This window comes from Patella vulgata, chromosome 4, assembly GCF_932274485.2.
Source record: "Patella vulgata chromosome 4, xgPatVulg1.2, whole genome shotgun sequence".
NCBI lineage: Eukaryota > Metazoa > Mollusca > Gastropoda > Patellidae > Patella > Patella vulgata.
The window spans coordinates 69,220,920-69,341,744 of NC_065882.2; the positions used below are offsets into that span (position 1 = coordinate 69,220,920).

The following is a 120,825-nucleotide window of genomic DNA, read 5'->3' on the forward strand; positions in this document are numbered from 1 at the left end:
GTGGATATTGAATTTCATTATATTTTTAATTGTATGTATTAATAATCATATATATGACCAGCAACATGTATACAAAAAATACAATGTTGGCTTTAGGCCTATGTTTCATTGCCTAGCAATATCATAAAAGTTTCAATCAGATATCTTAAACTTTATGGTTTTGTATATGAAAGTCAATAGGACCTCATACATGTAAATAGTAGCAATTAGTAAAAATGCAATCTTTCATTATTGTACCAATACATCATAACTTAGGATATTATTTTCTTTGTCACAGAATCTGTCAAGCATTTATTGGGTAATAAATTATTTGAAACAGATTTTAAGCATCCCTGAATTTTGATAAATTCAATTAATGGTTATATTATATTTTGTTATTTTATATGAAAATATAAATGTACATAGAGTATTACAAAGTAAGCATGTCTGTCCTAGTTTTAATCTTTAAAACAGATGTAATATCTTGTTTGAGGGTTCATGGTTAGGGTGACCCCTAGAGTGAAAATTTTCTCTACAGAAAGTTGGACTCAACACAGCGAATGTGCAAGCTTCAGTGGCTTGTCTCAAAGTGATTTCTGTTTAACCACGCAGTATGATAAAACTGTCTATGAGACTATAAATAGCCATCGCACGTGCAATTCTCTACACATCTGTCAACCATTACAGCCGTAAAAAATCTATTGTTGACGATTCTGAATAGCAGTGGAATTTAGCTTTTTGGTCATTACAGCAGCGAAATTGCGTTCGTTATATTTTTTAAATTGCGTTATCATTAACAGTACCGTTAGGAGCCGCATCTTTTGGTTTAGTACAAATAATATCTCTGAAACACTTTCGTTAGGCAAGAACATGATACTAGCAGTAGATTCATTTTACTTTTATAAGTTCTTAAAACAATTGTTAAGTTGCCTAACGTGCGTGTTTCTAAATTCAATTTCTTGTTCCTGCTTTCTGTTATGTTTCGTAAAGAAGTAGTCTTGATTATCCCGGTCTGTCAATCAGACACTGGTTAAGCGAGACTAATTTCAAAACAAGGGCATGTAACCTATTTTTTTACTCAAAAGTGCCTGGATGTTATGGCAGACACTCGTAACCATTTTTCAGTCTATTATTTATGGATGGTTAAATGGTCATAGCTTATTAAGTACAACCTGGCCGTTTATTTAGTGACTATAATGTGCGAAACTGATTTAAGACTTGGTATGTGTATAAATATTGTGGTGTAATTGTCGAGATATTTGGAGATATTTATTTAAGGTGGGTCACCCTATCATGGTGACCATGCTATTGCATATTTGATACATCTTATATATAGGCTTCATGTATTTTTATAGTAGAGATATTAGAAAATGTTTTATTCATACCAAATAAATTATAATTTAATATTTCTTAACTATTGTGTTGTGGGAGTATATACAAGGAATCTAAAATGATTTTATGATTTGCTTATTTTTATCCCAAAGGGCTTATGTCATACCCCTGTCTGTTAATTTATTTTACATATTTGACTTGATCTCTTAAAAGGATTGATAGGTTTAAACCAAATCAGGTAAGTATGTGGCTTGGGTAATAGTATACTTAACAAGACTGTAATATGACAAGAGGCCAAGAAGGCTAGACCAGGTTGGGTTTGGTTTGCCAAATTTACAAACTAAATATTATTAACAAGTGTACCAAGTTCCAAGATAATCCATTCCGAATTGTGACCTTCAGACACTAAACACAAAACTTGTGCATGGTTCCGTTGCTAGGGGTTGGATGAGCTTTGCGTCATGGTTTTGTGCTTTTGCACCCCCTTGCATATGGCAAATAATCTTGCGGTTTTCAACATTATAATCATAATCAAAATGCTCAACCAGTGTCAAACATATACCGTGGGTCAGATGTGCTACAAATCGACAGAGCCCAATATTACACAGTTGCACTGAGGCGGACTGCCACCTCACTCCATCCCCCGCACACACATAAATATTGTTTTTTTGGGGGGGGGGGGCCCGGACGGGATCTTGTTCCTCATACAAAATCATGGGTCACCACTCACCACGCCCCTGGAGTTGGGACGTGCACCAAAATAGTTGGCGTCCTTGGGCTATAAGGAATATATATGCCAATTTCCAAAATGATCTATTCAGAATTGCGGTTAGGACTTGCACCATAATCAATAGTTGCTGTCCTCAGGCTATAAGGAATATTCCAGGTTCCAAGACGATCCATTAGAAATTGCGGCCTGTAGGCAATACAGAAAAAATGGGTGTGGCTCTGCCCCTATGCATTCATCAAAAACAATAGGGATCATCCTTAGTGTATAAGGAATAGGTATGCAAAGTTTCAAGAAGATTTGTTAAGAATTGCGCCCTGTAGGTTACACAGACACACAAATTGGAGTGGGTTGGGCATGCATCCTTAGGGTATAAGGAATATGTATGAAGAGTTTTCAAGATAATCCATTAAGAATTGCGGCCTGTAGGCGACACACACAGAGAAAAGGGAGTTGCTCTGCCCCTGGGGGTTGGGGATGCACCAATAACAATAGGGATGACCCTTAAGGTATAAGGAATAAGTACGCAAAGTTTCAACACGATCCATCAGGAAATGCGGCCTGTAAGCGATAAATGTATATAAAAATTGGGCGTAGCTCTGTCTCTGGGGGTCGGACATGCATCAAAGATAATAGATGTTATCCTTCGGGTATAAGGAATAAGTATTAAATGTTTTGAGATGATCAATTCAGAATTGCGGCCAGTCTCATGACCTTAAAAACTGTATAAATTTAAAGTCAGAGGGTCTCTAGAGTGTCCAGAAGATTTTTTTAAAACTTTGAAAATCAACCGGCTTCTTCGTCTCATGACATAATGTATCAATTTAAAGTCAAAGGGATGAAAATTTGGGCTCTACAGCATCCACACGATTTTTCAAAGAGGTCAAGGGCCATAACTCTGGCAGTAATTATTGGAAATCATGAAAAGTCAATAGGCCTCTTCATTTCATGACCTTAACCAATGTGTATAATTTTTTTTTTCAAAGTGATCTAGCAGTAATTATCGGAAATTGTTCAAAAATCAAAAGGATTGATTGTCTCAAAACCTTAACCAATGTGTATGAATTTAAAGTCAATCGGATAATAACCTAAGCCTCTAGAGTGTCCACAATATATATAAGTGATCAAGGGCCATAACTCTGGCCATATACAACCACATTTCAATATGCGCATTTAAAAACCTCAACTTGGGAATGCTAACCCTTTTTAAACGCCCACATGGAGATGTGGTTGTATATTGTTGTCACCCACAACTTTTTGTGAACACTTTACATTTATTATCCAAATTAAGGGCATCTTGATTTTTTTCTGAAGAATACATTGCCCTAGTTAGCATAGTATGATTATTCCTTCGGTTGATAAACAAGATGACAAGTCATCACCATCCCATGCCCTCGCACTTGTTTGGAAGGCATAAGGAAAAACAACTTCTTGGAATATCGGTGGGACAAGTCAGAAGATTCCTACTTTGATCACACAGTAACTTGGCAAGGCACTGTTGCTACTCCCTGTAAGGTTTGTACAACAACCTTTGTCTACCTCAATCAGCTGCTGTATGTTAAACATTGAGCTTATACATCAGAAAATAAAATACTATAATAGTTTTATGTACAAAGTTTCAAAAAGATTTCTTGAACCAATAATGAAATATGCACCGGAAATGAAATCGGGATGCAAGGACTGGAGGGTCATCAGAAAATAAAAAAATAGGTTGATGAATGTAAAAGTGTTATAAAGGTATCTTGAACAGTTTCGAGATATGCTCTAGAATAATAATTATATACCAAAAACTAATTCAAATGTGTTGTAAAAATTCAAAAATCATTCAACAGAGAATTTTGTTCCCATGGAAACATAAAAATTATTAAATACGACAAATTTCTAATTAGCAAAAGGCACAACTACTGTAATAAGGTGATGTGTGTGAAAATTTTCAAATAGATATTTTGAACGTTTATGAGAAATGCTTCGGAAACAAAATTGAACACCAAGAACTAAGTCAACTTTGTTTCCATGGAAACACAAAAATTATTAAATCCCAGAAATTCTAAATTAGCAAAAGGCACAACCACTATAATAGATTAATGTTTGTACAAAGTTTTATGAAGATATCTTGAATGGTTTATGAGATATGCTCCGGAAACAAAATTGTACACCAAAAACTAAGTCAAATTTGTTTCCATGGAAAAACAAAAAATATAAATCCCAGAAATTCCTAATAAGCAAAAGGCACAACTACTGTAATGGGTTGATGTGTGTACAAAGTTTCAAAAAGATATCTTGAATGGTTATGAGATGTGCTCTGGAAACAAAATTATACACCAAAAACAAAGTCAAATTTGTTTCCATGGAAACACAAAAAATGTAAATGCAAGAAATTCCTAAATAGCAAAAGGCACAACTACTGTACAAAGTTTCAGAATGATATCTCGAACGGTTTATGAGATATGCTCCGGAAGCGAAATCGGGACAAAAGGACACACGGACGAACAGATCCCATTTCAATATCCCTTCCTAGTTTCGTTGGGTGCGGGATAATAAAATAAAAGATGATTAGATCTATAAACAAACAACAATTCCTAGATATGACTTGATGCTATTTTAATGATTAGCTATAACACAAAGATAACAATTGTTTATTTAAATATGTATTTTAAATAAATAATATCTATCAATGACCTGCAATGGTAAATTAACAAATAGTCAATAAATATACATGGATCCTTAATAAAATTTGTAATAAAACCCATATTAATTGGATCTGTGCATGTAAAATATGCTTTAAATATTAATGCATATCAAATGCTTTTATTTTGCTTTGAATATATATGACAATACAAACACTGATGATAGATATAAATTTTAATTATTTTAATATCAAATATGGTATTAGTTTATAATCATAAAATCTGATTGACGCAGGATTTGGAAAACCTCAAAATATGTCTATATTGGGGCAAAACAAAATTCTTATTTAAGCTTTTCTTGCGATATTCGATATTCGTTGGTACTAACAATATTCTTAAGTAATACCCAATGTGTATCCTTCATTTTTTGGGGATAAACAATATTTATTTCATTTGAAATTGGATTGGGGAACAGGCTAGACCTATGTTGACACCTATCCTTCATGAACGTCACTTACTGTAACCAAACCTTATTTGGTCGCCAACTAATTTCAGAATTGGGGATTGTAAGAGTAAATTAGTTTGCATGCTATATTATCGTCAACTACTAGTGCTGGCCTGATATATTGTTGAAACAATGTATCGCGATTCAGTTTCTCACGATTTGCGTATTGAATCGAGAGACACAGAATCAATGTATCATGATTCTTTTTTTTTTCTCGCTTCAGTAAGTAACCTATCATTCTTAATTATCCACGTCACACTTTATCCATAGGTACACAAAAACTCTTAAATTGTTTTGGTCCTTATTTCGATCCATATCAATATCTTGATATAAAACAGTTTTATTTCTTCGACATCGGCAGAACTAAAAATATCAATTATACATTTATCCTGTTGTTTTCTTGATAAATATTGACCTGGTTATGAATCGTGATACGAATCATATCGTAGCACCTGAATCGCAATATGTATCCTATAATGATTGCAGTGGCAATACCCAGCACTATCAACTTCAAAGACCAGATCTGTTTGATTTTTATAACAATACTGAATCTTTAAAAATTGCAGATCAGATTTGTGTGTCAACTCGTTTCTAACACCAATTATAAATTCAAAATGAATATGGTCTTACTCCCCTTCCAATATTTCCCAGGCTCTGCCTGCGTAACACATAATACTGTAAAACAAAAAAATAAATGCTGCCAGAAAATGAAATGCAATCGGTCAACAGAAATAAGAGAATGATCATGATCGCCAGTCATATGAATTCTGTAAAAAGTCATTTCGCAGGTCATTTCAATACTGCATTTCAAGTTCACCTGGATTTGGTTGCATTAATCTTTTGTTTCACAAACTATATATCACCAGGTAATGGGGGAAAGACCTTAATTTTGAAAAAACAAATTTAAAAAAGAAACCTGTCTTTTGTCGACTAAGCTAGTTTTGTGATGGCAGTTTTTTTTGGGGGGACACTGAATATTATTATAAAAATGAGTACATCACTCATGGCAATGAAAATAATGGTGATGTTTTGTTGGCTTTATTCCTTAAACAGAATATGTTTACACCACTGTAAACAATTTTTGTAGAACCAGTCCTTTAATTTCTTCATTTTCTTGAATATTCAAGTAGATCTAAAGCATAATATGATGTAATTCTAACTAATTAATAAATGCAATATGTATTATATCACACAATAACATATGTTTTGGAAGTCTAATTATTGGTGTAGACATAAATCTATCAAATAACCTGATTAAGTTGGAATTTTATTACTTGCATTATTAATACAGGACATATACAATACACAAACATCTACAACTTATTATTACTGGTAATTCAGTTACTCATATTACTGTTGGAGAAGTGGTGGCTCAGTGAGTAGGATGTAGATTCGCTAATCTGGAGGTCCGGTTTTTGATCCTGGTGTTGGTTGAGAAAGTTTATGTGGATTTTCCAACATGGTTTCCCCTTGTCAGTGGTGTAGGACAGAGGGCCTAGCAAACTTCAACGTAAAGTTGTTCGGATGGGACAATGTGTACACATTGGCATGCACGTAAAAGAACCTTTGGCAGTAGAAATTCAATATAACAGTACTCCATTGTGTCGCTGTCCGAGCAAAATTTACCTCATAGCACACTAGATGGTGTATGACTGTCTTCATAAGCACAGCCAGAGCAGAACAGAAGGACATTAAACACCATTTCATTTTACACTTGATGCCGGACAAATTCATGACATTAAAAATATGTGATAGATGTTCCAAAAAAAGCCTAATTAGCCGAGATGAAATTAAAAATATATAACATGAATTTTGATAGCACTTCACATCAACACTATATTTTTATTATTTTGATACTAACATAGAACTGTTCAAAGCAGGAGGAGATTTTGCCACCGCAAACACAATTGTAATGTGACAGTATACATCCATTACTGTACATTCTTGTATTCTATATCAAATTACATTTCCACCCATCTATATTATCAATGGCCAAAAAATATCTTGTTGTGGGTTGATCAAACGGCTGCTTATCGTCATTTGAGGGATTCTGAATTCCTTATATCTAGTACAATGTTGCTATTTCAATTGTTTTTTACATTTTTACCGAAAATAAAGGGGCATAACTCTTATTGTTATTTAAATAGGCGGTTTCAGACCACAATTAAAATTCTGGTCAACAAAATATTCCAATTCATACTAATAAAAAAGTGGGTGCACCTCGTCATTTTTCATATTTAATTGACATACGGTATTTAAATTTATGTCAGTAATATTCCTACAAAATTCTACTATAAATTGTGAAGTTAGAATCTCTAAAATGTATATCAGCCCAAAAATGATTCGATTTTGTTCAAAATTTTGTGCAATATTTGACATCCTCTGCAGTCAAAATAAAAGGGATATGGTCATAACAGCCATCAACCAAAATGGACACAAATACATTTTAATCAGCTCAAAATTTATGTACATATATCATTATGGTGAATAACAAATATTTATCATAATTGGTCGTTTTGATATTTTATGGCTGTTTTGACATAATTTTCGGGCAGTTTTATTTAAAGGTTGTTTTCTCTTTTGACATAATTTTTGGGCAGTTTTATTTAAGGTTTAACCGCTACAAACATGACAATGTCACCTATAAGTTCAGCTAAAATCTATTGATAGACCTCTTTTAAATCTGGCTGAATCCAACCTAGATTAATAAACAGTTAAATAATCCATTTGAGTTTATTTCATCGTGGATTAAACCATAAGTAATTTGATGTCTTATGTGATTCAATTATATCGTCAAACGATAATATGCCAAACTGAAGCACCATTAATAATAAGTTGCAAACTATGCTTATAACAAGAAACACAATAACATAAATATAACTTTTGATAAAAAATAAAACCATCACTAATAAAATAACCAGAATATTTGACGGCTATTTATTTTGATCTTGTTTATGACTCAATGTAGTTAATATATAATCTTAATCTCTTCTGCCATTTTAAAATATAATTCTGATAACTTTCTCAAATATAAAAATCTGTGAGTAGTAATGAGGTCATTTTCTACCAAATTTAAACCATTTAGTTCATTTCATTGCAGTTGTGTTCGCTCTTACCCATGTTTATCAAAATTATGTTACAGAAAGAGATTTAAGATTAATATTGAATTAGGTTGAGTGACAGAGGTGTATATATGGAAACGACCACACAAATGTATTTTATAAGAAAGAAAAACAAACTGCTATCAACTGTATGTAAATATAATACAGCACAATGTGTCCTTTATATGTACAGTAAGTACTTGAAGCACTATTTGAAAAGAAACTAGTTCCTTGTTGTTTTATACAATATAAACTGAATCAACAGTTGGTGGTGTCACAATCTACATCTCAATAATAAAAGCTGTATTTGACATCAGTTAGTCAACTTGAGCTGAAAGTTACAAGGAGAAAGTATTAGGAACAGGTGAGTAAATAAAGGTAGAGACCGGTGTTATTGATCATGGAGGACCTTCAGAGAGAGAAAGAAATGGGATTTAACACCCACTCGACACAAACTAGGTCATTTTGGGACTAATACATGGTTCAATTTTATTTCAATAATTCGCTCGCGCGTAGGGGTCTTTTCTTTACAGTGTGAGGAAAACGGAGGACCCGGAGAAAACCCACGAGGTTGGACAGACGACCCTACACCTTATCACGTACAACCGGGGAATCAAAACCACGGCAGTTGACTCAATGACAGACCTTATGGTACAGCGCGTACATGATAACCATTTGGCCATTCCCCACTACCCCCCCCTCCGATCCTTAAAAGCACACTCTTCTAAAAGTACTTTGAACCTGTGTATAATTTCATTGATTGTGTTGGGGACATTCGGATTAGGTCATGTGAGTATACCCTGAGAACAGATAGGTTGCCAAGCAATGAAAAATATGCCAACAGCAGCTAATTCTTCTAAGAGGTCAACAAATCTTGTCACATTTAAAATCTTTAGGTATCGGTAAATAAAAAGTATCATTGGCACTTTGACAACATAATTAAGGGCAATAACTCTATATGTAATTATCAGAAACCTTGTTTCACTACTCCATACAATGCATATGAATTTAAGCAGAATGGATGATGGATTTTCTACAATTATGTTTCAGCAGACTGATATTGCCAAAAATATCCAGAAAATAAACATACCATTATTTTTCTTCTAGTTCTTCATAAACTTTATTAAAACAATCATTCATATAATAAAACTGAAATAGAAAATCAAACAAAAAACCCTGATCAAACGTCTGTCAATAAAGCTGAACTAATTAAATAGAGACCAGGCAAGTTGGAGGCGGATTATAGCGGAAAATGAACTGAAATGGGTTGTTTGTCCAACAATTGGCTTATGCAGATTGGCTATGCAATGTGCTAGGAGTGGTGTTTCCCCCTTCTCTTCCTTGAATTCCAAGAGTTCTTTAACATGCATGTCAACAGGGCCTTGGTTTCTCGTCCCAATCTAAATTGACTGGACGCTTCTCCTTGCCAGGCTTTTCATCCTGCAAGACTGAAATGTTGAAAATTTTGAGGAACAATGCAGGCAACACTGAGACCAAACCCAAGACCTCCTGCTTAGTCCGCCATTGCCTTAATTACTGTTGCTCCCAGATTGTAATGGATGTTAGGGATGCTGCAGCATGTTACAAACATTGGCAGGTATAGTGACTACATTTAGATGGGGGAGGGGGTGTGAGTTAAAAGTGGAAGAAATAAAGATGATTTTATCAGAAGGCACCAACGCTACCCCTAACATTAAACCCAGTAACCGGGTCAATCTACTGCACCAAGTGTATTTAGAATAGTTATTGTGGCCGTGAACTTGAGCTCTGTCTGTAAACCTGTGTGACTGAACTTACATATTGTGTGAAAATTTTGACTATTCTAGGTTTTTTTCCTTGTCGATGGTATTCAAAGTTAAAAGACATTCCTTCTTCATCTACTTCATATGACAATACATCTTTCCATGAAAATTCTATCACTTGAGACTGAAAAAAACCCAGAATATTTAAATACAGACTGAGTAAGTAAACCATACACCTGGCAGTCATTTTTGGACTAACATATGGTTATGTTTCTATGATGCCCAAGTACATCAGGTCCAACGTGTGTGTGTATGTGTATGTGTGTGTGTGTCCCCGAATGGTTAATGTGTGCATGTTGGATCAGAAGGTCTGTCAATGAGTCCTAGCACTGTTAAAGCCCCCTTCACACAAGAAAATTATTGAAATAAAATTGAACCATGTTAGTTCCAAAATAACCTAGTTTTTGTCAAGTGGCGTTAAACCCCATTTCTCTCTCTGCATTTGAAGGTCCTCTGTGGGTTTTCTTCAGGCTCTTCCGATTTCCTCCCACTGCTAAAGACCACTACGCGCCAGTGAATTATTGAAATAAAATTGAACCATATGTTATCCTGAAATGACCTAGTTTTTGTTGAGTGGAAGTTAAACCCTATTTCTCTCTCTCTCTCTTAGCTACCGATTTGAGATCGTGCCCCCTTACACACACATGAATAGTTTGCATACCCACTCTAGCAGACAACATGCATTCAAACAATAATATATGTAACAGTTGACAAAGTTTACATTTAAATATGAATTCCAGTACCTTTCTGCATTTCAGAATTGCAGGAAGTGGTCATTTATTCAAAGGAATATACTTTAATAAGTAAGCCAATTTTCTTACCTCAGCTGTTCCATTTTCTTGACAAGCTTGTAATTTAAAACATTCTATACCTATTCTAGCAATCACATGACCATCTCGTCTTGAATCACACGCACAGTGTGGAAAGACAACCTCACCATAACCTTCTAACCTTCTTGCCACCTTCAAGTACTGAAATATATCAGATATATATACAATAAATTCATCATCAAACAAGAAGACATTATAATTTGTTATGTTTTTGGTAAGCTGTAGGGGAGGAGGGGTAAATTTATCATCAAGCAAGAAGAATTTGGTATTTCTTATTTTCTATTAGGTTGTAGAGGAGAGAGGTAAATTTATCATGATGCAAGAAGACTTTGTGAATTCTTATTTTTTATTAGGTTGTAGAGGAGGAGGGGTAAATTTATTATGATGCAAGAAGATTTTGTGAATTCTTATTTTTTATCACAGGTAGTTTGTAGAGGAGAGGGGTAAATTTATCATCAAGCAAGAAGAATTTGTAATTTAACACTAAATCCTCCCTTAGTTAAATAAGGAGAAACAATTTACCTCTTGCACTTTTGATGATTCTTTTAATGCCTTTAACTCGTATAATTTATCTCCTGTTTTGACATGACCTCTACTGATATCATCAACAGTCTGAAATACGGTTATTATTGACATCAAATACATAATATAAGAGCATTTAATATTAAAGATACATTATGGGAGATTCGATAAACAGCAGGCAGTTCTCACTATAATAGTTAATAACTAGATAATGTAAAGAGATTTGCTGAAAATTTCAGTCAAATTGATCCACTCTGAACCTAGAATTTAGCGATTGAATTTTGGACCTAGTCTCAATCACCATTATTAAAGCCGGTACGATAAAATACATAGTCTTGATTATCCATTTCTTGATTTAATCATGAATGAGCATAGAGCAGTAGATTGGATCCTAATCCAGTAAATATCGCAGTCTAGCGATGACATGGAGAGTTGATTATGGTCTGGATAAGTTAATTAATGTCTAATTAATAATTTAGATAACATTTCAGGCCTAAAGAAAGACCTGCAATAGACAGATTTAGCTCTTGCATAATGTAAGGTTAATTTATCTGAGACAGTTAACATGATAGATCATATATCAAACAGGTTCTTTAGTTCCCTCCAACTTCTAAAAAAGCCGACACGCAGACGATTTATTGAAATAAAATTGAACTATGTTAGTCCAAAAATAACCTAGTTTGTGTCAAGTGGACTTAAACCCTTTCTCTATTATATTAGACAGCAATACTTTATTTTTCTGAATACATGGAGCTGTAGTACAAATAAATGCACATACAAGGGAAATAACTCTTAAATTATCTTACAAATGAAATTTGCTGACCGAAACCATTCATAACAAAAATGTACTGGTACATAAGTTAAAACTTCAAAACGTAACATATTAAACCTTGAAATAATAAATTCAAAACCAAACCATACAGAAACCCAGAAGATTAACACCTGAACAATAAATACACTCAACAGTAACATACGGACATATCAAGTAATAAACTATAAAGTACTGTCAAATCAAGTAAATGGAGGATAGGTCATTTTGGGACTAACATACGGTTGAATTTTACTTCAATAATTCGTTTGTGCGTAGGGGTCTTTAGCTGTGTGTAGGAAACTCGGATGCCACAGGTGATCCTACTCCTTGTCACATAAAAGCGGGGTATTGAAACCGCACCACTTGATTCAATGACAGACCATGTGATCTAATTCTACAAGGATGTGATTTCAATTGCTGGCATTTAGAATTCTGTACATAAAATGAAAAGAAACATACCAGCCAGTATAAATATGATAAAGCTCGTTCATCAATATTTAGTGCCAATTCTTTAGTCAATGAGAAGAACCATCTTTGTACAGTTATACAAGTTGCTGTAGCTGTACTATAATTCTGTATATAAATATTGTGAGGTAACTCATGTGGTTGAAGTTTTCTATCTGAAATACATATAACATCAAAGTTTTATTTATATTAACTTAAAATCAAGACATGGATTTCAAAATCTAAATAACTAAAACATAGAATCATCTATTTTTGATAGGCTTTTAGGTTTAGTTTTATCTATTTTATACACGATTTTCAATCAGGCTGCTTGATAACTGGTGAGCCTCTGAAATTTGATAGGTTCAATCTGATTAAAATACAGATCTATATATCATTTCGTTGGCCTACACTACATGAAGATCTGACCGGTTGTACTGGAAGGTCGCGCCAGGGGTCATATGACCGGCTTTTGACCCTATGACGTCAGACATTGATTAATCAATCAGCATTGACGTTTCTAGTGGTTTACTCACAGTTCTGTGCATCGCATGCCAAGAACTCACTGTAACAGACTGTTTCATTGGCTAATCCCTCACTTCAATCAGAATGCCGGTAATATAATAACTCTTCCAGATCCTAGTGTAATAAAGACAAGTAAAACGAAATTTTGAACTATGAAAAAAGAAACGAATTAGGATCTGCGCTGTAATCAGATTGGACTAGGTTTGAAAGTATCGTCCAAGATCAAACCCTTGAACATTGACTACAATTTTTAAAGCAATATAAAATTCTTACCAAAATTGTATTCGACTGTTTCAAATAAATAAAAACATTGGGCAGCTTTTTCTGTTAAGTTTAATTTTACTACCACAGCCTTTAGAAAGAAGAAAAAAAATGGTAGAAAATAAATAATATCAGAACATAATACCAGGACACAAATCTATAATATCAGAATATAATAGGACACAGATAAATAATATCAGAGCAGGACACAAATACATAACATCTGAGCATAGTAGGACACAAATACATAAACATCTGAGCACAGCAGGACACAAATACCTAACATCAGAGCATAGGACACAAATACAAAACATCAGAGCACAGTAGGACACAAAAATATAAGAAGCAAAAATCTTAAGAATGACAATGACAATTATAAATATATATTCTTGTTCTAAGATGATCTGAACTTGAATCAACTATTTTGTTCAACAATAATTACCTCAAAAACTTGATCAGCATTATCATTACGACGGATTGTAACCACACATAAGTTTCTATCTGGTAACATAACCTTTAATTCTACATCACTACCTATATTATCCTGAAAATATACACAAGTTATTATTATTATAATAGTATACAGCCCTCTTATAATTATACACAAGTTATTATTATTATACTGGATACAACACCTAATTATACACAAGTTATTATTATTATATTGGATATAGCATTTAATTCAACTACCGGTACTTATTTGACAATCTTATTGACAATACATACCACTGAATTCTATTTAATGATGATAGATACAAGAATCACTTATGATTTTAAATTTTAAGCGCCTCCATTATTCAAGATTGCATTTGTGATGACGATGTCACTGGAAATAGCGGAAAAACCACTAACAGTTCACCATAGAAAATAAACAAACTAGAACAATTTACTAAATAATGCCATTCTTTTGGTTGCAGACAGGAGCCACAGTTTCAGTTCAATCCCAGCGTTGGCCGAGAAAGTTTATTGTTATTTTCAGGCATGGTTCCTCCTTGTCAGTTGTGCAGGACAGAGGGCCTGGCTAGGCACCACGTAAAGTCATTCTTTGGGACAAAAAAATGAGGTCCAATGTATACAAAATAGATCAGCGTGACAGTTGTAATTAGATATAAGAGTAGGCCATAGCGCCGCTGTTCGGGCAAAATTTACCTCATAGCATGTGGATGGGATGGTGTATGCCCGTCTTCATCAGCCCAGTCGGAACAGAAAAGCAGGGCGTTAAACCCATTTAATTTAATTTCCGGTTGCAGATGCCATATTAAAACATTTGGTAGCTTGGCGACGTTACTAACAGCACAGCGTTTGAACAGGGAAAATGGTAATACTTCTAAAAGTTGCACAGAATACTGGGAAGATATGGTTCTGTAGAATTTTTTAATCGACATGAAGCGTAAATGCTCAAATTAACATTGATGAAATTCAACTTACAGTTTCTGATTCTCCCGCGGATAAAAATTCTTGTACCAGATCACTATCACCAATAACACGAACAGCACAAACTAGAAATATATCATAATAATATACAATCTGACTAAAATACAGATCTATATTTCGTTTCGATTTTTTACACTTTAAATGGCCTCTACTACATGAAGATCTGACCAGTGGTAGTGGGAGGTCGCGTCAGAGGTCATATAAGTGGCTTTTGACCATATGACGTCAGACATATGATTAACCAATCAGCGTTGATGTTTCTAGTGGATTACCCACAGTTCCGTAACAGACTGTTCCATTGGCTAATCCCTCACAACATCCAGAACGCGGGTTATATAACAACTCTTTCAGATCCTAGTGTAGTAAAGACAAGTAAAACAAAATTTTGAACTATAAAAAAAACGAAACGAAATAGGATCTGTGTTTTAATCAGATTGAATCATACTTTACTTATAATTGGAATAAATATACCAGACAACCATTGAGTTAAAATCTAAATTGCTTAAAACCCCAACTTGCCGGAATAAAAGTTAAACATAAACAATACATAATCACAGGTAAAAAAAACAAAAACATTTCGATCCATAAGTTATTCAAATCAGTCAATCCAATGATTTCGCACTGCCATCATCTCTCTTAGATTAGATAAATATAGTAACAATAGTTGTACATGCCAGCCCATTATGCATGATGGTCTAACACAGTATTTTCCAACCTTTTTTGCTAACGGCACACCTTGGAACACACGAAAAAAAATAGCGGCACACCTGGCAAATATACATGTATATGAAAAATATTTGAATTTTGCAAAATAAAAACATGGTAAGTCAGACAGAATACAACCGTAGGCAGAGACTAGTCATAGAGACATAGAATGACCAGAACCAATTAAAGAAAAACACCTATGAACTTGGAATCACATGGTTTTACACATTTTCTTGGTGTGCCGTTCAAAATTTCGTGCCACACTTAGGAAGATCTGGTTGAGAATCACTGGACTAACATTAAGATGTGATTAATTATATTAAAAATAGAACATTGGACTTATGATATATGCAAATGATCTGGATTATAGTGCCTCAAATAGACTTGTCCTAATACTTATTACATAATAGTCAAGCCTAATAAATGAAAGTTTTCGCCATTCAAATACAAATCCAATATCACTTCCATTACATGTACCTATAACAAATTAACAGGTGTTGTGCATGAAGCAGGGTAGTACACAGGCTACATTAGATGTTCTAATGTTTACATATGTTGGAAAGTTCATGTACATAATGTCAACAATTTCAAATGTATTTACATATAGTACAGTATTTTCAAACTATTTTGATCAATAGTGCTTGATTTGTAAAAACTTCAAGCTTTTAGTATAAAGTTAGTGATTGTTTCACACAAAAACTGTGTTCTGTTATTTTGATCAACTCACCTTTCTCTAAATATTGCTCTAATCCTCGACGTCTTTGGTCTAACTGCTGCTCAGACAGGTGGAAGAGTTTTTTACCTGGTAATTTAGGGAAATTAAAGTCGGGAAATTCTCTTTTGATATTATTGTGTAATGTGTCAAATTCTCTGTATCGTCTAGAACACAAATGTCTTCCAGCCATATAAATATTATATATCTAAAAAGAAAAACATTGGTGTAATGCCTGTTCAGTTAAATAAATTTTGATCAGAATGAACATATTTAAAAGGCACCTTAACAATCATTTGATTATTAATTACTCATAACATAGTGAATATACTGTACATGCGTAACGTGTATACACCAACCAGCAGCTTTCAAACATTTCAATAGGACTGGGCTGAAATATCTATGTTTCTGTATGACTGGATTGGGAGTTGGGACAGACAAACAACCGATGGACAGACAGGGATGTTATCTAAATACACCCACATTAAATGTTGGATTATAAAAAAAAATTAATGTGCAACTGTGAACTTCCTGCTCATGTTTACCATGGCCTACTTTCTTTAGCAACCAAGCTAACGAAGATAATCAAGATTTTTGTGTGAGGGGCAATAAAATACAAAGCAGTAGTGTTTCATCATATTACGTTGCAGAAAAAACAAAGAAGTTTGAAAAAAAGCAGAAAAATGCTGCAAATAGTTTATGTTCGACTCTGAATTTCAATAGAGTTCATCCTTATATGACAGGCTGAATTATTCCAGAAAGCTTGAAAACCAAATCTCAACGATTCTGTAGATGTGTTTCCAAGAATTGTAGACAGGAATGAATGATAGCAGACTAGCAGTATGCATGTACATGACCTGATATGTGGGTCTTATGAAATTATTGGGAGAGCTATTGGTTTAAGCAAACCAAAAGTTCTCAAACCAACAGTCTGTATCGCTTTAGCTGTCAATGCAAACAGCATAAATGGCTGTGAGGAATCTCAGAGAGAAGGAAATTGGATTTGCTGAAGCCACTTGTCCTTGTTCTTCACATGAATATTTTTTGCCCTCTGGCCATTTTGATACAGTAGTTCTGATAGGTACCTAAATTCATTTCTAGAAACAGATAACAATTAACCCAGATCTGCTAGACAGAAATATTCTGCACAACTGTCAACTGTGAAGAGTATTATAGGACAATTTAATCAATCTTTACGACCACAGATAGGTTTGACTCGATCCTAATGATCACCAACCAGAACTGATAAGAGCTTTTCTTTTGTCAATAGCATCCAAAAGTATTGTAAAAATTGACCGACATGTTTATAGATGTACACATTCTACACAAAATACACCAATATTTAAATGATTCATAAAAAATTGCCAAAATTATGGATAATTGAACTATTGACAAAATCGGTCTTGTTAATCACCAACAACAAGTCTATTTTAGTCAATTTCACTTATCCATAATTTTGTCATTCTTTTTTAAATTATCAAAAATATAGATATGATGTGTAGAATGTAGAATGTGCATATTTATAACACTTCTTTCCATGTCGGTCACCTTTTGCAATACTTTGGGTGATATTCGCAGACCCAACTGACTTTTTTGCTCGATTTTAAGGCTCTTTTTCAACGATTTCCGAACGTTTCAGCCAAATAGCTCTTGGAATGGCTACAGATGCAAGGAAATGACGGATAATTTTCTTGCCCCCCCCCCAAAATCCCCTCTCAGCGGCGTGCCCCGTCACCGCGGTCAGTGCCCTCATTTTGTGGCACCCCCCTTTTCAAAATTCCTAGATCCGCCCCTGCTATAGAGTCTATGGCTAATACATGTAACAAATCAAAATGGTCTATTATACATGTATAGTCACCAGAGAAAATGAACTATGACCTTTCACTGGACAGGAGTTTAATTCTTTAACTTATAGACAAGACATCAGAAAAAGTAATGAATGCAATATAATATCTGTCTATCACAAAATAAATCTATTTGTCTTTGTTCTATCTTTATGTCACCTCACAATAATTTTATTTGAACATGAAAGATTCCATAGTTCATCTTCACATAAAAAGGTCAAAGTTTTGCCTCAAGGAAGAAATAAATAAAATTTTGAGCAGTGATATGCTTGGATACATTCACACCCCTTTATCTATAAACCATTTATTATTGTGTCGAAATCTGACATGTAGCTAGTGGACATATTTTACACCTTAATTTGTGAAGTCAAGTTATACCCCCCACCTCACAACCGGTCATGTGAATGTTTCACACTCTACTGGGTCTTAAATATCTTAATATTTAGATACATGTACATGTACAGTCATATACATGTATCTTGGTCTACAAAAAGGCATTTTTTTTATGAAACCTGTTCAGTAATTTGCATAATGCAGTTGATACAGTCGATTCCATAAAATCTTTTCAAATGCCTTATTACCCAGACAGACATAGATAATTGGCAAAATCAATACGTGTCAATTGGGTGTCTTAAAACCAGAAATTCTTGAAAATCTATAGGTTTCTTTGTCCCAAGTGCATAAATACTGTGTATAAATTTGAATGAGATTGGCGGTTTCACACAATTTTTCAATTGGATCATAGCCAATAACTCTGAAAGTAGTCATCGGACACCATTGAAAATTAATTGGCATCCAGTAAGCATAAACACTGTACATATTATCAATATCAAATCAATCAACATTGTTCAATGAGATCAAGGGCAATAATTCTGAAAGTAAATATCACAATTCATTGAAAATCAAAATCCTTTTTTGTCTCATGATCATTAAACACTGTATGAATTTCTATGTGATCAAGGGCCATATCCAAAATAGTTGAAAATCAATAGACTTCTTCATCTCATAAACATGCAACTGCAGGCCTTCACGTCTAAAAACCCATAAGGAGGACAAAGTAAAAAATAGAAAATTGATTACAGATTATAATATTGTGTGATCGGGATCAACATTGGTACACAGCTAATTAATGAAAAGTAAATAAGAAGTAAACATGAAATAAAATGCACAATTGGGGAGAGTGATTAAGAAAGATCGCGGAGAGTAATAAAAAGAGAAAGAGAGAGACATGGGGTTTAACATGTATTTGACACAAACTAGGTCATTTTTGGACTAACATGGTTCAATTCTATTTCAATAAATCGCTTGCACATAGGGGTCTTTAGCAGTGGGACTAAACCAGAGGACCCTAAGAAAATCCACGAGGTTGGCTTGTCAAGTACAAGCGGGGAACCAAAATCACGCTTCTTGACACAATGACAGACCTTATGATTTAACACACACGCATTAAATCACTAGATACACACACACACACCCCACCCCCAGCAATAAAAAGGGCACCTAGTTTGGGATTTATTTGACAGCACACCCCAAATGCAATGACATGCAAGAGTGGACAACCCAACGACAGACAGCAAGGACGAGGCTGAAATGAATGTTCTAATTATTATAATTACCACAAATTTTTCGCCCTCATGCTCTACTGACTGGTAATCAGGTATTGATATAGGTAATGATCTACGTTCAGAATAATCTATATATGATGGTCCCGATGAGTCATCACTGGGTTCTAATTTATCTGCTACTTGATCTGGTACTGAAATAACTACAACAACTATACAATATCAATAGTTAGAAACAAGTTCCTCAAACTTTCAGCTAATGAAAAATCTTCATGTCCTGCATGAATATCAAAATTTGTCCAGTGTATTTAAAAGTTATCTGTAAAACAAATTACCTGTTAGCATATTTGAGATTTATTGGTTACTGTATTTGAAACTTATTTGTTAGTGTATTGGAAACTAATTTATAAGTATATTGGAAACTTATCTGTTGGTGTATTGGAAACTTATCTGTTAGTGTATTGGAAACTTATCTGTTGGTGTATTGGAAACTAATTTGTTAGTGTATTGGAAACTAATTTGTTAGTGGAAACTAATTTGTTAGTGTATTGGATAGTTATCTGTTAGTTGTATGGAAACTTATCTGTTAGTGAATATTCAAACTTATCTGTTAGTGAATATTCAAACTTATCTGTTAGTGAATATTCAGACTAATTTTTTGGTGTATTGGAAACTAATTTGTTGGTGAATATTCAAAACTAATTTGTTGGTGTATTTGAAACTTATCTGTTGGTGTATTGGTAATTCATCTGTTGGTGTATTGGAAACTCATCTGTTAGTGTACTGTGTATTTGAAACTTATCTGTTGGTATATTGGAAAATAATTTGTTAGTGTAATGGAAATTTATCTGTTAGTGTATTGGAAATTTATCTGTTGGTGTATTGGAAACTTATTTGTTAGTGTATTGGAAACTTATCTGTAACAATTTATCAGTGTATTTGAGATTTATCGGTTTGCTGCTGTATTTGAAACTTATCTGTTGGTGTATTGGAAACTAATTTGTTAATCTATTGGAAACTAATTTAAAACTTATCTGTTAGTGCATTGGAAATCTATCTGTTAGTGTAATGGAAACTTATATGACACTAACCTGTAATCTATCTGGTAGTGTAATGGAAACTAATTTGTTAGCATATTGGAAACCTATCTGTTAGTGTAATGGAAACTTATAATGACACTAACCTGTAAGTGTAAGGGTATCACCCCCTGATCTTATTAAATCGACTACTTGCTTATGGGTTGAACCTTCAACATTACTTCCATTTCTGAAAGGAAAAATTAGAAAAGCTTAGATTTAAACATACATTATGCAAGAGCTAAATCTGCCTATTGCAAGTCTTTCATTAGGCCCGAAATGTTATACAAACTATTAATTAGACATTTATTAAAAACAAGACCACAATCAACAATTAGAACGGTTCCCATTAGAAAATTAATTTAAAAATGGGAAAGCGAGGTCAAGTCTCGAATTTACCAGTGCCCTGGTTACCACAATGCAGACATCTTGTAAAAACTACAAACAGTGATAACTTGGCTCAGAATGAAGCAATTTGAATGAAATTTTCAATATTTTCATTTTACATTATCTATTTTTGTACTATTATAGCAAGAATGGTCAGCTCTTTATCAAAATCTTACATAATGTATCCTTAATCTTTAAAGAACCCAATCTAAATTTAACAAAAGCAAAGTGTCTGACAAAAATTCAAGTTTGATAATTCCCACCTCCCCTGGTGCCTGTCATGTTGTCTAGTACAAATCTTCCGTTTTCTGTATGTTTAGTATGCATGTCATGTTGTAAGACTGCAAAATCAATCATCAGCTTAACTATAACAAATTGTATTGCTAAATAATGAATGTGAATGGAATAGTTCAATAAAATGTCCTTTCATAAAGCTTCAAGATCATGCTGATAAGCATGTGATGCATCATCATTGCTGTTTTATTTTAATATCATATCGACTCAAACTCACAGTCTCATTTTTATTTTAAAATCTATGTGTTCTTCAAGCATAACTAGGTATCTGTTTGACCCACAAACCGTAATATTTTTCCAAAAGTATAAATTTAAAATGTCCAGGAAAAATAAAATTACAAACATAACATAATGTGCTCACAATAAATTAAACAAGTTATCATTATGTTACATCAACCTCTAATCCCCGATTTGTTACCTTGGCATCACACATGCTCTGGGCTTGTAACTGTTTAATTTAAGTGGTAATTTAAGGAAAAGGTTCCTTTAACACCATTACATGTAACTGGATTGTTATCAGGACCTTGTCAAAGAAAAGCAATAGATTTCGAACTTTGATGACCCAACAAAAAAGGAACAACAGTATTAATCAATGATAAGCTGTCATAAAATAGATAACATATCATAAAGTGGACAGTGGAACCTAACTATTTTAACTGTTGGAGCTTCTCTTGTGTCCCATGAGAAATGAACTGTTCAATGTATCTTGTTATTAGGATTTTTGTCAGCAGTCCCTAAGCAATTGTATTTTCTATTCCAGTAGGTCAAAGTAGCTAAGTCTCCAACTCAGTATCATCCAAAGTCTTCGACATTGAAAACACAAATTATTTGTCAATTTAAATCAACATTGATGTTGTGACCTTACAGGGAAAAGATGTGCTTCTGATATCCAATATTTAACACAAAATAAACATTTTACCATTGGTACACGAATCGTGTTATACAATAATGTGTTTCAGCGCCATTTGTAACAAGGGACCCGAAGAACTAGGCTAGACTAGACATATTCCACAAGTCATGTCAAATGGTGAGGCCATATTCATATGTGGAGAGCGTGTACAATAAATATTATCGGTGTAGACTGGAATAACCAGACGCTAGAGATTGCCATTTGATTGAGACTTCTGGCGTATTTCGACAGACATAACTGATTTGAAATTTGAGCAAAAATGAAAACGATTGAATGTAAATCTGTTTATATGCATTCATATTACATTATTATATGCGTTGCATCCCATTTGTGTCAATTTCTAGGTCTCAAATATTAGCGATTTAGCTCCTTTAAGTGTTTATCTAAATTATTAATTAACTTATCCAGGCCACAATCAACTCTCGATGGCATCAGATTTCTCCGATATTACATAGATTATATTAGTTCAGCTATATTTTGATTTAAACTAAAAATGGAGGAGCGATACTTAGCTTCGAACAACCAGTACAGAGTTTGAAATTATTGCACATGTTTTGTCAAACCTTCAAAGGCTAATATCTTCGCTCTCAATAGAGTAATTTGAATGAAATTTTCAAAATATACATTTTACATTATCTATTTTCGAACTACATGTACATGTATTATAGCAAGAATGGCTAGCTCTTCTCTAAATCTTACATAACTACTATATAACATGTAACATTTATTCTGAATAATGAAATGAAATGGGGTTTCAACGTCCTACTGTTCTGCTCCAACTGGGCTAATGAACACGAGCATATGTCATACAGTGTACTAGGAGGGAAATTTTGCCTGAACAGCGGTGCTACGGCCCTGTTATTTGCACCCCAATGCATGCTATGCATTGTCGCTTGCCAGACACTTCGTCCTGCACCCCTGACATTGAGGAATCATGCTGTAAGAACCTGATAAACTTTCTAGGTCAACACAGGGATCAAACACAGGCTAGCTTTTGTTTTAGTCACCGAGCCACCATGGCTCCCATTTCGCTAAAAGTCAAATCGTGAGAACAATGTGCTTGTAGACTGTGTAGCAGGACATGATCAGACACTGTTAGTTGTTATCCCTTTATAATTATATATGTTTATAGGCTTACTACAGATATCATGTAGTGAACATAAGGAAATATTACTCATTAATCTGTTAAATACAATCTTGTTTGCTTTGATATACACAGTTATTGTATGTATGGTTAATGAAGAAACTCTGCCTGCAGCTATAATGTCGGGACTTCCCCATGTCTTTAAAAATCAAAATGGCTATTATAATTACACATGTTTTGTACAGTTCATGGATTTAATTATACAGTAGATCACATGTTGAGATATAGTTGATAGAGAAAGAGAAAAATAGAGTTCAACATCCGTTCGACACAAACTATGTAGGTCATTTCGGGACTAACATATGTTTCAATTTCATTTCAATAATTTATTTGCACATAGGGGTCTTAAGCAGTGGGACAAAACAGGAGGACCAGGAGAAAACCCATGAGATTGGACAAACGATCCTACTCCTTATTATGTACATGTAGAGGTAAAAGCTGAGAATCAAACCCATGCCATACGACTCAATGACAGTCCTCATGATCTAAAGCGCATGTGTTAAACTATTCAAGCCCCCAATCCCATGAGATCCATACTCTATATAGTTGATACATGTACATGTATATCTGTAGATGTATTTGCTTTCGATAAGATTTAATAATTTGAAACAAAACATTGTACAGTAAACAAAATATATTGAGATAAAATACCCAGACATCATTACCAGATAAAAAAAACTAGACCTATTTGATGGATTTTAAAGAAATTGTGTTCTACTAGTAAAGTAAGCCAAAAATTAAACGAGCCAAAGTCGATTTAATCTTTTGAAACAAAACTTTGATCGGATAGAGCTTGTATCATCACTGAAGTTTGGTCAAAATAATGCAGTCATTAGATTAATCTAATTCAATACCGTTTATGATCTAAATCTAACGCATAGATTTAGTTCCTTTAAAGTTACGGGAGTCAATGAGACATTTGTATAAGCAATAGCCAAAAAGGCAGAATTCTTGGAGTTTTTGATCACCAATCTAATGACATGACAGTTTGTGAGTCTTTCACGTATCCTGTTATTACTTTTATTCCCATAACGTCATCAGAAGAAGTAAGACATTTAACGCTGTTGTGGTCACTAATACGACTTTATTCGAAGTAGGTCTAACCTTTTATTCTTGTGTAATCTCTGCTTAAATGCATTTCTCCAACTCCCAACACAATATTATCATTAGCATAAACTTATGCTTTGGATTTGTTATAGGTTTTTCTATTCTTTATGCTTAGTAGTTCTGTTCTGTACTTATTATTATCAGTTACATGTAGGCCTACCTCTTGTAACCGAGCCAAATCATAAGAAGTGTTTGGCTAAAAACTTGCAACCTTTTGACACTTCCATTGCCTCATAAAATTTGCTACTAGTACAGTACTACATTGTAGGTACAATACAATAACTAGCCAACAGTGAGGCTGATGTCCCCGGCTAAAGCCCAAAATAAATAGATGACACATAGTGATTAATTGTACATTTATCTTTTTCAAAAGTATTGAGCAATCAAACTGATTATTTATATTTAGTGTAAGCATAAAATGTTCATGATCAAACTCAGTCAAGGTTTTGAAGTACCTGGTAGTGAAACTATACACTAAGTTTCATCACTCTACATCAGTTGGAATCAAAGTTATTCACCTAATGAACATACATCAAGTTTAAAAATTCTACCTCAATTAAAACCAGAGTTGCTGTGTTCCAAAATCTTGACAAATCAAACTGCTTATCTCTACTTAGCCTTAGTAGAAAATGCTAATTATCGAACTTAGTCAAGGTATGGATGTAATGAAACTATACACCAAGTTTCATCACTCTCACTTAAAGATACATCATGTAAGATTTAGATAAAGAGCTAGCCATTCTTGCTATTATAATTCTAAATAGATAATGTAAAAATGAATAATTTGAAAATTTCATTCAAAGATTCTATTGCCAGTGAAGATATTAGCCTTCGAATGTTTGACAAGACGTGTGCAATAATTTCAACCACCATACTGGTTGTTCGAAGCTAAGTCTCGCTCCTCCATTTATAGCTTAAATCAAAATATGGCTGAACTGTTCTAATCTATTTAATATCGGAGTAATCCGATGCCATCAAGAGTTGATTATGGCCTGGAAAAGATAATTTATGTCTAATCCATAATTTAGAAAACATTTCAGGCCTAAAGAAAAACCTGCAATAGGCAGATTTAGCTCTTGCATAATGTATGTTTAATTAGAACAAAAGTGTCCCAAAACATCAACCAATCAAATTGATTATCTCTGCTTACCCTAACATTTAGATGTTGCTAGAGTGGTCTGCAATTCGAACTAAAACCTAGCTTATCTCCCTTTAACACAGACATGTGAACGATAGGGTCCAATCAAAGGTTGTGACACAAACACACTTAAATCAAACATGCCGACCTCCACGGAAACCTTGACATTGAACAATCCTTGAATATTGCAACTCGATTATTACAGGTAGACATTTTAGCTGGAAAGAGCTAGAATTGGTACTCACAATGATCGAGGAATCTGATAGGCTCCCCAGCTGGGTCAGTAGCCAATCGAATTTGGTGCCAATATATGCAGGAAATTACATGAAGAGCTTGATAAGATGTATGGAGTTAAAAAATCAAGATCAAGCCTTCAATTGAAGATGACATGTACATAACATAGAATGTAATCAGTAGGTCTAAATAAAGAGTAATGGTTTATATCAGATATTTCAGTTGTTTATGTAAAGAGTTAGAGAGAAATGGGCATTAACATACACTAAACACAAACTGGGTAGTAAATTTCGGTATTAACATATGGTTCAATTTAATCTCAATAATTCGCTTGCACGTTGAGGTCTTTGAATAGCAGTGGGAGAAAACCGGAGGACCCAAAGAAAATCTGTGAGGATGGGCAGGAAACCTACTCCTTCCATACAAGTTAGAGGTTGAAATATGTCCCCTGACTCAATAAGTATGACAGGTCTTACGATCTAAAGCACACAAAAAAGGACACAATGAAGCAGTTAAAACCAGGTACACATACATGTATACTGTGTCAAACCATGACAACATACAATGTAATTACTATTATATTCTACCCAGTTGGCCAGTTCCTTCCCTTATTTATGATTTAACAACAGAAATCAATGAATACAGATAGAGGACGTTTTATACATGTAGATTGAGAGTAAGCTTCATCAATTTTAGTTTTCAAAGAAATAACTTCATCTATTTCTAGTATACATGTAAATGCCTGGTTATCAGTCACATCAAAAAACCTTTAGTCATTCAGAAATCAACCAATATTATATTTTTTAATACAAAATAACAGATACAAATATATTTTCTTTTTATAGTATTAAACTCCAAGACTACAGCAAATGAAGTCCTTATTTCAACTCAAGTAATACAATAAAATGGGTGCAAAAATGTCTGGTACAGTGCGGTTGTATGTGGCAAGGTGTAGGGTTGCATGTCCAACCTCATGGGTTTTCTCCAGGTCCTCCGGTTTCCTTCCACTGCTAAAGACCCCTACGTGCAAGTGAATTGTTTAAATAAAATTGAACCATGTGTTAGTCCCAAAATGACCTAGTTTGCGTCGAGTGGATGTTAAACCCCCCCTCTCTCTCTCTCTCTTTCTGGTACAGTGCAAGCAAGCATAAATGAAAGTGGTACCATCTTTTAACTGATTTCTGCAATGGCTTTTCATCCTAATTTTCAGACTTAATTAAAGCGGGATTAGGTAAGATTAGATAAAGAGCTGGCTATAATACTTAAAAAATAGATAATGAAAAGAGAATTTGCTGAAAATTTAAGTCAAATTACTTCACCCTGTTTAAATGTATACAAAACGAATTGATCCGAAACTCTCAACCGTAATTAAACCTGATCGGTGTGCACTGAACTGAAAACCAATATGGTATATTCCCTCTCACTAATTAATTTGGTGTGCAAAATCCACAGTAGGGTTAGAAACCTTCTTCATAAGACTTATATTTAGTGTGCAATGTCTTAATGCCATGGTATGAGCTATAGCTCGCATGCAACTAGTGAACTACAGGTTACTGTCACTAGCCAACCACCCTGGGAATGCACATTAAATAACAAGATTGTTATTGAATCTATGTGTAATGACAACATATCATCAGATACAGCTTCAATGATGAATACATTTGTATGCAGACTAAATTCCTTATGGAAGAGTCCCTACAGTCAAGCCCTCCTAATAATTGGGTAAGACTTAACAGTATGCTGTTTTATTTGTATGCTCAGATCAGTATTCGATCAATGAGTAATGAATGTTGACAGTTGGTCAGATGGCTTTGTTTTGATTTTACATTTAGTCCAACTCTACAACATGATCTAACACAAATCAATCCAAACTGATATATCCAAATTGTTAAACATGAAAGTTTAATTCATTTCTATTCCTATCCATGCGACATAAACTTACACTTCCAAAATTCTGTCTCCTTTCCGAATACCAGCTCTCTGAGCTGCGCCGCCTTCCAGAACAGCACTAACATGTTGAAGGGGAGCGTATAACACACCATTAATTGATTTAAGCACTCCTCCTTCACTTATTTGTCCTCTTACATTAAATCCAAAACCAGTCTCTGTTTTATAAATTGTGACCACTCGAGGCCCCTGTGCTTCTACATGTTTTTCTGAAGGGGAGGGTGAATTATAACTATCTTCATCGCTGTCCGCCATACTTGTCACGTGATAAGTTTGATTTCCTGTTTTGGATTTTCTAATCGTGCGATTTAAAAAAAAATGATCGTGAATGGACTAGATTTGGATATTTTAGAGAATAAATTGTTTAGATTTAATAAAATAGTTAAATATACACATTTTACTTTCCTGTTTTCTTGAAATAGAAATATATAAACGTGTAAATACTTCAGTAATTATTTGTCATAATAAATGTTTTGTGATTAAACGAGCTAAACCGAAAGTAGATATGTCAATAAATTGATTCTTACTCTTAAGTTAGTGGCGTAATTTTATCATCTAAATATTATAATGTGATTGTCGAGCGCATAACTAAAAGATGAAACTATATATTCTATAAATTAAGAATAATTTATAGGCTACGGCGGATCCGGTCGGGTCCCGTACAAGAGGAAAAATAATATTTTAGGCCGAAATAACGTTGGCTTTAGAAGAAAAATATAATGCCCTTAGCCGTATAAAACAGAACTAAAATACTAGTATTCCTAGATCTATGGTTTAATTAGAATAGAACTCTTAGTTCTATGATCAAATGAATTAAGATAAAGTTGGCAAAGCAACAAGCAAATTAAATTGGGCTTACCGGTAGGCCCTAAATCCTAAAATATTAAAGGGGCCATCCCGATTTTAACATAGTCTCAGAAATAAAAGGAAAGGTATATTTACCTTGTCTCAAAATTTCAGATCAAAATATTGAGTCGTTTGGAGATGAACGTCAAAACCGCTAGTCTGGACACCCTTTTAAGATTTCGCCCGTCTTCGTTAGGTTGGGTGACCTGATAATCTATTGCCGTTCCTTTACAGTTCTATACACCTTGGCCCACGTGCTGCACTTGATAGCGAAAGGTACATTTCAACTACGGTAGGCCTACACGTTATTTTTATAAAATAAAAGTTTTATCCAGACACCGTAAAACACAGCTTGGGACACCGCTCTCCATTTCCAGATGAAGACAGACGGGTTTAAGTTGTTTGAAAACGTATCACCCATCTGAGTTAGTTGCTCGGTCCAAAATATAATCGAGATTGATCCTTTAATAATGGTGTCTCTAAGAAATCTCTTACATGCAAGGTCGGATATACAGGCGGAAACGGGTGCAAAATTGCCTAAATTTGCTATATGTAGGTGCTCCTTTTCCCCATCCTCCCGTTTGGACCCCATCGGATCGCTATCAACCTTATTTCCACAAACACACTGGAACGTGATTATTTTAAAAAAAAGATTTTCTGTTTTATTCTTCACATATATATATTTTTTTTAAATTCTTGATCTCTTACTTTTTGGTGCTAAATCATATAATATTTGCTATCACACATGTTCGGATTTTATTTTTTTTTTTTTTTAAATATGAAGAAATATAGGGCGTTCCTGCTCCCATATACCTGTGAAAATATCTAAACAATCGCCACCCAATCCATATACCTGTGAAAATATCTAAACAATCGCCACCCAATCCATATACCTGTGAAAATATCTAAACAATCGCCACCCAATCAACGTGCCTATAGTAGCCTACTATTAACAAATTTGGTTGAAAACAGGCATCATGGTTTATAGATGTCTAACATTTATTAATGTCGTAAAGTGTCCAAGAAGGTGTCACTTCCTCGCTGTTGTAGGAGTTAAAAACCATAGAATGGAGCCGAAAATATAGTGTTAAAATGTTTAAACTTTCTCCTATAGATTAAGGTGCCCCGACACCTCAGAACCAAGTCCCTCGAATGTGGCGACGGGACAAACTCCGGCATAAGCAAGAGTTGTGTCCCTTGACCATTTCAGATTTGGCGATGGTATACATTATAGTGTTACCCAAGGGCCAAAATATCCAACAGTAACATTTCATGCCCAGCTGATCGATGCCTTGATCAATCCTAGTTCAGCTCTGACCGTAGGTCTCAAACTTGGCGCAATATAGCCCGATTGGAGCTGACGTGCCATAAAACAACATTTCATTTCCAATCCATACATAGGCCTATTCATAATATCAATATTCATTCGTTGTTATATTTGTGAAATCTGTTCACTTTATGAGGCCTGACAATATTGACCACCGGATTGTCGGAATATAGTGAATTACTGGATATTTAGTTCTTACAGAATTCCGACTATGGAGACTGCCGACAAGTATTTTGGGGATTGGTGTAGTTCGGGGTACATTTTCTCAAACTGTTCCGCCTTGCTATTCAGTCCATGAAATTTATGACATACGTGAATGCTCAGTATTTTGGACGTAGGGCCTTTACAACTAAAGATCAGATGTCATTCGCATTTTCCCACTCGGCAATACAGGTGCTTTATTTGTGCAGAATAAAATGTAAAGCTGTAAAGGTGGGAAAACGATGCCCTCGTCCAAAAAAGGAAACTATCTACTTTACAACCTAACATTATAATTGCGATAGAATAAACTTTAATTTACATGCACCATTCATAATTATTAGGCAGGCGTTGGGGCTATTTTATTAGAAAATATAGGCTTGATCTGTGACTTATCAAAATAGTGTAAGATTTGTCTTTGTTTTGTTTTTACATAAAAGTCGACAGAAATTCATAATTATACCAATTTTACCCAATGTCAGTTCGATATATATTGATTCATTATTGGCAGTAGCGGGTGTTAAAGAACAATTTAGACACCGTAGAAATATTGTGTTGTATATGTATAGTCAGTACGTTGATTAATAATAATTGATTATTGATGTATAAGTCGTGGTATAAAGTTAACTGATAGCGTGTACAGATACGTTTATTATTTAATTAAGCATTATATCAAACTAAACGCGTTACAGCATAGTGTAAAATAAATCATACGCGGTTATGGAGAGGTTAATAAAAGCTATAAAACAATTTCACCCTTTCGCCATACTTCATAAAATATCAAATTCTATAGCAAATACTCAATCAAATAAAATAAAAAGATCGAAGTATTGTGTTTGAAAAATATATAGGTGAATCCACTTGTCTGTCGCTATAGTTACTCTAATTCTTCACTTAATCTTGTGACGAATATAGTACAGTAACAGTATCCAATAGATTAGTAATATATTGGTTTAAATTTGCCCCACTGTATTAGAACATATTCCCATTTAGATTTTAATATCATATACAATCAAAATTAGCATAATCCTGGATACCAAAATCATTCTGGTTCATAAATTATTAATATATAACAATTTTGATTAAAGCTATGACCATTTAAAATTCGCTGTTTTCCCTGCACGGATTGCAACACAACGCAATCTTCCGGTAATTTTGAGTGCTTAAAGCATTCAAACTACATTAGCCTTTGTGCAAACACGTCGCACGAAAAACCTTCTCGGCACTAGGGGTAATCTAAGACAACAGACATAAATAGGTATTTGTATGTATAATTTTATGTCTCCGATAATGTAATACTTTTAGTTTCTTGTCAAATGGTGAATCTTCTATTTGCAGCATTACACACATACTCGAGGAGTATGCATTACACCCGACCTTACGTTATTAAAGATACATTATGGGTGATAAGATAAAGAGATGGCAGTTCTCGCTATAATAGTTAAAAACTAGATAGTGTAAAGGTAATTTGCTGAAAATTTCAGTCAAACTGATCCACTATGAGCCGAGAAAGAAGCGGGTGAAATTTTTGCATAGTCTCGGTCATCATTACTAAAATCATTAATATAAACAGCACAGTCTCGATTATCCACTTTTATTGATTTAATTATCAATAGCCGTTAGCGGCATATAGAAATCTAACCCAGCCAACATCGAAGGCTAGCCTTGACATCGAGAGTTTATTATGGTCTGAATGAGTTAATTAATGTTTAATTGATAATTTAGATAACATTTCAGGCCTAAAGAAAGTCTTGTAATAAGCAGATTTTGCTCTTGCATAATGCATGTTTAAAGATACATTATGGGAGATAAGATAAAGAGATGGCAGTTCTCTCTATAATAGTTAAAAACTAGATAGTGTAAAGGTAATTTGCTGAAAATTTCAGTCAAATTGATCCACTATGAGCCGAGAAAGAAGCGGGTGAAATTTTTGCATAGTCTCGGTCATCATTACTAAAATCATTAATATAAACAGCATAGTCGCGATTATCCACTTTTTAAAATTTAATTATCAATGGCCGTTAGCGGCATATAGGAATCTAATCCAGCCAACATCGAAGGCTAGCCTTGACATCGCGAGTTTATTATGGTCTGGATAAGTTAATTAATGTCTAATTGATAATTTACATAACATTTCAGGCCTAAAGAAAGACTTGTAATAAGCCGATTTTGCTCTTGCATAATGCATGTTTAAGTATAGCTGACAATGTATAAAATTCTCGCTAGACAATTATGATCTAATGTTACCCATAAATGTTATGGATATGGTCGTTGGGTCACGAAATACACCTTGTATCCGCACAAGGGTTAAACATGTGAGAATAAAATATACACATATTGTTTACGTTTTCATATTGACTGTCCTATGCAATCCAACAGATCCATTTAGGTATAGGGAGTAGTAGAGAGGGTAGTCTGGAGCAATTTTGGAATTCCAGACATTCCAAAGGTCTGACGTCACACATTCCTAAGGTCTGACGTCAGAGCATTCCACAGGTGTTCTATTTATAGGTTGAATATGGTTATTGTTGACTGAACAATGAGGTTATGAATAATAAAAAAGGTATGCAGGTGTTATATTCTTTGATCGTGTTTGACTTTTGTAACGAGGGTATGGGGTCCACGAATTGTTTATTGGAGGGTAGGGGGGTGGGGGAAGATATTTCGCTTTATAGGCAGGTGTGTAGAGGTTACATTGAGTTCACGCCAAGTGTAGCTATACCTGTATTAAGGGACAATGACCTCCGCCATTAAGCTTGACAGGTGATTTTGTCGATTTTGTTCTAAGCCAATAGTTTTAATCTACATATTTGTGACAGGGTGTAGTTAAATTTTGGTTTTAAGTTTCGAAAATCTAGGTATAAAAGGGGGTTGATTACACGTTCAAATGTAGAATTGTTTTATGAAGTTGAAAACAAGAGATTAACATCATGAGTATCGACCTGTATCGAAAGGATATTGGAAATGATTATTTGGTTGTAAAATGTATTTGGCAAGAAGATGTGTGTTATCACATCAGACTGTATGGTTACGGTTTTAAGAGTGATAGATATCCAACACCCAATGGTATCATGTTTTTCGAGCGGCAATGGCAGACATTGATGAACACGTCCTCAGAGATAGATGAGTATTTACAAAAAAACATTGTAAAGAAATCAGTGCCTATTGGTAATGACGTGTACGTAACGATCGACAACAAATACCCTGGAGTCAACATTCGTAAATTTTGGTGGTGTGAAGAGGAACGAATGCCAAAACCTACCCGAAAGGGTGTTCATTTAAACGTGAAACAATGGGAGGCATTGAAAGTTAGCTTCAAAGAGTTGTGTGAAAATAATTTTACGGGTGAGGAACCACCCCTAGGTGTAGTAGGCTTAGCAAAGGCGGAGACTTGTGTATAATTTCTGTCCAACGTATTTTTTATTGGGCGGTCTGTGCGAACCAATAATATAACGAGTTGTATATATATATATAAATAGATGCCTAACTATTGAGTTATCATACGAAACAACATGGCTTCACCCAAGATATCAGATGTTTCAGTCGGTTTGACATTGAGTTTAGGGGACAATGATAATACAACCCCTGAAATATTACTGAAGGCTGGTTATTTAGGGTTGAAGCGTAAAATGGTTTTTAAGATGACATTAAAAGAATGGAGTCGGGTTGTTGATCGTTTCAAAAGATATTTATCCTGTACAAAACCTACCAAATTTGCCATCAACAGTGAGTTAAGCTGTGAACTGGGAACCGCCCGCCAAATGGTTCTGGAGAGAAAAAATGGTAGACAATTGGTGATACCCGAAAAAACCTTTTCCGACCTAACGGGCGTGTCTCGAGTTACAAGATCGTTCAAGCGCGGTCGTTATCGTGTGTATGGTTGTTCGCCTGCCAAGTCGGGTCTCGGGGTAAAGGATTGGAGTTTGTTAAAATCTGGACAGACGTGGCACAATACTCCAGAGGAATGTGTTTCTGCAGCAAACAATGAAGGATGGGACCAGCCTGATTGCTACAGCACAGAAGTACGCGTAGAAGGGGTCTACGCCGAAAATCAACTCATTTTCCACGAGGATCTTGTAGATGCGGAGGAACACGTTACACACCTCGTACCGTGCACCATGTGCTCAAAACCTATGCATGTCAATGACGATCATTACTGTCCTGCCGAAAATATACGTACGTTAGTTGTGCAAATATTGGGAGACATGATCAACACGGAGATTTCAAAAAGTGTAACCGGTTGCTGTGAAGGTTGTCTCAATGGTCGTGGAGGGCAGCTTGAACATACATGCCTGGGGATCGACTATTGGTTCGATGAAATCAACTTTGGGGACTTGTACTTCGAATCCTGTTTTCTAGAGTTGAACAAAGATCGTTTTTTACAGATAGCACGATTCGTCCCAGAGATTCGCGATCAGAGCGAAGAGTTGTTTCTACACGCAACGTTGTATTGGAAACCTCAAATCCTAGAATGTGTTCACACGTTGACTAAATAACTTTTTTTTTTTTTTTTTTTTATGATTATAATTTTCATTTTCTATATGTATTACATTTGTACTTTGATATAATAAAAGATTAAACATTTTTAAATGGAATTAGTTATTTTTACCCCGGCTAACGAAATGGATGTAAGGCTAAAGACCCCATTTACATGTATGATATCAGGGCCCACACAATCGGGTAAGAGTCAATTGGTCAGGCGCTTGATTCTAGAACTACCACAAGTTGTCGATCAACCCATAGATCGTATCGTGTGGTGTTACGGTGTTTGGCAACCTTTGTACGAAGAATTAGCGGGTATCGTAGAATTTGTCGAAGGGTTATCCTCTAGTCTAAACCCCAAGGAAAGAACACTATTGATCATTGATGATTTGATGGACGAGACAACGGACAAAGTATCAAAACTCTTTACCCGCGGAAGTCACCACGAAAATACTTCCGTCATTTATATTGTTCAAAATCTGTTTCATAAAGGTAAACATCACAGGACGATCAGTCTCAATGTCCATTACATGATTATATTTAAGAACCCTCGAGACATGTCTGCTATAACGCAATTAGCCAAGCAGATGTACCCTGGGAAAACTAATTTTGTTCGTGAAAGTTACGAGGACGCTACAAGGAAACCCTATTCGTATTTATTTCTCGATTTGAAGAGTACAACCCCCGACCTTTTGAGACTTCGGAGTAGTATTTTCCCTAGGGATAACCCCACGGTGTACGTACCAAAGGTATAAAAGCAATTGATTTTCGACTGTACCTACACACAGTTGTCCGAAAATAGATAATGTATGGTCTAGATCGTCACGCCAAGCTATTACAAGCACTCAAGCGGGCCAAACCAAGACAGCGAATACATATTATTAAAAACGCAAGTAAACCAGTCATTGACGCATTGTGTGAGTGTTGTCTTAACATCTTGAAAGGGAGAGTTCGACTCTCGGCATACCACAAGAAACGATTGTCGAAACACAAACGTAGTCTAAGACATTTAGCGGACCGTAAAGTCGCCCTGAAACAGAAGAAAAAAATCCTGCAGAGGGGGGTGGATTTCTTGGTAGCTTGCTAGCACCTCTGGTAGGGATTCTAGGGAGTGTGGTACCTAAAATATTCGGGTTGTAATGGAATTTACTAAAAAGATGGCTCTAGTACCCGAGAGTTTGCTGGAAAATTTGCAAACACCTAAACCCCAGATATTACAGCCACCCTCTGTGAGAAAAGTTTCTGAATTAGACGTCGAAATACGACGCATCCTCGAGGACCCCAGAAATGGATGAAAAATATTATCTAAAATACTTAATCATTCAATATTCCATTATTTTGAAAATAAAAACCACACAAAAAATGTTTAGGAAGCAAATTTCTGAGCGTTAATATCCCTGTGAATAATATTATCTAAAATACTAAATCATTCGAGTTACCGTATATCCCCAAAACCTGTAAGAAATAAATTAATTGTTAATTATCATCCTAGTTTATACATGCAATGTGTTCATTTTAGTGTATTTCATACTTGGTCATTTTTGAGAGTAAATAGCAGTTTTATCAATAATGTTCTCAAATTGCATCAATCACACACCAAACGTCAATTGGGATTAGCTTATCAAACGGGGGAAATTTGTTGCAATAAGAAATACCTATATTCGGACATTGATTTACTATAACATTAATACATCAGCAGTAACTATAAAAAACGTTAAAGGAGCTAAATCGCTAATATTTATGGGACCTAGAAATTGACAGAAATGGGTCGCAACGAATATAATAAGGTGATGTGAATGTATATAAACTGATTTACATTCAATCGTTTCTGTTTTTACCGTAATTTCTAATCAGTTATGTTCGGCGAAATGCGCCAAAGTCTCAATTGAATGACGATCTTTAGCGTCTGGTTATTCCAGTCTAAACCGATGGTATTTATTGCGCATGCTCTCCATATAAGAATATAGCATTGACATGACTTGTGGAATATGTCTAGCCTCGGTCTTCGAGTCCCTTGTGCCAAATGGCAAATGTACCAATGGTAAAATGTTTCTTTTGTCTTGAATATTGGATATCAGAAGCTCATCTATTCCTTGTAAGATCACAAGACCAATGCTGATTTGAATTGACAAATAATTCGTGTTTTCAATGTCGAAGATTTTGATGATATTGAGTTAGAGACTTAGCTACTTTAACAATAATTTTTGTAGATATGGAAAAAAAGATATTGATCACATAGAAATACCAAAATTTTTTTAAAGATATGGAAAAAGATGTTGATCACATAAAAATACCAAATTTATATTCCATAAATGGTAGATGTAGACATTAAACATACATTATGCAAGGGCTATATCTCCCTATTGCAGGACTTCCTTTAGGCCTGAAATGTTTTCTAAATTATTAATTAGACATTAATTAACTGATCCAAGGCCATAATTAACTGATCCAAGGCCATAATCAACTCTCGATTGCTTCGGATTTCTCAGATATTAAATAGATTAGAACGGTTCAGCCATATTTTAATGGCTGCAATTATTGCAACGTCTTGTCAAACCTTCAAAGGCTAATATCTTCTCTCGCAATAGAGTAATTGGAATGAAAATTTCAAATTATTCACTTTACATTATCTATTGTCGAACTATTATAGCAAGAATGGCTAGCTCTTTATCGAAATCTTACATACTGTATCTTTAAGTTAAAGATAAAAGTTACAAGTTTGTTTTTATATGAAATTTTACAATTTTATAATAATCTACCGGAAATATACATAACAGGGATAAAGCATAACGTTTCCACGATATAATAACCATGAATGTAAGTGAATAAACAACAAACAACACTTCAAAATTCATACGTTCATGGAAAAATCTTACCAATCGGTGCATAGATACGATAAGCATTCATTAAAAATCACAGAGAATATAAAATATGTGACTGGACAAAAATATTACTATATGATATATATGTCCAGACTGAAAAATCTCTGTTCAGACTGATATAATAAAATATCTGCAGTTTATAGGGAACTCTGTAAGATGCACATAAGTATATACCACTGTTTTATTTCGAACAAGTATAAAAACATTTCATTGGAGAGATTAAACATTATTGACATAGATTTATAATGATGTTTAGTTATTTTCGAAAGATATTTACTCGTGAAGTAAGGTTTGTTAAATAATCTCTTCAGTGTTTAATCAATTGTAACGGTGATTTTCCGAGTTGTTTGACTTGAACCGTGAATGTTAAATATGTTTTGTACTAGACAATGTAACGGCATATATATACATTTCGATAATTGCACTTTTATTAAAGTTCAAATGTTCGGGGTGCATATTCCATATGTCGTGAATGCGTCGAGGAAAATGATGCATGCCTATTTTTTAAGTCTTCATAATAAACCATCTAGAAACCTCAATTTAAAGCCGGAAATCAGCTGTATCGCGTTATGGGGAATGGAAGTAATTGTATAAGGTATTAGACAGGGAAAGATTTGTCAATGAATGTCGGTGAAGGGGAAATTTCCAAATAATGTTTAACCCGTTTCATATAAGTTGTGAATAAAAGGGGTAGCTTATTCCAAACCATATAGCTCATATTGTCTTGATCATCCCTATGTTCGTAAATAATCATCTAATAATGTGTTTAAGTAAATATAGCCTCATGCAACAGAATGACCATATGTTCAGATAGGGAAAAATGCCTCTTCAGACTAAAATATCTGCAGTTTTGCAGAACGACGAAGTCCAGTTAAGTTTATCCACGTAAAAGTAACTCCATCTCGACAAATAACGACACCCCAGTTTGAAAGGTATATTATTTGTGTGCTGGTGATATCAAATGGAAGTACTAAAATGGCTGAAGTATGTCGAATGTACAACCGTCTGTTATCAACACAATGACGACAGGGTATTCCCTTATAGTAGTAAACCAAGCATCCATTTTTTTTAAATGCAGTTAAGCCCCCCCCCCCCCTTTATTATATAATCTGTTACTCTAATGAACTTTTAAAAAAAACGGAAAAAAAAAACGAAGAATTAATTTATAAAATTAAAAATGAATTTATAAAATTAAAAATGAATTTATAAAATCAAAAATGAATTTATAAAGTTAAAAATGAATTTACAAAATTGAAAACAAATTTACAAAATTGAAAACAAATTTACAAAAATAAAAATTATTCTACAAATTTAATTTATTTCTTTTTTTTTTTAAATTGAGGATTATTTTCCAAAATTTAAAATTATTTTCCAAAATTAAAAATTATTTTCCAAAATTAAAAATTATTTTCCAAAATCAAAAATTATTTTCCAAAATTTCGATTTCCATACTCCCCTGGCAATACAATCTTTTGTTCTTCAAGTGCTGACAGAATCTATTTTTCACTGTCAGAGCATCTAAAATATGGAATAATCTTCTAGATACATACCTAGTCTTCGTTGTGTCATTAGTAACAATAAACAAATTGGAGGGGGGGGGGAACAAGAAAACTAACAAAATTCATACTTTCAAATGAAATCTTTATTATACACATTACGGTATCAGAAATTTAAAATCGAAAAGATTATGACGAATACATATATATTTATATATATATATTTATATATATATATAAACAACATATTAACCATGCCAGTATGACAAAATGTGTATTGTTTTCAATACGTTTTAGGTATGCCACTCTAGAATTTCGTTGGATTTCGTAATGGGGTTTTATTATCTTTCGAGACTTGTTGTCGCAGAATCTCCATTTTAAGTTTATGTTCATTCACGATAGCATTGATCTTAGCATTTAACAATGCCAGTCTTAAATCATGCGCAGATGTCCTATTATTTACACTGAATGGTTCGGAAATGATGTCGAGTGGTTGCTGACTGATTACATTCGGATCTACATTACCACCGTGGCGACCGCCACAGTATTCAGTATTATCTGAAACAAGAAAATATCCAAATAGTTTAGTCTAACAAGGACATATCAATATTTTAATTATGTGAATAATTTATGTTGTTGCAATGTATCTAAATCTTTCAAGCAAAAAACAACGTATCCACCGATGCATCTAATGTGTCGTTTTAACATAGTATAGTGTTTTAAGTGGCTTTTAATTACTTACCAAAAGAAGCCCCATTTTTTACGCTTTCACCCGGCCTTTTCTTTGACGTTCTTGTTAGCTTCATTTCGTTTCTTTTAAGATGACGCCAGTAATTCTTTAATTGAGTCGAACTTCTAACAGGGAAATTTGGCTGTGCACAGAAACGTTTTTCAATTTCTTTCCAAGCCTGTTCTTTGAGAGAAACCGATTCTACATCCCTTCGCTTATTATCAATTATATTTAGGAATTCTTTTACCACTGTCAATAGGAATTGTTTCTCGAAATCTGTCATTGAAGGTGAGCGACTTTTTGGGGTATCCATCACGTACAAATTATGTCTGTTGTACTGAGAAAACTTATCACAACTCTACTTTATAAATAATCACAATAATACAATAATAGAAGCATTGCAAAAGAAATTGGCCAGATTATAGTACAAACGGTAGTTGTGTACAATATACACAAGATCTGCTACGTCACACAACGTCTTTCAATGCGACTTTTCCGACAACGATACCATTTCGTCCACGCCGTCAGTTATTTCGCTAGGACAAATTTTGTGGTAATTGTATCTTCAGATGTTTGGCCCCAATATACACCATACACACACCCATCAGGTATTTCGATAGGACAAATTTTGTGGTAATTGTACCTTCAGATGTTTGGTCCCCGATATACACCATACACACAGCCACACACACCACACACCACACACACCACGCCAAGCATCATTACTAGACGGTCATGTCTGAGTACATTGAGTATAATAATCGTCTAGCCACGTTTGACAACCAATGGACCCATGTTCATCCATCACCTTACAAGTTAAGTGAATCCGGATTTGTTTATTTCGGGGATAATGGTCGTGTGCAGTGTTTCAGTTGTAAATTGATATTGAAGGATTGGAAGCCATTCGACGATCCATTCCACGAACATGCTAAATATAAACCAAACTGCCCCTATATGAGAATGATTAAAGGGTCTTTGGGTGGTGGTTACCGATGGGAATACAAAGGAATACTAGATGGAAAAGTCATCCAGTTGGCACATTCCCGTGTGTTGTACAAGTGTAAAGCCGAATGTATTGACGCTGCTAAGAAAGCCGACTTTAGCTATATTGATAGTATGGGTAGATCTTATTTATTCCTGACAGAGTGGAATTGCAAAGAAGATAAAGTCAAACAGTGGGATATAGACAACATGTCAGCCAAAACACTTGATTTCGAAGCTTATTTGTTTAAACAGTGAATTACCACAAAATTTGTCCTAGCGAAATAACTGACGGCGTGGACGATATGGTATCGTTGTCGGAAAAGTCGCATTGAAAGACGTTGTGTGACGTAGCAGATCTTGTGTATATTGTACACAACTACCGTTTGTACTATAATCTGGCCAATTTCTTTTGCAATGCTTCTATTATTGTATTATTGTGATTATTTATAAAGTAGAGTTGTGATAAGTTTTCTCAGTACAACAGACATAATTTGTACGTGATGGATACCCCAAAAAGTCGCTCACCTTCAATGACAGATTTCGAGAAACAATTCCTATTGACAGTGGTAAAAGAATTCCTAAATATAATTGATAATAAGCGAAGGGATGTAGAATCGGTTTCTCTCAAAGAACAGGCTTGGAAAGAAATTGAAAAACGTTTCTGTGCACAGCCAAATTTCCCTGTTAGAAGTTCGACTCAATTAAAGAATTACTGGCGTCATCTTAAAAGAAACGAAATGAAGCTAACAAGAACGTCAAAGAAAAGGCCGGGTGAAAGCGTAAAAAATGGGGCTTCTTTTGGTAAGTAATTAAAAGCCACTTAAAACACTATACTATGTTAAAACGACACATTAGATGCATCGGTGGATACGTTGTTTTTTGCTTGAAAGATTTAGATACATTGCAACAACATAAATTATTCACATAATTAAAATATTGATATGTCCTTGTTAGACTAAACTATTTGGATATTTTTTTGTTTCAGATAATACTGAATACTGTGGCGGTCGCCACGGTGGTAATGTAGATCCGAATGTAATCAGTCAGCAACCACTCGACATCATTTCCGAACCATTCAGTGTAAATAATAGGACATCTGCGCATGATTAAGACTGGCATTGTTAAATGCTAAGATCAATGCTATCGTGAATGAACATAAACTTAAAATGGAGATTCTGCGACAACAAGTCTCGAAAGATAATAAAACCCCATTACGAAATCCAACGAAATTCTAGAGTGGCATACCTAAAACGTATTGAAAACAATACACATTTTGTCATACTGGCATGGTTAATATGTTGTTTATATATATATATAAATATATATATATAAATATATATGTATTCGTCATAATCTTTTCGATTTTAAATTTCTGATACCGTAATGTGTATAATAAAGATTTCATTTGAAAGTATGAATTTTGTTAGTTTTCTTGTTCCCCCCCCCCCCTCCAATTTGTTTATTGTTACTAATGACACAACGAAGACTAGGTATGTATCTAGAAGATTATTCCATATTTTAGATGCTCTGACAGTGAAAAATAGATTCTGTCAGCACTTGAAGAACAAAAGATTGTATTGCCAGGGGAGTATGGAAATCGAAATTTTGGAAAATAATTTTTGATTTTGGAAAATAATTTTTAATTTTGGAAAATAATTTTTAATTTTGGAAAATAATTTTAAATTTTGGAAAATAATCCTCAATTTAAAAAAAAAAAGAAATAAATTAAATTTGTAGAATAATTTTTATTTTTGTAAATTTGTTTTCAATTTTGTAAATTTGTTTTCAATTTTGTAAATTTGTTTTCAATTTTGTAAATTCATTTTTAACTTTATAAATTCATTTTTGATTTTATAAATTCATTTTTAATTTTATAAATTCATTTTTAATTTTATAAATTAATTCTTCGTTTTTTTTTTCCGTTTTTTTTAAAAGTTCATTAGAGTAACAGATTATATAATAAAGGGGGGGGGGGGCTTAACTGCATTTAAAAAAAATGGATGCTTGGTTTACTACTATAAGGGAATACCCTGTCGTCATTGTGTTGATAACAGACGGTTGTACATTCGACATACTTCAGCCATTTTAGTACTTCCATTTGATATCACCAGCACACAAATAATATACCTTTCAAACTGGGGTGTCGTTATTTGTCGAGATGGAGTTACTTTTACGTGGATAAACTTAACTGGACTTCGTCGTTCTGCAAAACTGCAGATATTTTAGTCTGAAGAGGCATTTTTCCCTATCTGAACATATGGTCATTCTGTTGCATGAGGCTATATTTACTTAAACACATTATTAGATGATTATTTACGAACATAGGGATGATCAAGACAATATGAGCTATATGGTTTGGAATAAGCTACCCCTTTTATTCACAACTTATATGAAACGGGTTAAACATTATTTGGAAATTTCCCCTTCACCGACATTCATTGACAAATCTTTCCCTGTCTAATACCTTATACAATTACTTCCATTCCCCATAACGCGATACAGCTGATTTCCGGCTTTAAATTGAGGTTTCTAGATGGTTTATTATGAAGACTTAAAAAATAGGCATGCATCATTTTCCTCGACGCATTCACGACATATGGAATATGCACCCCGAACATTTGAACTTTAATAAAAGTGCAATTATCGAAATGTATATATATGCCGTTACATTGTCTAGTACAAAACATATTTAACATTCACGGTTCAAGTCAAACAACTCGGAAAATCACCGTTACAATTGATTAAACACTGAAGAGATTATTTAACAAACCTTACTTCACGAGTAAATATCTTTCGAAAATAACTAAACATCATTATAAATCTATGTCAATAATGTTTAATCTCTCCAATGAAATGTTTTTATACTTGTTCGAAATAAAACAGTGGTATATACTTATGTGCATCTTACAGAGTTCCCTATAAACTGCAGATATTTTATTATATCAGTCTGAACAGAGATTTTTCAGTCTGGACATATATATCATATAGTAATATTTTTGTCCAGTCACATATTTTATATTCTCTGTGATTTTTAATGAATGCTTATCGTATCTATGCACCGATTGGTAAGATTTTTCCATGAACGTATGAATTTTGAAGTGTTGTTTGTTGTTTATTCACTTACATTCATGGTTATTATATCGTGGAAACGTTATGCTTTATCCCTGTTATGTATATTTCCGGTAGATTATTATAAAATTGTAAAATTTCATATAAAAACAAACTTGTAACTTTTATCTTTAACTTAAAGATACAATATGTAAGATTTCGATAAAGAGCTAGCCATTCTTGCTATAATAGTTCGACAATAGATAATGTAAAGTGAATAATTTGAAATTTTCATTCCAATTACTCTATTGCGAGAGAAGATATTAGCCTTTGAAGGTTTGACAAGACGTTGCAATAATTGCAGCCATTAAAATATGGCTGAACCGTTCTAATCTATTTAATATCTGAGAAATCCGAAGCAATCGAGAGTTGATTATGGCCTTGGATCAGTTAATTATGGCCTTGGATCAGTTAATTAATGTCTAATTAATAATTTAGAAAACATTTCAGGCCTAAAGGAAGTCCTGCAATAGGGAGATATAGCCCTTGCATAATGTATGTTTAATGTCTACATCTACCATTTATGGAATATAAATTTGGTATTTTTATGTGATCAACATCTTTTTCCATATCTTTAAAAAAATTTTGGTATTTCTATGTGATCAATATCTTTTTTTCCATATCTACAAAAATTATTGTTAAAGTAGCTAAGTCTCTAACTCAATATCATCAAAATCTTCGACATTGAAAACACGAATTATTTGTCAATTCAAATCAGCATTGGTCTTGTGATCTTACAAGGAATAGATGAGCTTCTGATATCCAATATTCAAGACAAAAGAAACATTTTACCATTGGTACATTTGCCATTTGGCACAAGGGACTCGAAGACCGAGGCTAGACATATTCCACAAGTCATGTCAATGCTATATTCTTATATGGAGAGCATGCGCAATAAATACCATCGGTTTAGACTGGAATAACCAGACGCTAAAGATCGTCATTCAATTGAGACTTTGGCGCATTTCGCCGAACATAACTGATTAGAAATTACGGTAAAAACAGAAACGATTGAATGTAAATCAGTTTATATACATTCACATTACCTTATTATATTCGTTGCGACCCATTTCTGTCAATTTCTAGGTCCCATAAATATTAGCGATTTAGCTCCTTTAACGTTTTTTATAGTTACTGCTGATGTATTAATGTTATAGTAAATCAATGTCCGAATATAGGTATTTCTTATTGCAACAAATTTCCCCCGTTTGATAAGCTAATCCCAATTGACGTTTGGTGTGTGATTGATGCAATTTGAGAACATTATTGATAAAACTGCTATTTACTCTCAAAAATGACCAAGTATGAAATACACTAAAATGAACACATTGCATGTATAAACTAGGATGATAATTAACAATTAATTTATTTCTTACAGGTTTTGGGGATATACGGTAACTCGAATGATTTAGTATTTTAGATAATATTATTCACAGGGATATTAACGCTCAGAAATTTGCTTCCTAAACATTTTTTGTGTGGTTTTTATTTTCAAAATAATGGAATATTGAATGATTAAGTATTTTAGATAATATTTTTCATCCATTTCTGGGGTCCTCGAGGATGCGTCGTATTTCGACGTCTAATTCAGAAACTTTTCTCACAGAGGGTGGCTGTAATATCTGGGGTTTAGGTGTTTGCAAATTTTCCAGCAAACTCTCGGGTACTAGAGCCATCTTTTTAGTAAATTCCATTACAACCCGAATATTTTAGGTACCACACTCCCTAGAATCCCTACCAGAGGTGCTAGCAAGCTACCAAGAAATCCACCCCCCTCTGCAGGATTTTTTTCTTCTGTTTCAGGGCGACTTTACGGTCCGCTAAATGTCTTAGACTACGTTTGTGTTTCGACAATCGTTTCTTGTGGTATGCCGAGAGTCGAACTCTCCCTTTCAAGATGTTAAGACAACACTCACACAATGCGTCAATGACTGGTTTACTTGCGTTTTTAATAATATGTATTCGCTGTCTTGGTTTGGCCCGCTTGAGTGCTTGTAATAGCTTGGCGTGACGATCTAGACCATACATTATCTATTTTCGGACAACTGTGTGTAGGTACAGTCGAAAATCAATTGCTTTTATACCTTTGGTACGTACACCGTGGGGTTATCCCTAGGGAAAATACTACTCCGAAGTCTCAAAAGGTCGGGGGTTGTACTCTTCAAATCGAGAAATAAATACGAATAGGGTTTCCTTGTAGCGTCCTCGTAACTTTCACGAACAAAATTAGTTTTCCCAGGGTACATCTGCTTGGCTAATTGCGTTATAGCAGACATGTCTCGAGGGTTCTTAAATATAATCATGTAATGGACATTGAGACTGATCGTCCTGTGATGTTTACCTTTATGAAACAGATTTTGAACAATATAAATGACGGAAGTATTTTCGTGGTGACTTCCGCGGGTAAAGAGTTTTGATACTTTGTCCGTTGTCTCGTCCATCAAATCATCAATGATCAATAGTGTTCTTTCCTTGGGGTTTAGACTAGAGGATAACCCTTCGACAAATTCTACGATACCCGCTAATTCTTCGTACAAAGGTTGCCAAACACCGTAACACCACACGATACGATCTATGGGTTGATCGACAACTTGTGGTAGTTCTAGAATCAAGCGCCTGACCAATTGACTCTTACCCGATTGTGTGGGCCCTGATATCATACATGTAAATGGGGTCTTTAGCCTTACATCCATTTCGTTAGCCGGGGTAAAAATAACTAATTCCATTTAAAAATGTTTAATCTTTTATTATATCAAAGTACAAATGTAATACATATAGAAAATGAAAATTATAATCATAAAAAAAAAAAAAAAAAAAAGTTATTTAGTCAACGTGTGAACACATTCTAGGATTTGAGGTTTCCAATACAACGTTGCGTGTAGAAACAACTCTTCGCTCTGATCGCGAATCTCTGGGACGAATCGTGCTATCTGTAAAAAACGATCTTTGTTCAACTCTAGAAAACAGGATTCGAAGTACAAGTCCCCAAAGTTGATTTCATCGAACCAATAGTCGATCCCCAGGCATGTATGTTCAAGCTGCCCTCCACGACCATTGAGACAACCTTCACAGCAACCGGTTACACTTTTTGAAATCTCCGTGTTGATCATGTCTCCCAATATTTGCACAACTAACGTACGTATATTTTCGGCAGGACAGTAATGATCGTCATTGACATGCATAGGTTTTGAGCACATGGTGCACGGTACGAGGTGTGTAACGTGTTCCTCCGCATCTACAAGATCCTCGTGGAAAATGAGTTGATTTTCGGCGTAGACCCCTTCTACGCGTACTTCTGTGCTGTAGCAATCAGGCTGGTCCCATCCTTCATTGTTTGCTGCAGAAACACATTCCTCTGGAGTATTGTGCCACGTCTGTCCAGATTTTAACAAACTCCAATCCTTTACCCCGAGACCCGACTTGGCAGGCGAACAACCATACACACGATAACGACCGCGCTTGAACGATCTTGTAACTCGAGACACGCCCGTTAGGTCGGAAAAGGTTTTTTCGGGTATCACCAATTGTCTACCATTTTTTCTCTCCAGAACCATTTGGCGGGCGGTTCCCAGTTCACAGCTTAACTCACTGTTGATGGCAAATTTGGTAGGTTTTGTACAGGATAAATATCTTTTGAAACGATCAACAACCCGACTCCATTCTTTTAATGTCATCTTAAAAACCATTTTACGCTTCAACCCTAAATAACCAGCCTTCAGTAATATTTCAGGGGTTGTATTATCATTGTCCCCTAAACTCAATGTCAAACCGACTGAAACATCTGATATCTTGGGTGAAGCCATGTTGTTTCGTATGATAACTCAATAGTTAGGCATCTATTTATATATATATATACAACTCGTTATATTATTGGTTCGCACAGACCGCCCAATAAAAAATACGTTGGACAGAAATTATACACAAGTCTCCGCCTTTGCTAAGCCTACTACACCTAGGGGTGGTTCCTCACCCGTAAAATTATTTTCACACAACTCTTTGAAGCTAACTTTCAATGCCTCCCATTGTTTCACGTTTAAATGAACACCCTTTCGGGTAGGTTTTGGCATTCGTTCCTCTTCACACCACCAAAATTTACGAATGTTGACTCCAGGGTATTTGTTGTCGATCGTTACGTACACGTCATTACCAATAGGCACTGATATCTTTACAATGTTTTTTTGTAAATACTCATCTATCTCTGAGGACGTGTTCATCAATGTCTGCCATTGCCGCTCGAAAAACATGATACCATTGGGTGTTGGATATCTATCACTCTTAAAACCGTAACCATACAGTCTGATGTGATAACACACATCTTCTTGCCAAATACATTTTACAACCAAATAATCATTTCCAATATCCTTTCGATACAGGTCGATACTCATGATGTTAATCTCTTGTTTTCAACTTCATAAAACAATTCTACATTTGAACGTGTAATCAACCCCCTTTTATACCTAGATTTTCGAAACTTAAAACCAAAATTTAACTACACCCTGTCACAAATATGTAGATTAAAACTATTGGCTTAGAACAAAATCGACAAAATCACCTGTCAAGCTTAATGGCGGAGGTCATTGTCCCTTAATACAGGTATAGCTACACTTGGCGTGAACTCAATGTAACCTCTACACACCTGCCTATAAAGCGAAATATCTTCCCCCACCCCCCCTACCCTCCAATAAACAATTCGTGGACCCCATACCCTCGTTACAAAAGTCAAACACGATCAAAGAATATAACACCTGCATACCTTTTTTATTATTCATAACCTCATTGTTCAGTCAACAATAACCATATTCAACCTATAAATAGAACACCTGTGGAATGCTCTGACGTCAGACCTTAGGAATGTGTGACGTCAGACCTTTGGAATGTCTGGAATTCCAAAATTGCTCCAGACTACCCTCTCTACTACTATAGGGGATGAATGTCTGTTTTTCCTTGAAGTTTTCACAAAGCATTCTTAGACTAAGTTAAAAATTTACTCAATTTTAAAACTAATAAATAGCCCTTTATAAAACTTTTGTTGTGGGTCTGATTATTTCTGCTGGACAAAATCACATCATATAGATAGTATACAGTTCTAACATTATGTCTTGGTATTCACTTGGCAATGGTATTTTATTAAATGTAAACATAGATACATGGCACGGTTAATTCGTAAATGAAAAAAAAAAAACTTTTCAAACAATAAATAGAGATATTGAAGAATTAAAAAGTAATTAATTATATGGAATTGTGAACCTACGGTATTTCAAATTCATTTTGAATTATGTAATTGGTTTTCATTCTATAAAGGGAGTCAATATGATAATGAATGGAAGCCCTACATGTAAAACACTAAAGCAAACAATCATGTTCCGATAGCCAAGAAATGTGCAAGAAACCGGAAGGCATAAAGAAGGAAGCAGCCTATAAGCGGATAAATGGACGAAGAAGGCTAGGGTTATTTAAACAGACATCAATGTAAGAATGAGAGAGAGAGAGAGAGAGAGAGAGAGAGAGAGAGAGAGAAATGGGGTTTAAAGTCCACTCGACACAAACCAGGCCATTTCGGGACTAACATATGGTTTTTTGGGGGGTTTTTTAAATTTTATTTCAATAATTCGCTTGCGCGTAGGGGTCTTTAGCAGTGGGAGGAAATCGGAGGACCCGGAGAAAACCCACGAGGTTGGACAGGCGACCCTACTCCTTGTCACGTACACTTTATGATACAGCGCGCGCACGCTAACCATTCAGCCACCCCCCCCCCCCCTATGCATGAATGACAAATTATTGTTATGTGTAACAATAATGTAATAATACTACTGTACGTATTAATCTTAGCATCCACTGCAGTGAATATCAAACAGATACCCACGCAGCAGCGATGTCTCGAACTAAAGCCATGAAAAGCAATTTATTCAAAAATAAAACTTGGATGTTGTTTGCCATAAAGCAAACGGATCTCTCTCGTATTCACAAGCTTTTCCGGACACGTAATAGCTCTGGAAAAGAAAGTCGTACAATGATGAATATCAACCGTGGTCATCCCCCCACCCCCCACATCCGCAATGCTTCGCACCAAATTTGAAAATCAATCAGTTTAATCCTCCGGCTGAAAAACAGTACTCAATAGGGTTCATCCCGTTACAGTCATAACGCTTCACACCAAATTTGAAAAGGAAATCCATTAAAACCCGTAGCCCCTATCTTGCTAACAAACCAATTGTTGTCACACGGACCGATGAGCTGACAAGGGCGATGCAATTTTCAAAATGTTCAGGGGAGCGGCCCCGAACCCCCGTCGCAGGGCCCATCGGAACGAGTCGCCTCCGTTGGCCGATATCTTACTCCGCTCCTGATTATACAACCAACCAGAGTAAAATATAACGCTTTTTTGGGCCATGGCTTTAAACTGTTTGAAATATATGTGATTTGTATCCTCGTCGAGGTCAAGATACTCTCTAAACACTATTTGTTGTTTTTTGGGATTTTTTTTTTATAAATCTTCTAAGTAGTTTTTAGTATCCATATGTTCTGCCCTTATTTGCCTATATAATATAATATATATTATATTTAACGTCATGTTAGCAGTTCGTGTGCAGTGCAACATATATGGGCGCACCTATCACGGGAATATAAATACCTAATCTACATAGAATCGTGCTAATTTAAGCTGTTATGAAATTTCTTTTGTTATCTCTCACATTATACATTTGTAATAGAAATACTAGAGTTTATAGATTTAAACTATACATTGTTATTCGAGCGAAGATTAGTCGGGATAAATATCGATCATAGGCCTATACTCAATTTTTAATAAGGATAGGGTATTCTTTGTACAAGTATAGATATTAAAGATACATTATGGGAGATAAGATAAAGAGATGGCAGTTCTCTCTATAATAGTTAAAAACTAGATAGTGTAAAGGTAATTTGCTGAAAATTTCAGTCGAATTGATCCACTATGAGCCGAGAAAGAAGCGGGTGAAATTTTTGCATAGTCTCGGTCATCATTACTAAAATCATTTATATAAACAGCATAGTATCGATTATCCACTTTTATTGATTTAATTATCAATAGCCGTTAGCGGCATATAGGAATCTAATCCAGCCAACATCGAAGGCTAGCCTTGACATCGAGAGTTTATTATGGTCTGGATAAGTTAATTAATGTCTAATTGATAATTTAGATAACATTTCAGGCCTAAAAAAAGACTTGTAATAAGCAGATTTTGCTCTTGCATAATGCATGTTTAAATGACGAAAAAGAAAGATATAGCCCAGTTAGCTTGCGTGAATCAAATCAGAATACGTAACAGGCATATTATATACGTATGAGGAAGGGGTCGAGTGCAATCTGTTTCACAGCGCAAATGCGAAAGCCTTCGTTTAACTCTGTGAAATATGAATGACCTTTAAAGGGACCATCCCGATTATAACAGAGTCACAGAAATAAAAGTCTGTGTACGTATGAAAGTTCAGCGCCAAAATATAGTGGAATGGTGTATTTACCTTGTCTCAAAATTTCAGTTCAAAATATGTAGTTGTTTGGACGTTAACCTCAAAGTTGCTTAACCGGACACGTAACCCGTTTAAGATTTTGGGTCAATTTTTTCGTTGGGTAAACTGATAATCTATTGCCGTTCCTTTAGAGGTCTGTACAGTACGTGCATGACCCACGTGCTGTACTTGATAACGAAGGGTAAAAGTCTGGTTTTATCCATGGAGGTGTATACCTCTATGGCTTTATCCTGGCACTGTATAATACAGCTTAGGACACAGGTCTCAATTTCCAGATGAAGACTGGCGGGTTTAAGTTGTTTGAAAGCGTATCCCGTATATTCAGTTGGTTGCTCGGCCCTAAGGTTGAGGATTTTAAGGGCTTTTAACACAAAATTAAACAGTTTCATTCTCCAAAATATATTCGAGATTGGCCCTTTAAGTTCACGTGCAATATAGGTCTCCGGGTGACGTCACGCCATACGGCCTCAATAACGCGTGCATTGTTTACAAACTGGTTCGATCAGAATTGGTGCCTTTACTCATTTTACGCCTTCGCGTACTATTTTAATGTATGTACCTAAACACTAATAGGAAATATTGTTTAGCCCGACATTGTTAACGTTCAGTCCCCCCTTTTTATTAGAACACGATGTCCAAAAAATCGGACATATACCAGAACATTAAACTTCCGAATGTGCACACTTCGTGCAGCGAGCAACTTTTTTTCGAGTACATGAAAACGGTTATACCTTTGCATATACCTATTTCGCTGTCGGAAACGCGTAAATGGGCCTAAGATCAGGCATTGGGTCATTGTGATAAGGAGTCTGTTTTGTCCCCGCCCCCCTCCCCCACTGTTAAGTCTTCTACGCGCAAGCTGTTGAAATAATGTTCCGAAATGACCTGGTAGGGGTCGAGTGGACGTTAAAACGAGTGGTTTGATAAAACGTTGCGATCACACCACATGGTTATGCAGATACCACCACATTATGTTAGTTTAGAAATCTATCTGAAAACTGGTTTCTTCTGTCCAGTTATCACACTTGATTGGGAAAATATTTCACGTGGAATTACACAGCTTACACTTTCTAATTGTAGGCTACTGTCTCTTTATGCTGTTTGCAATGTTACATGAGCGGGAAATTAAAGGTTTTAGGGCTGTTTCTTCACTGGTTGTTGTTTATGTTTGTAATGTCTCTATGTAATTTGTGTGTCCGGTTCATACAGGTCAATTAATGCACCTCTCTGGGTCCATAACAAGTGTCCGCAGGTTTGGCTAATGTGGTTTGTATGTGAGCAGCGCGATTCTCCCACACTAGATATAATACAATCTTATCTGTCCATCTTTTGAAATAAGGTATACAATTAGGCCTAATGGATCTGTCAGTTGTACAGGTGTCGGGTCCTTGACATGGAAGTGAAAAAATTCAAAATGTGTAATAAAATGGCTGATCATCCTGTTAGAGATAATTATTATGTTAGTGAGATACTCTTGAGCCCAGATTAACACTGCACGTGATATGAAAGGCGCGCCAGCTGGGACAAAATTAGTCTCGAACATTCTCTATTGTTCAGGTTCGGTTATTAAAATCTACACAGTGTTGCAATTCACAGAGTGACTGGTTAGACGAGACACACTTCGCTGTAGAACTGAATATCAAAATGGCGTCGGGATCTGGTGTTTCAAAGAATATGGAGACGTGGAAAGCTAAACTGGATAAACTGCTTCACGAGAAGAATGTAGTTACAGACTTACTAGCAAAATTAGAAGCAAAGACTGGCGTCAAAAGATTATATTTTGCTATAGGTAATATCTGCCTTTATCCAATGACAAAATCTTAATCTCAGTATTTTTCTCTCCCCCTTTTTTTTTTATTTGCTGTAGTGTTGTAGGCCTACTTTAATCTACGGTACTTGTGTTGCACTTCGTGACTTCATTTCTATTTATCTGCACTGCAACACCCTCATAACATAAGTCATATCATTTATAGACCTAGTGATCACTTCAATTTTTTCAGAGTTATAATTAGTAGGAAATTAGCAGAAGTTGCATGGTAGGCCTATTGGTAAATTGGAATGTTATTTTTGTTGAAACCGGAATGTATAATTAATAATAAAGGATAAAGTTCATAAAGGAACAAATTAGTGTAACTCAATATTTTCCATAAAATTTGAAATTAAAATCACGAAGTAGAATTCACTATTGGTCAATTTCAATAAATATTGATGTAGCCTATATTATGTAGTTATCTTGCCGTGAAAATATAGGATCCTAATTATATCCAGTATTAATTAACATTTTAGAATCAGTACACTCGGTAGGCACACCTGAGTCGTGTAGGCTATTCTATGGTTTCGGATGCCATTTTGTAATGGACAAATAAAAACATATCCTACACGACAATGTGGAAGTAGTTATACAGATACATACATATGTAGGTCACAATTCTTTGGAATACAATTAATGCTTATGGGTGAGCGACGTTTTGATCAGTCATAAGCAGTACATGTAACTGTATTCCATAGATTTGTGACCTGTATATTCCAGTTCAATTACTAAATGCCATTGAACTCAAAACCATTTAGAAGTAATTAGTAAAGGCTGATTCAATGACACCGGGTTGCTATAGCTCAGCTTAGCCAATATTCCAAATTTGGGAATGATATTTTAATATTGCAGCTCAATAGGGATGAACAGGAATGGTGAGAGGACATCATCCCATCAGAGACCTTCCTAATGGAACTTATAGCTGTATAACATTATTAACAATATCAGTCAATGACAATAGGCTACTAGTTAAAAGGTTACAAAACTACACAATACTGACTGAGACAATACAATGTGTTGGAATAAAGTTAGTGGAAGGATTTTAGAACTGCTCATTGTTTTTATTACTCGGTCTTGAAGTAAATTGAAATCTTATGATTTAAAAAGTCGATGTCTGAGATATAGTAAACATAGTTAACTTTTTGAATTTTTGTGTATACATGTACAGTATATCTTTACATGAATATTGACTTGTTAAGCAGCACAATGTATAGGAATTAATTCACCGCGAACTACAAGTAGTTTGATATTGATAGTCACCAAAAGAGTAAGCTTCCATTACACTATACCCCGTCTTCATTAGCCCAGTTCGGAGCAAAACAGTAGGACGTTAAACCCCATTTCATTTCATTTTATTTCCATTACACTATACATGTACATATTCGGTACACCAGCAGATAACTTTTTTGTTCTATTTTACAGGTTTCATTGTGCTCGTTGCATTATATTTAATGATTGGCTATGGAGCCCAGTTTCTGTGTAATTTCATTGGCTTCTTATATCCAGCTTATGCGTCGTAAGTAATCTTATATAATCAGTTTATAATACCGTAGATTAAATATGGTGTTCATTATGATTCTACATTAAACACAGGTGATCCCCATGTTAATCATCCTACATGAGATTATTATGTAACCCATATACCCAGACACTATTTTAATTATTGGGAATAGTAGCTCAGGGATCAATTATATATTACGGGTACCAACATACGATCAGTTATAGAATCAATCTGATTAAAACACAGATCCTATTTCGTTTGTTTTTAATAGTTCAAAATTTCGTTTTACTTGTCTTTACTACACTAGGATCTTGAAGAGTTGTTATTACTGGTTGAAATGAAGGATTAGCCAATGAAACGGTCTGTTATGGCGAATTCTTGGTGTGGCGATGCACGGAATTGTGGGTAAACCACTGGAAATGTCAACACCGATTGATTAATCAATGTCTGATGTCATAGGGTCAAAAGCCTCTTACGACCCCTGACGTGACCTTCCAGTACAATCAGTCAGATCTTTATGTAGTGTAGGTCATCGAAATTATAAAAAAACACAAAAACAAAATATAGATCTGTATTTTAATCAGATTGCTATAGAATTAATTACAGTGAAATTATATTCCCCATAATTTGAATATTTTGATTTTAACATTGTTACAGTGCCAATTATCCACATCTGTTTTATCATTTTTATAGAGTGAAAGCTGTAGAAAGTTCTCGTAAGGATGATGATACTCAGTGGCTCACCTATTGGGTGGTTTACAGTGCATTCAGCTTAACAGAATTTTTTGCAGACATATTCCTGTTCTGGATACCATTTTATTGGTTCCTAAAGGTTTGTTATTCTATGTAGTCCAGCTTATTAAAGATACATTATGGGAGATTTTTATAGAGAGTTGGCCATTCTTGCTATAACAGTTCAAAAGTAGATGATGAAAGAAGAATATATTGAAAATTTCAGTCAAATTACTTTATTCTGAACATAGTTATCATCGTTGTAATATTTGACTAGAAATGGTAGTGAAATGTGCCTTTACCTTGGCCAATCGTTTGATTGACAGGCGTTAACTCCACCTTCATATCTCGATTATCAAGTAAAGTTTTCAATGGCATGCGGAAACGCTCTACAGCGGCCTCGCTAAGTACACTCTATCATTTAGCCTCGATCTAACTGACGTATTCTCATCAGGGTGTGCGCCATATTTGAATTAATTAATAAGTGAAATCCTGTTTAAATCTGAGCTGTAGCCGAGCCATCCGTTGGTCTACAGAGTTGATTTTGGGCTTGTTGTTTAAATAAAGATCTAATTTATAATTTCTATAACATCTGAAGCCTAAATTAAGACTTGCAATAATCAGATTTTGCTCTTGCATAATGTATGTTTAATGGAGACTGTTATACAAGATTATTTCAATAGTGTACTGATATTAATGACTTGAGTTTGGTTGGCATATCTTACAGTATAATTAAAGAGTTAACCTGTAAACATGTCAGTGTTGACATTAATTGATACACATTACACAATTACCTGATTATTGTCATGTGATGTAAAACAAAAGTACACCAACTGATGTAATATTTGAGGTCTGTCCAATGGAGGGTTAATCTAGCTGGTTCTTAACCTGTTCTTAAAACACTTTTAAATTATGAAACTCTGAAAATATATATACATGTATATATATATGCTGCCATGGCAAAATTTGCATATTGTGAGATGAAACAAATTGAAGTTACAACCGACATTCTTTATAACAAATTCTGATATAGCTTTGGGCAAAAATAAAGTCATTTTTTTTTCTTCAGTGTGCATTTTTGGTATGGTGTATGGCCCCTATACCAAGCAATGGCTCTGACATGTTGTACAAGAAATTCATTCGGCCCTTTATCCTCCGACATCAGGAAAAAATAGACAAAGCTCTTGATGAGGCTAAAGAAACAATCCAAGAAGGTAAAGCATCCATTTTCTAAAAATAATTCAACTTTTGTTCCTTGTGTATGTTTTGTAATGATTATTGCAACATTATTTTTAACTGTACCGGTATTTATTTATTTATGCATGACTGTGAAAACAATACTCTATTTTTAATGTCTCATGAATTCATGAACTTATTATTAAATTTAAGCTCCCATGTTTTTGATCCTGTTAGAATTTATTGGAAACAGACCCTATTGTGATATTTGACCCTATTGTGATATTTGACTTATAAGTTACTTAATATACATGTACCTAGTTGGTATGTCACAATATCCGTGCAATACTGATAAGATGTAAACATATTTTCATCATTGGTTGAATCTGTATTTTGCTTGTTATATGTTTAGCTTCCAAATAATTGTTTAATTAGTTAGTGATTATTCTTTAGTTTATTTAAATTTTTATTATGTAGTAGCTCAATTCAATTTCTTGCAAAATTATTTTGATTTCAATTTTATCAGTTTTTGGATATGCCAAGAAACAAATTGGCGAGGGTAAGTGATGAATTTTCAAGAGACACTTTGGGCAAATTCAGGTTCTGGTTCTGATTCAGATACAATTTAAAATATATCTAATCTTTTAATTAATATTTTTTGGACCATTTTGTATTTCACTGAATTACTTAAGCTTGATCACTTTAAATGGCTAGGTCTAATTTTAAGTTAAATGTGTTTCATCTTTTATGTTTATGTTTTGTTTTTGCTATTTATGTTTTCACTTTCCCTTTGTCTTTGTGTTCACTTTCATTGTTTGTTTAAATTACATAAAATGTAGGCTAAAGGGGGCACAGAATTCTATTGAATTTCTTTTCGTAAAATGATTTTTAGTATCTTATTTCATTGGAATGTGAAAATTCATAATTAAACACCAGAATGAAAGCATTGATGGAGCTATGATGAATATATTTGCATACAATGCATTTAAATATAGTATCTTCATTGTATATGAGAATTATGCTGCATGACCATTATGTAGCTAAAATGCATTTATAGAATTTCAATGTGGAAAGCTTATTGATATTAAGTTAAAGACAACAATAGTGGAAAATATGTTTTCAGTTTACAAAAGCAAGAGTTGGCCTGCTTTTATACATGAAACCTGCTGCATTTTAGAAAGGCTTTCATTTTATTATAGTGAATAACTTTATAGTCATTTCTTTACATACATTATTCCCTCTTAATTCCCTTATACCAGTTTAATAAAAACTAAAAGTCAATTCTTTTTGGGTGCACATATGTACTTAGGTTATTAGATTTTGATTTGTAAAATAAAAACACAAGCTGATTTCCAAATTATTATAACCATGTCCACAAATGTATCGTGAATTATTCTCAAAAACGTGTCTGCTTTATACATCTACATGTAGCTAGATGTTCCGGTTCAATGTTTGGTTTAGGTTTAACACGTAGCGATAAGAGTTGATTGTACATGTTGCAACTACCTATGGATGATGAGTACATATTGAAATAGGAAGTAAATACCAAAATGATGTAATTGAACTTTGAACCCAAACCTGATCTTAAGAATTTCCCACTGAGATCATAAACTAAGTATATAAAAGTAATAATGTAAATAATCCATAGAGTGAACATAACTGTGGAAGTACCTTTTTATTATCACCAAGAAATTAAAAACAAAATAATCTAAACTAGCCTGTGATATATTAAAATGATAGTTAGCAATTAGCATATCATAACCCAAACACTCCCATGCGCAAAACAATATATATTGCTACAGTGTTGTTTAAATTCCTTGCTTTTGTGGTTTGTTTGGTTGAGAAACCATTCATCAAGTGTATCAGATGGGTCTGTATTTCTGCGTGCATTCTAAATACAATACATGTTAAATGAAAATTTATATTTTCCTGATTCAACTCATCATAAAGAATATTTAGTGTATCAGTCTTAACATGTCATCTGACATAGCTTTGAACAGCTAAATAGTACCTGTAGATCACAATTATGAATATGACAAATAGTATAAGATACTAGTAATAATGATATAAATATGGTTATCACATTGACATTATTTCCAGGTGCACAAGTGCTTGTCACTATTAACACTATGGATAATTGCCCTTTAATATGTTATGAAATGGACAAGGTAGGAAATTCATAAGGACCAAAAACAGAACTTACTTTTGGCCCTTATTAAGTTTCTGCATGTCCAATTACAGTCTGGACAATATGTATGTATGTATGTATAACTTTGTAGTATGAGATAACTGGTTGTGATACATTTATATTGTGTATTTTGTAGCACGTGAAGCAGGAGAAGGTGCATTAAATGAAGAAGCAGTAAGAAGAGTGATAAATCAAGCTAAAGTGGATTAAAATCCAAGAAGCTGGATGTATACTGCTCAAAGCACAGACCTGTACCATGACAGTTACTCTTAAACACAGATACAGGAAGTGTACAGTACCATCATTATTTTTTTTTTTATATATTTTACACATGCTATTGCATCCCTTACTAAAATAAAACCCTGATGTACCAATTGATTGATGATAGTAAACTGTCTGTGTCTCTTTGGTCTACAGTATTCCATTATTGTGTGAATGTTAATATCTTCTACATATTCGTCTCTTCAACCTTGTTGATTGTATGGAATGTTTTACTTTTAGAAATTAAGTTTTATGGAAAAAGATCAGCACAAGCATATATGAAATATGAATCTGATTTATGTTTAAGTAGGGTAATGTTTTCATCGTCTCGCCTCCCAAGTGTGGCTAATGTTAAATTTGTAATATGTAGTGAATGATTATTGTAAATATTAAATATAAAATAAGTTTATTACTGTAAATATTAAATATTTTCTAAGTAATTTCACGTTATATTATATAAAGCTTTCAGTTTGTTAATGTTGGCTTCTGTTAAACACATGCATGTACATGTACTGCCTTATACATATTTAAATTATAAATGTTATACAAACATATGTAAATTATTTATGGAATTGAAAGTAAGCTATTCATGTTATTTTAGTAGTATCAATGGGTTTAAACTTTTGTAGATGGACAAATAATTTGATTTACAATCTCCCGATTAAAATTATTTATTTGATATTAATTAAATGGAGAAGGAAAATTACAAATTAAATTTCAGACGGTTTTGACATTATCTTGATGGACTAATTATTATTAATCAGTATATATTTATAAGGACAGTTATGTTAATCTTGGGTCAGTAGATATATTAAGCTAAATGATATAAATGAAGATAGTTCTTAGTATTTGTAGACTCAGTTTCATCTTGAATTTCATTACACCACTGTCTACAACATATTCCATGGTGTCGGGTTCATTCTTCTTCAAGTAGAGGTTTTACATCTGCTTCCACCTAGGGTGATATCGCATACAATGGCGTGTTCATATCCAGAATAAACTAAAGCGCCTGGTATGACACGGATGAAAATTGTTCAGCTTGGTGTTGCAATGGTGTTGATTCATTCATTTATTATTCCCATTTCATTATATTAATAAGTAATTTTTATGCACATTATAGAAGGTGAGTTAGAATTATATCAGATAGTTTTTTTCGTCTTTCATTTGGAAAAATTATACCAAATATTAACATTCAGGAGACATGTAGAATTAGTTCTGCACCTTATTGATTTTGGAAATGAAATTGTCAGGTTAAAGTATAATTAATCTTAGTATGATTGTATCAAACTAACATAATAGTATAATTTATTTGGTGTATGTTGTGGAGTCTTTTTTTCTTATTTTGTCATTAAAGAATTCTCCTTTTATTTTATTTTACCTTTATCCCCATCACATGAATTTGCAAGTAAAGCAGACCAACATTAGCATATTTACAAATTCCCCCCATCCCTCTGTGCTCCGAGGCAAATGTCAACCAATGCATTCATGGACTTGACTAAAGTCAAGAGAAAAACAATGGTTTTTGGATGCCTTTTTTCAAAATTCTGCATACAAATAGCAGAATTTTATCATATGAGCTCTGCATTTATTATAAGCAAAGGTGCCCAATATGTTAATTGGGAATAGGCTTGATATAAATTGGGTTTATATACAGCAAAGTATAGAAAATCTTTGTTTCATAATGGGGGGGGTGGGGTTGGTTGGCCGAATGGTTAGCATGTGCGCACTGTATCATAAAGTCTGTCATTGAGTCAACTGGCGTGGTTTCGAATCCCCGGTTGTACGTGATAAGGAGTAGGGTCGCCGGTCCAACCTCGTGGGTTTTCTCCGGTTTCCTCCGACTGTTAAAGACCCCTGTGCGCAAGCGAATTATTGAAATAAAATTAAACCATATGTTAGTCCCCAAATGACCTAGTTTATGTCGAGTGGGCGTTAAATCGAACTCGGAATGTTTTAAAATGTCCGGCAAAACCAGGTGTGAAATAAACCTGGGTGTTTAGTATACAGCTCAAGTTTAGAAAACGGTATGAAAAGGTTGTAAAACTGTCCCTTTTACCAGGCTTAATAATAATAAAAGAAAACAGGTTGCCAACATAACATGCAGCTATGTTGTCAAAATTGTCCCATATTTATTGTTTTGTTGGTAAACGGAGCATTTAATTAAAATGCACTAAAAATTGATCAACATGTACCAGTTTGAGTTATCAGGGATTGTTTAAAATTAATAGGATTCATCTCAAATCAATCGAAAAACAACTCTATTTGCTGGAGGGGCCACAAGATTTTAAAAAGATCAACGGTAATAACTAAAAAAAAGTAATTCTAGACTTCATATATCGGGAACCATATGTAAACACTGTATAAATTTAAAGTCAATCGGATGATAGCCTTTACATTCTTTACAATATCCAACCATATTAACCAATTATATTTTATTCACTACCAATATAACAACTAAGTAATAATTTGAACAGTTTTATTTTTTCTTCAAAAAAAGTAAATGATACTGTGTATAAATATAGGATTTTGTTAGTCTACAAAATTCAACAATTCTTCATTCACATGTATTTACATCTGAAAGACCTGCAGGTATATGCATTAAGTAACAATACTCTTAATCTTCGATCTTGGTGAAAACCACAAAATCCTATTCCTCATGAATGGAAATTGTGGTAAAATCAATTACAAGTGAAATACATAAACCAGTGCTGCTGGAAATGAAAGTAAGGTAAATATGAATATATGATGATAGGTGTGAGTTAATAGTAACGATAATTAGGCGGAATGTGACTTGAGTTAAATTCAGCTTAGATGACAGATATATTTTAAAGAATGTAACCGGTTGGAAATACTTTTGTACATGAGAATAATTAATACCGTAGGCACAAAAGATATCAAATACAACGAATCTGGATTATAAAATCACATTTTCCTACATTTTTGTATTGAGCACTTTTTGAAGGACATTTAAACGCATTATGACAGACACTATTATAGACTAAAAGTAATTAGCTATAGTCCCCCAACTGTGAACCCAAGGTGATATTCTCATAAATGCATTTTCTTTATATATCAGCCATCACAAATGTCCATTATAATATTACGTCCATATTGCTGAACGTAAAATTGCATATATCTAAATTTTATTTACAAAGCAATTTAAAGTTATAAAATAGTAAGTACTAGCTTTTTTCACACTCTTCCATACATTTTTTCATATATTCCCTCATGTTAGACATATCATTGAGGGTAGACTGGACCATATTTTGAAATATCTGTGGCCATAATCGAAATAATTCTTTTTGTTTTTTGTCATTAAATACTGCTTCATTTGAAAAACTTTTAATCATATTCCTGGCAAGCTGTCTTTTAGCTTCTTGATCCTGTAAGACATAAATAAAAAAAGTTCTTAAGTTTAAAATCTAGCCTGGACAAATGTTTTTAAAGTGAAGATCAGGTCAAAAATCTGAAAATCTGTGACATGATGTAGTGTTCATATTCGTGTACACTACCATCATGCTTTTTAAGAGAGGTTTCACATAGACTGATGTCTTCTCCAGGCAACAAATACACACCACCTATGAACATATAAAAATGCTAAATGATCAAACTGTATCCACAGGTATTCAATTGTAGAATAACCTTGCTGAATAATGCATATAGGTTGGTGTGTTAGTTACAACAATTTTATGGCCAAGTTCATATAAGTGTTATATCACAAGCCTTGTCATAACAACTAGACCAAATTATTCTATGTGTGTGGTTTAATGGTTGAGAGCGAGATATTGAGTAATATATTGAAAGGGCATCAAACAACTTAAAATATACTGCACAAGCATTTCTGAGAATTTGTTACACAAGTCAAATATCTCATCTAGTATAAATAACATATGATTGCCATGTTGCCCATACATTATTTGAAGTAATGGTACACCGGCATCAAAAGATGATGTCACATCTGTATTTTATATGCTAATAAAGCGGCGTCGAAATTCGCCTAGTGTGTCCACTGTCATTTGGCCAAATGATTCGCCCGAATCAAACAGGCTTGATACATTCGCCTGATGTCCGCTTCGCCGGAACATTCGGCCGAATGTAGAATTCGTTAGCCAATCACCACTCATCATCCACTCATATCGAGAAGTAACATGATTGTTTGAAGACACAGATGCCGCTATGTTTAATCATGTGACGTCAAAGGTAATGCAATCGACTGGTGAATCAGGCGAAGCATTCGGCTAGTGTGCCAAACCCATTTGGCCAAACAATTTGTCTGAATGATTTGGCTAATGTGTCCACTGCTTAAGGTATGTAGCTGTTACAAATACCTGATGTTTGGCTGTATTATCAGAACTTTGGTATGTTAAACCGGCTCTACCAACAAATTCTCCCTGAGCTTTCTCTGCCTGTTTATCACCTTTTCTAGATTTATCTTCACTTAAAGCCAGCAATTGTTTCTTCCTACAAAAAATAAAGATTAATAAATAAAACACTGCACATAAATCGTACAAGCAGTCCATAAGTTGTTGCATATTTATTTGGTAGGATTTACAAGATACAAGAAACTGTGCAACAACCCATGAAATAATTATCAGAAATGATAAAAATTTGATAGAGCTAACGTAAAACATGTTAACAACATTAGCTGTTCAATTTGTCGAAAATCATTGAGAATATGGGTTTTCATACAAACTGTGTTAAAATCAGACAATAACATTAAACTGTCCACAAGGGCCCCAAATCTGCAACTAATGAACAAAATTTGTAGAAAATCAAATCATCTCATGAATATATCATAAACTTTGTATAAATTTAATGTCAACTGGTCGATAATTTAAGCCTCTAAAAGTCGTATCATTTCAAGAGTATTTCTAGATGCATCATCAGATTATATCTTGTACTGGTTATTATGTGAATTTTAATACATACAAACCTTGTTTCACCAAGTAGTGACAATAATCGAGATTGTGGTAACTGGGATGTGGTAATATGAGATAATGGTCCAAATAATTTTTCCGCATTAACTATATCTGTAGGACTGACCTGAAATTAAATACCTTCTTTGAATATCCCAAAACATCACAGCGAAAAATCAGATCATTAACCCATTAGAAATGAAATGGGGTTTGACGTTCTACTTTTCTGCTGGACCCGGGCATATTTGTCCAGACAGAGGCATTACATTGAACCTCGGTTTGTTCCATGCGAGACCCTTTGTCCTGCATCACTGACAAGGAGTAACCACATCAAAATATTCTGAGAAACTTTCTCGGTTAACACTGGGATCAAAACCAGGACCTCCAGGTTAGCAAGCCAGCACCTTACTCACTGAGCCACCCACGAGCTCCCTCAAACAATTAGACAATGTTTTAAAATCACATATTTGATCACTTTACATTTGTTCGAACAAAGAGTCAAGTTGTTATACTTACCACCACATCGTTGATCTTTTTCAATGAGAAATGAGCCAATCGAAATATAGTATACATTCTCCATAACGTGAATTTAGTAACCGGATTACCATCAAGATCTATTGTTAAATTATCTAATCGTCTGACTTGAGACAAAGCATTGATTTGCTGTAGACTGTGTATATTTGTAGCACTAAAAACTAGGGTCTGAAAATAAAATGTTTTCATATTTTAACAATTATTGCCCCTACATTACGCTGTATGTATATTGATGATTGAGAGCTTTGAGATTTTGAACCCCTTGCAAATTACAATATTGTGAAACTTTAATCTCTTAAAAAAAAAAATTCAGTTCTGTTCAGTATATACAAAGATATGATGACAATTTCACAATAGTCTGAATAATCTATCTGCAGATAAATGAAATGAACTGAAATGGGGTTTTAACGTCCTAATGTTTTGCTCCGACTGGGCAAATGAAGATGAGCATACACGATGCAGCGTGCTACGAGGGAAAATTTGCCTGGACAGAGGCGCTACGGCCTACTTTTATACCGAATTCCAACTGCCAAGGGATCATTTACGTGCACGCTATGACTAGACAACAGTCCTTGTCAGGCCCTCTGTTCTGCACCACTGACAAGAGGAAACCATGCCGGGAAAATCACGATGAACTTTCTTGGTCAACACAAGGATTGAACCCGCAACCTCCAGGCTAGCAAGCCATTGCCTTACTTACTTAGTCACCATGGCTCCTATCTGCAGATAAACGAGCCAGTCTAACAACCTAAATGCATTAGGTAAAAAAAACATTTCATGGGCCTCTTTAATGTAAATTATTTTCTCTGATTTCTATTTCTATTTGGATCTTTAACATATCCTATTTCAAATTGATAGAATTTGGTCTTTTAGACACCCAATATGAATATTACCTGTGTGGCAGGAAATCTTGTTCTCACTTTATGTAACATTTTAGCAACTTGTTCAAAATCTACAAATTTAAATACAACTGTTGTTATAGCTCCAGCTGCTTGTATTCCCCAGTTTCTCTCTATATTCTCTAATGCTTGACTACCGTATAATGTTAATGTATCACCATCTATATCAGCATATTCACTAACTTCTTTACTTAATCCTGCTCTCTGACTGTTTAAACAAAAAAACAAAAAAAATTAATATTATCAAACACCAAGTCCAACAATCCCTTTTTAATTTTGCATAATATTTACAAATATTCTTACAAATATATATTTAAAGTCAATTGAATATTAACTGTAGCCTCTAGTGCATCCACAAGATTTCTCAAGTAATCAAGGGGTCATAACTCTGGCAGTAATTATTGGAAATAGTTGAAAAGCTATAGGATTTAAAGTCAATCGGATATTAACTTTAGCCCTTAGAGCGTCCACAAGATTTTTCTAAGTGATTAAGGGCCATAACTCTGGCAGTAACCATCGGAAATTGTTGAAAATCAATAGGCTTCTTTGTCTCATGACCATCAGCACTGTGTATAAATTTAAAGTCAATCTGGTATTAACTTCAGTCAAGGGCCATAACTCAGGTATTAATTATCAGAAATTGTTACAAATCAATAGAATTCTTCGTCTCCTGACCTTAAACACTGTGTATAAATTTAAAGCCAATTAGATATTAACTGAATGTGGACATATAAAAAGTAATAATTTCATTACAAAATTAAATTTACCTATAAACAATGGTTTCTTTAAGAGCTGATTTATCTGTTTTACGAACAGCAGTTCGTGAACGTTCATTAGCTGTAATAGTTGATGAACTTTCTATAGAGAACTCAGTCATATTACTGTGAGCACTTTCTGGACGGGAAGACTTTCCACTTCTTTTGTCACTGCGAATAAAAGCTCTAAATTAGTATTGATTGTGTTATAGTGTGGGAATGTGTATGGCTGGGATACATACATGAATACTTAGTAACTTTTGTTATGTTCAATAATAATAATCAGTTTACGGTTCCATAATAATCAAATTAATGTTCAATATTAATTCACCAATTAATCAAATTAAGGTTCCATATTAATCAAATTTATATCAAAATAATAATTCAACAATTAATCAAGTTAATGTTCCATAATAATCAAATTCCTGTTCAATTATAAGTAATCAATTGATCAAATTAAGGTTCCATAATAATCATATTTATGTTCAATAATAATTAATAAAATTTATGTTCCACAATAATCAAATTAAGGTTTAATAATAATAATCAAATTAAGATTTAATATAATTAAATTAAAGATGGGTTATGTAAGAGCTAAATCAGACAATTGCAGGTCTTTCTTTTGGCTTCAAATGTTATATAAATTATTATTCATTATATTAACATGACAAGCTTATAATCAACTCTCTAGATCATCGGATGGCCAAGATTTAAATGGATTTAGAAATTCTTGAATTTAAAAATTTACCAATAAAATGGACAATCGAGGCTAAGTCTTGGTTGTCAAGTACTTTTGCTATGATAATGAACTATCTACACTAATATCTTCAAACTGTCATAACTTCACTCAGAATTAAGTAAACTCAATGAAATTTTCAATATATTCAGTTTTCATTATCTAAATCATACATAATGCATTTTTAAGGTTCCACAATAATCAAATTAAGGTACAATACTAATCAAATTAAAATTAGGTTCAAAACAAAAAAATCTACATTGAGCGAGGTAAGTAGTCACACTACCCCAAGTAACACTGTATAATCTATACCTCAAAATGTTACACATTAACAATCAATCTTCTTGAATAATAAAATTACATCTGAATTCATAGATTTGATTTCTGTGTATTTGCCATTTATTTGTGACCAAATTTGCTAAATACTTCTGACCATCTATCCTTTTTGAGAATGAAAATCAAACTTTACCTCATAATAGATTCACAGTCGTCTCGTTCTTCACTCTGTGGACTAGTTGACAAAAGATAAGAATTCTTCACAGTACCAATGTGGTTAGCAAATAATTCAGGCATAGGTGATGTCCTCACCATCTTTGATGTTTTCGACATATTGGAACCTTGCGTTAACTCCCAGTTTCTTTTAACATTGGTTATTGCCAGTCTTCTTTTTTCCTTTAATAAAATCAAATAGTTTAGCCCATTGGTATTACTGAGTGGAGAGAATTACCTGACTTTATTTGTTCTCCAAATAAAGAGTTAAAATGTTGAGGGAAAAAGTTGTATTTAATTGATAACTTATTAGGATTTGAATGAATCTACCTTCATGACAGCTAGTTTATTAGTCTCTCGTCTTTTTTCTGCTTCTTTTCTGGCCATTACTAGAGCTATTCTTCTCTCTTCTTCCTACAATAAACACATATACACTATACAACCTGTTATTGGATCATCAATTAGCTATGGTCTATACCCTAGTACTGCATTCTGGGCAGAGAGCTCCAATTATTAGATAGTCAATATGGACATATTAGAAGTTTCTGCCAGCAATGTCACCAAGCCTTGATATAAGCCACCTGTTCCAGATAATGTCTGGCACAAATCAAAACATTGTCAGGCATCGATACCTGTCGAATATAGATCTATTTGGAGTCTAGAACAGATTTGTCTCTTTTCAGTATATTTATTAATACCTTTGATACATGTCACATACTAGTGTCTGACATATTGTCACCCACAACTAAAATCAATATTTCTGTGCCTAAAAATGACTAAAGGTTTAAAGCTGCCTTGAATATTCACTGCTGCTAGTCTAATAAATTCCAAGCTTTAAAGATTCGGTTCCCTCGTACAAACTGGGTGATTTAATGATATATATGGACTAAAAACATATTCAAACTAATTAATTTGTCATAATTTTGCTTCAAATCCTTCTCAAACATTGTAATTGCGATGGAATGTTCTGCTATAAAAATTTGATCAAACCAGGTCATGTTTACGTCACGTGACTTTACCTCTCTTGGAAGTCAGAGGAGAAGTCATTGCATACATAAGACTATGTTGTCTTTAATTGCTTACTATTTATTACAAAATATCGAATCCTAATATCCACTACCCGCGTCTTTTTCCGTCATTTTTATCTCAGAAAGTGTTGTACGTCTAACTCTTCATAAAGTTTATCAACTTGTACATCAAGCGCTCAATGTTCGTGTGTGACCTTTGACATCACACGGGCAGAAATTCCTAATCATCGGGCTGTCGATATGGGGAACCCTTACATTTTTGTCCTGTATACGTTCCATGAGTGTTTTTCGGGGAATCCAGTATATTTTAGTAAGATTGGATATCTCTACTTTCCATATATACCAAAATTACCATTCGGATACTTTAACTATTCATGCTATCCGATGTTTTTTGTTTTTTCATAAACTGTTTGTGTTATTTGGAAACGACCCCTCTCATCACTGCTTTCTGATATAGGGTTAAATGAGCAATAATTTCCTGCAAATAAGGCTTGAAAATTATCAACAGATCTGAAGCTTTTAGTCTTTCTACCCCATACAACTGTTTTATTACTTTTAAATAGTCGTAAGCAGCACAGTTCAAATATTAGACGAATGCCATGGCCCATGAAGAGCTCCCAGTCGCGCACTTCGCCGATGATTAGAGCTGTAGCTATTCAGCGCGTTCACGCAAAGAGTTATATACTTACACTGATTTTCTTCATATCTAACTGTTTAAGTTGTTGCATATGTCGTAATATAATTTGTTTATAATACTGATCCTGACATAATGGATTACCATCAAGAGAGATTTCTGATAAACAATGGGAATCACCTAGACATGATATGTCTTCATAACTAAAACAAAACAACAAATATTTACTTTCAAACTAACATGTTTTATAGCCTAACAGCAGAGTTTTCACTTCAAAATACTGCTAGTCAGTCAATTTTTGGCATATTTTGCTAACCTCTGATTAGCAAGACATTTTTGTTTAGCATTAGGCATTCCCAAATTTTGTATATACATTTTTGTTGTTTTTTTACATACAAAAGCTATCAATTACCCTATGAATATTGTGTTTTAAAGTTAAATTCTTTGTTTGAAATTCTAATTGTTTGGAATCTAAATTGACTGACTTCAGTTCTTCAGACAATTTCAATCTTAAGACTGGCAAACATGAGCCCTGTCTAAAAGTACAAACTGCATAATTGGACAATATTTTATTAAAGTAGTCACTAAACAGCATTTGTATAGATGATCACCAACTCTCTTATAATACGCTCATAAATTAGTTTAAAAGGGCAATAGCTTTTACAATATTTTAGAGCCATTCATGTAAACTTAAATTAAATTTTGCACATCCACTTCCTGAATGTTTTTCTAAATTAACATCAAAAAAACAATTAATTGTTTAAATTGAAAAAAAGACATGGGACTTATCTTTATCATGACACTTCTCTTGTACTTATGAATATATCTTTTTGCAAACCATTTATGACCGCATTACAGGCCAATTTTCTGTGTCTAACATGCAAATACAATGATAAACATTGCATGTAAAATAAAGGTATCTATTTGTATGTTGCCATGTTCAGCTGAACACCCAGGTCTATGTAGATACCAGTTATATATATATAAGAAAGTAAGTATAAAATATACCTACCTATTTATTTCATTGATACTTAAAAACAACCTCTGTAGATTAGGCAAGTTATCTACATCTGCCTGTCAATCAAAAGTTTGATGTTTAAATAAATGAGTACAATAAAGACAATATTAAATACAATACTGGAACCATTGATAGCTTACGTCATGAATATCCTAATTTGTTATTAAAGACAGATCATACAGTTTCCTTCTTAAGTTAGAACATTTCTGCTAATCCTGTGTTGTAGTACACATAATCTTGACTATGGATTATAAAGGTAGATCTTTGATCTCTCTTGATCTATTATATGTTTATAGAAAAAATAACCAGACACATGAATTGTAAACCATGTCTTATAAATCATAGGTATGGTTTACACTAAAAGACATGTTGTTAAATGTATATCACAAATAGATGATCAGCTGAACTATCCACTCACATCTCCAAACCTGGTAATCCCCCCAAAATAGTTTGTAATCGTGATTTGTTAATAATAACCTGATCCAACAACCATAACCAAAATAATAAATGTTGAGTTTTGGTTTAGTTCATCGGTTCGCTTTGAATATGAAAGTACAGATAAGCACAAGTTCTTACCACAGATTGTATACGGTTTCTTCTAAGATTTAATTCTGCTAAGGCATCCATTCCTGTCAGATTATCTACATTAACGATGAGATTACCAGCTAGATTTAAAACTCTTAATTCTACCAGGTGATTTAAATTCTCTATTACACTGATCTACAATACATTCATTAATACTTATATAATACATGCACATTTATTTGAAAATATTAAACAAAATATTTAGTGAAAATATTAAACGAAACATTTAGTGAAAATATTAAACAAAATATTTAGTGAAAATATTAAACAAAATATTTAGTGAAAAATATTGAAGAAATATTTTGTGAAAATATTACATAACAATCTGATTAAAATACAGATCTATATTTCGTTTCGTTTTTTATACTTTCGTTGGCCTACACTACATGAAGATCTGACAAGTTGTACTCGATGGTCATGTCAGGGGTCGTACAAGCGGCTTTTGACCCTATGATGTCAGACATTGATTAATCAATCAGCATTGACGTTTCTAGTGGTTTACCCATAGTTCCATGCATGGCACGCCAAGAAGTCACCGTAACAGACTGTTTCATTGGCTTATCCCCCACTTCAACTAAAACACCGGTAATATAACAACTCTTCCAGATCCTAGTGTAGTAAAGACAAGTAAAACGACATTTTGAACTATACAAAACGAAACGAAATAGGATCTGTTTGATTACACAAAATTGTTAGTGAAAATATTGCACAAAATTTGCATTGAAAATACTGAATGCAATTTCAAGTGAAAATATTTCCCAATATTATCACCCAACAGATATAAAATAACAGGGAAACTTTTAATTGAAGAGCAAATATATGCTATGGTCCTACCTGATTCCCATGTAAGTCTAACACATCCAACTTCACCAAAGAATCTAGATTCTGGATTTTTCTAATTCTAAAAGCAAAATGATAATATATATTAGCCTGACCATCAATGTTAAATTCCACCTGCATGATTAATCCTTAAAAGTTAGATTGGTGAAACAAAAATTTGATTTATAATCAAAATACTCAAATTATGTCTATAACATGTGACAGAAATTATTTATTGGTATATCTATTTCTCTATAAATATCAATGATAAAATAAAATGATTTTAACCTGTTTAATTTAGAAATGGAGGAGAGAGAGAAAGAAATGGGGTTTAACGTCTACTCGACACAAACTAGGTCATTTCGGGACTAACATGTGGTTTAATTTTATTTACATAATTCGCTTGCGCGTAGGGGTCTTTAGCAGTGGGAGGAAACCGGACGACCCGGAGAAAACCCACGAGGTTGGACAGGCGACCCTACTCCTTGCCACGTACAACCGGGGATTGGAAACCACACCAGTCGACTCAATGACAGACTTTATGATACAGCGCGCGCACGCTAACCATTCAGCCATCCACCCCCCCTTAGAAATGGAGGAAACCTACCTATTTTTACCCAGCATGAGAACACGTAAAGATCTAAGACCACTAAGTCCTGAGATCTCTTCAATATGATTATCATACAGATCTAAAAATATGAGACGTTTTAACAAGCTAAGGTGCTGTATTTCAGAAATAAGATTATGTTGATAGTTCAACAGGCGTAACTGTTCTTCTCCTTCTAATATTGGGCACATTTTTAGTTTTCGTCTGAAATATAAAAACAGAAAGACATTCAAAATCTATCTAAAATGGTTGATGATTGCTAACTAGAATATCATGTAAGTTAAATCTAAAAAGGACTATCAGTCCAAACTGAAATGAAAAGAAATGAGGTTTAACGTCCTACGGTTCTGCTCCAATTGGCCTAATGAAGACGGGCATATGCAATACAGTCTGCTATGAGGGAAATTTTGCCCGGCCAGCCGGTGCTTACGGCCAATATGTATGCCAGACCTCAGTATTTCGTAACATCCGAATGACTAGACAGCTGTCTTTGTCAGGATATCTGAATGGGATTGTGAAACAGACATAGCCTATATAAAACCCCTCTCCATTTATGTTCAAACAGAACAAGATTTATCTTGTGTTATCTACACTCCAGGGGATCACGGTGGCTAAGTGGGTAAGACGCTGGCTCGCTAGCCTGGAGGTCCGGTGTTCGATCCCTGCATTGGTCGAGAAAGTTTCCCCTTGTCAGTGATGCAGGACAGAGGGCCTGATAAGCACAGCTGTCTAGTCGTTCGGATGGGACAAAAAACCAGGGTCCCGTGTACACATTGGCGTGCACGTAAAAGATCCCTTGGCAGTTGGAATTCGATATAAGAGTAGGCCGTAGCGCCGCTGGCCGGGCAAAATTTCCCTCATAGCACACAGTATGGCATATGCCCGTCTTCATTAGCCCAGTTTAGGAGCAGAACAGTAGGATGTTAAACCCCATTTCATTTCAGCTGCTTTACCTGTCCAAATTAAGTCTGTCAGGATTAGTAGTTCGTTCTTCAGGTGTTCTATATATAACAGGTATTCCTGGTGCTGACGGACTTTCAGCAAATATAACACGATCACCTGAAACAAAATCCATGAATTATTTATAACGTTTATAGATGATTAAATCAGAAGTGTTATAGCCCTTTCTGTTTGTGACAGTATTGAGATGTAATTTAAAAGGCCCTGTTGGAACCTTACTTGCTAATTACTCTGTGCCTGTGGTAAGGAAGAAGTATGTGCATGTACATGTGCATGCTAGGATTCAGTTTGATTTACTATGATTTATATTACAAACTTATAAAAGTTATGATTTATATTACAAACTTATAAAGGCTAGCAGGTAAGGTTTATATTACAAACTTATAAAAGCTATGATTTATATTACAAACTTAGAAAGGCTAGCAGGTAAGGTTTATATTACAAACTTATAAAAGCTATGATTTATATTACAAACTTATGAAAGCTATGATTTATATTACAAACTTATAAAAGCTAGCAGGTAAGGTAGTAATTATACTACACATACAAAACACAAAAGCTATCAAACACCAATTAGGCAAAAACAGATATCCAAGACACCTGAACATAATAGTAAGCGATGCTATGGCCTATTTTTTTTATTGAACTCCAACTGTCAAGGGTTCTTTGTGTATTGTACACAGGATCTTGTTTTTCGTCCCACCCTTTGTTCTACACCACTGACAAGGAGGAAACCATGCTGGAAAGTACAAATCAAACCTCCTTGATTGAACACATAGCTCCCGTTAAATCATACACAGATAAGACAATTCATTTGATTTTTATATGACTTTTAAATAAAAATACTTACCGGGAAGAAATGCTGGATGTCGTAATTTCGGTTGAAATGAGAGTTGTCTTGGTCTAATACCCCCATCTTCTTCATCACCGACTACATCTGCTGATCCTAGGTCAGGTGCACATGCTTGTATTGGTATAACTTGCCTTTTACCACCCCGAGAATGAATAGGAATCTTTTCTATAACAGAGAACAGAGCAAACTGATTTCTAAATACATAACATTTAAACTACCCAAAAAACTATATCTTGCAAAAAGCTATGAAGGAAAGTCTTTTTAATCCCTAACATCTATGGACCAGAAACGGTATCACTGTCTACTATCTTTGACATCATATAAAATATCAAAGTCATCCCATCAATGCACATTTCGAGTGAACTTTAAATGCCAGCACCATGGCCATAGGCTTTTTTTAAAGAGTGTCATCCCTAAGAAGAACAACAAGAGAAGTCGTGCTTGGGACCCATTTGCTGGTCCAAAATACTGTTTTGTGAGAGAAATGGGGTTTAACGTCCACTCGAGACATAACAGGTCATTTCGGGACTAACATATGGTTCAATATTATTTCATTAATTCGTTTGCGCATAGGAGTCTTTAGCAGTGGGAGGAAACCGGAGGACCCTGAGAAAACTCACAAGGTTGGACAGGCGACAATACTCCTTGTTACGTACAAGCCGGGAATCGAAACCATGTCACTTGACTCAATGACAAACCTTATGATGCAACGCTCACACGTTAACTATTCGGCCATCCAGCCCAGCTCTACTGTTTTGTAGTTCTGTAGAAACTGAACTAGCATTCTGAACTGCTAAGAAATGAAATAAAATTGTGTTTAATGTCCCACTGTTCTGCTTCGACTGGGCTAATGAAGATGGCCTACTCTTATATTGAATTTCAACTGCCAAGGGATCTTTTACATGCCTACCAATGTACGTACAGGACCTTTTTTTTTTTACCATCCAGGCGACTAGACAGCTGACAAGGGGAAACCATGTCGGAAAATCCAGATGAACTTTCTCAGCCAACTCCGGGAGAGACCCTGCTACCTCCAGTCTAGCGTTCCAGCAGTGTCTTACTCACTTAGCTACCGTAGCTCCTAAATGTGACATACCAAATTAGGTCTGTGAGCTTACAAGAGGGACAACAGCATTTATTGTAAATTGAATAGCTTTGTAATGAAGTAACTCCAGTTACTATATACATTTATTCAATTAAATCCATTCCCATATATTATATATTCCATTTAATTCAAATTGAGCACATTTGTTATGATAATTTTGTCAAAGTGACTCATGCACTATTTGTAACAGATTTTAAATCTATTAATACTAATACATGTATACAACATATGATTGCATTATTTAAAGGCACAAAGCCTCTCTGATTTATTTCAGAATAAAGTGCTTACCTTGATTGATCAAACAAATGATTTTGATAATAATTACCTTGACTGATCAAACAAATGATTTTGATAAAAATTACCTTGACTGATCAAACAAATGATTTTGATAATAATTAGCTAAGCTATTACAATTAAAGATGGGTTCCCAGAAAAGTATTTATCTATTGGTTATTTCCAATAAAAGTATGGTAATTTTGGTATATATGGAAAGTAGAGATATCCAATCTTACTAGAAAAATACTGGATTCCCCGAAAAACACACATGGAGCGTATACAGGACAAAAATGTAAGGGTTCCCCTAATCAACAGCCCGACGATTACGAATGTCTGCACGCGTGATGTCAAAGGTCACACGCGAACATTGAGCGCTTGATGTACAAGTTGATAAACTTTATGAAGAGTTAGACGTACAACACTTTCTGAAATAAAAATGCCGGAAAAAAACGCGGTAGTGGATAATCTGAGTATTTAATTAGGATTCGATATTTGTAATAAATAGTAAGCGATTAAAGACAACATCGCTTATGTATGCAATGAATTCTCCTCTGATTTCCAAGTGAAGTAAGTCACGTGGCGTAAACGTGACCTGGTTTGATCGAATTTTTATAGCAGGACATTCCTTCGCATTCGGCCATCCAACCCCCCAGGGAGTGTGTCTATTCTTCCCGTTAAATCATATCTATCCCAAGTACAGCAACATGACAACGCTTCATTTAATCTGGGGTCTTCCCTAAAACTTTTGACAGTGATTTAAGATATCAAAAACAGTGAAAGTATTGTTCGTCTCCAAGCAGTATTGTTTACATTGTATCCGTGTTGATAGCCTTGTTTGTCACGCAGTTAGTTTTTCTGCAATATTCTGCTATTCACTGGTTAATTGGGTATAATAAAATCGTGAGTAATGACGTAACATTATGTAAACATATTTGGTCCAATTTGGAGTTTTGTTTAAAGCGTAATGATATTGTTATAGCTATTGGCTGTTAATCGGACTATTAACCAGTCATAATTTGGAACAGAAATTTGCTTCTATTACAGCAGTCTTAAATTGTATTAGCTCTAATCAAAGGAAACACTCCGAGGAGTATGTGTTATCTCAGACTTCATCTACACACATAAAATATAGAAATAAACACATCAATTTTAATTTATTTCATATTTCCATTTTTCCACCAAATTAATTAGGCTGTGTCCTGTTAAAGACGCATTACATGTATGTGTAAGATTTAGATAAAGAGCTAACAGTTCTTGCTATAATAGTTTAAAAATAGATAATGAGAAATGAATATATTGAAAATTACTTTTTGAAGAAAGCAGTATTTGAATTTTTCACAATATAGTCTCGATTGTCAAACACCAATGTTATGATAATAAAGAAAGCCTTGATTATCCTTACGGTTCTGCACCAGCTGTGCTAATGATTTTGCAGAGACAGTGGTTCTACGACCTATTCTCTTAAGTTTGTTTTTTTTACATGCATACCAATGCATTCTGTTTTCATTCCATCTGAACGCCGTTCCTTGCCAGAACCTCAGTCTCGCATCACTGACAGGGTGAAACCATGTCGGAAAATACTGAGAAACTTTCCCAGTCAACACCAGGAGCAAACCCTGGTCTTCAAGTTAAGCGAGCCAGCATGTTACTCCCTGACCCATTTGTGGCTCCTATAAATATTTGACTGTATGTATATAATTTTTGTGACCAATTAAGGGATTGGAGATACTGGTGGTACCTACTCCCGTAAGTTCGATCTGTATTTTTTAAGTAAGAAATCTACTATCTGTATTGATCGTCACAAGTTTTCTATCACAATATTATAGTTAATTTACAAAATAAAAAGGTGAAACATGCAAACCTCCACTTAAAGGTGTTACAGGGTATCCCCAGATTGCATTTTCATTTGGTGATACCTTGAATATAAACATTTCCAGTAGTTGCTGCCACACAGAAATGAGCTCAATAATTACAAGGTCTAGCTGGACAGTGCTAAATTTAGAATTATAATTCTACCAAGGACAAATCATAAAAAATAATGTGAAAGCTGGAATAATATTCATTAAAACTATCAAAAAATCAGGCTAAAAATCAAAGTATGATAAAGCTGACCTATAACACTACTAATATAAATAAAGCAATAAAATTATTCCATAAATTTTCCATAAATTATTAAGATGAAAGTGAATGATTGATTATAGTACTCATTCTATTGAACAACAAACATATTTTTCTGTTGGCCTTAAATAAAGCCATTTATTTGTTATGTTTTATTATATAAATGTGGGCTAATGCTCAAAACCATGTTACTATACACTAGTAATGCATGTACTATTTATGTACTATAATAGGCTTATGAAATCTCAAATGTATTCTTGTATACACTTGCTTTTTTAGTAAAGATCTTTTCCATGTGACAACAATTTCACTCGTGACCATACATTTGTACATGTTAATAAAGATATTCTAGTGCAAGTAATAATTTAAATATAAAATATATTGTTTATAAACTATACTATTCAAAAAAAGTAGGGGATATTTGATTTTTAAGTGTTATTAAAGTCACCTAATGAAACTGACGAAGAAACAAATGACAAAATGAAATGAAGTTCACATTCATCGATTTATTCCAAATGATCGTTAGACTAAGTAAGGCACAGACTGACCATTATAAGGGTAAAATGATACCCGGGGTCAAACAGCAAAGTTACCACAGCATCACAACCAAGTCAGTAACGGGTAAATCCTCCTCTGTTTGCCAAACAAGCATTGATCCGACGTGGCATACTCCTAATGAGACGTCTAAGGTCATTTTGGTCCAGATTGTCCCATTCCTGTTGCAACGCAGCAGCAAGTTCTTGGACATTGGCAGGACGTTGTTGACGTTGACGTAACCTCTGTCCAAGCATGTCCCAGACATGCTCGATGGGGGAGAGGTCGGGACTCAGTGCTGGCCAAGGTAATGTGGTGATGTTCTGTTGTTGGAGGTAACCTGTAACGATCCTGGCCCTGTGACATCTTGCGTTGTCATCCTGGAAGATGAAACGGCGGCCATGACGTCGTGCGAACGGCACAACATGTTGTCCCGGTAGTACTGGCCTGTAACACGCCCTGCAACAACATGTAAAGCCGTTCTTCCAGCAACAGTGATGCCTCCCCACACCATAACAGAACCACCCCCAAATCGATCATGTCTGATGACGTTAACGTCTTGGAAGCGCTCGTTTCGACGACGCCACACCCTCCTACGTCTGTCCAAAAAATCAACAGTGAACCTTGACTCATCTGAAAACATCACATTGCTCCAGCGTCGATTATCCCAGTGTTGACGATCCCTACACCAACGACGTCTTGCCTGAATGTGATGATCTCTCAAACAAGGCATCACGCGAGGACGTCGGGCGCGAAGGTGACCCCTATGCAGTCGATTCCGAATCGTCTGGCCACTCACTCTCACACCAGTGTCTGTTTAAAGACGAGCGCTGATCTGATTTGCTGTGATGACACGATTTCTCAAGGCCAAGGTACGAATAAATCGATCCTGGGCTTGAGTTGTCGCCCTTGTTCGACCTGAGCGTGGTCTGTCCTGTACAGATTGTGTATCACGGTATCTGGACCATAGCCTGCTTATGACAGACTGAGAAACATTCATCGTCCGCGCCACAACCGCCTGTGTTGTGCCGATCTGTAGCATGCCAAGGGCACGTAACCTTTCATTTTGGGTAAGCCGACGTATATCAAAATTTGTTTTCTGGTCACTAAAACAATTAAACTGATGTTTCCACCCTGGAATTCAATGCCACAATGACTGTAACATTCAAAGTCAGAGTCGTGCAAATCTTGGGTTGGACCCCCATGATGATCCCAAGCATCACCTGCATTCCATGCGGTAGCTATTGGTGCGTTTGGGCGTCACATGTAACTGGAAATGTTTCTTCTGTTAGGTTCTATAGTGACTTTTTTCGTAGTCATTTGCATATTTTAGTATTATGCCCCCAAAATCAAATATCCCCTACTTTTTTTGAATAGTATATATATAATATACACAAAGCAAATAATTAAGCTCCCCTGTATATTTAAAGATACATTATGGGAGATTAGATAAAGGGCTGGCAGTTCTCACTCTAATAGTTAAAAAATAGATAATCTAATGGGAATTTGCTGAAAATTTCAGTCAAATTGATCCAATCTGAATCAAGAATTTAGTGATTGAATTTTTGGCCTAGCCTCGATCATCATTACTAAAGTTGCTACGATAAAAAGCATAGTCTCGATTATCCATTTCATGATTAAATCAATATGACAGTTGAGCAGCAAATCAGATCCTAATCCAGTAAATATCGCAGGCTAGCATTGACATCCAGAGTTGATTATGGTCTGGATAAGTTAATTAATGTCTAATTAATAATTTAGATAACATTTCAGGCCTAAAGAAAGACCCTGCAATAGGCAGATTTAGCTCTTGCATAATGTATGTTTAATAACAACTGGTTGTGGAGTGTTGACACCATCATTTCAAATAATTTCCCATCACTAAGCAAAATAACATTTCAGTTCAAACTAATTTAACACTTTAATTCAACATGATAAATGTTTAATAACAACTGGTTGTGGAGTGTTGACACCATCATTTCAAATAATTTCCCATCACTAAGCAAAATAACATTTCAGTTCAAACTAATTTAACACTTTAATTCAACATGATAAATAAAATCGGTGTAGCGCCATTAAACTACAGAAATTAATACCCATGTTAAATGAATATTTTTGATATGGCCTGATTATAATTAATCAAACAAACCACATCAAGTTTAAAATGTTCTTCAGAATTCTGGTCTGTTGGATTTATATATGACAAGAATATATATAACAAAATAAAAAAGCTGGCGGTAAGAATACTAAGATAGATTAAAAATATCGAGCTATATAAAAACATTGAAAGCAGACAACTTGTATATAAACCTACTCACGTTTAATTACTACAGTAGTTCCATTTAAAGAAAAAAGATAAATGAATCTAAATGTAAACAATTTGATATACTTTCTTAAATAAACAATTGGATGTATTTCTTTCATTTGATTCAATTCTTATTTTTCAACAGATAGGCTAGTTTTGTCATGAATGAAATACTACAAAAATGTCAATCATTCAAACAGTGCACTCCAAATTCTATTATTGTCTACTAATTCACATATCTTTCTTTACTCATCTCAAACAGTGAAATTTCAATGGCATTCTTCCTAATTACAAATAAATTGAACAATTTACTATACAACTCTACTGCGAATTTACATGTATCTAACTTTAAATATGCCATGTGATATCGGCCCCTAAAAACGGTGGTTATATGATCAGGGCCCTGTTTCACGAAATTTTAACTTAAGATAAAATCCAAATTTTAATAGATACTTCAATTTTGATTGGCTAAGCACTAAAATCAATCTAATATTATCCAATCAAATTACTAAAATTTGGATTTTATCTTAGTTAAAATTTCGTGAAACAGGCTCCTGGGGTTGTAAGTATGTATTTAATCACTGCTAACCAATATTAGTGTTAATTCTGGGGTGTAGGGTGTGTTCAACTAATCAAAGTCATGTCAAGAAATGTCCCACAAAAGTATTTGTGGTGGAATAAAAAAAACACCCAAAAATAGAAAGAGTAATCTCATTTAAATAGTCTCCCGCTTTCTATGATAGGTGGGTCATGTGTGATCACAAGAAATGTCCCACAAAAATATTTGTGGTGGAATAAAAAAAAAAAAAAAAAATAGAAAGTATAATCTCATTTAAATAGTCTCCCGCTTTCTATGATAGGTGGGTCATGTGCGATCACAAGACATGTCCCACAAAAATATTTGTGGGGAATAAAAAAAAAAATAAATAAATAGAAAATACAATCTCAATCTCATTATAGTATCTAAGTTAGCCGGGAGGTTGGGTGGCTGAATGGTTTAACGTGTGCGCATTAGATCATAAGATCTGTCATTGAGTCAAGTGGCATAGTTTTTATTACCCGTTTGTATGTGACAAGGAGTAGGGTTGCCTGTCCAACCTCATGGGTTTTCTCCGGGTCCTCCGGTGTCCTACAACAGCTCAAGACCCTTACACGCAATAATACGTAAACTCAATGGTCGAAATTAGGATTTTTCTACGTAAGCCATAGTCTTCAATGATAAGGACAATATATCTTTAGTAATGAACCTTTGTTAGCATGTGTATGAAATACTAAATTATAATGCATGTCGTGTGTCATCGTTAATTTGGCACCAGAGATTGTGTTGACAAAATATATATTATTAATGACTGTTTATCGGGATATTCAACATTCTGTAAGAGGATTATTCAATGTGACAATGACTGTTAAATTTACCTAACAAATGACAACATAGAGTTATATTCAAAGTTATATTTTAAGCATTTTCAATGAGATTTGGAAAAATTTCGAATATTTAAGCATTTTAAAGACCTAGGAAATATCTTTTTCAATTCAACGATATTCAAGGGCCACAGGAAACTTTGTTTAAAAGCAGTACATTAACAGACATACAATTTGCCTCAATAGTTTACAATTGTTGTGGCATACTGAATAGTTAGGGAAAATCTGTATATGAACAAATCTATTAATTTAAACTGAAAAGCTTAGGTATCAGCTGACTTCATTATCTGCTACAGTGATGATTAAATCCAGAAAAATATCTTGAAGAAACATACAAGAATTATGATTGTGATAAGAAATTCCTGTTTCCAACCCATCCAGAAATTTGAAGTGAGAATGATGTGACTACATGTACTTCCCGCGATAACTTTTATAAGTATCTTTTTGTCTATTGCTGCTATCCATGTGTACTGTAATTCAAGGAGTATTTGTGTAATGAAAGTGTAACATATATAAATCAGGAGGTATGCTGCTTGATAAAATGTGATAATCCACCCACATTTTTAATTAATATGAGATTTTTTTTTTAACAAACTAACAATAATTTACAGATGTTCATCAAGCACAAGGATAATATCATAAACTAACTAATAAAGTCAGACAGTAGGATTAAGATTTAATGCCATAAACTTTTGCTAAAATCAGTGATTTTACGTGCATGTAATTGTAATGCTAGCACCCAAGAATTTATTTCCAGTACTGACTTTGGTATTTGTGAATGCCTGCTAAAAAATATAGATGGTTGACTAAAAAAGAACTGTTGTTGAATATTTAGTGTTCATCGTGAGGTTTGACTTCTCCTTTGGCAAAGTATGCATTAGTTCAGACTTTTGTTAAAAACTTAGCTTGTGTGAAATAGGCCTTTCTTTAGCTTATTCATATAAATAGATGACAGAAGTATTTATAAGTTCTAGAGGTGTTAAGTCCAATAAACTTGGCAAAACTGTCACACAGTGAAAACCACAAGTTAACTGACCTCTCTCACTGGAGTGTACACTCTCTCATACATACAACCTTACATTAAAGGGACAACACATATAGTATCATCATTACTATATGACATCCCCCTCGCTTAAAGCAAAGGCCTGCAAAATGTGGTGCAATACAACTATATTTTAAAAGAAAGCAAACTAAAATAACAAACATTTATACATGGAACTATAATACATGAATACAATTTGAATTGTTTGCATGGGTAGAGCAACAGGACCCCTGTTCCCAAAACTAATTTTTGTCCGTAAAAAGAAATTATTTTCGAGCCAAAATCAGTAATTAATGGGCATCAACACAATTTTCAAGAATTTACATTGACCAATATTGAGATAGATAGTTCAAAACTATGAACAACACTGTACACCTCTGTCTGTAATCTACAACAGTCTTGTGTGATTCTACATCACTAGCAAGTATATAATGTGATATTTACCTGCAAAATTATTGAGTGTGAAGTCTGCTGGTTGATTATATCTCCTCATATTGTATTCATTAGAATGTGTCTGTCTTAATACAACTTGTGGATGTTCCGATCCTAATACAATGTCTTGCTACAAAATAATAATATTTATGATTAAAGGGCCATTAGGTAAGATTAACTTTAGATAAAGAGCTGACAGTTCTCGCTGTAATAGTTAAAAAATAGTTAAACATGCATTATGCAAGAGCTAAATCTGCCTATCGCAGGTCTTTCTTTAGGCCTGAAATCTTAACTAAATTTTTAATTAGACATTAATTAACTTATCCAGACCATAATCAACTCTCGATGTCAAGGCTAGCCTTCGATATCGACTGGATTAGAATCCTATATGCTGCAAACGCTCATTGATAATTAAATCAAAACAGTGGATAATCGAGACTATGCTTTTTAACATACTAACTTTAGTAATGATGAACGAGGCTAGGCGGAAATTTACAAAGCTGATATCTCGGTTCATAGCGGACCAATTTGACTGAAATTTTCAACAAATTACCTTTTCATTATCTAGTTTTTAACTATTATAGCGAGAACTGTCAGCTCTTTAATCTCCCATAATGTATCTTTAATGAAAACAAAATATGATGAAAATTTCAGTCAAATTGCTTCGCTCTGAACAAAGATATTAGCCATTGAATAGTTGAAAAATAGTTAATGAAAACAAAATATGATGAAAATTTCAGTCAAATTGCTTTGCTCTGAACAAAGATATTAGCCATTGAATTTTAGGCTGGTCTTGGTCGTCATTACTGACTTTAGGATGATAACAAACAAAGTCTTGATTATTCATTTTATGTTAAATTATCCATCACAAAATGTATTTAAATCTAGTAAATATTGCAGGCTAAAAACTCTTGAATAATGCATGTTTAAACAAGAGGTCTAAAAGAGCTGTAACTGACCATCAGTTAAGAATACGAGCCACTGGAACATTGTTTGAACAAATCTGAATAAGCATCACCCAAGCAACATATATCTGCCATCACACAGGATAGAAAAAAAGAAGTCGAAAACATCTAATAAAAATATGTTCATTCAATGTGTCAAACTCAATTCCTTTGGAACCAAGTAACTTTATTTGATCAAATAAGACAAGTATATAATTCTACATGGTTTGTTTAGACGAAGTTGAGAATACAGATCAACATCTACAAACACTGTTTGAAATCCATCAAGCAGTTTAAGTAAAGTCAGAAGTACACATTTTTGCCAAACCCATTTGACCAAACCTTAATTACAGTAACAACTGCAACCAAAGCAATATTCATACCAAAGATCAGAGAGCTTTCAGAGAAGAAGACAACAATGTTTAAATTGATTCTGTGGAGCCCACCCAGTCCTTTCATTTTAACAAACTTTAATCTTTATTATCTAAGGATGGTTCCTCCAAATGTTAAAGAGGATTTTTGAAGATTACCTACATTTCCTCGCTAAGGCAGCTCTACCCAATCCCTAAAATAGCAAGCATCTTCAATTGAATAAATTTGAGTAAACAGCACCATGGCAATATACCTATTGAACAGAATTTTGTTGCAATTCATCAAGCATTTTAAAATGACTTAATATTTAGGGTTCTACATCACCAGGGCCCTGTTTCTTGAAATCTTAACTAAAGATAAATTTCAAATTTTAGTAGATACTTCAATTTTGATTGGCTAAGCACTAAAATCAGTCTAATATTATCCAATCAAATTACTAAAATTTGGATTTTATCTTAGTTAAAGTTTCGTGAAACAGACCCCTGGACTACAGACAAGCCACTTGAAATGATTTGTTAATATAACCAATCAGAAGACAGACAGGAGAGAATCTTAAATCTTACCACATACACAATAAAATCAATCAGAGCTGCAGGACTGCAAGTTGGGGGGAGAAACTTACTCAAAAAGTTTGATCATCATCTTGTTTAGACATAATTTAGAGCAAAATTTTATTTATATACTATTACTAGCTGTACCGCGGAGATTCAAATTTTAGCTCCGATTATATTTTAAAGAAATCGCATGTTAAGTACAATATTGTAAACTTGAATCTCTTAATAGGCATATTGGTCAAAAATGTTCCAATTCTGGTCAATATTCCTTTGATCTACATATATGCTGCTCCCTACATAGCCTCTATCATCCAGAAAAATATTCTACAATAATAATAGGTCATCGGCTAGATTATCCGGTCTTTTATATTATCATAGACAAAGTCTAAGGGAGGTAATTAGTCCTAAAACAAGACATTGATGCCCATAAATTTAAATTTAAGAATGCAATTTCAAAAAATCCATTTGATTGCATTGCCAGTTCAATATCCAACACTCTTAATTTTTTTATTGTAAAATTTCTCTCTTCATGGGTCATATATATGTTTTTTAAATTAATCCTAATTCGTCGTCATGTTTCATGTTTGTCTATATTAATCATAATTAATGCAAGAATTATGGGATTTATTGTGGGAAGAGGCACAACTCTTACTTGACTTGGTCAAAGATAATGGCTAATTAACCACATTAAAAACCAAACCGGTTAAGCATGGGCAATGAACTTTTCGTCAAATATTGGCAACTGTCCCAGACCCTTCATACATTGAAGACTTGGAGGTTCTGGGTGACCGGGACTACATCCTACAATGTATGTAAAAAAAAACTTACTGTCATCTTCATGTTTCAAAAAATCTAATTGAATACAAGATGAAATATTATCTAGCATTTATATTTTGATTTTGTTGTCTAAATTAAATTTTAACCTGTAAGAAATTTTATATTTTCCGAAATTAAAAATCATGCACAGTTACTGTAGGAGTGAATGTCTTTTAAATTTCCTTCTCACCTCTCTATGTAATGATGTTAGTTTACTACGTGGTTTGTTGTAATTAAACATTATTCAAATGTTTATTCATGTCTTCTTCTTCTTCTTCTAAACATCAGATTTCTATATTATCCTGAATAAACCAATCTTTTCCATACATCTTCTTTTAAGGAAAAGTTTCTGTAGAAAGAAAACAGATTAGCTAAATTACTATTAAACTCCAAAGTACTTACTATGGGAAAGCAATCTTTATAATTTTGTTATATTATTCGTAAAATGTAGACATGTTAAAATGGCTTAAAGTTACAATTTCATATTTTCTAAGAAAGTCAAAACATAATTATTTCTATGTCTTTTGCTCAATAGGTTGTCAACTCACTATTATACGATCATAGGTGTCATTCTCACACTTAAAACTCATTTACACCGGAAATAATAACACAATTACCACCCAATTACCTGCCTTGTTTTCTATTCTCCACCATAGAGTAGCTTTTTTCAAACGTTTGAATGATATCTTTGCCAATTTCTCAACTGGCAATAGTGAATTATAGGAGTAATAGGATTATTCTTTAACAAGGTAGGACTGTTTATAGATACCATCTATTTTAAGGCTTTATTTTAATAAATTTTAAAAATATAACTTAAAAATATGAAATTGCAACTTTAAGCAGAGCAGTTTGTGGTTTACAAATAGGCCCAATACACATCAACTGTTCAAGCACTGACCCACCCAATGATACAGCTGAATAAATACAATATTTTTCACCTATCTAATCTCTTTATGTTTCGCACAAAGGAATCATTTCTTGCAACATCTAACACTAATTTATAATAAGTCAACACTATTTTCACACAGAAATTTGTGATTAAAAAAACATGAGGTCTGCACATGTTCAAGTCTCTTAATGGCTGATCAGTTCAAACACATTTTGTGTATGTTTTTAATCGCAAAATTCTACTTGAAAATATAGTTGAATTATTATAAATTTGTGTTAGATGTGGCGAAAAATGATTCCTTTTGAGGAAAAATAAAGAATCACGTTGAAAAAGAGAAGACAAGGATTAAAAAATAGCCTTAGATTAGGACGCATAGGAACGGTCAGCAGACAGCATCCTATCAGATATCGCTCCTAAAGAAACTATTACCCCCCCCCCCCTAATGAAAACTGGTATATGCAATGCAGTGTGATATGAGGGAAAATTTGCCCAGACAGCAGCGCTAAATACGGCCTACTCTTGTATTGAATTCCAACTGCCAAGGGATCTTTCACGTGCACGCTAATGTGTACACAGGACTTTGTTTTTTCATCCCAAGCGAACGATAAGATATCACTATAAAGCACATTGATTTCTCTTTCCAAATATTTAAATAATTTTCTGGCACATTTATATTTACATAGTTTGAAAAAATGAAATGGAGTTTAATGTCCTACTGTTCTGGTCCGACCGGGCTAATGAAGACAGGCATACGATATATAGTGTACTATGACTATGAAAGATATTTTCCTCGGGCAGTGGCACTATCACCTACTCTTATATCAAATTCCAACTGCCAAGTGATCTTTTACGGGACTTTGTGGTTTTTTTATCGCATCCGAAGTACTAGACAGCTGTCCTTGTCAGGCCCCCCTTCCTGCACCACTGACAAGGTGAAACCACGTCGGAAAATCACGATGAAATTTCTCGGCCAATGCAGGGATCGAACACGCAACCTTCAGGCTAGCGAGCTAGTGTCTTACCTACTTAGCCAAAGCAAAGTTGAAGTAAGGTCGTAGCGATAGAGTGGTATATGAAGTAAAAGTGTGGGGCTTATTGAAGGTTCAGATTAGCCATACCAACCGTGCACATGATTTCACAGAAGTCATAGTCATCCAGCGAATTCCTTACTGATTGCATGCTAGCGTGATTCACCCTTACTGCATGGTGACTGATTGTATGCCAGCTTGATCTCTGCCCCTTCTACTGACCTTGACCTTGTAGATTGATTGCGTACATTATTGATATCTGTTTTAGTAAAGACTTTTCTCTGTATGTAAATGAGATTCGTCATAGATCCCATTTAAGGTATATGTTCTAATATTAAAGGGGGTTGGATGAAATAATATGACTATAAATGTCGATATTATAGCAATGTATGAATGCAAGTATACAATTACTAAGGTCTTGTTTATACGGAGTTTCAGCTATTATTATCCCAAATACATTATGCAATTACTGTCGTGAATAGAGTATGCATAAACTAACATGTTTGTTGTTGAAAAGACGACTATCCGTTCGACCTAACCGTGGCCGGTTCATTTCAAAATGGATTAAGAACCCTGGTTGGATCGCCGAATGGTTAGTGCATGCACGTTTTATCACCAGGTCTGTCATTGAGTCAACTGGCATGGTTTTGATTCTCCCGTTGTAGGTGACAAGGAGTAGCATCGCTTGTCCAACCTCGTCGGTTTTCTCCAGGTCCTCTGGTTTCCTCCCACTGCTAAAGACCCCTACGCGCAAGAGAATTATTGAAATAAAATTGAACCATATGTTAGTCCCGAAATGACCTGGTTTGTGTTGAGCGGACATTAAACCCCATCTATTTATACTGTATTTGTATTATCATTGAAAAGTGTATACTGTATTTTAACAGTCGGTCAGTGATGTCCAGAGTAGTATTGTGGAGCAATGGAAATTGCAAATTGTAAAACTAAAATACATATTTTGAACTGCTGACAAATATGCAGTTTGTATAGTGGACATTGAAATAATAATATGGTATTGATAGGACAGGTATTTAGGGAAATTTTTTGTAATGTTTACTCAAATTCTCAATAACGATAAATAATAATGATTGCTTTGGTGACATCGGCGTACTCATTCTCTATTTGAAATGCTCAACTGTATTGGTCTATCATACCTACGGTTACGGACATGAATGGTCTTCGTACAATATCTAACGACTGAACTCCTGTTCGTACGCCGGGTAGAAAATAAACATAAAAGATGAATTTCTGTATTTACTTTTCAGCCATCTTGAAACTAAAGACGCGCAGTAAATAACCGTTCGGCAAACTCCGGTACATACAATCGATCAAACGGCGGAATCATTAATGGAAAATTGAAGACGATCAACAGGGTCACGCGAAACAGTTTAGCTGCCTGGTTCAAGTGGGCATACATTTTGACTACAGTGGCAATACCCTGCACTAGTTTTTTTTTTCTTTTTCTTTTATTACACTATAAAAGTATCTATATATAAAGGCTGAAATGGTATATTCTCAGTTCTATATAGATGAAGGAAAATAAGGTTTCATGAAGTTCTATAAAGATTCGAATTGTTTCTAAGGTTCTTTAAATAATAATTGCATGACAAAACCAATTCAAATAATGTTAAAATGGCAAACATCATAAAAGCGCTGAAACATCGAATTAGCATAAGGGAAAGGTATGTGTATAAGCTACATACTACGTTTCATAAAGATATTTTGAATGTAAATATGCATACTGACTGACAGAATGAACTTAAAACAAAGGGAAGTCCACCCGACGAAACCGAAAATCTTGGGTCAGAAAATTTAACCTTTGCCCGGTTGTCTCCACTTGAAGCGACCGAAAGTCTGACCAACGTACTTGGCGACCTTTCTTGTCAAATGTGTATGTATAAGGGGTTTGGCATTAAGGGACTTTGTAAAGTAATGGTTCATTCAAAAAATAGGTTAAATTCTGACCTATGAATTATTCTAACCCGAACGTGTCCACATACCGACAGCACATCCTGTTATTTGCAGTGTCAAAAGAACAAGATTTGAAAAAATTGTCTCCGAATAATTTTCTGAAAAAGTTAAATGTTTCATATATGTAACAGGGTCATATTTTGGGACTCTGTCAATTAATGTTGGTGAAGAATGTCCTGATCAGTGTCTTGATTGTTGGAAGTTTTTAATAAGTGAGTTTATAGTTTTGGTTGTGAGATAATGTAAATTCATTAAAATGTTTTGGGGGATGGATTTTCAGTTGTATGGGTCTGGAATTGTATTGTCCGGATTATGGTGTTTTATTTTAGTGGTTGAAATGTCTTAGTTCTTATATGGGTTTACTTTTAATATTTTTTGGTATAGTTGAAAGGATAACTCGTTGGACTCTTTATAGTTCTGAAGGTGGTCTCTTTCTGAAATATTGTTTATCAGGTGATTAGTAATTCTTTGTCCTGGTTGGTTATTCAGAAGTTTAGCTGGGATAAAACTAAATTACACGCATGCATCAGTACCACATGTTACAGATTTAGTGAAGGTCAATACCGGCTCTTTTCCACAAATGGGTAAGCTATTTAATTTAACTTTCTTGTAATAGATGACTGCAAGTGGACTGTGAGTTTCATGAGTGTTTGATATATAATTATATATGTAATTCAAATACTGTAAGGTAAAAATTGTAGGATGTGTAGCCAATAGAACTGTTGGTTACGAATATATGGATAATGGCAACTATTGTATTTTCAGGGCCAACTTGTCGAGCATAAATGTATTTTGTGTTATAGTTATGTGTAGTACCAACAGAAATGGTGTTTAATGGTTATGGTGAATTGAAATACATCTAGATCGACCAACATCGACTACGCGCTTACGCGTTTCATTTAATTGTTTTAAACTGTATCATGTGTCATTTGTGGATTATATAAACTTATTTAAACCTTATCGTGTTGTCAATCAAGAAATCTATTTTCCCGAACTAAGCAGGTTCAATCTATCAACTTTACCACACCATTGCAGGTGATGGAAAGGGTAGGTCTGCAATAATGGAGCCCCCAGGGAGGAGTAGATTTTCTTGGTTGTACCAGCAACAAGTTGAACTGTTTAGTTTTCAATTAACTTATCGTTAGACTTTAAAGTGAATCCGATGGCGTTTAATTACTGACATTCAAATTTATGTGCACATTATCATCAAGCTTGAATTCTCGTGACTTTGTGACAGTGTTTAACCACTGGAACTGAAATTATAACAGATTCTGGATGAAGATTGGAACTGTGTAACAGTGAATATTGAACATTAATATTATGAACTATTGATTAATTTAGTGTTAATTTGATTAATTTAGTGTTAATTTGTTTGTTTTCATTTATTTTTAGTGTCGGTAAACCTGGTATGTATGGTTGTAAGTATGGATGTTGACAGCACTAATAAATAAATAGGTCAAGTTTAAATAAGTTAGGGCATAAAATTCCGTAACTATTGATAATCTTAGAACATCATTCAATACACATTGCATTATACTAAAATATATAACAGTTATCCCAGTAACACTATAACTTGTATTGTCTTTATTTTATCAACAGTGGAGTTTTTTATGTAGAGTTTAGAGTAGTTTGGTCAGTTGATTGGTTTGAATATGTCGGAGGAAGAAGTTGTGGTCTTGGGTAACACACTAAGAAAGTTGGGTCTTTTTCCAAAGCGTATAGGTAAGACTGAAGATGACGTTGCTGAGTGGATGGAAGATGTTTTGAAATCTAAAGGTAAGTGGCCGGTTAAATCGGATGATGAAACAGAGTCGTCTACTAAATCAAGACCACCAGTTAATCCGATGCCGAAGTTGTCAATGTTTTATGGTGAACCAGGAAAAGGTGAAGTTAGTTACGACCTTTGGAGATACGAAGTAGATTGTTTAATTTCAGAAGGTGTATATGATAACCATGTAATACTGTTGGCTATTCGCCGATCACTTAAAGGGGAGGCCGGTAAGGTTATAATGCGGTTAGGTCCGCATGTTGATGTTAAAACTGTCTTAGCCAAATTGCATAGTGTTTACGGTACATGTGAAGAAGCAGAATCTTTAATCGGACTCTTTTACAGTGCTAAACAATATCCATCTGAAACGGTTACAGATTGGGCATGCCGGTTAGAAGATATATTCGCAAGAGTAACTCGAGAGGGTAGTCCAGATCCTAAAGAATCCGATGAGACATTAAGGAATGTATTTTGGCGTGGATTGTTGCCACACTTACGTGATTTGTCTGCTCACAAATATGATAAATCAACAAGTTTCGACACACTACGTGTTCAACTTCGCCGTATAGAGCATGATGTTAACCAACGAAACTTATCAGCGAGTACCGCTACTTCGAAGCCAAATCCTTTTAACATGATACATACAAAGTCTTCTAATTCTGAATTTCAGGAACTTAAAGGGATAGTTCACAGTATTTCTTCACAAGTTAGTGGATTGAAGGATCAAGTTTCGCAATTAGCTTATAAAGTTGACAGACCTAAGGTTCCACGATGGCAGTCACAAGGAAATGATTCAAGAGGTGAGATGTCAAATAATTTTAGTAGTAATAACCGGGATAATCGGCGTAGTAGTCAAGGACCGGGACCCAAGTGTTGGGCTTGTGGTCAGTACGGTCATATTAGGTTGGGTTGCAGAGCAGCATTTAACCAGAATCGTTCTTTAAACGTTCACAACCTCAGGCCAAGGGAAGCGCCCTGGGGTACTCCACGCAGAGACTTCCCAGAGCGACGTTGAAATCGAATTTTGTAGTTGGTGAACCTAATGAAGCCAATGTTAAAGTTGAGGGAAATTGTTGTACTGCACTTTTAGATACTGGATCAACTGTGTCTACTGTAAGTGAAGAGTTATATAATTCTAAATTAAAACATTTACCTTTACAACCGCTTAAAACTATGTTGGATATAGAATGTGCTGATGGTAAACCATTGCCGTATAAAGGATATATTGAAGCAGATTTACAGTTTTCAGAATTGACAGATGAAACAATAACTTGTATTTTATTAGTAGTTCCGGTGAGTAGATATAATTCATTGGTTCCGGTTTTACTTGGAACAAATGTATTGACTCTTCTGATGAAACAATGTAAAGATGAACATGGGAAATCTTTTCTCCAAAAAGCGAAATTAACCACTTCTTGGTATTTATCTTTTCGTAGTATGGATTTATCAGAAAAAGAATTAGTCAAACGAGATTTCAGTTTAGGAATAGTGAAAAGTGCCTCAGTCAATAGGATACTAGTTCGTCCAAATTCTCGTATAACGTTACCATGTTATGTTGATAAAAAGTTACGATACCCGAAGGTGTCGGTGATGGTACACCCATGTCAACGTTCCAGTATTTCATCTGATTTAGATGTTTCTCCATCCATAATGATGTATGATTACAATAATACAGATTATATTTCAGTTAACGTTTCAAATGTGTCTACAAATACTATTGTTATTTCACCCAAAGCTATTGTGTGTGAACTACAGCCGGTAAATATTGAAGATAACGAAGTTACTTCAGATGGATCCAATGCCTCGGTCTTAAATAAAGTAGAAATTGACGAAAGCGATTTATCAGAGGAAGAGATAATTCAAGGTAAGAATCTGTTGTTAAGTTTTGACGATATTTTCGCACATAATGATCTGGACTTGGGACATACATCCAGAGTACAACACAGAATTGAACTTATAGATGAACAACCGTTTAAGCAACGGCACCGCCGTATACCTCCATCGATGTTTACTGAAGTAAAAGATCATTTAAAGCAGTTGTTAGCATGTGGTGTTATAAGAAATTCACATAGTCCATGGGCATCAAACGTGGTACTTTGTCGTAGAAAGAACGGTAAATTACGCATGTGCACTGATTTCAGACAATTGAATAATAGAACGATCAAGGATTCGTACGCTCTTCCCAGAATTGATGAGTTATTGGATCATTTAGCAGGTAACAAATTTTATTCAAAGTTAGATATGAAGTCCGGATATTACCAGGTCGAAGTTGCCGAAGAACATAAGGAGCGTACCGCTTTCACAATTGGTCCGCTTGGTTTTTATGAGTATAACAGACTTCCTTTTGGTCTTTGTAATTCTCCCGCGACGTTTCAGAGGCTTTTAGAAGATTGCTTAGGAGATCTTCATTTGACGATATGTGTAGTGTATATTGATGATTTGATTATTTTTGCAGATTCATTCGAGGAGCATCTACAGCGCTTAAATAAGGTTTTAGAGCGTTTACGTCAGTGTAATTTAAAATTAGCACCTGATAAATGTAGTTTCTTTAAAAGACGTGTAAACTATGTTGGACATGTTATCTCTGAAGCGGGTATTGAACCAGATCCAGAGAAAATTGAGGTGATCCAAAAATGGCCACGCCCATTGAATTCTGTCGAGGTAAGAAAATTTCTTGGATTTGCTGGTTATTATCGTCGTTTTGTGAAAGATTTTTCGAAAATATCAAAACCTTTATCTATTTTGATGCCCACAACGGGTAAGAAAAATAAAAGTAATGTTTCCGTCAAGTGGAAGTGGGATATTGAGCAGGAAAATGCATTTTGTGAATTAAAGGATCATTTGTGTAGTTCTCCAATTCTTACAAGCTGTGACTATACGTTACCATTCGTTTTACATATTGACGCTTGTCAAACTGGTCTGGGTGCAGTTCTTTATCAGAAACGAGATAATTTATTGAAAGTTGTGGCTTACGCGAGCAGAAGTGTGAATAAATCGGAACAAAATTATTCTGCTCATAAATTGGAATTTTTAGGGTTAAAATGGGCCGTTACAGAAAAGTTTCATGATTATTTGTATGGGAACAAGTTTGTGGTGTATACCGACAATAATCCATTAACCTATATTTTGACTTCCGCTAAATTAGATGCAACAGGTCATAGATGGCTCGCCGCTCTTTCTGCGTATGATTTTGAAATAAAATACAGACCCGGGAAAAATAATTTGGACGCCGATTTATTGTCAAGATTACATAAAGAATCGGAATATATTTCACATGAACAGGTACATGTAATTTGTAATTCTATTCAGCCGAGTAATTATGCCGAATGTTTAAGTATATCACCAGAATTAGTGCCGGAGGTAAATTTAGGTCTAAATGGTATGACACCACGTGATTGGAGAAAGGAACAAGCAAAAGATGCCTCTATATTGTCTATTCTTAAATATTTAAGGTCGGGAATAAAGCCATTTGACAAGGAGTTCAACAAAGAGGTCCAAGTATTATGTCGTCGTTTAGAACACTTAAAGCTGAAACAGGGAGTTTTATATCGATCTGTGGAACATGAAGGGGAGATAATTGAACAACTCGTACTTCCAGGTCATTATAGGAAATTAGCATTTCAGGCTCTTCACGATGATCTTGGTCACATGGGTAGAGATAGAACTATGGTATTAATGAGGGAACGATTTTATTGGCCTGGTATGGCAAGTGATGTTGAACTTTGGATCAAGAATTGTGAACGTTGTTTGAGACGAAAATCTCCTACAAATATCCGAGCCCCTTTGGTGAATATAGAAACTACTCACCCCCTTGAAGTTGTTGCGATGGATTTTCTAACACTAGAACCATCTAAAGGTAATTATCAGTATATTCTAGTTATTACAGATCTGTTCACAAAATATGCTCAAGCAATACCTACACGGAATATGACAGCTCGCACAACGGCTGAAGTATTTTTCAATAATTTTATAGTTCATTATGGTTTACCAAGTCGGATACATTCTGATCAAGGAGCTAATTTTGAGAGTAAAATTATTAAAGAATTATGTAGTTTAGTAGGTATGGATAAATCCCGCACCACAGCTTATCACCCGATGGGTAATGGGCAGTGTGAAAGATTTAATCGGACACTTTTGAATATGCTGGGTACACTTACGCCGGAGAAGAAAAATGATTGGAAAATACAAGTAGCACCTCTTGTACATGCATATAATTGCACACGACATGAAACCACTGGATTTTCACCTTTCTATTTAATGTTTGGACGCCACCCTCGTCTTCCAATAGATTTAGCGTTTGGAGTGAGTCGAGAAGTGTCTAATGTGTCATTACATTCGTATGTAAAAGCGTTAAAGGAACGGTTACAACGTTCTTATGAATTAGCGATTAAATCATCAGAGAATTGTAAAGAAAAACAGAAGACAAAATATGATCGGAAAGTTAAAGGTATTCGTCTTGATATTGGTGATCGTGTTTTAGTACGTACTTTAGCGTTTCAGGGAAAACACAAATTAGCTGATCGATGGGAACCTGGCGTTTACATTGTTGAGGATCAACCTAATTTGGAAATTCCTGTTTTTGTGGTCAGACCAGAGTCTGGGCGTGGACGATCGCGTACTTTACATCGAAATAATTTGTTATCAATCAATAGCGTTGAACCCGTGTATTTTCCGACTCCAAAACCGAGAAAGCGAAAAATAGTAATTGAGTCTAAAGTAGCTGCGGAAAAATGTGTTGAATTAGATTCAAGTTCTGATGAAGAATTTAGTTATGTGGAAGCCAATGATCCTGTAAATGAGAATTACCCGGAGGTTATTCTTACGGGAGGAGGGGAAGGTGATCATGAAATTATCGAGGATATTGTTGAGGGGGATCACAATACCGAGATATTTCATGGGGCATCTAATGACGCATCTGTAAGTAATGAAAATACTGAGGTAAAATCAATTGAAGTTAATGTTTCAGGTGACGCCGTAGATAATAATCCAAGTCCTCTACCGGCAGATGTATCTATTGAAACAAGACCTCGCCGAACATGTAACCAACCTCAATGGATGCAGAGTGGTGATTTTGTTATGGCTCAAATTAATAATCCGTCAGATTGGTATGAGAAAGCTAACTATATTCATTCATTACATCTTTCAGGTTCTTTAAGCAAAATGGCTCCAGAGGTTAGTACGGCATTGTTGTCGTTAATTACTGGTAAGTAAATGACGGGACGTCATTTTTACGGTGGGGGGAAGTATGTAACAGGGTCATATTTTGGGACTCTGTCAATTAATGTTGGTGAAGAATGTCCTGATCAGTGTCTTGATTGTTGGAAGTTTTTAATAAGTGAGTTTATAGTTTTGGTTGTGAGATAATGTAAATTCATTAAAATGTTTTGGGGGATGGATTTTCAGTTGTATGGGTCTGGAATTGTATTGTCCGGATTATGGTGTTTTATTTTAGTGGTTGAAATGTCTTAGTTCTTATATGGGTTTACTTTTAATATTTTTTGGTATAGTTGAAAGGATAACTCGTTGGACTCTTTATAGTTCTGAAGGTGGTCTCTTTCTGAAATATTGTTTATCAGGTGATTAGTAATTCTTTGTCCTGGTTGGTTATTCAGAAGTTTAGCTGGGATAAAACTAAATTACACGCATGCATCAGTACCACATGTTACAGATTTAGTGAAGGTCAATACCGGCTCTTTTCCACAAATGGGTAAGCTATTTAATTTAACTTTCTTGTAATAGATGACTGCAAGTGGACTGTGAGTTTCATGAGTGTTTGATATATAATTATATATGTAATTCAAATACTGTAAGGTAAAAATTGTAGGATGTGTAGCCAATAGAACTGTTGGTTACGAATATATGGATAATGGCAACTATTGTATTTTCAGGGCCAACTTGTCGAGCATAAATGTATTTTGTGTTATAGTTATGTGTAGTACCAACAGAAATGGTGTTTAATGGTTATGGTGAATTGAAATACATCTAGATCGACCAACATCGACTACGCGCTTACGCGTTTCATTTAATTGTTTTAAACTGTATCATGTGTCATTTGTGGATTATATAAACTTATTTAAACCTTATCGTGTTGTCAATCAAGAAATCTATTTTCCCGAACTAAGCAGGTTCAATCTATCAACTTTACCACACCATTGCAGGTGATGGAAAGGGTAGGTCTGCAATATATAGCCTCGCACATTGATAAATAGCCTACAAATTTGAGATATTTACGCGCCCCCACAGCCATTTTTATACCGATACTTGAATGTGTCGGATGCCCCGGATTGATGTTCTACCAAAATGATTCCAAGTGCCGCTTTAAAGTTAGATGCAAATCTGTAAGAATCTCTATGTTAGAAATTGATAGTATGTCGTCGAACAGATACTACATTCTAAGATACAATTATGCATCGTTAAAAATTGTCTGGTTTTAAAAGTCATCGTAGACTCGATTGTCTACCTAGCGAAATTTAGTGAGTATTGCCACTGGTTGACGGAATCTAGAGTATGAACTTTGATCCCAATTATTTAATTCCAATCCGTTTCTCACCTTGGTATTATTATATCTACTGAAAGAGAACCGATTTCAGACGAGCTATTTGATAATCTCGGTAACGAACAAGGACGTAACAGACTTTAGACATATTATACTTATAGGCCTAGTCACAGTTTGATGTTATTTCTGAAATATTTTCCACGTTACAGGCGCCTGTGCCTTGAATAGACTCACATTTGCGTGAACGGAACAGAACATTAGACTCGAACAATATGCCTATATATTGACAAAGCGTTATAATGCCATCGACTGGACGCCGGTCCTTGCCAGGCCCCCATCCTGCACCACTAACAAGGGTAAACTCCAGGCTGAAACCTTTGTACAGTCTGTCGGCCGATGACACACTCAATAGTGCTACTACAAACTGGGCGATTCACAATAACCGTGAATATGATAGTGGTGAGAGAGCTACTGGTATAAGATCACAGATCAGGAGTGGAAGAATGATGATATAATGGAATCGAGAGCCGAGGGCGCGAAAACATTTCAGACGGCTACGTATAATATTTATGTAACAGCTTTTGTAAATATGTAATTTGGTTGGGACTGGATCTGAGGGGGCGCTTACTTGATCTCATGGGGCAGGGGGGGGGGCTGCCCCTCACCCGCCCTAAAAATCCACGCCCGTCCTACAGTTTACGCCTAATGTATATAGCAACCCACCCACTGTCATCCGGTTATTCATTGAAGTTAATAATGGTTTATTATTTGTTCACATATAGGCCGAGTAAACACTTGTGTTCAGATTAAAATTCTCAACGTGAACAAGGAAGATCTTTTTTTTTTAACATGTTTAATGGTCATAGATAAATTTGAAATCCTTTATCCTGTTGTCATAATCGAACATTGTACTTAAACCTACTTTCGCAATCTCAATTTGCATATTTATAAAGACATATGAACGACATTTTAGTTCAGCTGGGCGCTCCTGTATAAATAATAAGGTTGAAGAATGCAGCTTTATCTGGTGTGAACAGACAGTCCGTGTAATCAAGGTTAGGATCCCGGATGTTCACAACAAGGAGACACAATACTCTTACCCCGTGAATAACACGAAGTTTAAATATTTCTATAGAGAGGGTGGCTGTGGTTCCAAGAATTAAAATTATCACATCCGTTTCTAATTTCTAGAATATTCTGATTGGGGACTTCCCAATGAACGTTCAACTACAGCATGAATCTGAAAATAAACCAGACAGTTTTTGATGTTCATATCTAAGTATACCTGGATAAACACAGGGGCGGATCCAGGAGTTTTTGGCAGGAGGGGGTTTGCCAGTCTCCTGTTAAGGACATTCGATGCCATTATCGTCTCTAAATTACGTAGGCATACATACACGCTGATTTTTTTTTTTAAAGAGAGAAATCCAACACCCTTTTGACGTCAATTTTTATAATGAATTAATAGAATCGCTGATGGAAAGCATTAATTTTCGTATCACATAATATATATGTCTATATCATTATCTAGCGCTTTGAATGCCCCCCCCCCCCGACTCGCCCCTGCAAAATCGACATGTCCTCATGCTGGCCAAGATAACGTACCGTAGAAGTTTCTAAAATAATTCTCGATTGTTGCAGTTTGAATTTTGGTGTTTTGTCTGTTAATTAGCAAAGGAAAACACAACACAACCTAGACGATTCAAAATGTCAAAGTCAATGACAAGACCCTTTGTTGCGACATAAGCAAACAACATATACCGAGTATCCAAATTCACCCCAATGACAAGATCAAAACAATACGATCAGCTATGTGAACATGTCACATTAGCCTACATCATCACACATGAGTCAAGCTACAAGTGACATCAGGTGTTCCGGAAGTAGTGCTGACCGAGTTCACAACAGATCAACCGAATAAAAAAGAATTTTGCACGTATCCAAATAGATGTGTAATTCATCATTATACTAATAGTAAGTAAACGGGTACTGCACCACATATAATTTACACAAAACCAAATCTACGGACAAGACACGATACGCAGAAATCACAAACAAACGTACACATCAAATTAAGTGAATGGATCCGGGGGCTAGCCGTAATTAAGCGTTGTACAGTCCCGGGCCTGTAGTTATACAGACTTCACCTAAAATTAAAAACAAACAATTCAGGAATATAACCCAGAAAAAAAACACTGTGTAATACCAGCACGAGTGCTATATGCCACATGAAATATAAATGTAAGCATATTGAAGTAACACTTTGGACAGTGATTTAAGGTATTATAAACGGTGAAAGTATTCTTCGTCTCCATACAGTATTGTTTACATTGTATTCCTGTTGATAGCATCGTTTGTCACGCAGTTAGTTTTTCTGCAATATTCTGCTATGCACTGGTTAATTGTGCATAATAAAATCGTCAGCCATGACGTAACGTTATGTAAACATAATTATTTGGTCAAAGTTGGAGTTTTGTTTTAAATGTAACGATATTGTTACGCAGTTAGCTATTGGTTGTTAATCGGACCATTGACCAGTTATAATTTGGAACAGAAATTTGCTTCCATTAAAACAGTGTTTAGTGGGATTAGCTCTAATCAAACGAAACACTGCGAGTTGTATATCAATGACTGTTTACACATTTTTGTTATATAACTAAAGAAGCTCGTGCTTTTAAACTTTGTTGAGCCAAAATAAAATCGCCTCATATTTTCATGTCGCTGAGCATAAAGGTTGCACTTGGTGTGTCCCTGTTTTATTTATTTTGTCATATTTAAAAGTTCTTATTTGTTACATAAACCAAAGTTTATGTTTTATTTGCCTCTATTTTTAAATCACTGTGCAAACAGTTGTATTTCTGTACATATTTAGTCAACTACAGTGGAATTCCAAGTCTTTGGGCGAAGATGGTCTGCACCGCGAGCCATACGAGTCATGAGACTGACTCGTTGACCAAGCACAAATTATAGAAGATAGTTTACGTCAAAGGAATTTTACATGATGTAAAGGGTATAGCAAATTCGACGAGAAGCAGGTTAGACACACTTATACAGGATAGTACGCGAGCTTAAGGGAGGCCTATTGAAGATAGGTCCACATTGACCCTAGCTCTCTTCAACTGTTCACGCTAAAAATATTTTTATGGATGTGTATATATACAGTGAACAAATTGTTCAGATTAAAAATATCCTAAAATGGGCGATTGAACAACTGGCAGTCACGAGCACTTCTTTGATTGGTTAAAATAGATGTATACCCAGAAAGACGTTTCTATTCAACTGTTATTTTTTCATCGAATGCACTCAATATCAGACTAATTGTCAACACAGACGCGGTATAGACTAAACAAAAAAAAAACCCACACAGTTAAAGACGACAGTGAAAATCAATAGCGATTTTTAGGAAGAGGTAAGTAAATATCTTTATATTTGAATTATATAATTTCAATATTTTAAATCTTTAATGCTTTTTAAATTACGTATTTTATATAATTTTTCACAATACTGCAGACAGCTGTTAGGAACATAATATTCATTTTATTACCACAACGGTCATAAAGACATGCTGATATATATTTCATGATAAAAGTAATATTTCTTTATGCTGTACATATTAATTCTTTGAGAACGCGTAGCAATCTGTCTATAAATAAAATAAGTGTAATTATTGGTCGTAAAATAATTAACTCTTATTTTCGATCAAGGAATTTACCGGAATTTAGATGTTTCATTCGATAATAAAAGCTTATAACATATTGATTGCTGGTCACGATTTGTCACGAAGGGGTTTTGTCTATAACAGAGAAACCGAAGGTAGTCTAGTTAATCAGATGGATCACATGAATTATTCATAGGACTAGAGATTAAAGGTACAATACGGTTGGTATTGTTATACTTAAAATTTATTGTCCTAATTGGAGTCCTAACAAGGATGTTCCGGGTTGGAGTCCGGTTTTAGCCAAGAAAGTTGATGAGGATTTTTCATTTTCAGCGAGGTTTGCCCATGTCATTGTGCAGAACGGAGGGCACTCGAAGAACAGGGTCTAGTCGTTCGAATAATATGAAAAACCGAGGTCCGTGTACACGTTGGCTACCGGCGTGCACGCAAAAAAAACTTTTACAGTGGGACTATTCCTCATATCATACATGACGTATGCCTATCTGCTTTTGGTGTAGAAAAGAAGGACTGTAACCTCCCATTTCGTGTCTTTTCTATAAGTGAATGTTTGTTTAACCGCTGCTATGGCAAACCATTTATATTGTGGCTATAATATACAGGCATAATACTATGAGAAATGGTGCTGTACTCAATATGCTATTTTCTTTTTAGTTTTAACGGGTTTAACAGATGAGAAGTCAACACAAGTTTGTTAACGTTTAGCTGCTATTTACTTAAACATTAAAATATCGTCTGAAGTTTTTAGGGTCGCTTCCTGTTGCTGTAGTTACTGGACCAACAGGATTTTAAATTACACCGCTGTAATGAGAGTGAGAAGTGTGGTTCAACGTCCACTCGACACAAACTAGGTCATTTCGGGACTAACACCAGGGGCGGATCTAGGAATTTTGAAAAGGGGGGGGGGGCGCTGCAAAATGAAGGCATTGAACGCGGAGACGGGGCACGCCGCTGAGGGGGGGGGGGGGGTCCCAAGAAAATTATCCGTCATTTCCTTGCATCTGTAGCCATTCCAAGAGCTATTTCCCAGACTGGTGTGTTTGAGTCGATGGTTTGAGTCATTTGGGATCCCTACAACGGGTTGGGAATGGACATATTTGAGTCTGAGAAAAGGCACATTCAGCAGTAAAAAAGGGCACTGTCGAAAATTAGGCGTAGGGGGCCTCGCGCCCCCCATTGAATCCGCCTCTGAACACATGGTTCAATTTTATTTCAATAATACGCTTTAATAATAGGGGTCTTTGGCAGTGGGGGGGGGGACCAGACAGGCGACCCTACTCCTTGTCACGTACAACTGGGGAATCCGCTGTAATGATCTAAGACGCGCCGACAACGCCTACATATAAAACTGTCACTTTGACAATCACTGAAATATAATTTTTGATTACATGATATTTACTATTCAGATGAAATTGACCATAACTTGTGCACCTTCCAATCTGCTCATTCATTGGTAGCATGCAGATTTTGTAGTTTCCCTGGACAAAAAGTATTCCCACTGTAAAGTAATCCTAACATATGGAAACGTAATCCTATTTATAAGGGGGCCATGGTGGGTAAGTGGGTAAGACGCTGGCTCGCTAGTCTGGACAGCTGTCGTTACTTGGCTTGCACATAAAAGATCCCTTGGCAGTTGGAATTCGATATAAGAGTAGGCCATAGTGCCGCTGCCCGGGTAAAATTTCCCTCCTAGCACACTGTATGGCATATGCCCGTTTTCATTAGCCCGGTCGGAACAGAACAGTAGGACGGTAAACCCCATTTCATTTCATTTACTATTTATAAAATATGCCAGTCTAAAATGAAATGAACTGTACGTTAATAGGCATAATGTTGGTCTCATAGTAACTGGTCATTCAGGGTAGACGATCGACAGCATTTCCTCAATTAACACCCAACACACGATGCAATTTTATGGAAACGCAACTACTAATTTTATTTCTATGCTACAGCTATTGTTATTTTTTGATTTGATAATGATACGTTTGTTGTTGATCACATGCAGTGTAAGTGTATATTGTGTGTCTTGTCCGCGGGTTTGTCTTATAGGCGTTTGTTAATATGTGTCGCGGATCCAGAATCTCGGAAAATCAATTCTATTTTAGGTCATGATATTATTAATTATGTCTACAAAAGTGCCCCCCTTTTCAAATTATTTAGTATTTCATTGTTATTTTTATTGTATTTCTACCATCCACACATCTGTATCGTCTGCTTGATCCTCGTCAAAACGTTCCACAGTAACATTATTAGTTACAAATCCATAAAATTGTTCTCTTTTGACGTATTATGCAGTCATCCCTGCCCGTCCGTTTGTGAACACTCTAGACGTCACATTTTTTACATGATTTTGATGTAACTTCATGATGTAATTCCCCTGATTGTACACAAAAATCGCGTTTTTTTAGCTTGTGGACAACTGCTATTTGATTTTAAAAAATCGTTCAAATATATTACACTTACACCATAACTATGCTTGAGTTCGAATTTCGTGACAATCGAACCGAAACCTCTCGTCGAAATAGCCGCCCCCATTACGCAAATTGAGTAAAAGCATGTTATACGTGTACCTGGGGTTTGGACCCTCTAGATTGTGTGTGTGTGTGTGTGTCCTATTTACATGAAACAATAAATTCATGTCAAGGATCAGAATATCTTGGATGAGTTTGAATTTTGTGCGCATAATACAGCCCGTGTCAGATTTATGTTCCCTTTTGGCGCAAAATGTGAAATATATACAAAGCTTGTGGACCCCCAAAAGGCGACAATTTCGTCCGATTTTGATGTAGCTTCAAATGTATATTAAGGATTACAAGTTCTTAGATGGGTTTTGGATCTTTAGTCGCAGAGTTATTTCCCCCGTTTTCGAAGCAAAATGCGAAATATGTATAAAGTTTGTGGACCCTCTATAGGTGAATATTTTTGTTTAATCCAAACGAAAATTACATGTTCAGGAGTAAACAATCTCTGATGGGTGTTTTTGGTGTACACCAGACCTCCCGTTCCAGAGTTACCCCCCCCCCCCCCCCCGATAAAGGCTATAATATTATTAACCCTATCGATATTCAACGATCCGTGAAATTTCGTCCCGTCACTACCCTCCCCCCCCCCCCGCTCTTTCCGAAAACCTTATGAACGTGATAAAGATTACAGTTCTGAACAGATTTTTTTCGAATTGGCCTATCTATTGATTGCAAAAGTGGGCGTATCTGGCATGGCAACCGCTTGTGTTAATTTCATTGACTCATCAAAGTTACATTAAACAATCACGTAATAATTTGAAATCAAGGTTATTATATCTTTCAATAGGGTACTCTTGTTTGTAATCTGGCTAAACTAAGCTAGACCATGCTTAGACTTATAAAAACGTCTTTAAAATAAATTTTTGACAAATAAAACCTCCATAAAGCCGAGATAATACAGGTATTATCATAAAATCTTCAACAAAAGAAAATGCCAGTAACCACCATTAATATGTCCTACATAAATAATAGATTTTAAAAAAGACAATTTTTCATCTCGACTTCTTTCCGGAACTTAAACGAAGATTTAGTAAGATTATAACAGGCTTAGGAAGTACTTGCTGAGACCCCATGTTGCTTGGTTCAGAGATTTAGTTTCGTGTTTGATGAGTAAAGTAAAAATTAAAAAATCTAAGAAAAAAGTCTAGCCTTTTATTTATAAAATCTTTCTTGAATGGGTCGATTTTGAGTCAATGATAGCGTGATCGGTGACTCCCACATGTGTCGGGTGGAGTTAAACTTAATAATTAAATAGCGCGTGATAATTACCCCCCATTGACCGAATTTTCTCACGTGAGATTAAGAAATGTTTGATCTGTGTAATATTTACTTTAAAATAAACTTGTCTTTGTTTTCTATTTATTTATGATAGGGGGCTTATGTTTAGTAAGAAATATTATAAAATATATCACAGATGTATATCTCGTGACCTTGGTAAAGTTCATTAGTTTAAAGTAGGGATAGACTTAGAGCAAGACTAATACTTGCAAGGCTGAATTGTACTCTGTATTAATTTATATCGATAAGTGGAAGGTGATTTATCAAGGCGTATGCTTCCCATTAATTAACCGATTATTAAATATAATTCTTGTTTTACTAGTCCTTATTTATGGCTCAGTGAGGAAGACACTGACTCGCTCACCTGGAAGTCCTATGTTCGATCCCATTATTGGCCGCTAAAGTTCCTCGGGATTTTGGGGCGTGGTCTCCCCTTATCAGTGATGCAGGACGGAGGGCTTGGCACGAACAGCACATAGTCGCTCGGATGGGACGGAAAATCGAGGTCGCGTTTTCACGTTGGTGTGCACGTAACAGTACCATTGACAGTTGGAAGTCAGTTGACAGTTGACTGTCCGGGCAAAAGTACTGCAATGTGAATCTTCGGTAATAACTAAAGACTGGAACTATCCTTGAAACTATTTATTACTGGAAAACATTAAGCATCATATACGGAGAACAGTACGTCCAGCAAGCAGAGTAACTCTCCTGGACACGGGATGAAACCTAGAATGCTATATAAATGTACAAATCGTTATTTATAATAAAATAGTATCTAAGGAATTAACAATATACACCAACGTTACTAATAACAATTAAAAAGGTAAGATTAAAATTAAATACCAGAGACACTGCAATAAAATAGAACTATAGGGTAGCTCCATCTTCATTAGTCTGGTAAGTGCAGAAAGTAGGACGTTCAAACCCATTTCATTCATTCATACATGGGTTAAATACATAAACATTATTTGTACTGTGTCTATATGTATAATATTTAAGTTTGGTCGACCTTATGAAAGTCAAACGTATACTTATAATGACTAACACTCCTATGATTTATATATAAAGGTGTATATATATAAATAAGACAGACTGTGTGAAACACGTGGTTTTCTCCTGACTGTATAGAAAACCGATATAAATTTTACGTAAATAAAATAATCGTTAATATCATTCTTAAAGAATTGCAAGCGATTGCATAATATGAAAGACGATGTCATTAACAGCATTTTCTGTGAGAATTTCGAACTTGGTTTAATGACGTTTGCCTATTCGGTATTTCATCATTCGACATTTTATTATAATAGAACAAAGATACTAAAATCAACCCCATCTAGTTGCAAACGAGAATACATGTCTGAAAAAAAATGTCTTGACAACAAATTAATCTCGATCGGAATGTTATTTATATAAATGAGAGTAAAGATGATGTTCCATCTTTGAAACATTCTACAAATCAACGTTTTTTATGGCAACGCTTTTAAGATCTATTAAGCGGGGTTGGGTGGCCGAATGGTTAAAGTGTGCGCGTTGGATCACAAGGTCGGTCATTGAGTCAAGTGGTGTGGTTTCGATTCCCTGCTTTTACGTGACAAGGAGTAAGGGTCGCCTGTCCAACCTCTTTGATTTTCAACGGGTCCTCCCGTTTCCTTCCACTGCTAAAGACCCCTAAGCCTATGCGCAAGCGAATAATTGAAATAAAACTGAAAAGTATGTTAGTCCCGAGGTGACCTGGTTTGTGTCGAGTGGCCGTTAAATATCTCTCTCTCTCTCTCTCGCTTTCTCTCTCTCTCTCCCTCTCTCTTAGATCTATTGACAAATATTGAATTTGAAAAGTATGTTAGTCCCGAGGTGACCTGGTTTGTGTCGAGTGGCCGTTAAATATCTCTCTCTCTCTCTCTCTCTCTCTCTCGCTTTCTCTCTCTCCCTCTCTCTCTCTCTCTTAGATCTATTGACAAATAATGAATTGACAAGCATTAGCAAATAATCAATTGACATGCGTTGGGCAAATATCAGTTGGATCCAGTTATCCATTATTGTTTTCCTTGCCACCCAGACAGCCACGGTGGCACAGCGAGTAAGGCACCGACTCGTTAACCAGGATTCCCCTTGCCTAGTCGTTCGTATTGGAATTGATAGCAGTCCGGGCAAAAATCACATCATTATCCTGGTTGGAGCAGAAAAGTAGGACGTTAAACCTCATTTTATTTCATTTCTTACCGTCCTGGACTTTAGATAATCGGGCCAAGTTTAGTGAATGAGAGTGGTACTATTAGAGTGGTATAAGGATCACACCCTTTCAAATTGTTCATACGAGCCTGCATGGATATAAAAGTAAAGTTTGTAATTATCTGTATTGAAATTTACGGAAGAATAAATTCGATCGTGAAGGTAATCACGTTTTGTACTGAATAACAAGTTAAAAAGTAAAATAAAGCAGAAAAAGGTTATTCATCTTGAAACTTTATTTAATGTTTAGATGAAGTCGGTTTCATTTTTTTGTGATTTGTTCCTGTTTCCTATTGTTAGAAAAAAAAAAACCCTAAACGTTTTTATGTGAAAGCAACTTTCTTAAAAGTCGGTGTATTTTCTGAATATATCCGCAAGCAATGTTTATGTAAACAATATATGCAATCCACATACATAAGTAATGCTAGGTTCACACTGTCGTGCGATACGTAACGATGGATTGTCCCTATTAGACACTTTTGGCAAGTGGAATTTCTCCCATCCGTATCACGTACCGCTATAGTCACGTGACACGTTGCGTCAATGTAGTCTTAGAGTTTTGAATTGGCAGATTTTCGCACTGCGTACGTACATGTATGGGTAGCTGAGCTGAGCCTAGTTCTATTACAGCATGTTGGCAGTTCAAGATCAACATCAGTACCAGTAAAGTGCCCAGCCTACAAATTCCAAGAGGGAGTACTGTAAAGTCGCTCGACAGTCGCTGAACTATTTAAAATTTAAAAAAAATTATATATATATATATATATATATATATATATATATATATATATATCCCTTTTAAGGATTTGCAAGGTCCCACCACCCAATAATTTAGCACTAGATCAACCAGCATGCAGACAAGACAGCCAGACAGGAAAAAATATGAAAATTCCGCGAAAAGCTCATCAAAAATAATGATTAAATTCCAGTCTTTATCATGGTTAAAATCACATCAAATATACAGTGTTCTAGGATAAACATAGAATCATAAAGGAGGAGGCTACACGCAAAATCGGTATGGATACGCGATGCGGACCAGGAATTACGCTTGACAAAAGTCTCTATGCTAGGTTTTTAATTTATTCGATTTTCGTACGCCCGTCTCCATGATCCCGGATGGTGCAACTATGACGTTAAACCCCATTTCATTACATCTAAAACCTGTTTTCACTGTTTAATTTTATTTGTCCAAAGCATAACATATATAAAAAAAAAAAAAAGAATATAACGCCATAGTCGGAGAATCATTCATGTTTTCACCAAAAACGTTCTATTATATTTATTTGATATAAAATTATGTTCGATGAATTAAGTATTTTGTGACGAAAATAAATTGAAATAATTGTAAAATTCCTTGATTTTATTTTAAGTGTACGTCATGTGAGATAAACATATAAATAATGAATAATATTAATAAGAAAGAAAATCGATATTTGTTTGAAACACCTGCTATATGACAAAATGAACGCGTTTGGGCTTAAATGAATATATCTTTTTATCTTTGAGATAGCATTTATATATCCTTAATATATGTAGATACATAAAATATTTATTATAGAAAATTAATTTATTATATTAATCATAAAGCGATTGCTTCAAACCAGTTTTGGAACTGAATGATGTGTAGGAGGGAAATAGTCTATAACGTCCATTTAACACAATCAGATAATTTCCTGACTATACGTATGGTTATACTCTATCTCAATTATTCGCTTCCTGCCCTTGACACTTGTTGAATATATACGACAGAACATTGACGGGGTTACTGTGCACTATTTTAAGTCCTATACAAGTCATGGTACGTATGCTTAAATTTTATAGAGTGAGGGTAGAGTCCGTGAGAAATCTTGGCTTACAATTCATGTAGTAATTATTTTTATTAAAGAGTTGGAAATCTCCAAATGATAATATGAACGGTTGATAATAGTCAGATCGATCTATGCAGTGTACAGAATCAAACAGTGGCAATTGCTGCACATGGAACGTCTGTTTCCTTGTTTAGATCACTACTAGACACTTGGACCAAAGATAACTCAGTAGAAGCATCCTCTTTACCGCAGTAATGGTAGCAATGGTTAATGAACCTTATGTATTATAAGGTCAATGCTAATAGTAAAATCAAAAACATTGCTTCAGAAATATATGCACTACCCGGTCTCATCGCTGTCGCGATTCTATTATAGTTTATTTATAGAAGATAAAGAAACTATTTCTCGCTTAAACGTGGTATAATTCTAGTTGTTGTGTTAAAATCATTTGAGGCCAATTTGTAATTGCACTTTTCATGGGAAAGAAAGCAAACCAAAACATTACACGGATTATATATTCGTAATGAATACATGTGAGGTTATTTAAAGCATAGAAAGGAAATAAACACGCGTGTGAATTTTCACACATTTGTTAAAACTATCTACAGAATTTGCTTTAAAATAAAAACTTCAAACACTTGCGATTTAAATTGAAAAGTGGAAACACGTTCGCTGCATGTTGTCGTGACTTTTTAAAAAAAATGTAAGTGAAATGAATGTGAACCCATTATATAAATGAAATAATGGCTAACATTCCGTATAAATATAGAAGTTCACGGAAAATTTCATAACATATAATTAGATTAATTTCAAAGCTAAAGTATAGAGAGTGGCTATGGTCCCGGAACTAGCTAACCCAGGGATTATATTACACGGAATTGCGTACATCAATATTTACATCAAATATAAGTGAACATATAGTTGTATAGAGGGTAGGGTTTGTCTGGCATCTATTGTCATCCTGATCCAGGTGTAACTATAGTTTTACTCTAGCCGGATATCAGTCCACCACAGACACCAATTTGAGTGTCCGTTATTCATGTTTGGGGTTTTGTAAGTATCTTCTTAGAAAAGCGATGCGGCGTTTCGACTAACATATTTACCCCCGCTTCCCCCGCAATATCACCCAACCCACCACATTCGTGTTCACGTAAAGAACTTAACAATAGACTACAGTATATCGTTTGTTATTTTCATCTCCCGGAAAGTACAGGTTCTCATGTGCATTTATCTATAGCCGTAAACAAAGAGGTATTTGTACTTTATATAAACATTGTTGTTTAATAAATGCCTGAAGAGCCGCTATCGCGGTGAAAAACGTTAGCATATAAATGTAGTTTTATTTTGCCCTCTTTAATTTCAATTATTTCAATTTATATATATATATATATACATATGCCATATGTAAATCTGTAGGTATTACCCATGTTACCTTCACTTCAATGATTTTAATTAAACGTTATCTCATAAAGATTTGATCAACCAAGGAATAACAGTTATTAAATGTATAAAGCTTAACTTGCTCAATCAAGGAATAACGGTTATTACATGTTTTAAACTAGAGTTGTCACGATAACTGATGTACATGTAGTAAATATAAAACAATTGAACCGTGTCTTTATATTATCGGTCAGGATTAGGAATTTTATTATTTCATTTCGGCTATGATAAACAAAAAATACTATCGTCATAACTGCGTGGGATGGTCAATAAGAGAAACTAATCTATTTCGCATACTATGTTCACATGTATCATGTATATAGTCGCTCAACAAAATGTTATAATTACTTAGTTTAGATCTGTAGATTGTATTGGCACCTCTTCATTGCCTTACGATTTATCGAGATCCACGGTGGCTCAGTGAGTAAGACTTATAGATTTAGTATGTAAGTTAAAATCTGACTCCAGGATTCAATATTCGTGAATTAATAGAGGTTACATAAAATTAATTAATCTGACGAAATTGACTAATCCTGATTGGACGTCATTACACGATCACCTTCGGGCAGGTACAATAATATCAACACCTGTAGATATATCCAATTAAAACTTAATTTATCGATAGCAAATTGAACAAACCAACTGGATTGTTCGAGCATTCGTTATTTCACGGCTATGCGATATCTTTGTGTTTGTATAAATGCATTACCAGTTGTCACACAAAGATTTCCCAGTGGGGGGGGGGGGCGGGAGCAATGAAAAATGTTTTGCACCCCCACCCCCGAAAAAAAATTTGCCGACCACAGTTCTAAAATACCTTCTTTAGACTGTGTCGGGTGTGCCACCCTAAAAACTGCACTGCCCCTGAGCAGCCAGCAAGCTGGCTACGGGCCTAAGTAGGAGATTGGGGCGAGGGGTATTGCCACCACTACCGCCCCACCCGTAAGTTTTACCTAGACCAGGTAAACAATCAACAGGCATCTTAGCATCCGTGTTGGATTATGAGAGGGGGTTAACTCCTCAAACAACTACAGATCCGCACGCGACTTAGAGAATTGCTATTGGCTATTACGAGTGTGTCGTCATACTGTTCTATTAATAAATATAAATGTGATGACGATATTATGCTTGAAAGAACAGACTGTTTATCTTATATACATATGTATGTAGCGTATAAACACAGAGACTACTTATATACTGTAGACGGTGTAAACAACGACTATTGTCGGTTGTGAAGCTTCAGTTCAAACGGATTAGCGGCAGCAAGCCGTATATTAAAAATGCGTCAAACGTCGCCATTCAGAAAGGTATGTAATATTATACATATTAATAAACCATGATCTGATTTTAATTCTGTATTGCCATGCTCTTTTATCTTTCTTATCATAGTGTGCTTTTCGTATTAATAAAATGAAAAACGGTACCAAGTTAACTTTGTGGTCAACTGCCGTCATGAATCGTGTAGATGTTTGTCAGGGCAGCAACAGGATTAACGCTAATATATAACGATGCTTAACAATGATAACTTGATCCATGATAATAACTGTAAGAACGATTGTCATAGTGTACCTTTGTAGATATTTTAATCATTATTCAGTTTTGGTTAAAAGAATTCATGTGACCAGTGTCCGGGTTGATTTTTTGATAATTTTTTCAAATCTCTTAACCGTTTCAGTTTATACTAACGATAACGTGGCGTTATAAAGTGTAACGGTAAATACACGTTCTTGCTCTGTCCATAGTGTGTAACCATAGTTAGATGTTCTTGCTATGTTCATATCACCCCCTGTATCGGAATGTCTGTTTCATATCTATCATTTAAATTTACTATCAATTATTATTATATCATTACTTTAATCCTTGAGAGAGAGAGAGAGAGAGAGAGAGAGAGAGAGCTTTAACAAAGTAGGGGATTTCGGGACTAACATGGTTCAGTTCTATTTTAATAATTCGCTGGCGCGTAGAGATGTTTAGCAATGGAAGGAAACCGGAGGACCCGGAGTAAACCCACGATGTTGAACGGGCGACCCTACTCTTTGTCAAATACCACATCACTTCACTCAATGACAGACCATGTAATGTAACGCGTTTATTAACTATTTGCCTTTGAAGAAGGGGCCAGTTGAATTGAGTGTGTTCGAGTGCGTGTATGTGTCGGTGTCGTCTGTCCGTGGCCGTGTCTGTCCTTTGACAGTGTATTTCCTACATATTTAATTAACGGTCAACATACACACGTACACACCGTGCCCCCATATGGGCATATTATTATATAGTTCAAACTAAGGAGTGTTCACAAATTCATTTTATTGTTTTGTTGTTTTATGTATCCACTTCGATTTTTGAATTAGAAAAAGAAATAGAAATAGAAATTTCTTTAAACGTAGTGTCCTGGGCCCTGTTTCTCGAAATCTTAACTAAAGATAAAATCCAAATTTTAGTAGATACTTCGGCTAAGCACTAAAATCAATCTAATATTATCCAATCACATTACTAAAATTTGGATTTTATCTTAGTTAAAATTTCGTGAAACAGTCCCCTGAATTAAAATATTAACCAAACAGTGGATCATGGGTCAGTCAAAAAGCACCAAATTTAACCTTTACATGGTATTGGGGTCATATAAGTGTAATCGTTGAGAATTATCATATGTTTTATCAGTTTTACTTATTATAGTTGACCATGATATGACTCGGCAACAATTTGGTAAAATCAACCATTTATATTGTTCTATGGATCAATGAAATGCGAACCTCCTTTTACGAATGTGCGCACACATAAGCTCGGAGAAGAAATTTTGAACGGGGAAACATACCAAGGTATTTTTTAGTTAGCCTGTTCATTGTTACAGTGCCCCATTATCATTTTCTGGCGGTTTTGGCAAGGCCGCTTTTGGTATGCCCAACATAAGATATAGAACTTGGACACAATTGCGATTCTGAAGTCTGTTGATGGAAAGTGGGACGTGTATGAAACAAACGCCTCTTGTGTACCTCAATAAAGCTCATCGAAAATATAGTCAAAGCGATGTTAAGGAGGTCTTCGATTTCTACATTTGCAAAGGATGTAGAAAGCGAATACCCATTAATGAGGCCCCCTTTAAGATTATAAAATTTAAGTTTCGTCTTACAATATCACATGAATATTACAAATTAAACACTTTTATAAGGCATGGACATTATTGTATTTTGTCTCTGGTGTTAATCCCAAACACGGAAATAAAAAAATATCACCCACTGGGCTAATGAAGACGGACATACGCCATACAGAGTGCTATAAGGACAGTTTTGCGATCTGTCAAGGTTCGTTTACGTGCACGCTAACGTGTACAAGGGACCTCTGTTTTCTGTCCAATCCGAACGACTACACGTTGCCCCTTACCACTTTACCAAACCATTCGTCCTGCACCACTAAGAAGGGGGAAGCACGCCGAAAAATTCCTATGATCTTTCTCAACCAACGGCAACACCGGGATTGAACAATGGATCCCAGGGATAGTGAGCCAACGTCTTACTCACTGAGTCACCCAGGGCTTCTTCCAAACACAGACATGAGATAGAAAACGAAGACGCTGGATATATTCCCTTACGTGTCCCTTACGTGTCGTCAAAGATCACAAGCAGACGTAGAAAAGGAAGACACTTCATATCTTTGCTAATTAGCAAGTCATAATTTTAAAATAAATTTTCTAAACATGTTTTGGTGTACGGATGGGATATTGATTGATTAAAAAACGGGAGTCTCCGTTTTTGGAGGCTTTGTTTTATTCTCCCACCCCCTCGAAAAATGAACAAAAATGCATAGTTCAGTAATGTACTCGTGAGTAATGTTTTGAATTTGACGTATTTTTGTTATGACATCTCTTATATGATTTGTTTGGTATTATTGATTAATTGTTCTGTGGAACGAATAATGTTTATTGTTTTGTTTGACAAATGCATTTTGATTTAAAGTGACATCCTCTGACAACATGTAAAATCCATTTTACTGAATATGCCTGTCTTTATTAGCCCAGTTGGTGCAGAAACGTAGGACGTCCCATTTCATTCACTCATTAGAGAGAGGGAGAGAGAGAGAGGGAGATGCGGTTTGACGTCCTGGCGAGTAACATATGGTTCAATTTTATTTGTCATGCGACCCTACTTCTTGTCACGTATAACCGGGGAATCGAAATCACGCCAAATTACCCAATGACAGACCCTATGCTACAACGCGTACACGCTAACCATTCGGTCATCCAACCCCTAACTCATTATAGCACTAAACAGTTACTAAACACTCTAACTTGTAGTGGGTGGGGAGTGTGTATGTGTGACCCTTTTATAAAGATTATTAATAAAGTAACGAAAGTCAAGGGTGCCCCTTTAACACAAAATATTAATATGTACCTATATATATGTCCTATATATAAATCAACGGATTTGGCAACTACCTTTTCAATGGGCCTATAATAACCAAACATGATAGAGTAGGTACACTTAGTACTGTGTTTCTGAATGTCAACACCCCATACACTGAAAACATTTTAGCGCATATTGATAATTGTTGTTTAGATTAATTTTCTTGTTTTTGTGACATTTATGAATGTCAACACCCCATACACTGAAAACATTTTAGCGCATATTGATAATTGTTGTTTAGACTAATTTTTCTTGTTTTTGTGACATTTATGTGACTTTGGTTGATTGCGCCTTATTTTAATTTTAGTCATGTAGTACTAACTGACAAAAGCTATTTTGTACACGTAAACGCTGAAGATGGGAAAACACCGCGATTCAACTTCTAATAATATTGCTTTATATTCAAAGTGTTCCAGAATACATATAATGATATTCATACATCTACTTCTCTGGGACATCCTGGATTAACACTCACTTCCTGTTGCCTCAAGGTGTAACTATAACCACGTCATGAAATATAAAAAAAATCATTCATGTTTAATGAGAGCAACTTAGTAGGGCAAATCTTGATTTTCTTTTCGTTTAAATATGTCGCATTGATTAGTTATAGACATATGTAATGGAACTTGAATTTAATTTAAAAAATAGACAAAGAATTGAAATGGGGTTTAACGTCCTACAGTTTTGTTCCGACCGGGTTAAAGACAATGTGCGTTTTTCGCGTTAAACGTCAAATGAGAAGTGGCTTAAGTATGTTCTCAACACTATTTATTGGTTATATACAATGCTTAGGTGTAGTTAAAAACCTGCCACGGTGGCTAAGTGAGTAAGACGCTTGCTCACTAGCCTCGAGGTCGCGGGTTCGCTCCCGGTGTTGGCCGAGAAAGTTCATCGGGATTTTCTGGTGTGGTTTCCTCTTGTCAGTGCAGGATAGGGGACCCGACAAGGGCAACTGTCTAGTCGTTTGGATGGCACGAAAAAGTACACATTGGCGTGCACGTAAAAGACACCATGGCTGTTGGAATTCGATATAAGAGTAGGAAAATTTCCCTCATAGCACACTGTATTACGTATGCCCGTCTTCATTAGCCAAGTCGGCGCAGAACAGTAAGACGTTAAACCCCCATTTCATTTCATTTCATTTTATTTCCAATTATTATATATTATCCCGTAAAGTACATAATTTAGACAATCCTCACCTGGAGGGGGTTTGAGGTGTGGTCTAACGCGTGCACTTTAGATCACAAGGTCTGGCACTGAGTCAAGTCGCGTGGTTTCGATCGTAAGCTGGTGTTCGTATACGTGACAAATAGTAGGGTTGCCGGCCCAATTTCTTTGGGTTTTTCATTATGGTCTGCAGTATTTATACACACTTGTGTAAACGGCTGTAATTTATTTTAATTCTTTAACAATTACTATATATTTCAGACAATGGCTTTGGTTAATGAAGATGGTGGTATATCAAATAGACAACTGGGAATAATTGGCACGGGAAACTTTGCTCGTGCTCTAGCTAAACGATGTATACTCTCTGGCTATACAGTTATAATTGGAAGCAGACGACCAAGTCAACGACAATTATCGGCTATTGATGAGTGTTTGTGCGACGTGGAATTGACGACAATTGCCGATTGCATAAAGAAAAACGATCTGATAATTCTAGCAATTCACGCTGAAAGTTACAAAGATACACTGACCTCGCTCGCGTCCATGTTTTCTGGAAAGGTGGTGATTGATGTGTCTAATAGAGAGGTACCGTCAAGAACACAATCCAATGCGGAATACCTGTCGACTATTTTACCCCACGCCCAGATTGTAAAATGCTTCAACGTCATTTCCGCTTATGTTATGGACACCGAAATCGCCGGTGGGAGTCGCCGAGTGTTTGTCGCGTCTGATAACCTGACAGCACGAGAACAAACAAGTAATCTGGCAAGAGATCTGGGGTTTGTACCAGTAGATCTCGGCGTTCTCACGTCTTCGAGAAAAATCGAAAACTTTGTGTTGAATTTGTTCCCTGGGTGGAAAGTTCCTCTTTTCCTAACATTTGGTATTTTTAATTTGTGGTGTTTGTATATCGTTTATATTTACTTCGTGGTAAAAACTGCGTTTCGCTGGGATCAACTATTCGTTAAGGTTCTGAATAAACCACTGTGCATGACCGCCATTACAATATTAGCACTTACTTTTCTACCTGGAAACATTGCAGGCTTTATACAACTGTACAACGGTACGAAACACAAACGCTTTCCAAAATGGATAGACAACTGGCTTAAAGTTAGAAAACAGTTTGGAATCATTAGTTTCGTACTTGTCTTCTCTCACGTTATTTTCTCCGTTCTGTTGCTGAGTCCAACATATTACAGATCATGGTTCCAACCAGTCACGATAACAATACCAGCAAATCTTTCTTCAGATCTGAAACTTCCAATGGTTTCTTGGATGATGTGGAAAGGAGAAGCAGCGTGTTTAGTGGGGTTCATAGCTTTCCTCATCCTCTGTTTTCTAGCCTTAACAAGTTTGCCTAGCATAGGAGAATCTTTGAATTGGCGAGAATGGCGATTTGTTCAGTCTAAACTAGGCTACACAGCGTTGATTTTATCCGTTGCTCATGCAATGATCATGGGAATACCAGGGTGGATTAAAGCCGGACCGTGGAAAATGTTTGGCTCTATTACATTTTTATCGATACAATTACCTCTGCTTGTGTTAGTTTTAAAACTTTTACTTACGCTGCCGTGTGTTTCCAAAAGACTTCGAAAAATTCGACGAGGCTGGGAAAGGAATACGACGAAGACTGCCCCAAGTTCTAAGGATTTAAGCAATGAGAAATACAGGGCGCTAACATCCGGTTGTGGTTGCAGTAATAACTCTCAAGTTACGAATTGTTGTGGTGCTCCAAACCATTCACCAGATTCAAAAACATTATTACCAATCTCTAATTGTGATTGCTCTGTTGTGTGAAGGAAATCTCAAGAATTATTAGATGAAATACAGTTGTTAGGAGCACAGGGACGCTAAACATAGTTAACAGGAAGTAGTTGAATACTCTTTTACAATAAAATAACGGTCGTAATAAATTTGATATACGAGCGTTGAATGGTGCCTGGTTCGTTATTATGCGTGCATAATAGCATCATTCATTTACATAACAAACACAGCAGTACTTACAAAAACAAAAAGGATATAGTAAACAAAATGGCTTATTATTGACAGTTAAAACGATTTAAAGTTAAGTTTCTACGCATTTCGCCCAAGTAAGTACGTCAAGCGCACGTGCTACTTTAGTTTTCTGACAATCGTTTGACAGACGAAAAAAGAACGTCACCGACAGTTAATATTTATATTAATATAATATTTTTGGTTCAGGTTGAAATGAAATATATTTTAAAAGGGCAGACACATTAATTGTAGCCGACTAAATATATCATTTGTATATAAATCATTCAATTAGCCCCTTCATTTAATGCAATTCATCAACTTCATTTTAATCATTGACATTGGAGATGGCTTCCACCACTGAAAGATATACCAAAGAAATGAAACTTCACTATTTATTAATAATATTATCAACATTCTGTATGGAACATCATTTCATATAGTATCGGCGCATGTGTCGCATTATATCACCCTCACGTGTAATCATATAATTCAAAAAGTCAGAATAAGGAAAACAGAAAGTTATGAATTTTGTGACCATTACCAAGGACGGATCTAGTGGAGGCGTACGTCCCCCCCCCCCCCTCCCCTATCTGGATCCAGGGATGCACTTTAGAACCGGATACGTTTCTCAGATCACTGGAAATGGCATTTCCGGGCTTCTAGTTTTCGAAATGTTCCGATGAAGACCCCCGGATCCCCGTTGTGCGCTTCTCAGCCGCTCGTGCGCCCATTCCCACTATCCATGGTCTCTGGACCCGGCCTTGATTACCGATATGTTGAATTAATGTAAATTATGTATAAGAGATTTAGTGGATGTGAAAATGTAGATATATTTAGGAATATGTTAATTGTATATAGAGTGTGACCCTATACAATGAAATTGTATAATCATACAAAGTTTGTATCGTCTACGTGTCTGTTTTGTGGTAGTATGGTAATTATTCTCTAATTGATGAATATAAAAAAATCCCTGTATGTAATCCATGTCCCACGTGCGAAAAAACATAGAGAAAAATAATGGTGTGTGGTTATTGTTATATATAATCGTTATGTTTTATGTAAATATATAATGGAATAATAATCTGTCATGTATAAAAACATAAATAAATTACTTTTCTTTACTTTGACATTTTTTCTCGTTTTTTTAAGGAATTGTTTTCAATGTGCCCACCATTTATGTTTCTACAATTTTAAACTTTAACCTTCGTTCACTGTCCTCTGATCGTACAATAATGAAAATAGATCTGTGTCCCAAATGACCACCATATTGAACATTTATTGTACTATTTTATTATGAAGGTCTAGCCTGTTTTACTTCTTTCATACAAACAAAGTCTAAATAAATGAAACGAAACGAAACGAAACGTGATTTTAACGTCCTACAGTTCTGCTCCGACTGGGCTATTGAAAACGGGCATACGTTATACAGTATGAAAATGAAATGAAATGGGGTTTAACGTCCTACTAATTTGCTCCGAACTGACTAATGAAGGGAGGCATACGCCAAACAGTGTTCTATGAGGGAGATTTTGCCCAGACAGCGACACAACGGCCTACTCTTATATCGAATTCCAATTGTCAAGGGATCTTTTACGTACACGCCATGTCTACACAGGACTTCGGTTTTTCGTCACATCCGAAGGACTAGACAGCTGTTCTTGTCAGGTCCTCCATCCTGCACCACTGATACGGGGAATCCACGTCGGAAAATCCCGATGAACTAGAAAATGGGAGTAACATAATCAGTGCCGGACTGGGGCCACCTGTCCACTAAGCTCTTTAAAAAAAGTGGGCCTAAGCCTATAAACAAAAAAGAAAAAAGAGAAAGAAAAAAGAAAAGAGGTTGGTAGTGCTCTTAGGTCATTCTGTTATCTAATTGTATCAGGAAATCAAAAATTTGCCTTCTTCTGCTTTGGTCTGAAATACTTGGAAAATGGGTTTGCGGTTGTCAATTTTCCAAATTTTTCTGGGAGAAGAAGCCACCCAGACCCCCCTCGGACGTTCGCGCGCCTTCGGCACGCTCGTGACGCGCCGTCGGCGCGTACTTGTGTGGGCCTTGGTCAATGACCTGACAGGTGGGCCTTCGGCCCACCAGTCCAGCACTGAACATAATAATACATTATGTTTCAGGGATGCAGTTCTGTGCGATGGGGGTCACTGAGCAGATGCATACTCTTACAAATGACTTAAGATATCCCAAAATTTCTTCTTGGACAGG

At 35.0% G+C, this 120,825-nt stretch overlaps 6 protein-coding genes and 1 long non-coding RNA gene across 12 annotated transcripts; 5 read left to right on the forward strand and 2 right to left on the reverse strand.

Moving 5' to 3' along the window:
- Window positions 1-4,622: 4,622 nt before the first annotated feature.
- On the reverse strand, window positions 4,623-28,229 carry LOC126818193 (sorting nexin-27). Of its 2 annotated transcripts, none has more exons than XM_050545461.2 (13): window positions 27,956-28,229; window positions 20,907-20,989; window positions 19,778-19,926; window positions 16,333-16,525; window positions 14,895-14,965; window positions 13,909-14,010; window positions 13,479-13,557; window positions 12,696-12,856; window positions 11,426-11,515; window positions 10,895-11,044; window positions 10,069-10,197; window positions 9,362-9,420; window positions 4,623-8,602 (listed from the first exon to the last, which is right to left on the reverse strand). In XM_050545461.2, the coding sequence occupies exons 1-12, from the start codon at window positions 28,213-28,215 to the stop codon at window positions 9,364-9,366; spliced, it is 1,524 nt and encodes a 507-aa protein (XP_050401418.1). In that variant the 5' UTR covers window positions 28,216-28,229; the 3' UTR covers window positions 4,623-8,602; window positions 9,362-9,363. The 2 variants fall into 2 exon arrangements, with proteins under 2 accessions (XP_050401418.1, XP_050401417.1); XM_050545460.2 differs by having other exon boundaries at window positions 19,778-19,935.
- A 24,868-nt stretch (window positions 28,230-53,097) lies between these two features.
- On the forward strand, window positions 53,098-60,557 carry LOC126818197 (receptor expression-enhancing protein 5). Of its 2 annotated transcripts, XM_050545467.2 has the most exons (6): window positions 53,098-53,311; window positions 54,755-54,848; window positions 55,527-55,665; window positions 56,635-56,779; window positions 57,268-57,300; window positions 59,066-60,557. In XM_050545467.2, exons 1-6 carry the CDS (start codon window positions 53,167-53,169, stop codon window positions 59,137-59,139), a joined length of 630 nt encoding a protein of 209 aa, XP_050401424.2. In that variant the 5' UTR covers window positions 53,098-53,166; the 3' UTR covers window positions 59,140-60,557. The 2 variants fall into 2 exon arrangements, with proteins under 2 accessions (XP_050401424.2, XP_050401425.2); XM_050545468.2 differs by lacking the exon at window positions 57,268-57,300 and having other exon boundaries at window positions 53,104-53,311.
- A 7,271-nt stretch (window positions 60,558-67,828) lies between these two features.
- Window positions 67,829-89,142, reverse strand: LOC126818040 (leucine-rich repeat-containing protein 49). The gene is made up of 11 exons (XM_050545216.2): window positions 89,015-89,142; window positions 86,134-86,292; window positions 83,270-83,387; window positions 74,021-74,188; window positions 73,164-73,269; window positions 72,211-72,414; window positions 71,619-71,685; window positions 70,776-70,919; window positions 70,194-70,255; window positions 69,237-69,384; window positions 67,829-67,933 (listed from the first exon to the last, which is right to left on the reverse strand). The coding sequence occupies exons 2-11, from the start codon at window positions 86,182-86,184 to the stop codon at window positions 67,829-67,831; spliced, it is 1,173 nt and encodes a 390-aa protein (XP_050401173.1). The 5' UTR covers window positions 86,185-86,292; window positions 89,015-89,142.
- An 816-nt stretch (window positions 89,143-89,958) lies between these two features.
- LOC130012367 (uncharacterized) lies at window positions 89,959-90,791 on the forward strand. The gene is made up of 2 exons (XR_008787809.1): window positions 89,959-90,415; window positions 90,597-90,791. It is a non-coding gene; the product is annotated as an uncharacterized LOC130012367 (long non-coding RNA).
- A 154-nt stretch (window positions 90,792-90,945) lies between these two features.
- On the forward strand, window positions 90,946-97,682 carry LOC130012365 (uncharacterized). Its single transcript, XM_056100166.1, has 4 exons — window positions 90,946-91,249; window positions 91,448-92,399; window positions 96,746-96,802; window positions 97,488-97,682. The coding sequence occupies exons 2-4, from the start codon at window positions 91,484-91,486 to the stop codon at window positions 97,505-97,507; spliced, it is 993 nt and encodes a 330-aa protein (XP_055956141.1). The 5' UTR covers window positions 90,946-91,249; window positions 91,448-91,483; the 3' UTR covers window positions 97,508-97,682.
- Window positions 92,406-97,682, forward strand: LOC130012366 (uncharacterized). Its single transcript, XM_056100167.1, has 3 exons — window positions 92,406-93,463; window positions 94,055-94,260; window positions 95,052-97,682. The coding sequence occupies exons 1-3, from the start codon at window positions 92,773-92,775 to the stop codon at window positions 95,070-95,072; spliced, it is 918 nt and encodes a 305-aa protein (XP_055956142.1). The 5' UTR covers window positions 92,406-92,772; the 3' UTR covers window positions 95,073-97,682.
- A 3,348-nt stretch (window positions 97,683-101,030) lies between these two features.
- LOC126818188 (metalloreductase STEAP4) lies at window positions 101,031-119,734 on the forward strand. 4 transcript variants are annotated; one of them, XM_056100165.1, is made up of 3 exons: window positions 101,031-101,130; window positions 101,274-101,504; window positions 116,874-119,734. In XM_056100165.1, exon 3 carries the CDS (start codon window positions 116,877-116,879, stop codon window positions 118,407-118,409), a length of 1,533 nt encoding a protein of 510 aa, XP_055956140.1. In that variant the 5' UTR covers window positions 101,031-101,130; window positions 101,274-101,504; window positions 116,874-116,876; the 3' UTR covers window positions 118,410-119,734. The 4 variants fall into 4 exon arrangements, with proteins under 4 accessions (XP_055956140.1, XP_050401407.2, XP_050401406.2 ...); XM_050545450.2 differs by lacking the exon at window positions 101,031-101,130 and having other exon boundaries at window positions 101,188-101,504; XM_050545449.2 differs by lacking the exons at window positions 101,031-101,130; window positions 101,274-101,504 and adding an exon at window positions 109,574-109,598.
- The last annotated feature ends 1,091 nt before the right edge of the window (window positions 119,735-120,825 follow it).

Bases quoted from the DNA above. Each gene is read 5' to 3' on its own strand.
- LOC126818188 (XM_050545448.2), top strand. From the start codon at position 112,329: ATGCGTCAAACGTCGCCATTCAGAAAG. The intron at 112,356-116,873 runs GTATGTAATATT...TATATATTTCAG, and splicing joins AAACGTCGCCATTCAGAAAG to ACAATGGCTTTGGTTAATGA.
- LOC126818197 (XM_050545467.2), top strand. From the start codon at position 53,167: ATGGCGTCGGGATCTGGTGTTTCAAAGAATATGGAGACGTGGAAAGCT. The intron at 56,780-57,267 runs GTAAAGCATCCA...CAATTTTATCAG, and splicing joins TAAAGAAACAATCCAAGAAG to TTTTTGGATATGCCAAGAAA. The intron at 57,301-59,065 runs GTAAGTGATGAA...TGTATTTTGTAG, and splicing joins CAAGAAACAAATTGGCGAGG to CACGTGAAGCAGGAGAAGGT.
- LOC126818193 (XM_050545460.2), bottom strand. From the start codon at position 28,215: ATGGCGGACAGCGATGAAGATAGTTATAATTCACCCTCCCCTTCAGAA. The intron at 14,966-16,332 runs GTGAGTTGATCA...ATATATTTCTAG, and splicing joins AGAGCAATATTTAGAGAAAG to TTTGTGCTGTTCGTGTTATT. The intron at 12,857-13,478 runs GTAAGAATTTTA...TATGTATTTCAG, and splicing joins AACAGTCGAATACAATTTTG to ATAGAAAACTTCAACCACAT.
- LOC130012366 (XM_056100167.1), top strand. From the start codon at position 92,773: ATGTTGGATATAGAATGTGCTGATGGTAAACCATTGCCGTATAAAGGA. The intron at 93,464-94,054 runs GTAAGAATCTGT...TTATTTTTGCAG, and splicing joins AGAGGAAGAGATAATTCAAG to ATTCATTCGAGGAGCATCTA. The intron at 94,261-95,051 runs GTAAGAAAATTT...TAAATATTTAAG, and splicing joins GCCCATTGAATTCTGTCGAG to GTCGGGAATAAAGCCATTTG.
- LOC126818040 (XM_050545216.2), bottom strand. From the start codon at position 86,184: ATGTTTAATTACAACAAACCACGTAGTAAACTAACATCATTACATAGA. The intron at 74,189-83,269 runs GTAAATATCACA...TCTCTGTTATAG, and splicing joins CACACTCAATAATTTTGCAG to AAAAGATTCCTATTCATTCT. The intron at 70,920-71,618 runs GTAGGACCATAG...AATGTATTGTAG, and splicing joins TAGACTTACATGGGAATCAG to ATCAGTGTAATAGAGAATTT.
- LOC130012365 (XM_056100166.1), top strand. From the start codon at position 91,484: ATGTCGGAGGAAGAAGTTGTGGTCTTGGGTAACACACTAAGAAAGTTG. The intron at 92,400-96,745 runs GTGAGATGTCAA...TACATCTTTCAG, and splicing joins ACAAGGAAATGATTCAAGAG to GTTCTTTAAGCAAAATGGCT. The intron at 96,803-97,487 runs GTAAGTAAATGA...TTGTATTTTCAG, and splicing joins ATTGTTGTCGTTAATTACTG to GGCCAACTTGTCGAGCATAA.